General features: G+C 40.5%; 17 protein-coding genes and 5 long non-coding RNA genes across 30 annotated transcripts; 10 read left to right on the top strand and 12 right to left on the bottom strand.

Annotated features, from left to right (window-relative positions):
* The first annotated feature begins 8,759 nt into the window (after positions 1 to 8,759).
* On the top strand, positions 8,760 to 9,576 carry LOC135673200 (uncharacterized). Its single transcript, XR_010513259.1, has 2 exons — positions 8,760 to 8,907; positions 8,991 to 9,576. It is a non-coding gene; the product is annotated as an uncharacterized LOC135673200 (long non-coding RNA).
* Positions 9,577 to 11,456: 1,880 nt separating this feature from the next.
* Positions 11,457 to 16,282, bottom strand: LOC135673199 (deSI-like protein At4g17486). The gene is made up of 4 exons (XM_065181998.1): positions 15,889 to 16,282; positions 12,078 to 12,365; positions 11,892 to 11,972; positions 11,457 to 11,792 (listed from the first exon to the last, which is right to left on the bottom strand). The coding sequence occupies exons 1-4, from the start codon at positions 16,034 to 16,036 to the stop codon at positions 11,662 to 11,664; spliced, it is 648 nt and encodes a 215-aa protein (XP_065038070.1). The 5' UTR covers positions 16,037 to 16,282; the 3' UTR covers positions 11,457 to 11,661.
* Positions 16,283 to 16,600: 318 nt separating this feature from the next.
* On the bottom strand, positions 16,601 to 20,023 carry LOC135673197 (serine/threonine-protein kinase Aurora-1). 3 transcript variants are annotated; one of them, XM_065181997.1, is made up of 10 exons: positions 19,863 to 19,985; positions 19,729 to 19,777; positions 19,235 to 19,348; positions 18,829 to 18,975; positions 18,645 to 18,740; positions 18,280 to 18,375; positions 18,113 to 18,209; positions 17,903 to 18,020; positions 17,187 to 17,259; positions 16,601 to 17,077 (listed from the first exon to the last, which is right to left on the bottom strand). In XM_065181997.1, the coding sequence occupies exons 3-10, from the start codon at positions 19,286 to 19,288 to the stop codon at positions 16,976 to 16,978; spliced, it is 783 nt and encodes a 260-aa protein (XP_065038069.1). In that variant the 5' UTR covers positions 19,289 to 19,348; positions 19,729 to 19,777; positions 19,863 to 19,985; the 3' UTR covers positions 16,601 to 16,975. The 3 variants fall into 3 exon arrangements, with proteins under 3 accessions (XP_065038069.1, XP_065038067.1, XP_065038068.1); XM_065181995.1 differs by lacking the exon at positions 19,729 to 19,777 and having other exon boundaries at positions 19,863 to 20,023; XM_065181996.1 differs by having other exon boundaries at positions 19,729 to 19,956.
* Positions 20,024 to 20,290: 267 nt separating this feature from the next.
* On the bottom strand, positions 20,291 to 31,473 carry LOC135673196 (serine/threonine protein phosphatase 2A 55 kDa regulatory subunit B beta isoform-like). 2 transcript variants are annotated; one of them, XM_065181994.1, is made up of 16 exons: positions 31,077 to 31,473; positions 29,196 to 29,239; positions 28,865 to 28,968; positions 28,676 to 28,771; positions 28,463 to 28,582; positions 26,962 to 27,156; positions 26,577 to 26,668; positions 25,073 to 25,191; positions 23,837 to 23,960; positions 23,588 to 23,711; positions 22,294 to 22,362; positions 22,106 to 22,197; positions 21,927 to 22,004; positions 21,237 to 21,304; positions 20,883 to 21,121; positions 20,291 to 20,774 (listed from the first exon to the last, which is right to left on the bottom strand). In XM_065181994.1, exons 1-15 carry the CDS (start codon positions 31,130 to 31,132, stop codon positions 20,985 to 20,987), a joined length of 1,518 nt encoding a protein of 505 aa, XP_065038066.1. In that variant the 5' UTR covers positions 31,133 to 31,473; the 3' UTR covers positions 20,291 to 20,774; positions 20,883 to 20,984. The 2 variants fall into 2 exon arrangements, with proteins under 2 accessions (XP_065038066.1, XP_065038065.1); XM_065181993.1 differs by lacking the exon at positions 29,196 to 29,239.
* Positions 31,474 to 32,477: 1,004 nt separating this feature from the next.
* Positions 32,478 to 33,154, bottom strand: LOC135673198 (uncharacterized). The gene is made up of 2 exons (XR_010513258.1): positions 33,014 to 33,154; positions 32,478 to 32,716 (listed from the first exon to the last, which is right to left on the bottom strand). It is a non-coding gene; the product is annotated as an uncharacterized LOC135673198 (long non-coding RNA).
* Positions 33,155 to 33,778: 624 nt separating this feature from the next.
* LOC135673195 (uncharacterized) lies at positions 33,779 to 40,423 on the bottom strand. 2 transcript variants are annotated; one of them, XM_065181992.1, is made up of 5 exons: positions 39,811 to 40,423; positions 39,116 to 39,676; positions 36,465 to 36,653; positions 35,531 to 35,911; positions 34,461 to 35,446 (listed from the first exon to the last, which is right to left on the bottom strand). In XM_065181992.1, the coding sequence occupies exons 2-5, from the start codon at positions 39,251 to 39,253 to the stop codon at positions 34,613 to 34,615; spliced, it is 1,542 nt and encodes a 513-aa protein (XP_065038064.1). In that variant the 5' UTR covers positions 39,254 to 39,676; positions 39,811 to 40,423; the 3' UTR covers positions 34,461 to 34,612. The 2 variants fall into 2 exon arrangements, with proteins under 2 accessions (XP_065038063.1, XP_065038064.1); XM_065181991.1 differs by lacking the exons at positions 39,116 to 39,676; positions 39,811 to 40,423 and adding an exon at positions 37,694 to 38,153 and having other exon boundaries at positions 33,779 to 35,446.
* Positions 39,359 to 40,345, bottom strand: LOC135675090 (uncharacterized). The gene is made up of 3 exons (XM_065185362.1): positions 39,811 to 40,345; positions 39,464 to 39,676; positions 39,359 to 39,417 (listed from the first exon to the last, which is right to left on the bottom strand). The coding sequence occupies exons 1-3, from the start codon at positions 40,343 to 40,345 to the stop codon at positions 39,359 to 39,361; spliced, it is 807 nt and encodes a 268-aa protein (XP_065041434.1).
* A 2,237-nt stretch (positions 40,424 to 42,660) lies between the features above and the next one.
* Positions 42,661 to 43,350, top strand: LOC135673194 (monothiol glutaredoxin-S2-like). Its single transcript, XM_065181990.1, has one exon. It carries the CDS (start codon positions 42,676 to 42,678, stop codon positions 43,045 to 43,047), a length of 372 nt encoding a protein of 123 aa, XP_065038062.1. The 5' UTR covers positions 42,661 to 42,675; the 3' UTR covers positions 43,048 to 43,350.
* Positions 43,351 to 44,906: 1,556 nt separating this feature from the next.
* LOC135673193 (uncharacterized) lies at positions 44,907 to 47,025 on the top strand. 2 transcript variants are annotated; one of them, XR_010513257.1, is made up of 3 exons: positions 44,907 to 45,372; positions 45,580 to 46,031; positions 46,122 to 47,025. It is a non-coding gene; the product is annotated as an uncharacterized LOC135673193 (long non-coding RNA). The 2 variants fall into 2 exon arrangements; XR_010513256.1 differs by having other exon boundaries at positions 45,580 to 46,036.
* A 2,106-nt stretch (positions 47,026 to 49,131) lies between these two features.
* On the top strand, positions 49,132 to 52,161 carry LOC135673192 (protein indeterminate-domain 7-like). 2 transcript variants are annotated; one of them, XM_065181988.1, is made up of 4 exons: positions 49,132 to 49,344; positions 49,709 to 49,941; positions 50,064 to 50,460; positions 50,894 to 52,161. In XM_065181988.1, the coding sequence occupies exons 2-4, from the start codon at positions 49,788 to 49,790 to the stop codon at positions 51,837 to 51,839; spliced, it is 1,497 nt and encodes a 498-aa protein (XP_065038060.1). In that variant the 5' UTR covers positions 49,132 to 49,344; positions 49,709 to 49,787; the 3' UTR covers positions 51,840 to 52,161. The 2 variants fall into 2 exon arrangements, with proteins under 2 accessions (XP_065038060.1, XP_065038061.1); XM_065181989.1 differs by having other exon boundaries at positions 49,132 to 49,348.
* A 3,097-nt stretch (positions 52,162 to 55,258) lies between these two features.
* Positions 55,259 to 56,398, bottom strand: LOC135673191 (NDR1/HIN1-like protein 13). Its single transcript, XM_065181987.1, has one exon. It carries the CDS (start codon positions 56,272 to 56,274, stop codon positions 55,522 to 55,524), a length of 753 nt encoding a protein of 250 aa, XP_065038059.1. The 5' UTR covers positions 56,275 to 56,398; the 3' UTR covers positions 55,259 to 55,521.
* Positions 56,399 to 58,416: 2,018 nt separating this feature from the next.
* LOC135674916 (pathogen-associated molecular patterns-induced protein A70-like) lies at positions 58,417 to 59,689 on the top strand. Its single transcript, XM_065185181.1, has one exon. It carries the CDS (start codon positions 58,516 to 58,518, stop codon positions 59,176 to 59,178), a length of 663 nt encoding a protein of 220 aa, XP_065041253.1. The 5' UTR covers positions 58,417 to 58,515; the 3' UTR covers positions 59,179 to 59,689.
* Positions 59,690 to 62,367: 2,678 nt separating this feature from the next.
* On the top strand, positions 62,368 to 63,522 carry LOC135674915 (protein FLOWERING LOCUS T 1-like). The gene is made up of 4 exons (XM_065185180.1): positions 62,368 to 62,620; positions 62,692 to 62,753; positions 62,847 to 62,887; positions 63,062 to 63,522. The coding sequence occupies exons 1-4, from the start codon at positions 62,429 to 62,431 to the stop codon at positions 63,292 to 63,294; spliced, it is 528 nt and encodes a 175-aa protein (XP_065041252.1). The 5' UTR covers positions 62,368 to 62,428; the 3' UTR covers positions 63,295 to 63,522.
* Positions 63,523 to 70,259: 6,737 nt separating this feature from the next.
* On the bottom strand, positions 70,260 to 71,680 carry LOC135673190 (uncharacterized). The gene is made up of 2 exons (XR_010513255.1): positions 71,418 to 71,680; positions 70,260 to 71,324 (listed from the first exon to the last, which is right to left on the bottom strand). It is a non-coding gene; the product is annotated as an uncharacterized LOC135673190 (long non-coding RNA).
* A 635-nt stretch (positions 71,681 to 72,315) lies between these two features.
* LOC135673189 (eukaryotic initiation factor 4A-8) lies at positions 72,316 to 78,213 on the bottom strand. The gene is made up of 5 exons (XM_065181985.1): positions 77,975 to 78,213; positions 75,808 to 75,880; positions 75,579 to 75,685; positions 75,018 to 75,448; positions 72,316 to 73,172 (listed from the first exon to the last, which is right to left on the bottom strand). The coding sequence occupies exons 2-5, from the start codon at positions 75,873 to 75,875 to the stop codon at positions 72,537 to 72,539; spliced, it is 1,242 nt and encodes a 413-aa protein (XP_065038057.1). The 5' UTR covers positions 75,876 to 75,880; positions 77,975 to 78,213; the 3' UTR covers positions 72,316 to 72,536.
* Positions 78,214 to 80,849: 2,636 nt separating this feature from the next.
* LOC135673188 (translation machinery-associated protein 22-like) lies at positions 80,850 to 84,746 on the bottom strand. The gene is made up of 7 exons (XM_065181984.1): positions 84,488 to 84,746; positions 84,315 to 84,419; positions 83,901 to 83,965; positions 82,639 to 82,720; positions 82,460 to 82,527; positions 82,292 to 82,375; positions 80,850 to 81,073 (listed from the first exon to the last, which is right to left on the bottom strand). Exons 1-7 carry the CDS (start codon positions 84,636 to 84,638, stop codon positions 81,017 to 81,019), a joined length of 612 nt encoding a protein of 203 aa, XP_065038056.1. The 5' UTR covers positions 84,639 to 84,746; the 3' UTR covers positions 80,850 to 81,016.
* An 8,178-nt stretch (positions 84,747 to 92,924) lies between these two features.
* On the top strand, positions 92,925 to 94,919 carry LOC135673187 (uncharacterized). The gene is made up of 2 exons (XR_010513254.1): positions 92,925 to 94,057; positions 94,151 to 94,919. It is a non-coding gene; the product is annotated as an uncharacterized LOC135673187 (long non-coding RNA).
* Positions 94,920 to 95,885: 966 nt separating this feature from the next.
* LOC135673186 (uncharacterized) lies at positions 95,886 to 97,714 on the top strand. Its single transcript, XM_065181983.1, has 2 exons — positions 95,886 to 96,573; positions 96,890 to 97,714. Exon 2 carries the CDS (start codon positions 97,192 to 97,194, stop codon positions 97,633 to 97,635), a length of 444 nt encoding a protein of 147 aa, XP_065038055.1. The 5' UTR covers positions 95,886 to 96,573; positions 96,890 to 97,191; the 3' UTR covers positions 97,636 to 97,714.
* Positions 97,715 to 101,681: 3,967 nt separating this feature from the next.
* LOC135673184 (protein TWIN LOV 1-like) lies at positions 101,682 to 105,707 on the top strand. Of its 3 annotated transcripts, none has more exons than XM_065181981.1 (7): positions 101,682 to 102,642; positions 102,906 to 103,113; positions 103,222 to 103,286; positions 104,160 to 104,239; positions 104,339 to 104,394; positions 104,485 to 104,548; positions 105,488 to 105,707. In XM_065181981.1, the coding sequence occupies exons 1-7, from the start codon at positions 102,021 to 102,023 to the stop codon at positions 105,602 to 105,604; spliced, it is 1,212 nt and encodes a 403-aa protein (XP_065038053.1). In that variant the 5' UTR covers positions 101,682 to 102,020; the 3' UTR covers positions 105,605 to 105,707. The 3 variants fall into 3 exon arrangements, with proteins under 3 accessions (XP_065038053.1, XP_065038052.1, XP_065038054.1); XM_065181980.1 differs by lacking the exon at positions 105,488 to 105,707 and adding an exon at positions 104,964 to 105,300 and having other exon boundaries at positions 101,683 to 102,642; XM_065181982.1 differs by lacking the exon at positions 105,488 to 105,707 and adding an exon at positions 104,950 to 105,187 and having other exon boundaries at positions 101,683 to 102,642.
* Positions 105,708 to 106,710: 1,003 nt separating this feature from the next.
* LOC135673183 (iron-sulfur assembly protein IscA, chloroplastic-like) lies at positions 106,711 to 109,907 on the top strand. The gene is made up of 3 exons (XM_065181979.1): positions 106,711 to 106,946; positions 108,739 to 108,957; positions 109,610 to 109,907. The coding sequence occupies exons 1-3, from the start codon at positions 106,796 to 106,798 to the stop codon at positions 109,750 to 109,752; spliced, it is 513 nt and encodes a 170-aa protein (XP_065038051.1). The 5' UTR covers positions 106,711 to 106,795; the 3' UTR covers positions 109,753 to 109,907.
* On the bottom strand, positions 109,609 to 113,580 carry LOC135673180 (probable LRR receptor-like serine/threonine-protein kinase At3g47570). Its single transcript, XM_065181976.1, has 2 exons — positions 110,679 to 113,580; positions 109,609 to 110,610 (listed from the first exon to the last, which is right to left on the bottom strand). Exons 1-2 carry the CDS (start codon positions 113,506 to 113,508, stop codon positions 110,213 to 110,215), a joined length of 3,228 nt encoding a protein of 1,075 aa, XP_065038048.1. The 5' UTR covers positions 113,509 to 113,580; the 3' UTR covers positions 109,609 to 110,212.
* A 1,541-nt stretch (positions 113,581 to 115,121) lies between these two features.
* On the bottom strand, positions 115,122 to 117,263 carry LOC135673182 (receptor kinase-like protein Xa21). Its single transcript, XM_065181978.1, has 2 exons — positions 115,874 to 117,263; positions 115,122 to 115,750 (listed from the first exon to the last, which is right to left on the bottom strand). The coding sequence occupies exons 1-2, from the start codon at positions 116,904 to 116,906 to the stop codon at positions 115,362 to 115,364; spliced, it is 1,422 nt and encodes a 473-aa protein (XP_065038050.1). The 5' UTR covers positions 116,907 to 117,263; the 3' UTR covers positions 115,122 to 115,361.
* Positions 117,264 to 118,004: the final 741 nt, after the last annotated feature.

Here is a 118,004-nt window from a genome sequence, read left to right as displayed (position 1 = left end):
GGATCTATTTGATAATATTTTGTAAGCTTTTGCAGCAACACATAATTTTTTATAAATAAAAAATAAAAAAAAAATAGATGTTAAGTAGATATCATATTTGTGCATCAACAAGACATTATTTGTTTCATCAACCAAGCATTCCAAAATAATTAATACACATTACTAACAAGAATACAAAATAATTCAAGAGGAAAAATATGGTATACACAATCATAAAATTCAGAGATGCCACAAAACCAAAAAATAAAAATAAAAATAAACAAAAGAAATCTTTGTGAAGGCCATAAAAGTGATGGTTCATGGGGGACATGTTGGAGAGAAGGTTTATTATGGGGCCCTTCACAAACTACATAGAGCTCTCTAGATTGATTATGCATATAACTTATTCTTGTATCTTGACTTGTTTTGCTAACACCAAGAAAGTAATGGGTGAATTAGATGCCATTTCCACTGTGAGCTGATGCTGCATGTGAAGGTCCTTCTCTCGGCTTGGATGAAGATAATGAAACATCACAACTTTGCAAGGATGATGAGAGGGATGGACTTGACCAAATGATGAAGAAGAGAATCCACCAAGTTGCTTCAAGGACCAGCAACATGGCTCTGAGATCAACTGCAGGAGATCTCTTTACTCCACTTTTGTGAGGGGAGGGGGGTCTTGAGAGGCGATTGAGGAGGACCATTAGCTCCCCCCACCACCACCCGTCTCGTAAAAAAGATAATGGGGGGAGAGAATAAGGTGGTGCAGCCACACAACCTGGCTTGCAGAATATGAAAAGCCACGCTGTCCTTCAAAGTCTTCTTGCCATTAGAGGGACAAGGTGTCCATGGATGCAGCAATAATGGCAGCAGATAACAAGGTTGTGCAGCATTATTGCCCACCCAGTTTGATGGCCAAGCATAATCCTTTGTCATTTCAGTACATTGTGCGGATATTTTTTTATCCCTTATGTTTTAAACCTTAAAATTTAAGAGATATAGAAGTTTTCACGTAAATATTAGTGTCAAGGGAAAATTCGATGATGCATAGAAAGAAATGAGATGGTCATCAAGATATCTCTATAGCTAGGATTGAGATAAATTTATTGATGTGCTTTAGGGTTAACTTGCACGAAAATCAAGTTCGAATGTAAAAGATATCTCCATCGAATCCCTCTAATTCTCAAGTTAGTAATAAAAAGAACGGGTGAAAATAATCAAAAATATCTGATATTAATGATTATGTAAAAGATAATTTTCTATATCAGGTTAAAAAGAAAAAAAAATTTTAAGATGTACTATGAGAGATCTTCTAAAAAGGTTCGGTTCGAAAATAAAACTTTTGAATAGTTAAGGTATACCATGTGAAAGCAAAGGGGATTCCATATGCTTGGCCAGACTTGGTCGAGTTTGGCGCTCACCAAGGAGGTTGAGAGCTCACTAAGGTGGTTGTCTCAAGTATTTGTTAAGGATGTTAGGTTAGAAATTAGTCAACCTGGTCGCTTCAAGCACTTGCCAAGGTGGATGTCTCACATGTTTGCTGAAGAGGTCAGGAGCTGCTCATCGAGGAGGTTAGGTTAGGAATTAGTCAACTTGATTACCTTGGGCACTCGCTAAGGTGGACTTCTTGATCATTCACCAGGGAAATTGAGAGTTGCTCAACCTAGTTGGGGTTGAGAGCTCATTGAGGAGGTCGTCTTGCAAGTTGTGTCTTAGTTGATTATTAGATGCTTACACTGATGGGTATATCGAGCATTAGTGAGATGCTCATCTCGACAAGGGTGCATCAAACATTTCTTGGAAACTCATTGCTTACTCCAAGAGGGGCACATCAAGTATCATTGAGATGCTCATCTCGAGAGGGACACATCATCTATTGCTTAGCTACATACCCTAAAGAGGCATGTTAGGTGTCATTGAGATGCTCACCTTAAGTGGGGTGCATTGGGACACATCAAGTGTTGTTGAGATGCTCATCTTGAGAGAGATACATTAGGTATTTATTAGATGCTCACCCTAGGATAGGGCACTCTGTGTGCTGTTGAAATACTCATATTGGGAGAGGCCATTGGACATTTCTTGGACCCAACAGGTGCACACCGGGCATTTCTTGCATAATTCTATACTTTTCCCTAAGACTATTGCTTCGACGATGATGTATTGGTTAGCATACTGGAGTGTCTTAGGTACTATTGATGGTGGTTTTTTTTATTAATAACTAAAATACTTAAGAGGGTCTAAGCCCCATCATGAAGGTTTGTAAGAGGGACAGTAGATGAACGTTAGTGTCTCTTCCTCCGATAGTGTCTCTATTAATTACAAGTGGCCTACAAGCCAATCAAGTAGGTGATAGCACGTGTGATATACTGTACTATCTTTTATTATTATTATTATTATTATTATTATTATTATATTTTTACTTTATATTAGATGATAAATATATTGTGATATCCTTGAAGTTGTACAATAAGAATTGGATCATGATAAAATAATGATAATAAGACCAATTCGTCTATAAACATAGATATTAAATATTCCTGATCATAGGTTATACAAGAGGGACATTGAAATAGTCGGATAGATCGATATGCTATTTACTCATCTATATGATGAAGGTAGTTGGTCTCATAATTACATGTATGGGGACACTAAGGATATAGTGTAGGTGCTCATTAGATAATAAGTTCACTGAATGATTTGCTTACACAATGCTATATGATTAACAATACCTCATCATTAGATATTAATTCCATGGTCTCAATTATGTATGCGATCACTAAACTTAAAACACCAAGGATGTCTTGTTTGAGTACTTCATTCTTCGATATCATGAAAGGAATATCTTATGTGTTCTCACTCAAGGAAATCTTTGGCCAAGGTCGATCGGATTTTGATCTGATAAGTATGAGATTAGGATTAAAAGAGAATGAGTTCTTTAGGAGAATCCAATTAAAGTGAGATTATAATAGATTTTGTATGAGTCTATCTACACCATGTTCGGTTTATGATATTTGAGATATTAAATTGATGAGAGACTATAGATACATGGTAAATGAGGGCATATATGTCAAATGGATTAGATCCCCTTATACTATATAGAGACTATGGCATAGTGGCATAGTACGTCTATAGTTGATAAGTTGAGTGAATTCCTATGAGAATAATAATTTATAGAGTCAAAAGGAGTTCTGAGTGAAAGAGTTCTGACATAGGCAACTCATCGCCAACTCAATATTGGGCCTCAATGGTCACTCACATATAGTGGATGATGCGACGAGTAGAGAATTTAATATAAGATATCTAATAAGCTTCTATTTTATTTGATCCATTGGGTTAAACCCAATAAGGCTTATAGTGATTATTGGATGGGGATCTAATATCTATTAATCCAAGATAATTGGATAGAGATCTAGTACTCATTAAGGTAAGATACATTAAGACAAGTAACGAGGGTTCTCTATATATATAGGAGTTATAGCTTAAAGGAATCACACCATAATTATTATCACCTCATTCATCTCTTCCCTACTACTCCCTCTTTGGTGTGAGAGGACAATGAAATGGACCAATCTCTCCTTGGTTGTTGTGGTGCGGTGGTGTACAAACATGAGGAAAGGACGTGCTACGAGAAGAGGTGCATCATCACCATATCCATTGTGGATCATTGCTAGAGAGGAGTTTGCAATAGTTCCTTCATTCACGGACTAAGATCTGCAGAATGGGGGATATACAATTTCTTCTAGGTGATAATGTCTCAATCATTTACGTGGTTTTATTATTTTCGAGTTTTTGGCTCTTGATCTTCGCATAATGATTTGATTATTCTATTTTAGAAAATCAGTTTTTAATTTTATTTTTTTGCTGTATATGTAATACTCTCTATGGTTTCCTAACAATCTCTTTCTCCGATAGCCCTATCGTGAATTAGATGATGATCCAATAGTATCTATTCCTCTCATTGTCGAAGTCTTAGGAGGCCCGCTACTAAATGCTTATTACATTCATTCCTAACAAATTATTACTTAAACTCCTTGGCTAATCGATCGAACAAGCTCACCAAAAGTGGCTTTAAGTAGATGTACAACTCTTGAGCCAAGTCTATATAGAAGGTGTGACACATTAGGATGTTCGATATGTCATATAAGGATATTTGAGCACATAAGGTTACGATGTGTTTAGTCGGGTTTGCACCCCTATTAGATACCTCTAAGGTCGACAGTTGGAAGATGGTAGGGATGGGTTATTCTTGGATCTTTTGGATGAACAGGGATTGACTCAAAGTGAGGTCGATCAAATCTTCACCTTTGGACAGATAAAACTCTCAAAGTATATCCTCCATGATTCGTCCATCTGTTGTAACTATGCTCGAAGAATACCTTATTTGGAATCTATTGATTGTGCCTCGTACTCATGCAAGGTGAACTACAGGTGATAAGATTCGCTAAACTCCACAATCAGGCATTGGAGCACCCCATAAGGAACATCGACATGTGTTGATAGTACTGTGGGAAACAATGGGGCTGGAGGCATCATCAATTGGATTAGTTAGGGTAAGAGCATGTTGATAGTTTGTATAATTCCCGTCAACACCTATATTTGTTGAGTGAGGTTCAGAAAGACCTGGACGGGTACAAGCATGTGGGTTGGGGTTACCATTGGAGAAGGGACGTCTGGATCATTGAACAACAGATACTAGTACTGCATCAAGTTCTACATCGAGGTAGATGTGTCGAGGTTTAAAAAAGTTGACCATTGTCCCCTATGAGTGAAGGTGCTATAGGTTGGGGTGGAACATCCTTGCTCGAATATTTGTTGAGTAGGTCGATAGGATGATATTCCTATGATATGAGCCCTCCTTTTAGTGTCAAAAAATTAGGAAAAAATCAATAATATTCAAGTTAGCTTAACGTGATTCAGATCCATATGCGCAAGAAGGATAGATGACCATCGAGGTGTCTAAAGCTATTTTGAGGGCTAAGGTAGATTTGTTTATGTGTTTCGTGTGACTTGTATGAAGATCGAGGCCGATGGATTTCTTGACCTAGTTATTAGATGCTCAAGTTAGTCCCCAAGTGGATGAGTGAAAATAGTAAAGAATGTTTAACCTTGATTACTATGCAAAAGATAACTTTTCATATCATGCAAAAAGGAAAAAAATCTCCCATAAAATATTCCTAAAGTGTACACCCATAATCATTCATTTTGGATTGATGTTTACAACCAAAAGAATAGAGAATGTTTAAGTGAAAATAGTAAAAAATATTTAACCTTGATTAGTATGCTAAAGATAACTTTTTATATTACATAAAAAAAAATCTCCCATAAAATATTCCGTACACCCACAATCATTCATTTTGGATTGATGTTTACAACCAAAAGAATAGGTATTATCTCTTTTATGTCAACCTAAGATATCATGTGCATGGTGGTCACATGTCAAGCTATTAATGGTTAAGAAGATTTATTATATTAATTAGTATTAATTATTCAAGTGAAATAAATACTTAATAATAATTTCTTGTATATGTTGATCAAATTCTAACCATCAAAACTTATGTAGGTTGACAAATATTTTTAAAATTCTAATACCACTAAAATTACTTTCAAAATAAGGTTAAAAGTTAAGTGATGATGTAGGCAAAAGAATCTGTGCCCCTCTCTTGTGACTGTCGGTAGGAGCACGATCCATCGACCCGTACCCATCGAGGTTTTCGGGAAGGCCGCACAAACTAGCCACAGAATGCATTAATCCTCGACAGCAAGACCTATCCTTTATTTCCTCCTTTTTGGGTCATTTGTCGCGAGCGGCCTATCACCCCCATTAACCCTAATTTCAAGAAGACCTATATGCTCGACGATAGAGGGTAATAATCTCAGGTGACATGGCTTAATTCTCCTTTTCCCTCTTTTCGAATACTTAGTGTAGGGAACCATCCTTTGCTCATCCCAGATAGGCTCCAACCCTAACAACAAACAGCACTCCCACACCTATCCTTCCCTGACACCACCTATGGAGAAATGTGCCCACTAGCCATCGATATAAATAAGCACTTAAAGGATATAAGGGGCACCTTGATCAATCGTCGGCCTTACTTTATTGGTCGCTCAAGTATAAAAGCCGGCCCCCAAAGCCTAAAAGGTGAGGCATCTCTATCATTTTTCATCTCTCAACTAATTATACTATTGGAGGGATTGGGTTGGAAACATTCCCTCAACACCGATCGTTAGTGCAAGGACCTCAGGAGGCTAAGGCACATCTCGAGACACACCAAATCTATCTTTGACAAATAAGCAATGCCTTGGGATCACGGTCAACCAGGTTTGCTCTTTGCTCCAACCTCCTCTCATGACCCCTATAAATTTCAGGATATGCTTGTGTCTTTAAGATTGAACCAAGCCATGTCGACTTAATATGAATCAAGATATTTTACTGTAAGCTAAAGATTGAAAAAAATTTATCTCAAGTTTATAAAAAAAAAAATTTACGAGAGATTTTGAATAACTTATAAGAGTCTTATTCTATATATTTGATTACTTTCGGATTTGAATTTTTTCGTGCCCTCAAGCAACGAACTATATGAATATTGTAACGACTGTCCTGATTTGTATTATATTATTGATCTTTCAATTTATTATTCTTTTGTCGTGTAAACATTCTTTCTTTGCTTTATGCTTTCGAAGAGAGGTGAGCTCATCAAACACCTAAAGCGAGTGAGGGATCATGGTGTAACATGTCCTGAAATCTTGATGTGATTGTTGAATTGGGCACCCCAATCAATTCAAGGTCGAGTCTTGCTTTATGTTCATCTTTACATGGTGGGTGGTGAGGGGGTGATGGTGTGTTCGTCCTACCACATCACCTTTACTTAGCCATGTCGAAACAATGTTTCCTTCCTTGACTCGAGATGGTGGCTGAGAAGCTGATATGTTTTGCCGTGCCTGTTGGTCCCAAGCAGTCTCCTTTGAGATCCAACAAATATTACATCGTACTTTGTTCTCAAATCCTCTTACTCCATTGGGAAACCATAATTAATCGATCCACCATTCCCTACTGCATGCTCAGGACCCCAACAAGAGCATGAGGGACTTGGAACGATGTTTGGATATTCTTCTTTCAAATAGTCTAAGGAAAGCGAGCATGCATCCAAGTTAGCTTGTATGATTCTCCATGATCTATCAAAGCATCAACGACAGAGCATCCCGCTCCCACTCGGTGGAGTTCTGCAGCTGTTACAGAGACTGGAACTAAGAATGTCCTTCCAAGATATCCATCAGCATCAGTATGTCTGCAGTGGCTGAATGATAACAGAGCCCTCTGCAACCCTTCCAACAGCAAAGCAGCTTGAGATGGCAGGGTTCTCTGATGAATGTGAATTGATGCGTTCTTCAGTGATTTGCAACAACACAAGATTGTGTCGTGAAATCATTAATTGGCAATGCTTTTGTATTCGGTGACGGTGAAAAGGAGGCTAAAGGTTTGATGCAGCTCTGGTGAGTTTTGGGAGTTGGTAGATATGTAGTGCTCAAGAATCTAGCTTTTTGCCTCTTTGAGATTTAATGGGTCCAAAGCTTCCTGTTTCTTCCATCTTATTCCCTTTTACTTGACCACTAGAAAGTGTGATCTGTGAGGTTATCAGTGTCTTCTGGCTGGGCCAAAAAAGTGACCTTTGGAAAAAGCATGAGAGATAATGGAAGAACATGGAGAACGAATTCACTTGAGTGGTGCTAAAGCATCAGACTATGACATCAGTTTTCCCCTTCAATGACTTGGGGCCATTGATGTGGGGAATGAGAAGAAATCATTTGTTTAATTTTTATTGATAGTGAGTATGAAAAAAAAAATAAATATATATATATATAAATATATATATATATATAATATATATAATATAATAATATAATAATTATATAATTTTAATTAATAATAAATATAAATTATTCATTAAATTATTTTATAATTTAGGAGATCATGATTTTTATCATTGATAGAATCATAATAATATAATATCAAAATATTGAGATAATTATAATAATTTTATAATAATTTATTTTTCTTAATAATATCTTTCTTAATAAGGAATGCTTCAGCATTCATTAATATAGAGTATATCTCAATAATATAATATAAATAAATTAAGAAGCATAAAATTTATTCGTTTTTATTATCTTCACGCTGGAGAAGGGAATTTTGTACCAAAATAAACAGTATATTTTCTGCCTCAAGGTGTTTAATTGAAAAAAAAAAGAAAAACAGAAAAGGTAAATATGAAGCCTGATATTATATGAAAAGAAGAAAAAAAAGCTCTATCTTTTTGGATAAGAATGGTGGGAAATGTTAAAATCTACCCATTTATTATTCTGAAATGATGGATCTTGCATAGCTAAATATTAAAAGAAAAACTTAATACTGAAAAGGTATGATTTGACGTTAAACAAAGGGAGCTACTAAATGTCATAATCAAAATAAACAATATCGTATCGTATCGTTATTTCGGTTTGGTACGGTATAGTACCAACGTACCAAATAATTTTAAATATTTCTTCATCGTTATAACATTGGTACAGTGTATATTATAGAACTGTAGTATGATCCGTCCGATAACCATGGTCCACGTACCGATATATTGTCGGACCGGTACCGTCCGTATCAAACGATACCATTCAAAATTACATGGTCACAACTACGTTATTAACTTAAAAATTTTATTTTTGAGAATTTTTATGTACCCTAACTGCTGACTCTTCCAATCCAAATGATGCAAGTTGTTAGTAGTGTCCTTAGTTTGTTTCCCCTCAGCAAAGTAAGGGCAGAACACAGCACATGACCAACCCACCGTGCTTGTCTCCACCCCATAACAATGGCGCTGTAATGATCCATCGACAGTTCCTATGGGCTCACCTCGTCGTTCTTATCCTCTCCCCTCTCCGGTAAACGTCATCTTCTCTGACCCATCCTCACAGCCTTTCTGATTCCTCGTAGGAATTAACAAGCTAAGCTTCGCCAACAACAGGAACAGCTCGCTGGCCGTCCGAAAGCTTGTGATCTCCGAATCCGCTCCTGCTTATCGTGTTCCCACGGACAACGCACTCGAGCCGATGATGAATATAAATAGGCAATGGTGGGTGGAAGGAAGAGTCGAAGGGAGACTGATGGAAAGGAAGGGGGTAAGGGGCCACGGTAAGTCGGAGCAGGGAGCGCGCAAGGACCGGAGATCGGCCACTGGCATGAACGGCGAGCCCAAGAAAGGCGGGCACGGCGGTAAGTTCACATGGGCCGGCGATCAGAGGCACATCAAGGCGGAGTACGGTGAGATGGAGAAGGGAGCCGTGGACTCCGGAGATCCCAATTTCGAAGACCCGGAACAAGAGGAAGAAGAAGCGAGCTCTCGGGGTTGAGGCTTCCCCATCTTGCTTTCTCCGCCATCAATAACTCCCGAAAGAGAGAGAGAGAGAGAGAGAGTTGCTTGTATGTATATAATCGTCTCAGCAAGAACGCATGGTTTCCATTTCGGATGTACAGTTTCAGAACTCCTCATCCTGATTAGCGGTTAATGCAAGTAATATTTACTAAATAAGAAACAATTAAATGGCACCAAACTGAGATTTTGTTCATCGTCTGCTCAATCAGGATTCTTCGAACAATAGCTACTCCAACGAGAGGGAGAACACGCAGCCCTCTTCCATGGGATCGATGTCGCAGTGAACAGATCGAGCGTTCCAAGATCGTGTGCCGATCGAGTCGACTGAGTTGCTGATCGATTGGGAACCCCCGAGGGAGAAGATTGCGATTCGAAAAGCGGAATCCGCCGATTTAGGCGGCGATCTAAGCGAGAAAAAAGAGCGGAGCTTTAGGCCCGCCCGGCGAGGAGTAAGTTTACAGAAAAGCCCCTCGATGCATCACGAATTGTGGAGAGTAGTCCTGAGTTGAGATCGACGGTGACGGTGACGGTGACGGTGACGATGACGAAGACATAACAGCTTGTGGCGTGTAGATTTGATCATTGTCGTCCGTAGTGGATCCCATCGTTGATGGCCCGACAAAAAAGGCAGGATTACGTGGTTTGGACACGTCAAAACAAGATAAAAATAGTAACGAGATAAGAGAAACACTTGCGCAACCTACCCGTCTACATCTCTCGCCTAATCAAGTGCGGGTCCCAGTTTTTAACTAATCAATATATATATATATATATATATATATATATATATGGACATAATTTTAAAAATAAATAATAGTAATAATAATAAGTTTTGCTTTGATCAAGACTTTTTATGTCGCATATGTATTTCATATGAAATCGATCATTTAAAATTTTTGCTCTATATTAAAATTAATTAGAGTATTAAAATTAACTTGAGTATCGAAAGAATCTCTTCGAGCAGTCCGCCCAATAAAAAAAATCCTATGTACGTTTTACTATTATCTAAGACATTGTTGCTTGATACACGGAACACAGCATTGATCAGATCAGAATGCAGAATTTTGCATCATTTCTTCATCACAAAGGGAGACCAATATCAAATTGGAAACAGCACACGTTCTTGAATTGTAAGATAATAATAAAGACGGCTGTTGGACACAAGGAAAACTGAGGAATTTTTACAAATATGAAACTGGCAGGATTGGGGATGTCTCATACTAAGAATCTTGTTTAGATTTAATAACATTGCCTCTGCATGTAATTCTACATCGTACAATGATTAGTTTCTGGAGATGAGTTCTCTATGAAGGCCACCAAATGGGGTTGTGGAAACTGCAGTTCTATTATTTAGCTGTGATTTATTCTCAGGGGTGGGTGGGAAGAAAAAATGGAAACAATTACAAATCTGCATCTGCAAAAGAAAAAGTTCAATCAGCAAGGCAGAAGAAATAGTTGAAAGCAACATAAATTAAAAAGACTGGGCACTTTGAGAGAGTAATGGAAGAAATAACATGTCTAGAACCAGTGTCTACTCTCGGCATGCCACTGCTATTTGATCAGCTCATTTGTCCCTAAAAGAATGAGTCAAGTAAAAGAACATTTAAGGGAGAGGGCTTCATAGTTCATCGGCCAAGAAAGGTTGACAAAACATCTGTTGCAAGGGTACTAATATAGCATGCCAATGAACAGAGAGGAAAATGAACTGAAGTCCTTGTAAAGTACACATGGATTATGAACCATGTCATCTGGAATGAGTAAATAACTCAATTTGACATAATGTATGCATTTATGAATCCAAAGAAAAGAACAAAGAATGGGTCAGTTTACAAAATACCTCAAGTTCGTGGGAAGTCCCCTGCATATTGCCCAGAGAAGTGCCACTCTTGTCAAAACTGAGGATTTGCTATAAGCTGATGAATTATCATTTTCTCCAAGAACATTTGAAAACAATCAAGAAAAAAGTTTCTAATGATGTGAGTACAAAGTAAATTCTCAGTTTCTCACAGGACACTTCCACAAAACATCAGTTTCATATTCTGCCACCAAAACAAAAGCTGACGAAGAATGACTAGCAAATCACAGAGTAAAATCAAGAATAACATCACTAGGTGTACAAGGCTAGAGCCCCATAGAAGCAAATATACAAACAGGGTAAGAAAGAATCATGTTGCTGCAAGATTACAGAAACATATTAAGGTGCCACGGGGCCACAATCAAGGGATACTGCACCGTCTAGTGATTTAGTATAGCTAACAAAGTTTCACCTGGAAGGCTCTTTCACAATGCTTAGCTCCCCACCAGACAAAAGATGTCTGTCTTGATCTGCATCATCACTCTCTAGAGGATCGTGTGTGGCTGTGGTGACAACTGAAAAGGACTCCGACCCATCCTCTGAGTTAAAAACAAAAGGTTATTAGAATGGATATACACCTAATATACATCATCTTTCTCTATACATCATAGATATCTCGATCAGATTTCTTAACAAACCTGATAAACCCTGGTACTCAGTTATCTGCTTGACAGCTGGCAACCGGAGACTTTCTGGTAAAAGACAATTACAAACGGCACCTAAAAAGCCAAATTGGATCATTAAAATTAAAAGCCTCTTTCAAGAATATGAAAATTGGATTCTAGAGGCACAAAACACATAAAACTGAAATAATACCAAATTACCTAGTCCAGCGAGCCTGTTAACCCACTGTGGGATCGGTTTTCCTGTCAGTCTCTTACTGACATCATCTGTGAAGTGGTTGCAATTTTTTGAAATCAGGTGATAGGTGTCTCCATGGTACTCTGTGGCAATGCTTTCGATGAATGTGCGAAATTCAGCCGGTGGCATAGTTGTCTGACCCAACAAAATGGAACATCTATAGAGAAACCCTGGACAGGTCTTTGGTTCCACTTCAAATACTCCACTTGTAGGGAAATCATGGGCTCCAAATCCATACTCCAAACCATGGACTGTATTGAAGCAATTAAATGTGAATGATAATCACATGAACATATCATAATGAGGAGCTCAATCCTCAATCACAAACAACTTTTCATGAAGAATGAGCTTTTAAAAGGATAATTATTATTTTTCACAAGTTCTGTAGCATCAGTTTGCAATTAACTTAGGATGGTTCCCTCATAACAACAAAGCTAGATTAGCCATATCAGACCACACCAGGTTGACCCTGGCCTGCAATTGTTCCTGTTCAAGAGGTCACAGCATGCAAAATGCAAACAATGTCCAATGCAAAATTTAACTTAAATGACTACTTCTTACAAGGTGTATGTTGGACCAGAACTTAAAAGCCCCAGTTTAGAATCATTTCAAGTCTGGATCTAGTTTTTCAAATAAGTAATATAAAAAAAGATCTGCTTCTAATAACAAATGGATATTCAAGATGGTGTCTGACATATGCTCCATGATCTAGGTCCATCATAATATCCTAATAAGTACCACAAACTTTTCAAATTTTAGTCTCTATTGTGTCAGAATTCCGCACTCCCAGCCATCTTAGATGAATTCAAGTTACTCCTTGATTCTTCACTTTGACATATAATGACGTTGTCACAATCATATTGTCATGGCTCAAGCCTGAAACTATGCGAGTGATACCTCAAAAGATAATTCAAGGTAGATTGTAACTTGGTATTGATGTAAAGCTTACCTTGTGATCTGGTACTGGATTGGGGTATTACACATCTAATACAATACATGAGAAATGAAAATTGAGTTTTGCACAGTATCTCCTTTGAAGTGAAGTTAAAATCAGCCAAACTAGTTATTAAATATATACACACATATCCATGATACTGTTAGGATCAAGAGCACTAAGAGGGGGGGGGTGAATTAGTGCAGCGGAAAACTTTCGTTGGTTTAAAACGACGTTTGTACGATGAAAGTATTTTCGATGAAAACCGTTTCGGAAAGTTCTTCAACTTAAGATCAAACAAAAGTATAGTTGAAGTAAAGCAACGGAGGTAGTTTGCAGTTAAGATAGAGAGCAGAATATAAATGCAAACCGAGATTTAGAGTGGTTCGGTCAATCTTGACCTACATCCACTTTTGGCTTCCTCCTCCGATGAGGTCACCGACGTCTACTAAAGGCCTTCCTTCAGTAGGCAAAGGCCAGCCACCCTTTTACAGCTTTACTCCTTTTGACGGGCTTAAGAGACAACCCTTAGAGATTTTCACTCCTCTCTTGAATGATCAAAACTTAGAAGAAAAGAGGGAGAAGAACTTCTAGCCTTTTACAACACTTTTAAGCTCTCTAATTCTCAGAATAAATGCAAGCTTTCGGTACCCTTTCATGCAGGAAAGGGTGGGGTTTATATAGGCCCCCAACTGATTTGAATTTGGAACTCAAAAGTGTCATCTCCCGGATTTCCGGGGTCCTGACGGTACCACCGCCAGAACTAGGCGATACTACCGCCTGACACTGCTCGGAGACCGAGCTCAAGCGGTACCACCGCCTGACAGGGGCGGTACCACCGCCTGACTTTGCTCAGAGACCAAGCTTCTGGGCGGTGCCACCGTCGACCCTTGCGGTGCCACCGCCGGCCAGGAAATCTAGGTCCGAATGGGCTGATCCATTCGGCCCAATTTGGGTCTGTCAAGGGCCCAATTGGCCCCAGATTAAGTTAATGGGATCACCTCTCATTCCTAACTTAATCTTCATGCTAACTACGACATTTAAGACGTTAATACTGCAACTCGTGTTCCGGTGCGTCAATCGCTTCTTCCGGTGAGCTTCTGGCAAACATCCGACGAACCCTTGGTGATGCTCTGGCGGACTTCCAGCAAACTCCTGGACTTGCGACGATCCTCTTAGCGAGTTCCGACGAGCTTCTTTGGCAAGCTCTTGGACTTCTCGGATTTGTTCCCGCAGAACCTCCGATGACCGTCCGGAGTTCCGTCGAACTCTCGAACCCGCAACGTGATCTTGGTCTTGACTCCGGCGCAACACCTGCTGCATGTTTTACTGCCATCGTAGTTAATCCTGCACACTTATCTCAACATATGGATTAGATAACCAAATGACAATTGATTTCATCATCAAAATCCGAGATTCAACAATCTCTCCCTTTTTGATGATGACAATTAATTGATAACGGAGCTAACATTAACTCCCCCTATCTATATGTCATACTTGAGATAAGTCATTCTTGAATTCAAAGCCTTTGAAAATAGAGGTTACATCGTAAGATTAACTACGATTTTTGACACTTTTCCTAGCTTGAAAACAAAAAGTCTTATGATACCATTTCTATAATTTGTTTTCAAGCTAGGAAAAGTGTCAAAAATCGTAGTTAATCTTACGATGCAACCTCTATTTTCAAAGGCTTTGAATTCAAGAATGACTTATCTCAAGTATGACATATAGATAGGGGGAGTTAATCTTACGGTGCACCGCCCAGAAGCTTGGCCTCCGAGCGAAATCAAGCGGTGGTACCGCCCCTATCAAGCGATGGTACCGCCTGAGCTCGATCTCCGAGCAATGTCAAAAATCGTAGTTAATCGTAGTTAAAATGAGAGACTTTTTGGCTAAAGCTACCCTTCATTTCAAATATGAAAGTAGGAAATGTGTTTAGCTTGAAAACATTTTAAATTTGTATATTTGCATATTGAATCTTGATAAGAGGGAGAAGAACTTCTAGCCTTTTACAACACTTTGAAGCTCTCAAATTCTCAGAATAAATACAAGCTTTCGGTATCCTTTCATGCAGGAAAGGGTGGGGTTTATATAGGCCCCCAACTGATTTGAATTTGGAGCTCAAAAGTGTCATCTCCCAACAGACACATGTGGATTAGATAACCAAATGACAATTGACTTTATCATCAAAATCCGAGATTCAACAGATACATGTGCCACATCTCAACTATATTGGATTCTTCAGGAAAAGCTTGACACTGGTGTCACATATCTAAAAATCATCCTGATTCAATATTCATTAAACATAGTAAGATCATTAATGACTCAGAGGATCACACGAGGGGTTGGAATGATGACTTGGCCCAACCTTATTACATTTGTAAGGATGTACATTATCCTAGACTTGGTTTTTCATATGAGGCATGGTTGCTTAAGGAGCTTACTGTCATGAAACTGTCAATCTACAACTTCATGCGTTAACTGAGTACTTGTAACGTAGTACAAGAAAATTTATTACCAGTGACAATTTCCACATCAACATGTTAACATTAATATGAAACTTAAGATCTCCAAATAAAATTTAGTTGCTTTATATCATAAATAAAGGTAAAAAAAAAACTAAAATTAATAAAATGCAAAAAAAAAAAATCAAATTCATAAAACATAGCCCACGCAAATCAGAAGGGTTCCGCTGAACCATTCGATCTCGATATCAATTACAAGATTCCGATGCCTAATCCGAAACAATCCATCAAATTCCAGCAACACGCTACAATTAACTGGAAAGAAATAAAGTAAATTGAGAACTTTTTTGGAAGATAGGAGGAGCACCAACTCACCTTCGATGCCGGAGTGGAAGATGCCGATGCCGAGCCACTGCACGTAGTTGTTCAAGGGGGTGAGATCGTAGACGTTCAATACCACGGGAGTTAGGGTGACGCCCTCGCCATTGGACGGCGAACCCGCCGAACAGAAGGCGGTACCCATGGAATGGGAATGGGAATGGATCTGGGGAGGAAACCCCAGAGATCCCAGACAAGGTAGGGGAGGGTTTCTCGAGAGCTCCAAATGAGAGAAGAGGGAGACGGCGATCTCTCACCTCTCCTCTTCCCCTCTCTTTTCGTCTCGGGCTTGGATGGAGGTGGTTAGAGCTGGCGGTCGGGTCGATCCCCCAATAATGGAAGCGGAGGCCGCTGGTCCACGATAGCAGCCGCACAGGGTAACAAACGTGGGTGGCAATAACTAAAAGCGTGACATATATCTGTGTCTGTATAGATATATACACTCACGGGCCACACACACACACACACACACACATATATATATATATATATATATATATATATAAATAAACTGGAAATTAATTGGCCCTGATCGAGTTTTCTTATTGACGGCGGCTAACGGAGACCGACGTTGGAAAGCTGCTTTCATCAGACAAATCTTTCTTAGTCATAAGATGTTTAAAATGATTTCATGGCTCATCTAATACTTGCCACGAGAGAGTGGCTAGGATCCACATATAGCACAAACAATTGCTCCCAACGTTGCTGATAGACCTCATCACTATCAAGACAATGTAATTTCAAATGTTTGTCTGGCAAATGTTGACAACAGAAACAGTGAGATAACACACAACTCATGGTCTGCTGAAAACTAAATCTAATTACAAATTGCAAGATTGTCAAAAGCAACGAAGAGAAGTGAAGTAGGTTTCAGAGGAAAAAGAGAAGCAAAAGCTTTGTCACACTCGACTACGCGATATTAGACTGCCTACAGAAAACAAGCAGACAAATTCATCTGCCAATACACATCAGAAGGTATAAGTTGGTAATGATTCACATTCATGCTGTCCTTGGTGAGGTCATTAGTCGTTAATGCGTCACATCCTCTCTTGGCTCAGATTTCCTTTATGCAAATCGGTGGTAATCAGCCTCTGTAGGCACTTGAAGGATCTGCATTTTGCACTATCCATGGATGTTCAAGCAGTTTGTGAAGAGGAAGGCGTTGTGATGAATCTTTGACAAGCATCTGCATAGGATGTATGCCCACGTTGAGGATAGTAAATCAAATATGTATTATGTTGTTTCTGAAAACGAAACAAGGCGGCAGGGAAAAACATAAGAAGATCATCAAACACCTGGCTGATAAGGTCCTTTGCACCAGGAGAAACAATCGGTTTCGAGGGGAACTTGAGATCAACTTTTACTATCCTACATCAACAATGTGAACAGCCCAGGTAACGTTAGTATTACATAAGTAACTTCAATCTTCTAAATAATCGATAACCCATAAATAAGATTACTTGAATAAATTAGTTAACATAACTTCTAATATCTACGATTGGAAATTATGTGGTTTAGGACATCAGCTGTCACATGGAAGCAACAGCAACGTATCAAACTCTTAAAAATTGTCATTGAAAAATATGAGGTGTCTGTCATCCTTGAAGTGATAGGGACCTTTTATGCTAGTTGATGAAGGAAAAAACAAAGAGAGTTACTGCACATGCAAGAAAATAAAAATCATGATCAGCAACATCTCAAATGAGAGTTGACATGATAAAATTTAACAAAGTTGAGAAATTCAATAACTTGAGTTTTCCAACTCAATACTAAGGTACGGATAATCCAACTGCTTTAAGAGCATCCTTCATTTTCTTACGGAAAAGAAGTCTGTATGAAGAAAATCTAAAATTAGATCTCTTGGTAATTTGGAAGCAATTTACGGCTTTAGGATATATAGAATCTAGGCCACTAAGCAAAAGCGCTTCCTCTTGATCAACAAACAGGATACTATATCCAGTACTAGCTATTAAGCACGGTATCTGTAACCTGGCATATCTTGTTTGCTTACCTTCTGTATGTATCTGAATGCTCTTTTGCTTCAAATGGGGGGGCCCCATAGAGGAACTCATAGCACAAAATGCCCAGGCTCCAGATATCCACACTGGCATCATGTTCTACACTTTCCACTGAAAAAAAACAAAAAATGCAGGGAAAGCACCTAAGGAACTTTTGAGGCAAAATTTATAGCAGAAATTGCTGATGATAAAAGTTGGCATACCCATTTCAGGTGGAAGGTAATCCAGCGTTCCACACATGGTCCGCCTGCGGTTGAATGTGTGAACTGACCACCCAAAATCTGCAATTTTCAGCTCACCCTGAACAGAGGTTCAACTTCATAAGCATTTCAAACTTTGTCCTGAGGTAACAAGAACAAGTAGAATCTACCTGGAGTCCAATCAAAAGATTCTCTGGTTTGATATCTCTATGTATCACATGCTTCCCATGGAGGTATATCAGAGCTTGTGCTAAAGATGAAATGTACTGCAGAATGATGAACAAAATAACCATAAATGATCAGCATAAAGTTTGTCTGATGTAACATATTTGCACATGTAATTTTAAAGATTGGAGGTCCAGATTAATTAATTAATTAATGCACAACACACCATCTAATTAATTATTAATGCACAACACACCATCTAAATCAGGTGAACAAAATTGAAGGTAATGACTAGAAGGCATTTTTCATTGCATAACTTGTAAAGCTGATATAGAAATGAATATAATTAAGCATGTTTACAAGAACTCACAGTGGCAGTGCGTCTTTCACTAAAGTATTTGCACTTCTGCAGTTCCTTGTAAACTTCACCTTTTGCTGCATATTCTAATATCAAGTAAACACGAGTCTGTAATGAAAAGAAAAGGCTACGTCAATTTAGGTGGCAAAACAGGGTTCAACTCCTAAAGTGAAACACTTTCCAAAAGTGGCTGAACCTGATCATAGAAATAACCATATAGGCGTAGTATATTCGGATGCCGGAGGTGGCTCTGTATCTCGACTTCACGCCGTAGCTGATGCTCAACTTGAGATTGTTTGAGCTGGCTCTTGAAGAGCACTTTGAGTGCCACAATATGATTGCTCTGGTTTGCAATTCGATACTTGAAGTTAGTTGTAATAGAAAAAAATATCACACCATGACAACAAAGGGGGGGATTTCGTGTTGCGTTTGAGCAGGATTGATCATATAGAAACAAAATTCAAGCTTCATGCCATGAAAATCGCAAGCCTTGATTATTCTTTTCAGCAGGAGAAAAGACCAAACATATATGATATGCTTATTAGTATGACAAGGAAGCCAATAAACTAAATCAGCGGACAAATAAATCTTGTAGTTCATACCCTCTTTTCTCGGGCAAGATAAACATGGCCAAACTTTCCTCTTCCGAGAGGCATTCCGATATCGAAGTCATTAAGCGCCCATCGTTTTTCTACCGCTGAAGCCTTTGAAGGAGACTGTGACAGGCAACCATTTGTGAGATCAAACCATGCAAAAGCTCTGATGCTCCGTATCTCACATGTGATTGGAAAATTTCAATCCATATCATGCCAAAACAATTATCGCCTAAAAAGATCAGGAAAGAAAGCAACAATTTCTAATCCATCCTCGAGAAGATGATAGTCCCTGTAATTGGTATGTTTCAGACGATATCGAGTTAACAACAAGCAAAAGAATCCGTTGCCTTGTGGCTGTATCACTAGAATGCCTTATATCAAAAACCATAAAAAGAAAAAAAAAAAAAAGCCCTAGATTTGCTTGAGCCGACAGCAGGAATCAGAAGGGAGAAACCATAAAGGAAGCAAGAAAGAAAAAGTCCTTGTTCGAGTTCGAAGACCTAGATTTCCACGAACGAGGTCAAGCCGCAAGAGACGAGAATTGCGCATCTGATGGCAAGGAGAAGATACAGCCCTAATTCAGCAAACGATCATCGTTCGGAACACCAGGGTTCTCAAGATTCTCGGAGATCACCTTCTCTTCTTGCTGCGACTCCGCGGCGACGGCCATCAGGTGATGCAGGGAGGGGCAGATCGACGAGTTCGAGATCGACAAGGCGAGTAAATAAGGGGTGGAGTCCTCGCCTCGCGCAATCCAGAGAGAAGAGGTTGGGAATTGTCAGCGAGACTACGCTGCAACGGTCAGATTCTTAGAAAGAGCAAGCGCGGGGCCCAGCCCCATGTGGACCCGAGATTTCAAACCGAGTTGACGCCGTGATGACGTCAATAAACGTTGACTCCACAAGCCAATGCATGGAGACGATGAGCTTTTCTCAGTAGTGCGATTCCACGACTGCAGCACATCAGAGAGATTAACATAATTGTACGAGTGCAGTATATATATATATATATATATATAAACTAGTTGACAAAAAAATTTGATAATTCATGATAGGATCCTCCTGAACTCGAATCATCATTTCGTATCAAATAATAATATAATTAAAATATACATAACTGAAATGGACAAATCATATCATGGAAAGTGCAGAAGCAGCAATAGCTGAAATGGACAAACAATAACAAGCTACTGTTACTACGACTCACATACTTCCAAACCACTGATTAAAGAAGAACCCACAGTTCTTGGGTTATTCCATGTAAAAGAAAATTGTCAACACAAGGGATGTGAACCATAACATCTTAAGAACTTTCACGAGTCTTGAAATGCAGGTTCATTGAGACAAAGCAACATGCCTTTACACAGCAAGGCTAGATAAAGATCAGTAGGGCCTCTGGAGACTAAGATGACCTGTCGAAATACCCTTCGGAGTTAGTCGTAGTAGAGCTACAATCAGTTGAGATCTCAATACCGGTCATGATTAAAATGGATGTTTGATCTTTTCCCAGAATTAAAAGATCAGACAAGATCTCCCCTAGCCAGACCCTGACAGAAAAAAAACAAACAAACAAACAACAATTAGCTGTCTCATGGATCACAAATAGCTGCTTCTAGCCGTGGTATTAAGTACATGTGAGAGTCGATGATACATACTCCTGCGCCTTGTCAGTTGCATCTGAAAAGCCCACAGCCTTCACAAGAAGCAACCCTAAATGAAAGAATTGCCTATTGAGATATATCCGCCACGGATCATCTCTATGCGTAGTACATGTACAAGCTGTTTGCAGCAGCACATGCAATTGAGTTTTCGGTTGGGTGCCAGGCTAAATGTGGTAGTTTGATTGTGAAATCGAGTGAATTTCCATTGGCATCAACACCCTGGTTTTCAGCTCCTGTGGCAGATCCATGCAAAAATAGGGTGTTGTACATGAGAGCTGTATTTTTTTTTAAGACGTCTAGAAAACAGTTTTAAACCAGGAATCAGTAATAAACTTTTGCACGACTGACCTCGTCTGACAGCACGTGTTAGGCTGCTTAAACACCTGGAAGGCCTCGAAGGGTTTTGCGCTTGTTGCCTAAACAAATTAAAAAGAAACAAGGTCTAATAATAAAAAAGCAGAGGTACCAAATTAGAAGCTAATGTCAATTAGGTTTAACATATCATTTATATAGATCATAGTGGTTCTGGGTCCCCTAGACTTCCACCCAAAAAGGACCCCTTCCCTTACCTCATACCCAGTGTTCCAAGTATTATTAGTGGCATGATTGTTTTATAACAAGCTTTACAAAAGATAGAAAACTTTCTAATTAATTAAATTTGCCAGAAATGCCAGATTTCGGATATGTTTATGAAGTGATGCATGAGTCGAGAATGAACATTTGCAAATATTGCTCACATCCTAAGCCCTCAACCCTTGACTGTAAAAAGCTTATATACAGCACTTGGATACAAGTCAACCAGACTAGAATAGATTTTTTTTTAGTTTTTAGAAATTGGTGCAGAAAGTACACCCAGATCTCCTTGTTCTTTCAGCTTAAAATCAATGTCTGCTGTTCAGTAAGGCAGCTGTCAGACAATTCAAACTGAGTAGTGTTTCTACCGAAATGGTCATTTCAAGAATACAAACGACAGCAGAAGTCTTCAAAACCTAATTTTCTATCAAGTTCACTTCATAAGTACAATAACTGATACATTACCTCATTGGATTTTTACTGGCTTCTAAAGTTGTTGTCTCCTTGCTTCCAGGAAGGCAGCCAAAAACACGAAAAAGATTACTGGAGATTCACAAAGGGGTCAATAAATGCTGGAGGTCCAAGGGCTGCAAGTAATGTTTCAAAAGAAAATCAGGTCAACATTGGATGAGTTGAAATCTTACCTGTATGAACCAGTTGCCACACGCAACCCATCCCCACTAAGACAGCACTCAAATTTGTCAAAGATTGAATCGTTCTCATATAAATCACATAGCTGCAAATCAACAAAAATACTTGTAGCCAGCTTTCTTTCATCCACCATTGCAATTAATTATTCAGCAATTATATATCGAAATGAGAAATAAGTCACCTTAGGCCTTAAGTGTTCATGGACCTGAAATGTTGCAACAGGACCTGAATCCATGTTTATATCCCATAGCTGATGAACCACAAAAAGAATATATGAGGAATTGAAAAGGAAACTCAAATATGATTCTACTTGATAGACCATTTAGTCAGAATATTCCATTAGTTAAATTAGAAAGTGGACCTTAGGTAAATTCACAAGACATGAAACTACATACCACATAAAGAAGAGTACCTATTATTAGCAAAATTCTAGTTCAACAGGTCAACTAGCAAATTCGAGAGCAATTACATCAAAGTTTTAAAGCCTGCAAGTTGTTAAGTGTTATGAGCCAATTGGTTCCCTAATCATGAAAAGAGCCTGGGATAATGTTATAAAGTCTCTGTCCTTGGTTTCTTTGGATTTTAGTGTTTCAACAAAGATCCACTCATGTCCCATCTCGCCTCCTTATCAGCTCATTGCTAGACTTGGAAAGGAGGCCGATGGACGGGAGAGGTGGCTGGACCATGTGAGATGCGATGGATATGTTCAGAAATTTTCATGTAATCCTCAGTTTGTCATGATTTTCAGTGTGATGTCGAGTTCCCTAATCATGCTGTGCCATGCTGCATCGCATGCACAGTGCCGGCCACCAGCAGGAAAGAGAGGGCTGGCAGCACTTTTATATTAATGAAATCTCATGAAAAAAAATTATGGAGAAGATGAGAACAAACAACACAAACCGTGATGTTCCAACATGCAAAAGAATATTGCATAAATCCTAAAAATTTATTCCAGTTCTTAATTAAAATTTAAACACTGGTATCACATGAATGCTTAAACAACGTTGTGAGCTTTGGTAAGACAAATGAAAACTTTAGTAGTCACAAACAACTCTAAATTATTCCAGCTTCTCTTCTGGTTAATAATTGTTTTTAGAAATCCTAGAGAAGCCTTACATTAGAATATGTCAAATCATAGGGAAAAATCCAAGAAGGGTGCAGCTTAAATCCTGCATCAAAAGTTTTGAGCAGAAGAGCAGTATGGCAGCTACTTTTCCTTAATCATGTTCTGGAATAAAATTGTCAAAAGCCCTCTTATAATCTGAGTATCAGTCTTAGATATCAGTGCTTCATATTCTCAATAGTTCATATGTATTGTTTCACATACTGCTAAAACATGGGACACAGAAAATTTGACTATTAGCACATCTAGTGATGGTTTAGAATCTAGACAATGCATAACAAATATAGTCCATTTCCAAAAAGAAAAAGAATGTTGAAGAAACAATAATCAGCTAAACCATTAAACAGAAAACCTTAAGAGTCATGTAATCACGACTAAGGATGTGTCTTCCATCCTTTCCAAATTTAATATCTGCAATTGAGGCAATAATCTCCGTGAAAAAGGACCTTGAACCAGAAGCCTCATGCTCCTCAAACCTGCATGAAAAAATATTCCCATTAGCTACAGATAAATGCATCTGAAAAATATCCAACTTTCTGCTACTCATATATTTGCTTCTAGGAAACATGGAGGTCTGACATAGGACAAGAAATTTACGTACAACTTAGAATAGCTATCACATAATGCTGATTGGCGCAAGTCTATAAGCCGGATTGAGCCCTTTGAACTACTATAAGCTAGCATATTACAATGTGTTGGATGGAACTCAGCAGACGTTATAACCTCTGAAAACGCAACAGATTTAAGTCATTAACAACCGAAAACATTAATGACCACTAAAGGATCACAATAAAGGCAAAACAACACAATGATGCATAATAGTGCTACCATATAAACATTAATCAGTAAGTGACAGCAAGCTGTAAAATGTTAATATATTCATGATAAACATAAATTGCATACTGAAGGTTTTAGGACTATGGAGCACAAATCATGTTGATGATACTAGAAAATCAGTACAGAAGATAAGAAGAAAACCAATACCCTGACTTGATGAAGAAACTTGAGATCCATCAAAGTATCTGATTGCTCAAGAGTCATAAAACGTTATTCAAACCTAGCCATTTATTGGCATCTATATGTTCAGCTTCCTGTTTAATGATTATTTTGCACCAGCATATAAAAGACTAGAGAACTAATTAAACGTAACCAAAGAACCAAGTGGTTCTTTTGTCTGCTTGATCTGACTTTTTCTGTTGATTACAAGGTAAAAGGAAGAAGAATGTCCAGAAGTTAACAATTAGAGAAGGCACAATTCTTGACCATTCGCAAAGTTGGAAGGTCCCACGGTCTAAGAATTTAGACAGATGCATGGCTATCTTAGGTACATTACCCAGAAAACACAATTTATGTGTTAAAATTCCAAGTTGATATTACTGGGGTTAAGATCTCATATCAGGAACCAATAGAAAAGTGATTTATATTTCAGATTAATGATCATTCATTATTAGTTCTGATCAACAAGATCAACCAACATACATGCAACATACTTTCCATTTTCTATTACAAGAGAAAATTTCTTCATGCATCATCAAAGCCCTGACTGAAAAGTGTTTTGACTTTGAATTACTGAAGCATAACAACTTTCAGTGAACAGTTAGCTGCTTATTGGATAACATGAGGAGAAATAACTCCCGCAAGGGGCATTTAGAGTGCTTAAAGTATTAGACTGGATTTTTAAAGAAATAAATAAAAGTTCCTTTATCACATAGTATATCACAAGCAAGACTACTCTATGTCTTCAACAGGAAATTTACTTAAAAGATTAACCAATAAAAACATAGAAACTCCATGCTACACTGCTTAAACATCTAAAATCAAAACAGAGTAAAAATACCAGTCAGATCTTCCATATTTGCAGGCTTCACATCAACAATGTTAAAACTCTGGTTGCTAATTTCCAAATTCCATAAATTTATTCGCAGATCATCTGCCGATATAAACGTCTCACCATCACTGTGGAGTTAGAAAAGGTACATGAGTAGTTTACAAATAACAATATTAGAAAAAAAAATCAGGCTAGCACACAATTTGCATACTAGAAAAGGGCAAATACCATGCTACTGTGAACAATAAGCTCAAGCATATTTCATATAGAAAATCATCAGAAATAAGCACGCTTAAGAACCATATGCAGTGAACAATAAAGTAATGCAGTGATTAAACCATTAAAGTTGAACTTGGCAAATTTTTTAACAGCCAAATTTTTTAACAGCCATTAGTATCAAATTCCTGCAACAAATCAGGCATCATGAACTAAGAAACATAAACAAGAAAAATAATCTTTTACAACCACATTATTTTGAAGTGCAACAACAATTCAAGAATGCTATGTGTGCCCCACTTCATCAAAGAACCAAAATGATGTTCAGAGTGAACACAAAGCTTACAATGGTAAGTAAAAAGATGGTGAGCACAGAGCTTCAGATGGCAAGTAAAAAGATGGTCCAATGAAAAAAGAGGCAAATAATGTATGAAACTACAATTTTGTTTTAAAAAATTAGAAATAATAATACTGTAAAAATCACATCTCAGCAAAGTGGGGAACTGCTGAAAAGAACTAACTAGGACTGATCTGTTGGCTTCCAATGGATTAGAACACTATAGCAGCCTGAAAGGGGATGCTGAGTGTCCAGGTGCTGTAACAATCACACCTCAAGTCACATCTAGCGCATCCTTGTTTTTCCTCTATTTTTCATGTTTCCTGTTATCTTCAATCAGAGAGAATAACATGCTTTTCAAATTTTTATAAGTTGCTATAACCACTGGTGTAAAATACCCCGTGAATTTACCAGCTTCAGATCAAGAATTAAGTTAGCAATGTATAATTCTTCATCCCTGTTTAAACAGGGTTCCCAAGATTTGTTATTATGAGATGCAAGCTTAGAAGCAAATTACCCAAATCATCCAAATTAGGCATCTTGTCATGACTATGAATATACATGTTGATAGAAATTTGTGGCATGTTAGCCAGGATAGATATTCATGTCCATCTCAAGCCAGGCTGAGAGGACAGCAGGGTGCCTTTCAATTAATCTTTACATTGTTATTAATAAATACACCACTTAACTCTTCTTTGCAGATTGAGCATGAAATAAAAAATATATATCTCTATCCATCTTCTTTTCCATCTCCAAAGTTCCTTCAGTGACACTCATTTATATTTTCCAATTCAGCAAAGAGACATTCGCAGAACCCAGACGAACATCGTAAATGCATAAATAGGATTTCAGAAGACATAAAAAAGACTACATAAATGAGTTATAATTAATAGCAACTCAAAAATGTATAAACAGATAAGCTAGAGAAACCAGAATTAAAAGAACTGGATGTAAATGAACCTGTTATTTGAAATAGAGTTTATGTGGTAGTCGTGAGCATGAGCATATATCCTCTGACACCTTGAAACAAGACTTGTCTCTTGGCTTGTTACCTTCACACACAAAATAGATGTGAAAACAATATGTTACATCTATCAAATATAGCATTAGCTGGTCAAATCAGCCAAGCTTTAAAATTTGTAGTTAATGTAGTAGACAATTTGAAACAAGCCATTACAGAAAAATTGATAGGAAACACTGAAATATATATAATGAAGACAAAGCATATAATTATCTATAGTAATTTTTCATCCAGCAATGCATTCATCTTTAATGCAGGCAATTTTGCATGATTTTCAATGATAGTGATGTTTAAAAATTTCATAGGCATGGTTGAGTCAACTACCACAGGCAGACGGAGGGATGGAAACCCTCCTGGAGGAATGCACAAGTCATTGCTCAAATAGTTCAAAATCCTTCCAGAATATCCATTGGGAAGACACGGTCCAAGACTCCTTGAGCTAGCACCGCTACAATTTCCTGCAGCATGTGAAGCATCTATATTCATCTCAGAGATTCTTTTGACCTTCTTTTCTTGCACCTGTTGGTATTCAAACAGAAACAACAAACATAAGTAGTACTTAACACACTGCACCATGGCTAATTGTTAAAAAATTGCAAAGACAAGCAACATAATAAAAAAATTTAAACAAATGTGGATAGTAAGGAATCATCAACAACAAGATGGGTTGGGCAAGCATTTAAAGACAACTTGGTATTTCCACTCTGCTTTCATCCTCATAAGCCTAATAGAAGAACAAAAACCTCAGATTCAATTCTTAAAACTTAAGATTTATAAATTTAAAATTGTTGAAATATCCAACAAACTTGCATTATTAAATAAAAAATGTACAGCTCAGTATTACTATAAACATAAGATTCCAGATTGATAAATGTTGATATATCTGACAAATTTGCAATATATAACAAACAAATGTACAATGCTGTTATTTCCAAATGAAAATATTAAACCTTGCACTAACATAAGAATGTTATCAAAGAAAGAATTCTTATAACTATGGAAACGGAGTAAGGAAGCATCACAAACGAGGTGATGAGGCACTGCCTATGGTGCAAAAGAATAAAATCCATATAGAATTTAGATTCTGGGGAAAGAGTAAGTAAACATCACTAAGAAGGTGAAGAGGCATTGCCTATGTTAAGACAAACATATTGTAATAAGTCATAATCAAAAAACATAGAAGTGTGCATACTTCACTCATCAGTACTAAAAACGAACAATACTCAATAGAACTACATAATGTCTATAGAAGTAATGCTTTTAGATTTCAATAATGAAAATCTTGGTTGCTTCTCACTGGCATCGTCTCTGTAGATACTGGGTCAGCACAGTATGACAAAGCACAGGGCTCTGCTGATTAACAAAGTTCAACACCACATATAGTAATTTAATAATGAGGGCATACCCTCAACATGGCAGAGTTGCCCAGTTCTGACCACACATGCCACACAGCTTATACTGGTAAACTACTGGTATCCTCGTTATATAGTACCAGTAACAAGTTTTACTACGAGCTGAAGAATTTAGTGGAGTTTGAAAACCATCATGATAGTATATGGATGAACCTCCACAAGTCAGTCAAAAGAAAACAATGGTAGACAACAAAAATCCTCATAAATAGAGATATTTAATGAGTTCATTCATAAAGATCATTAATGGTAAAAGAAATGGTAATAAGGCAAGTACATTATGAGGAATAGTTGAAAAAAGGTACACTTCAGAAAAGCATGAATTTAAATAGAAGGTTATTATTAATACATAGAAAATATCAAATCCAGATAATGCTAGAAGTAAAGTTTGGAAAAGCAAGGAGCAGAAAATTGACCTTCCAGTATTTAATTGTTTTATCATTGGTAGAAAGAAGGAAAAGAGAACCATTGGCTGTTTGGCACCATCTGATCTTGTTGATCTTCTCCTCTATTTCCAAGCTTTTAAGATAGTCAAACTAAAACATAAACAAGAAGAAAGTGACATCACAGAACAATTAAATTTAGGACAATATTTCAAAATTCAAATAGCAGTAATCCAGAAAAATTACCTCTGGTTCATGGCTCTGAAATTCTGTCTTGTAACGAAACTCTGGATGCCTGCTAAGTGAACTATCTTGCCTCTCTTGATCCTTGCGAGAGCCATGCTGCAGGACAAACAATTACAGTATGTGAAGATTAAGGAATAAGTAATTTAAAACACAGATAGCACTAAATGAAACTGATGGCACATAACATACATTTCTAGCATCTATCCTCTCGAATAGAACCACACGCCCTCCTCGATCTCCAGTGGCAAGATGATCACCAGATTTATCAAATTCTATTGCTGAGATAATGTCGACTGCAAGAGAAGTGTCAGGTCAGGACACAATGCAAATCTTTGCAAGTCGGAAAATAAAAAAGAGTTCTTCAAACCAAAAAACACAAAACCATCTACACAATCAATAAATAAGCTTCACAAGTTAGGATATAGTAATAAGAAAGCCTTGAACCAACTACAACAAATCAAGTTGGCAAAGAAATAATTTAGCACATTGAGATACTAAACCAATAGCAATGGCCCTTAACCTGATGTGGATCCTCCAAGCTGATTAATGTCTCCTATAAAGCACCTACAAACAAAGAAAGAACTGGGGTAAACCTAATTGTCCAGTTGGGCTCTTCAATATCAGTTACACACCAAAAGCTAATGCAACAGCTCTCTGCCTCCTTGGAGTAGGAATCAGTCTAAAGTAAGGAAGGAAGAAAACAAACATCAATGAAGAGGCAGAATCTTTAGTCAGAGAGCACCCACCCTCAATCAACTACAGATTTTTGTGACACTTCTAAGTATATCAGATGTGACAATGACAGACTTTTGTATTGTGTGCTACTCCAGAAGCATCAACTAGTACTAAAATGTGACTTGAATTTTCACCCTTGCAAAGTTTGATCTGTACTGAGGGCCACTGATGGATCTAGACTTACTCACATCTCCTTTTCGAAACATGATTTAGCTTCTAGCCCTTAGTTCCAACATATATGATCCTATTTTGAGCACATGGAACAAAGTCATGAGTGTAAACAGAAGAATAGTTGGCAGTATAAATGTCAAATATTGACCACGTCGTATGTGAATGTGAATGTAGAAGAGATGTGATTATGAAAAATCCAAAGGACTACATCTGCAGTTTGCAAAATTTAAAGCCAAGATAGGGGGTGGAAATTCTTCCCCAAAAATATCAGATGATAGCAGCAGAAGTATTTAAATTTTGTATATTACTGTACAACATAAAACATATGTATTATGGTAGATAACAAATAATTGAGAAGAAAATGAATTAGAGAACATGCTTGAGGTCGTGTCCAGTTAACAAAGCTTACTTCTTTATCTTTTTTATTTTCCTAACAGATCTTCAATAGACAATATTATGAAAAACCAGTAATTAAAAAAAACTTAAAGAAAGCAAAATCCTAGCATACAAAGCTTAAGAAACTCGAGGAAGTTAGAAAAACCAGCCATCAGAAAAGTCAACCAAGAAGGAACAGAGAGAAAGTCACATTTGGTCCGAATTATGTTATATGACACTCCTGTGAGAAAATATATACACAAATTAGTGCATTTACATATACCGAGGTATTTTGAATATCTATACCTTAAAATTCAAAATAGACAACAGCATAAAAAGACAAATGTTTAGGTGACGTAATTCTGGTCTTGTTCCTAGCACAGATGATTGCCAAGGCTTTCGGGGAATGAGCTTAGCAAAAAAGAACTCAGAGAATACAAACTTGTATGTGTTACCTTTGAAACCGCATAAGCGTCATAGAAGTCTTAGTTGCTAATTTCAACAAGATTCTAACAAAGGAAAAGAATATATATTATAAAGAACAACATTCAATTATTAACCATGTTTTGGCACAAATTTGATGATCTTTTATTACCTGTACATTCAGTCGCATGAGATCAGGGGAGAAAGTGAAAAAGAAGTGACATAAAAAAAGACCATACATTTGAGAGAAAAATATTATAAACGAAACTTATACAACAGCCAAAGTTGAGAATACACAAGAAAGTAGTTAAAGGTCCTGAACATGTCAAAAAGGAAGCGCAATAATGATTGACTTAAACTAAATAATAGCATCTAATAGTATGTTCAATAAAACAGCCAAAAAACTAAATAAAGAAAGATCCCAACCAGAAAGTTCATGTTGTCATGTCCTGCTAACACCAAGATCTGATTTTCTTAATCTGGAGCCAGAATAATACATCATCTAAATCCCTTAAATTTACTTACATTTTCAAATGACTCGAAGTTGTTCAAAACCTAATTGTGAAATCCATAAGCAAGAGAACATAAATTTGCAACTTCCAAATGAACTCTATGCTTCAGCTCCAGCAATCATACATAAGAAATCCTCCAAACAAAAGGGATCTCATATTACAATAGGGGGGAGCAAAGATCGCACCTTCCTGGACCTCCTCCCCGGCCATGCGCTCCCCAAACACCTGCGAGAACTTCCATTCGAGCTGCGGCGGTGGATGCATGGGCGGCGCCTGCCGCACGCCGTCCTCGGCACTGGTCCCGTTCATCTTCCGACGACAATTACGGCGAGATCGGGATCGGATTCCTGCGGCATCAAAACGTCCCGCGCGGCGACCACGGGTCGGCGCAGCTCACTCGGAGCCGATTCACGATTGGTCCACGAGGGTTTCGGGACGAAGGGGGACGGGGACGGCGACGATGGCGACGACGGTAGGAACCGAAGAAATAGAAAAGCTTCGCTTTGCCTCCCTCGGCCCCAATGAGAAGCTTCTTTAGTTTGCGCTCCTCCTTGCGAAGCTTCTTGCGAAGGAGAGAAAGCCCGGCCCACCCAAAAGACTCGGGTTGGGCACGTGATGTCGAGCAGTGTCGTATCTGAAGTCGTCACGCTCCAGACTTACCTAAAATATCCGATATTAACTCAAAATTACGATCTCAATTTATGATTTTTTTTTAGTGAGAGAGAGAGAGGAGAATGATGATGTGACCGACACCTACTTGCCCACATAGTCAACACCGTGATGTTACTATATTACTAACGATTATAGTTGACATCCTAACACTATATAGCTTGCACTCTAAACATCTCACTATCATACGATTGATATAGAGTCGTGAGTCTTTCCTAAAATATTACAAATCACATCATGAAAATTGTATATTTCTCAAGTTCAATATGATATAGTTCCATCAAGATTGAGAAAAACACGTAATCATCTCTGATATCAATACGCATCTTCAGACATAATGATCCAAAAGTCATATTATAAAAAACCTCATTACTTATGTTCCTCGAGATATTGAATTTCTCAAGCTCTAAAAGATTTGATGCTTTAATCGATACTTTATAATCAAAACTAACTTAAATATTGTAGGGACTTTATCGAACAATTTTATATGGTTCAAAATCTTCGAAGATCAAAAGGATTCATCACTTCATGGTACCAATAAAAAACAAGTATGGAATAGGATCACGATCAGGATTGAATCAACATCCCAATCGGATAATTAGAATATGCATTAAGTAATTTAATCACACATCCTATCCGATACTAATTTGGGTATGAACGCATCTTTCATTGTTCATCCTATACTAAGTGCTGACGTCAAACAGCCCATTGCTGTTACCATCTTCACATCACCAACCCCTCCCTGTGCAACTCAACAAAGCAAACTGCCTTCTCTCTGTATTTTGGTGGGAGGGGACTGTGGTCCTGTGCTTAGTTTCTCAAGATGAGCTTTTTGGTGCAGGTGGCTCTGCCAAGAGAAAAAGAATGCGTCACCAGTCAAGTTGTGGATAGAAATTTGTGACAACAAAAGTATAATGTATGATAAAATGTCAGATTTAAGAACAACAACATCAAAGAAAGATGAGAAATGGTTTCTTGGATATCATGGATCAGCCTCCTTTCTTCCACATTCCTCCTCAAAGAGAGAACCCATCCACTCTCCCTTAATGAGCTGCTCCATCAAAGCCATTATTAGTACTCCATGATATTGTTTCATATCTCCAGCTTTTCATCTTCTTTTCCGGTATTTAGTCCACTTGGTTTCACTGAGAACATTCTGATGGAGAAAGAAAGAATGTTAGCAGAACTTTTATGAGCCCATGACAATTATTATGAGTAGGATGTTTCAATTTGACTAATCCCTTTTTTACTTTTGGGCAGTCATTGCATTTGGTAGGGGGTTTCAGTGTAAGTATCAACATATGAAAGGCTTAACATGAAACTGCTGGTATAGTAACTTTAAGATTGAACTGCAACTCAGGAATATCTCCAGCATTTCATCTTCTTTTCCGGTATTTAAGATTGAACTGCAACTAGTATGTATAATAACTACACGTAGTTGCACATATCTCACCTGTTTCAGACCATGGAATTGAGAATCAGAATCGATAAAGCTACAGCAAGCAGACACATTCAATGTGGGCAACACGAGGGAGCATCAACAGGATGAACACTTTTCAGATTGTAGCAGCCTCTTATGTCCTGCTCAGCCTGTCTATGGTGATAATAAACTGGCAAAAATTAGAATTAGTATTCAAATGAACAGATAAAACTAATTGTTCTGAGTGTTTAATGTACAGATGGATGCATACAACACCATGACAGAGGTCATCAAGATTACATGTCAATGTTGATGTACATGAGAGAATATATGTGGTGCCTGAAACTTAAGTAGATATTCGACTTGCTTCACATTGATGCCTAGGTAATTAGGATCTGTCAACCCAATAAATACTAATTTGGAAGAAGCAAAAAAGAGATTTAAGTAAAAATGTAAAAGAACTGCAAAAGGAAACTTGTATACGAATCCATCAAAACACACAAACACTATCTAGACCATCAAAATGATGTTAAAGAATTAAACAATAGCATGTTATTAGAAATAGAAATTTGCATATAGCATGGAAATTTATTATTTTACAAGATCATTATATGTTTGCTGTTATTAGATATAGATGTCTACATACAGTATAGAACTTTATTATCTTACAATATCATTATATCTTTGCTGCTATTAGAAATAGAAATTTGCATTCAGGACAGAAAATGATTTTGCAAGATCATTATATGTTTGCCCTTGTAGCCACTGAATGTATTATATAGAAGTGACTCCTTTGCATTCACGGCAAAAAGGATTATATATAGTTGCTCCATCACTGGAGAGCAATTTTTCGATACTACAAGATTGGGCTGCATGAAAAATGCAATCTAAAGAAAGCCTGTAAACTGGACATACATATGATCTTCACAAACAATCAAGTTAGCAAAAAAGAAAAATCAACAGTTAGTAGAATATATTCCAGTCTACCTTAGAGCTTGGACATTGACACTTCTGTTCACCTCAGCACACCCACAAGTACTTGTAAGGAACTTAAAGTTGCCACTTAGTTTCAGGTCAGGGAACAGAACTTGCCAATGCATTTTATCGTGTCTTCTTGAAATCAGTCCAGTACCTCATAACCATGTATTCTGGAGCCTGAAATTTGTTGCATGTGTGTTTTCTCATGGACTCTGCATAAAACATAATTTCCTGCTGAGATTTCATCATAACAAGCTTTTCTCATAGATGAACATCATATTGGTATTTTGATAAGATTCTGAGATTGTTGTTGAGATTGACCATTTCACACCCCTATGCACATCTTGTTGACATTTTTCAGAGAGATCAGTCTTTCATCATCCTTCTCAGTTGTACAGCATTCAGATTTACAAATGCTGCTATGGTATTCCTCACATACATTAAGTGTCATCTCAATAATCATCTTTATTACAATCTGTCACTAGCACTGTTGTTAGTCCAAATGCTGTCATTACTCCGATCGCTATTGTGATTCCAATTGCTATTTCTTCTCCAAGTGTCGCACATGGTGCCATTGCTTTTCTTAGTCCAATAGTTGTTGCTATAAAAATCACTGTTATTTTTCCAATTGCCATCCTTTGATGGATCATTGTCTTAGTCTGCTGAAGCCTCTGTCAACTGGAACTCAATCTGCAACCTCTGGTGGAGGGCTGTGTTGATCCCAATTCCCTTCTCCTCCAACTCCAACTCCTCCTGTAATGGTATAGCCGCTAAGAATCTATTTATGAATTCCCTGCAACATTCCTTCCCTCTACAAATCAGCTCTTCACTGTCTTCAATTGCCTTGTTTTCATGCCACCTGAACATCTCTGTAGAGTCATCAAACCTTAGCATATAGGCCTTCTTGCATCCTTCATACAATCTCTCTCCCAGAGTATCCATCACATAGTATGCATTTGCTTCCAGCTTTAGCATGAAGAAGTGATCATTCCAACCTACAATATAGACCTTACTATCTCCTCCAACATCACTAGTTATCTCATGCCAGATGTCATCAAACGACATTGCTCCATGCAAAGATTTGAAGTTCTCTGGTCGGAAGAATCCTATGAAAGATTTGTCTGGTAAAACGGATATAGGCCTTATTTTTGCTTCTAATATTGTCTCAAGGTCAAAGTGCTTGTCAGGAAAGTTTTCAATATATGTCGGGTTGTTGCACAACTGTTGCCACTCGGATGAGCCTTCTCTAATAAGTGCATCAAATTCTGATCTAGTTGGTGTGTTGAGTTCATTATCGTGGAGCGCACTTGCAATTACAGCGGCTATTGCTGTGCAAGCACTCTCTCCACCGGCACTAGGATCTCGCTGATCAATGGAAGCAAAGAATGTCTGGACTTTGAGCTTTGTTTGCTTGTCCCTGCTGATGAATTCTTTGTTTCTCCAGTGGCCTACTGGATCATCGTCTTCATCAGACTCTGCTGATTCCTTCTGCTAAGACAATAACGAATCAAGGCCCATGCATACCTATGATAACAAAATTTAAAAGAAATTCCAAGTCAAAAATTAACTTACCTTGCCATTTTCAGATAAATTGTCTTGATGAAAGGAGGAAGGCTTCATGGTTTCTCCCTCAAGATCTCTAACCATATTGGTAACTTTTCTCCTCTTGCTCCATTGGAACCAGCTCTTTGAAGATGATTCTGACTCTGGACTTGATCGCCAGCTGTTGCTGCTGCTGGCAGTGTGATTGTGATGATTACCAACTTCGGAAGTATCTTCCTCTTCTCGAAGCAGAATAAGCCGATCCAAAACCATATCTTCTGTGTCAAAGCTTCCTGAATCGTCAGATTTCATTTGTTGGCTGGCCTGGCATTCTACCATCATCTTGTCTTCACAAGGTGATGCCTTTTCCATTACTCCAAAAGGCCTCACCTCCGTGAAACTTGCAGTGACCTGCAACCATCCATATAATTAGAAGACAATTTGCTTCACATTGTAGAGAAAAACAACTTCTCATTGAAATTCTTCCAATATTAGAAAATACTGTCCCCTACTTATTTGCTTTTCTCCCTAATAACTATGCTTCACAACCTCCCATCTTGGGAATTTGTAAATGGAGATAATTTTGCAGCTTCAGGCACACAGCGGAAGACGAAAAATATTAACGGACACAGATCTATTCTTACAAATGAAATTTCAGTCATATCATGCAGCATTTTCAGAAACCAAGGCTACAAGGATCTTGTATCTCTTTTGCTTAACCTCAATTGAAGTCATCATATTACAAATTTTTGGTCAAAATATTAATCTTGTAGTCTTTTTGGATGACACACTAAACAGTTGACGAAATTGTATTAAGTGCAAACGAATCATCAGCATTCTTAATTTCTCTTTATATATTTAGTCAATAACTTCTTTTTTCCCCTAAAATACTTCCCTATTAAACCTAAGAAAGCACTAGCTATCAGCTCTCTTTGGACAAAAGAAGGGAAATAAGGGTATTTACATGAAGCATTCCATGGCTCGTCAAGCCTTCCTTCTTTAAGGTGATGCAAAGCTGCTTCTTGAATTCCTTCTCTCCTGCTCTTTCTCCTTTTCTCTTGGATTCATATTCCTTAGCCCACTCAGCTAGATTTACCATTGTCGTCCCAATTGTTTCCAGTTTGTTTAACTTGCCTCCTCCATCACCACATCCCTGGAGAATTAAATCTAGTCATCAAGCAGCACATAATAGAAGGTGACAACTTTAGATTGACAACAATACATGATAGGAAATACTTCACCAAGTCAAAAGTATTAGAATAATCGTTTTAGCTTTCTGAACAATCAGCTAAGATTTAATTTTCTTGCATTGGGTATTCATCATTTGATACATTCCTTACATTATTTACTCATATCCATGCTTATGAAACAGTGAGGCTATAATTCTAGCTAAAACAAGTAATCGTATCAAATAAAAGAAAGATGAGGAAATCTGCTAAAGATGCTTGCAGAAGAAGCACTAATCCATTAACTATGAGTATAATAGTTAAAAACAAGAAGAAGCCAAAAACATATATCAATAGAAGATTTCTCGGCTTTCATATTTGCAGCTACATTCAGCGAAAATTCGATCATGTTGAATAACATAAATTTATTAGGTATACTAAAATATCCTTTCGATGTAAAATCGTTCCTTGCAAAAAAAAACAAATACAGAAATCGATAAGCCTGGATAGACTAAAAGCATGAATAGAACCCTCCAAAGTTTCTTTCACATATTACATGATTGTCTAATTTTGTCAATGAATAAATCAAAAACTACACAAATTCCAAATCTTTCTTAATTGACATACCAATCACATAAGAATGGCACAGTAAAATTCCAATGTTCTACACATTTTCCCAGACTTCTTACCCGGTCACAAATTCTGCACAAGTAATATGCAGAACTGACCTGAAGTTTAGATTCATCTAAACCATTTTTGGAATTTTATTGATGCTCAAAATTTTCATCTCGAATGAAATATTCCCAATCAACCGACTACGGTGACTCTCTTGACATCGGACGGGGATCCACCATAGAGCTTGGTCATTGCCCGGTCCAACAATCAATACTGTCAGCAAGAGATGTGAACACCAGCAAGGCGTTTGACCACCACAGCATTTCAACGCTATTATTTATCTCTCTAACCAACCAATTAAACCAAAGAATGGATGATGATAATAGTAAAACTTGCACAATGAAGAACTCACGTATAGAATGGAGAAGGAAACGTCATGGACGGGATCGGCGACCGACTCCGGATCGCAGAGCCGACACACGTTCTCGAACCGGTTCGCCTCGTCGTCGTAGTCCCATCGGACGGCCCAGCTGTCTTCCACCACCGGCCTGCGCGAAGAAACGCTTCGGGCCTGCTTCTTCCTTCCCATGAGATACGCAAGCGCCCCGACCTTGTGCGGCTGCCTCCATCGGACCTCGACCGCCGCCACCCTTCCTTCCCCCGGGAGCGGCGGAAGCCCCTCGAGACCCACCACCTTCACCGTGACCTTGCACTTCCTCTTCCTCCTCGCCGGCCCCGGAGGTGCCCAACGGGAGAGACTCATCACCTTCTTCACCACCATGTCTCCGCCGACGACTCCACCTTCCTCTTCCAACCTGCCTTTGATGTGCTGGAGGCCAAGATAAGGTATCCTGCTGAGACGGAGATTATGATTCTCGTGATATTAATAGCACCCACAGGCTGGAGGAAGGTGGACTGGTTGGAGATGCCGCGTCAACGCGGGTGGGTTTTCCCGGCACGTGCGGCACCCGTTTGTGACGCGGTTACGTGAATCCTCCATCGTCGCTTTCTTGTTCGTCGGGGATGCGGCACTTGAGACCGCGAGTCGATTGGGTTTGAGTGGCGAAGACAACTACTATGTGGCCTACGAGTTGGTCAAACAGGCGAGATTGCTTCGCGACGACTTGGTCCGATTCAGGTGCGCCGCGGCCTCCGCATCCGTCCTTGGCAAAGTCGAGTCAATCAGAGGGGTCCAATCCCATCAGCCGTATCCCTTCACGGACGACAAGGACTTGAGCAACACGGCACGTTGATGTATAGCGGTGGCCGTGGGGGCCAAATCATGATCTAGAAGAGCATTTCCTTACTTCCGCTTTAATACCCGTACGTGGCTTGACCGATGGTAGACTTGTATAATGGTTTCAGTTCTCTCTCTTCAAACGTTACACGACGGAGTCGTAACCCATCGGAACTAAATTTCCGTTCATGAAGTTGCCGTAGGATCGAAGGCATTAAGCAAAGTTCCACAGCATTACAAGATTGTATTATTTCTTTAAGAACCATTTAGAAAGACAATGGCTAAACATGTTGTCACCAAATCGTTACATTAGACTAAGAAACAAAGGCAAGGCTACATAAGGCAGGGACTTGGTAGTAAACTAACAAGTTGTCTTCTTACAAACACGAAATGGTTCACTGGTGAAGAAATATATGATATTTTACCATGTTTTTGACAAAACAAGTCTTGAAACCACTAAGATTGGCCTACAACATTGTAAACAATTCTAGATCTTTCTGGTTAGTATACAGAAAAGAGAAAAGATTCAGAGATGGGCTATCACTCAGCTACAGTACATATATGCATGTCATGAGATACAAAGGGAATTCAACTTACTTTTTTGTAGTGCGGAATGAACTTCCACGAACCAACACAAACTGGTTCCTTCTTGTTACAGTCACTCATCAGCGTCTTCCTCTTCGTCGTCGAATTCTTCCTCTTCCTCCGATTCTTCTTCATATGCTTCATCGTCATTACCGTCGTTGACTATGAAACCTCCTAAAGTATCATCTTCTTCGTCGTCGTCTTCATCCTTGCGACAATTAACATCTCTGCCTTTCACAGGTTTCTTTGTACCAGCTAGATCATCGTTGCGTGGCCTTTTTGGGTCTTTAGATCTAGTAGAGAGCCTGGATCTCCTGGCATTTCCAATTCCAACAGTATCATTCTCTTCTTCGATCTCACCTATCCATTCCTCATCCTCATAATCTCCACCTCTTCTGTTCTTCTTTCCACCCTTGTTCCTCTTCGGACTAGATCCTTCATCAGTCAGCCTGTCGTCGTCGTCATCACTATTCCCTCCTTGCTCCTCGAGGAGCCAATTCCACTCCTTAGCCGGACGGATCTTGTGCCTCGGATAATGATCAAACTCATGGCCTTCTACCAAGAATCCAAACTCTGCAACCCATAAGAACAAACCAGCTAAGTAAAGGGCTTATTGAATCAAGACAACGATCTGACTCCAATGGCGAGTTCAATTGAAATAAAATTGCAGGAGAAAAATGAGTTTCTGACAAAAATTTGGATCCGACCTTTGATAGGATCGATTTGGGAGACATCCAATGCACCCAACTCTAACTCCAGCTCCCCGCCAACCGCTTCGTCATTTCCTTCACTTCCTCTGGCCTCAACTTTTGCCTTCCTCTCCGAGGTCCTCCTCTCCCTCCTCTCCACCGCATCCAAGACCCTCTGATCCACCGCTTCCTCCCCTTCTTGACGCCTCTTGAGCACCCAAAATGAGGGATTTGTGAGGGATAGAGAGAATCGATCACCGGATCGGAGCTCACCCTTCTCCGAATTCCGGAACACCCTCGTCTTCTCTCCGCCTCCGCCGCTGCAGACCAAGACGGGATTCCTCCCAATTACCTCAAAGAAGACCCTCCCTCCATCAACAGAACCACCGACCTCGCGGTCATATCCGGCGAGTCGCAAGGAGAGGTGGCGGCGGGAGACGGTGCGGTCGGCGGATGAGGACCGCCGTAACCCTAACCCTAGCCGTCTGCCGATCACGGTCGACGAATCCCAATCAATCCGGACGCTGTCGCCGTCCTCCGACACGACCTCCATGAACTCGACACGGATTAAAATCTCACTTCTTCTTCCCCTTCTTCTTCTGCTCTCGCCGCCTTGGATCGTCGACGGGCAGCAACACAATGCGAAGACGGGGGAGGGGGAGCGGAGCGGAACGTTACGAAGAATTTTGAAAAACGCAAATGACCGTTCGTTCGTGGCGGTGGGTTTATTCGAACCGTTTTACGGTGAGGATCGAACCGGCCCAGCTGCCGGCCTGCAACTAGCGCCTAAGCCTCTCCCGATCCTGAACCGTGGTTGTGATCTATCATGTATATAACCATATATATTTATTTTCATTGATATGTACCTAGAAATTATATGTCCGTCGTCTCGTCTCTAATTATGATGATAGCTTGATATTTTAATAATCTTAATAATTTATTTCAGCGATAAAAATATCGATGAGAGTTTTGACTAGTAAAATGCATGTCTGTAAACTTTAAGATTCTTCAGTAAAATGTGAGAAAAATAAATATGAAAACAGCTGGCGGTTACACATTTAGTTTTGTTAGTTTTACTCTACCAACAATATGAATAGTGTGACAAGTCAACGACTTTTTTCTTGCGCGGAGACAAGACCCTAAGGACACGCGGTAGGTCACTGACGCGCCTTTTAAAGCTTCTCTCTGGGACGGCTCACGTCACCCATCCCCAGTTGGGACACGGCACGGTACTATTTAACGCCAGCGAAACGTGCATCTTCTGGCACGGAGTACTTTGGCCTGCCACTATCAAAGCTCTCCCAGACTTTTGCGTTGGTTGAAATGATGAAAATATTCGATTAATTATTGACCAGCAATCAAATGAAAATGTACTCGATCAGTGTGATTGTTTATTTTCGATACTTTTTGAATAAATTGGTATTCAAATTGTTTCGGAATTAGTGACGTCGGTGATATATTTCATATTATATATATGTATATAATTTACAAGTTGTATATTATTAACAGGTAATGTATACTACTCATTGGGATCGCAATGGGCAATGGGCCCTCAGGTCTCTCAGGGGTCCAGACATACACTATCGGAGTGCAATCTGAACTCAGAAGAATGTATCTGCTCCGAGGTTTCCACGATTCCTGTGTGGTATGTCAATGAAACCGTAGGAGACTAGCATCATACATTGGGAAACAGTTCAACCCAATCATTTCTCCAAGGACTGCTCAGTCCTAAGATGTAGCATACAGTAAAAGACACCAGCTGTGAGAACATGGTTTACCTTGCAGAAGATTCTAAACCATGATGATCCGTGGAAGCCATTAGTCCTCTCGCAACCGAGAGCTCTTTCTTTTGCAGCACGGAAAAAGTACCCACTGGGGTCAGTTGCATCAGATACACCGTCCATCTCTCGGCAACAGCCATGCATGATCAATTATTGCTTCTCGCGATGCAATGTGTTCCTTCCACCTCTCAGTCTCAAGTGACTGTACAATAAGAGATTTCTTCTCTTTGACTGCTGCTGCCTCTTTGAGTGCTGAGCAACGTTACCGACTCGGTACTCCACGTCAACGCCCCACCGTTTTCTCTTCCGTTCCCCACAAGCAACGCCTCCTCTCATGCATGGCTAGCGTTATCCAATGTACACGTTTAACCCATCCATTGGACCGAACTTAGTGTGCACCGAAAGCTTCGGGCACATCTTATCCCACCATCGCAACAAAAAATAACTTTTGTTTTGGGTTATCCCCATCGAACACCTTCCTCGTGAATGCAGGTCCCAGGGGTCCCATATGAGCCTCGTGACCCAGAGCAGAGCAGGTGCGATGGCGCGTAAGTGTAATAGGCACTGGAGGCGTAATCGCTCGTATGTAACACGGACTTGGCAAAATTCACACGAGTTGCCGGTTAGATCCTATCCGTCGGTTGGGCGTGCCCCATCAGCCAATCAACTCCCAGCGACGAGGTAACGTCCCACCACAAAAGCCTTATCCCCGCCGCATGACGTCCTGAGGCACAATGGGCCGTCCACTAATTCGTCGTCGACGGTGGCCGACTCATCCACGTGTAAGAAAGCGGCCCCCGGTCCCACCCGGTATCGCTAAAGCGGATCGCAGCCGTAGGATCGCGGTAGACGTCTTTAAGCGTTCACCGAGGTCGTATTCTAAAGGAGCAACAAAAGTCGCGCGTGGTGGAGTGGTGACGACACCATTACGGTGACCGTGGCAGTGACGTCAGTCGCCATGTGACCTAGCTCTCTCGAGCTTTGTTTGCATTATAAGGACCCCTCTTCTCGGTGTGATTTATACTGATCGGGTTACCGATCTCTGAGGACTTGCGACGGAAAAGGGAAGGGGGGTTTGGGGAGGAGAAATAGAGGGCTACTGATGGCGGCGGTGGCAGCTATGGCGGGGGGGAGGAGAAGGGGGGCGGTGGGGCTGTCGATCGACGGGGCGGAGGAAGCGCCGGAGGAAAGGGTGGGGCGGCTGATACGGGAGAACCCTGCGGTGATCTTCAGCCGGCGGGGCTGCTGCATGAGCCACGTGATGAAACGGCTGCTGGCGGCGGTGGGCGCCCACCCGGCGGCCATTGAACTGGAGGAGGCCGACGAGGAGGCGGCCGCCGCTGCTGCTGGGGGCGCCGGCCTTCCCACCCTCTTCGTCGGCGGCGCAGCCGTGGGCGGCCTCGAGGGCCTCATGAGCCTCCACCTCAGGGGTCGCCTGGTCCCCATGCTCCTGGAAGCCGGCGCCGTGCGGTGATGACGCGTGTTCGCGTCCCTGAGGCGGACCCCACGCCCTGAATGCTGTGATTTGCCTCTTTCTTCTTCTTCTTCTTCTTCTCTCTTTCCGTAAGCTTTAGCAAATTTGGGGGTCTAGGAGTTCATGCTTGCTTCCCCGTGGGGAGGGGTAGCGTAAATGTAAATAGGGACAACATCAGGAAAGGGAGAAACCGAAATGGGTTAGTAGATAAGAAAGTAGTGGTTTGTCTCACTGTATGGTGCTGAGTTCGGCTTGGCAGTGTGTTCCTCTCTCTTTCTATGACGTTTTGACCCTTCCATGGCTTCTGTTTGTCTTCTACTGCGAGCAAGTGAATGATTGGACGGGAATCGTGTCGTAAAATATTGACAGAATGACTAGAGGGGACCGATGATGGAGGAAACGTCATGTCATGTCGTTGCGTTTGGGGGGTGGGGCGGAAAAGACTCGAGGAGAGAGATGAAGTTTACGTGAATGATTATGGAGTTCAATTGCTGGTATTACTGTGCTGTTTTTTGAACAGTGGTGTTGACCTACTGCTGTACCCCAAAACAGCGTGGTTTGCCGTGGTCCTACTGCGGATGTTCTTCCTGTGTGCTTTCGTCTTGGCAACAATACGTACACAGTTTTGACTCTTGACATTATACATAAGCTGGTTGCTGGGTCCATGCCTCCATGGACAAATTTGCTTTTGTTTTCTTTCCGGAAGAGATGTCAGGTCCTGCAACCATGCCTCCATGGACACATTTGTTTTTGTTTTCTTTCCATAAGAGATGTCAGGGCCTGCAACAATTTTGTTGTATCATAAATAATCGAAACGTTTCCAGCATGGTTCTCACTATAATTCATATACTTGATGGGCTTTTAATTCATACGTCTCAAAGCTTTCAATCCTTTTGCTTCGGGTTAAACCATTCGATCATCGACTCGTGAGGGCGTGCGTGATCAGAATATGGACGTGCCAGACATGAGCTTTTAGACTCGTAAGTTGGTGCAGTGTTGGACCAGATTTTATCTTCTTCCTATTTTTTCATGCAGAGATCTCTCCAAGCGAAGCAGTCATTATAATGGGCTCCGTGTGACCTTATCGCTTCAAATGGGTTGCAGATGCATGCATGTGCTCTCTCGATAATTATTATTAACCTTGCATGCGTCGAACGATGGGAACCGAAGTCATTGTTGATGACTTAAATGTTTAGCTGCCATGCAATTGGACTCGAGCAAATGTCTCCGTCGTCTGGAAATTCGAGTCACATCTTGGCATTCATTAGATCTTTCCTTCCCAAGAAACTTTGCCTCCTTTCACTTTGTTTCGGCAGTTTCGTGGATCCAAAGAAATGCTTCCAGATTTCCGAAACACATTATTCATGTGTTATGAAATGTGAAGCAGACACACATGACTGAAACGTTTCCGGCCATAACATGTGAACCGATTGTACTCGTGGAGGCACAAGGCACGGCGACAAAAGTGGGCTGTGGATCTCGATGCAGTCCGACGGGCGGGTCTCACGTGCATGACCGAGGATCATGGGATGTGGATCGCACACAGAATCCTGTTGTCTCTGGGGCGCACGGTTGCCAATCGGTACACGTCATGGTGATGGTGGACGGAGGGTTGCTGAGATTTCCGATACCCTCCCTCAGGAAAAGCCTGAACCCTGCGCGGGTTTGTACAGCTGATTAAAAACTCCAACTCGCCCGGTGCGACATTATCTCTTGGCCCCCGTTCATAAGAGCAACTTTAATATCCTGATTAAGCTCAGTTAGAGGGGTTGACTTCACTAACTATTTAAGCTCAATTCGTAATCGCTTCCGCTCATTTCCTGCGGAAGTCTCTGCCTTTGGTCGCCTTTAGGTTCTTTTTTCCTTTCGACTCGTTTTCGTTAAAGCCTTCTCGTGATTTCATCGTATGAAAAGCATTTTGCGCGTTTTATCGGGCACTAATCTCCTCTGAAACAGATAGGTTAAATGCTTATGCCCTGAGTTTATTTTAATCTCTCTTCTTTTTTTCTTTCCTGAAAACTTTCAGATGAATCTCTGCAATTCCTTCATCGTTGCACCGTACTGTACGTTCTTGATTTCCTACTTCACCTCGCAGAGCGCATTTCGTGGTGCAAGGTTTTCTGATGAGAAAGTTGCAATCTTGGATGATGTGGAATTGTTATGTTTGAACCCAGAGCTGAAGGAGCCTTAGCCAGAGAGAGATGGCCCGGGAGGAAGGAGACACGAGCGACTCGGATGGAGCGAGCTTTACACTTTTGCTTACCTCCGCCCCGCTGCGGCATTTCTGACGGTGAGCAGGGCAATAAAATTGAGATGGAGGTTGATGTAAGTACATGCATTTTCTTTTCCTTTCTCATATTGATTCCATCGATCAGCTCAATATGTGATCACAAATATTGTGATGTACTTGGAACTTAATACGACCTCATACATCTATCAATGCTTCAAAGCCTGTTTTATCTGGCTTCTACCATCTTGTTGCCGCTCTTATTCTTTACGGATGCCTCATAACTGTTTGGTTTTATGTTTCAGTCGAGGCTGTCAAATCCTTACAAGCACCATGCGCGTATGCTTGCACCTTAACTTGCCACCAGATGGATTTTTTGAAGTGTTCCATTGCTGGAGCTTCATATGGCGTGGAGCATATTGCATCGGATAGTGGGTATGATTTCGGCTCATCAGAAGTGAATCAGAAGAAGGGATTACTCGCATGGTTGAGAAGTCACAAAAGCCTGCAACAAAGGGTTCATGCAAGAAAATTGGGAGCAGGGGCCTTGTGCTGGTGTACTATCCTTGTCATCTTGAGGATACACAGCAATTCCGGAGCCAAATGAAAAACTGGTGGTTCTACACACGAAATGAAAACAGCGGACGAAGGAATTGCCGGTGTGTTTGAATTTTCTAAGCGGACTGGGTCAAATGTCTTCATGAAGAAGAGACTCTTTCAGAGGATCCTGCAGAGAGGTCACAACCGAATGCAAATGGTGCTGTAAGTTTATTGTTCGTCTCCTTTGGTGATTCATGCAATCCAAATCATTTGAGTTATTTGCCTCTTCTTTCTACTTGTCCAATAGGGTGTTCAAGATTGTGAATGAATTGGAGTCACCAACAGCAAAAAGGGCAGAAATTATCATTCCTTTTTGCAAAGGAGTGACAGGTACAACTGAACTACTCTTGTCATTAGAACACTACCGGTGGTTGCCGGGTATCTTTACTATTGTTTGAGTTCGGTGATCTTCTTCTTGTGTCATAAAATATGGTCGTGCATGTAAGTTCCATCTGGTCAACCTCATATCTTTGGAGCCTAAAGGAACAATCTGTTTTTGTTAGCTTGAGCAGCATTGTTTTGGATATGCTGTCAATAGGAGTAAGAACAATATGTTCTTTCAAGAGAAAAAACAAAATCTACGACCTTAACTATTAGAGGGGATGTAGTTTCGTAGGGGAAGCAACCTTGTACCAGAATCTTGTCCTCGGGCTTTTTGATCATAAGACCACTTGACACAGATGCAAAGGATAGAAGAGATGAGGAGGAGGTGAAAGGGTCAGTCCATAGTCCGTCCTAACACCATTGTGAATGCACTTCCTTGAGCCACCCCAACAATATGTTCCTTCTGAAGTATGGTTTCAGGTATGCTTTCTGTAACGTGTTATCTGTTTTGACTTTTTATAGAATTTTAGAGAAGGAAGAGAAGATGGTAGAAGAAACGATGAGTACTTCTAATCCGTAGTAATTTGGATTTATACAAGAACACATATTTATTATTCAAAAGATATAGTATATATATTTTTAAATAATGAAGAAAATATATCAGATCCCAATAAATCTTCTCATCCTCATTTATTTATTTCGATCTAATTTTTTATATTTTATTTTATATAATCCTAAGTATTTGAATTAATCTTATCACATCCTCTTAATTCAAAATAGTTGTAACTTGAAGTTGTCTTCCAAAAAAAAAAAAAAATTCTATCTTAATGGCCTAAAATTGATTATTATCACTTTTGAAGATAGGAAGAAATAGATTAAAAACACTTAATCCAATATCTATCATCTTCTTATCTTTTTTTTTTTTTCTGGATCTACTAGTTTTTTTTTAATTATTGTATATCCCAATAAGTCTTTTCGTCCTCATTTATTTATCTTAATCTATTTTTTTTAATTTCATCTAATCATAATTATTTGAATTAATCTTACCAACCTAAACAATAGTTTACTATTCTGAGATTGACATCGGAATAAAAAGATGCAAACACTCGAATAAAAAGAAAATCGTTTGCTGCTTCGTCACAAACTACGTGTCAATCTTTCATCAGTATCGTATTCAACGCATTCATTCTCGTAATCTTCTTGGCACAGCTGTGATCGAGAGACCTTCTCTTTGACCAGCACAGGGGACAGGCAATGATCCATGCTCATCTAATTCCTTACCCTAGAAATTTTCTACAATTAGGCGTTCCATGCTGCTGGAACAACCACGATGCCCACCTGCTCAGCACTGCACACCACACTCGTTGCTGTGAACATTCAAATCGTCGTAACAACGAGCTACTCACATGGATCCAACACCTCCCCGAGTGAGAAAACATGGCCGTATGGTACCTATTCTGGTCGCTTATGCCGACCCATATACCTCCCACTCTTTCTTGCAATATTCCCTATCCGGCTTGCCTCCCCTTCCGGAGAGCTTTAAACACACTCGATCACCATGTCATCCACCACAATTTTTTGTCCATTGATTCGTTTCTTATCCTTATCTATATCGAGGCAAAGCTCTTTGGAAATATATAGATCAGATCATATAAGTTCTTTCTTTTGTTCAAGCATCCAAACGATTTGACTGCTGGTGATCATACAGATGCGAAGCCACGGATGGAGGCGAGGCGGTCCTTGATGCTAACTGGAAGCCGAAGGAGAAGAACAAGTCTGGGCAGAAAATAATCGACGAAACGGGCGAAGAAAGGAGGGCGCTCCGATGGCACCCGTGGGAGGAGAAGGACAGGCGGTGGTGCATGATGATGAGGATAAGGATGCTGTCGACACGGCAAGTTGCTTCAAAAGAAAGCGAGACAATGGAGCAGAAAAGAAAAGGTGAGATAAATTTTGTTTTCTTCTGGTGTTTTCTTCGAGCCCGATATGCGCGTTGACTTTGGCAGTGACTCGTCGTAAAGACGCGTTGGATCTAGAAAAAAGTCGAGAAAATAAAGCTGACTTCCGGGATTCCCGATGACTTATTTCTTCAACCGAACAGTTGGTGCAGAATTAGTTGACTACCATTCACTTCTTCTTCTTCTTCTCCTCCTCCCGGAATCATTATCATCACCTTTCTTATACCAAGTTCAATTAAATGCCATACCTACGTAGTTTTCTTTTCCTTTTCTGTTGAAGTAGCGTTGACCAGTAGCAAGTAGGCTGGCACTTTATTTACGCTTTTTTCCTAAATAAAACACCAAATACATTCTGGCTGTAGTTATGAGTGGATCTTCTGATGATCGATGATAAATCAGAGTTCTTTTATGTTCAGGTGCTGACGGCTGACGAGAAAAGAAAGAATCCTCGCAAGAAAAATTGACACGACATGAGCAGGTCAACCGTGAGTTGAATCAATGAATGGTCCAATCATTATTATGTGGTGCCTTGCTTTTACCGCACTTCCCCATGGCCAAGAAATCAACAGCCCACCGTGGGTTCTTGTGAAATCGTGCCCTCCTTTTACCCTACTTTAGCCCTCTCGCAACAAAGTTATTAGCGTTGGTCGGATGGCTATCGAGGGTTTCAGTACTTTTATTTATAGGACGTCAAAGCCGGCGCAAAACACGAAGGAATCTGGTCCACTGCGCCGGAGGAGCTTCGTGTTATGCCCCGGCAAGGAGAAAGACGAGCAGTACGTGTGGTATTATCCCCTCGGCACCAACCCAGCAATAATAGACCAATGTTTTTACAGCATACAAGAGATTAACGGGAGGGAGGAATTTATAGGTATGCGTAGGAAACAAAGGAAAAAGACAGCGAGTGCGACGTCGGTGTTGGCCGAATGTGCCTGGGTAGGGAATAGGTGGGCGATGGCACATTTGCTTGCTTGCTTGCCCTCATCCACATCTCTCTCTTCTCTCTCTCTCTCTCTGGGTCGCCTAGACTGCTTTCCTATCTTTCTTCTTCTTCTTCTTTTGGGTTTTTATTAATCTCGTTCAATTTTGGTGTGGCAGCTCCTCATCTCTCTCGTATCAGTTAGCTTTAGGGTTGAATCTCGAATTATTCGTCTCTTGGGACTTTGAAGAGGCTCTATTTAGTCCTTTGTAGGTTAATTTTCTTCTTGTATTCTCCACTTGAATTCAACCGTGTCAGTATATTTGTTTTGTTTCCTGGTTTGGATGCTAAGCTGCGAAAATTTTCTCGATATGTATGCTCACAAGCAAAAATACTTGTGATAGTACTTATAACCCTTACACCAATTCTTACTCTGTTTCATAAAGACCACTTTAATTTTAGCATGTATATGGAATATCCCTTGGAGATGCATGTCAGGATCTTTGATGATGATGATGATAATGAAGCCACTTTTTCTTTTCTTAGCTTTGGAATCCGCAGTACCTTTTGTTTATTTTTGATGCAGATGAGCAACGATTGCTTTCTCCAAACTGATTGGTGTTTTGTCATCAGCCTTATCTAGGCTTTGCTCCCTTCTCTCTCATTCGAGAACTAGCCAAGAGGAGGAACAAACTCGAAGAGCTGCTGGGAGATGATGATTCAGCAGCACCAACTGGTGGATGAGACCATGTCCAATCTCACCTCTGCCTCCGGGGAAGCAAGCGTCTCTTCCAATCAGCAGTCTTCCTTTGCCTCCCCAAACCCAAATCCAACAAAGAAAAAGAGGAATCTCCCAGGAAATCCAGGTTTCGCGATTAGGCCACCATTTTCTTGTTTGCGTTGTTGTTTCTCGTTGAGATCTCTCTTGATTTGCCCGTCGTTACTTTTTGATTCTTCTGGGTGATTTTGGGATTCTGGATCCTACTAGACCCAGATGCCGAGGTGATAGCATTGTCCCCCAAGACACTGATGGCAACCAACAGGTTTGTGTGTGAGATCTGCAACAAAGGGTTCCAGAGGGATCAGAACCTGCAGCTCCACAGGAGAGGCCACAACCTGCCATGGAAGCTGAAGCAAAGAAGCAGCAAGGAGGTGAGGAAGAAGGTTTACATATGCCCAGAGGTGACCTGTGTGCACCACGACCCCTCTAGGGCCCTTGGGGATTTAACTGGGATCAAGAAGCACTTCAGCAGGAAGCACGGGGAGAAGAAGTGGAAGTGTGACAAGTGCTCCAAGAAGTATGCTGTCCAATCCGACTGGAAGGCTCACTCCAAAATCTGTGGCACAAGGGAATACAGATGTGACTGCGGCACCCTCTTCTCAAGGTAGATACAAGCAACACTGAATTAATGATCCAAGCAGCATGATGGATGAAAGCTTTTTGTTTGAACCAGCATCGATTAGAATAACACTGCATGAAACCCATCCATTATTTGTTCGAGTCCCCATGACTAGCTAGGCAGTAGCACTTCTGTTCATGAATGAGATCTCGAGAATAGGAACTAGGAAAACTGGAAGAAGAGATAGATAGAGAACCTTACAGCACAATAATACTCCATGGATTCAGGAATCACTCAGATGAGATGGAATGCATATACCACTTTCATTGCTTCCCCCCTTTTTCTTTTTCCCCCTTTGTCTGGATTTAGGGAGTTTAGAATGCTTTGGAGGCCTGCGTGTAAGTTTGTTCTTATGTATCTTTTGGTTGGCTTTTTCTTGGTTGTGACTTGTGCTGCTGCTGCTGCTGTTGAATTGCAGGAGAGATAGCTTTATCACACATAGAGCCTTTTGTGATGCACTGGCAGAAGAAAGTGCAAGGGCTATTGCAGCAAATCCTTTAGCCAATCACCACCCTATCCTCTTCCCTCAGCCTGCAGCATCCCATGAGCCCTCCCTTCTCCAGCAAACCATCCTCCAGAGCCAGTTTCCTCAGCTGGTGAGAGCCACTGAGGCCAACGCCAGCAACATCAACGGCCATGGCATTCAACAAGAGCTCTCCCTGAAAAGAGAACACCAGCATCAACATTTGAACCTGAGATCAGATATGCCACCATGGCTGGCTTGCCAGGCACCCATCTCTCTCGCCCACTTAGACCTCCCTTCTTCCGTCTGCTCCACAAGGCTGGACCGGGAATGCTCTCGCGAGAACCCTGCCCGACACCCTCCTCTTCCTCAAGCCTTCCAAGCCCCAGCCTCGTCCCCTCACATGTCAGCTACTGCATTGCTCCAGAAGGCAGCCGAGATGGGTGCAACCATGAGCAGACCTCCACACCTAGGCCAGATGGCAACTCACACTGCAAACGCTGTTGCCGTGCCCAACAGTGCTTCCGGCTTTGGTCTTGGCTTGTCTTCACACCAATACATGAATGGTGGTGGTAGCTTTGGGAATGTTTCACCGCCACCTCCTCTTCTGCAAGACATGGTTATGAACTCTCTCACCTCGACTCCTGGTTTTGATGGGTCTTTCGATGATGCATTCGGAGGGATGCTGGGATCCGAGAGGGAACCAGGTAATAGCAATATGCAGAGCTCTACAAGAAGGCATGGAATGGCTGAGGAAGCTGTTGGTGTCGGTGGTGGGAATGATGGGAAGACCAGAGACTTCTTAGGACTGAAGGCCTTTCCCCACAGGAACATCCTTAACTTGACTGCGCTGGATCCTTGCATGAGCTCCACGCCCTTTGAGCACCACCAACAAAGGTAAGAAGCCATGGCGTGCATGGTTAGCCCACTCCAAGAAATCCGGTATGGTTGGCATCTCTTTCTCTCTAAATTTTGACATAGGAGAAAAGAAGGTAATCGATGGTTCATACTGTTCATCCCAGTTATCCAATTTCTGCTTCTGAACGAAGGTTGTGTGTCGGCTACCATAAGATTAAGATTGCAATGGCACTCTTAATTTGTCGTCGTATGAATGTTCTGACATTTGCTCCAGTAATAATTCCTCTTTGCAATCAGCTTAAAATAACGAAACTTTCTTTTCCTCGACAATGCAAATAGAAATGGAGATAGTCATTGCTCTTTTATTAATGCCTTTTTCTTTTGTAAAGATGATATGGTATCAGTTTCTGTGTCATGTTTTGTATCAGTAGGAACACAGGAGAAATGTTTTCTCGGGGCCGTACGTTCTATTCTTTTCTTTCTTTCTTTCTTTCTTTCTTTAGGACTGTGAAGTTCTATAATTCTTTTCCTCAAAGTTCTTGTTTTATTTTTTGTTCCTCTCGGGAAGCATCCACCGAGAACCTTATGATGCATTCTTTATGTATTTGGATCATCAAGGTGTTCTTTTTGATGATTTGATCATAGGAAAGTGTGTGCAGCACTTGCAGAAGGCTGCCCATATTTGTTGAGGTGAGTGCTTCAACTGAATTCCTCTTTGTTCCTATAGCAGATATAGAGAGTATTAGCATTAGATATTAATGTGCTATGTGATCGCCAGAAGATGAAGAATCGCAAGGGGAAAGGTCACAAGTGACCACCAAAATGCCTTCAAACCAGAGAGAAGTATCACAGACATCCTCCTGTTAAACCATGAGACTCATTGCATGGGAGTCTGGTCAACAAAATGATGGAATATTTAGGGTTCCCTTCACAGTTCACTTGGTAGATAGATGAAACGCATGTGTTCTTAATGGAGAAATGATGGAGCATCTGTGAGGAAAGATGGACCTGCATCACAAAGATGGATCCATCGTCGCCCTTTTGCATTTGTCACCATAACTGCAATCATGATCCATCAAATCTTTGTGCAGTGTTTTTAGCTTCGCAAGAGTCTAGATAGAACTTAATCATCATATCAAGAACAGCTATGATAGACTCAATCTGCAACCAAATAATTCCTCGTGCATATCCAAGAGAATGTTTTGGAGCAAAAGCAGTGCATATACATCACGGGTAGGGATGGAGAGGGACAGAGATAGGTTGTGATGAGCGTGACAGGCAAATGGCCATTCCTAGTGGCTTTTTCAAGGACTGTGTCGTCCAGCTTTTGGTTTTTGTTTTCTTCCTCTTTCTCTTCTTCCTCGTGCATCCCCTCCCGTATCTGTTTGCTGCCCAACCAAACAAGGAGCAGGACAGTACGTATCCCTCCCACCATTGCTAACTCCGTCATCAAGGATTCAGAAAACAGTTTAATCGAAAAACCTAAAGGATCAATTCGCCGCTGTGTCAACATCCAGATGTCGAGATCGCTAATTAATGCTGAATTCCATGACCATTTAATTCTTTACGTGTTGTCGGATTAAACCGCAAAGATGAATCAGGCAGTGGAGAGCTTTTTCCGGTTGATGGATGCCTGCCAGCTTTTCATGGTAAATGGATGTCGCCGAGGACATGGTTTTGTAGTTGTCAACGGCTCCGTAGACAGAGACGAGAGCACTTTTGGGTCAAAGCATGCAGCGTCACATGCAGACGCGCACAGAGAGAGAGAGAGAGAGAGAGAGAGAGAGAGAGGCATGCATGCAAGGCAGCATCCATTCATGGAGGTGCAGGAGGAGGACCGCAAGGTTTCACCGAGGGTTATCAGGGAGGAGGAGGCGAAGGAATCTCTCACCCCATCAACAACAGGAGGCTTTTGCTTCCATCTTTTCCTAGCTTTTGTCACCTCGAGCTTGGTGCGCGGAGGGGTGGTCGCGGTGGTGGTAGAGTTGAGGACGCCGAGGCAGGAAGAGAGCACAGCAGCAGTCGTGCGGCCATCACGAGGTGGGAGAAACACTGGAGCACCAGCCCCATTCCCACCATCCTCTCTCTCTCTCTCTCTCTCACTGCTCCTCGCTTTCTCGTGATCTTTGCATCTTTCTTTTCCCCCCCCCTTCGTTTCTTAACCGTGAGGCTTAGAATATTTCGGCAGAATCTGATGCCATTAGCCGAGCCCTACACATCGGTTTCGTAGGAGTATCATTTCGTCCATCCGTGTCATCTCACTATTATTAATTAGTGGATTTGAAGCAGCTAAAGAAGGGGTCATCTCTAGTATTCAATTCAACTGGCGAGACAGCAGTTTTTTTGTCACTTCTTGTCGGACTCTTGTGGGTGCTCAAACATTCACTCGTCCTCTGTAGCCATGTGACCACCGGAGATTGAATCCACGCATGCATGGAGCTAAAGGTTTGCGTCGCCATAATAATTGAGTCGAATGATGTCAGAGCATCTCAAGCTCAAACTCAGATGACTCCACTTTAAAGCAAACATAAGCTGAACTGTGCTGATTTTTAATCCAGATCATGCAGAAAATAGAACACCATCACCCAAAAGGTCGAGACTGCACGAAGCAAAAGGCTGCAATGAGATGAGAACAACTAAAGGATAACATCGTACAGGAAGCCACAGTGATTCGGAAAGCAGATCAACGCACTTTCTTAATTTCTCTGTTGAAGCTTTCACTGATCCCTGAGGATGCCGCAGCCTGTGAAGGTAGCAGCAGGGAGTGCCATTGTTCGTTCTTGGGGTATACATTTGCCGCCGGTGGAAAGGAACTGTTCGCGACTCTCGCCCGTCGCCCGCCGCCCGCCATAGATATATGGGAAAAAAATGTTTAATAGGGCTCCTGTTGATGTTGCTGATGATATGATCACAAGCTGCTTTCATCTAATTAATTTCCAAGAGAAGACAAAGCTGTGTGTGATTGAGTTGAGAAGAAGATTAAAGCTGTGTGTGATTGAATCGGATACATCGATATGACGTGACGTGACTTGTGCTGCTTCCTCCTCCGCAGAGCTCATCATCATGAGAGCAGTGAAATGCTAGTAGAAATGATCGGCAGTGCATGTGAGGTGGGCGGTGAAGTCACGAGCCCATGGAAGTGTTTCCGACATCGAACCGCCATTTCTTCTGCTGGACACGAATCTCCACGCACCAATGAGAAAAGAACTTCCAAGTTTGTTTGGGCCGAGGAGTCCGAGTGCAACCATGGCTTCTTGGGCCGACACGGAGACCGATCAGGATGCGGTCAAGCCCAAAATAACGTTTTACGTGCATACGTAGTAGAGAGATAGAGAGAGAGAGGGGGAAGAAAGTCAAACGGGACATTGACTTCATATTCGTCTAAGAATTGCCAAAGCAACTTCTCCGCATTTCTTAGCAGCCGCACTCAATCCTTTCAACAAATTTATTTTCACCAAAAGCAAAAAAAAAAACACTTTTACGCTCTTCATTATTATATAAAAATTACAACAATTTCCATAACAAAATTCACAATCCAAAAAAATTATGCAAAGAAAAAAAATATTTCAGTGAAAATACAAGCAAACATCAACACAACAATCATAAGCATAGCAACTATAAACACCCCTGTAATTTATGAAAAATCTACAGACTGTTCTCATTCTCCTCCATTAACTTTTTCTTTTTCCGCCACTTTTTGTGGTATTAATTGATTTTTTTCTCCTCTAGAGAGTCCACTTCCAGATCTTGATCCGGAGTTTGACCTTGCAGCCGTCGCCCGGCGAGACTGCCGCCGATGCCTTCGCCTTGGGCACGGGCGCTCGGATACCGGCGCACCGTACCTTGATCCCTATCTTCTTCGTCTTTAGTCCCCCGATCTTCACCCCGGCCTTCGTGTCCATGTCGACCTCCAGCGGCAGGCTGCTGCTTTTCCGCAGATCGTTTCCCGCCGCGGAGTCCAGCGTCTGGCCGGAGCTCGAAGTGGTGGCGGATAGCACGGTGGCGCTCCCGGCGTCCAGGACGAACGCCGGGATTGAGCCGTCCCCGATGTCGACGCCGCCGGAGAGGACGGAGACGGAGATAGGGTCGTAGAAGTAGATCAGCTTCTTGTTGGGGTTGCGGGCGGTGACATTGAGGTCGACGCGGGAGCTGAGATGCCCGGCGGCGGAGACGTTGAGAGCGGCGATGCGAAGTACGGAGACGGAGAATGCCGGGCGGTGGGGGCGGTAGATGGCATAGAAAACGCCACCGGCGATGGCGGCAAGGATGACGAGGACGACCAGCAGCATGATGAACCAGAGGCAGCAGGAGCAGCAGAGGCCGCGGCGGCTGCGGCGGGGCTTGGGCTGGGGACGGTAAGGGAGGCGGGTGGCGCTGTTGACCTGGGACTTGGTGGGCGGGAATGCAGGGCCGCCGCCATTGAGTGGCTGTGGAGGGTGAGGATTGGGCTTGGAGGAAGGGTAGACTCGATCCGCCATTGCTCTTCGATTTCTTCCCTTCTCGTCCAAGGACGCGTGTTCGATTTCTTGGGACGAGCAAAGCAGGAGATCTATCCATCTATCTATAAGGGAGAGCGGAAAGAGGCGCCGGAGGGAGGAGAAAAGAACACTTCACCAGACGGAGAAGGCTACATGACAGTTAACTGTTCCATGTTTTATTTATTGAAACACGATAACCGTCCGATAGAGATCAAACGGTCGTCATTTGAGAGCGGGTAGACCTTTTCTTGGTCCGCACCGGTAGGTTGGGGAAATCTTGCTTCGGTTCAAATTATGCAGATAGCACGTTCGCACCGAATGATCCGCCCAAAAAGTCACCCGATGTGGCTCTCTCACATTTGGGAACGTGGGGCCCTTGGACAAGCTGAAATACTTATACGACCCACTTGTGAGCCCCACCTAAATCAGGTCCGTGAGAGAGCCGTCTAAGATGAGAAATCCTGTGGGGGTGGGACCTTGGGAACACAAAATACATTGTCTTCGAATCTAAAAACCGGGATTCTGCTTTTGCCCGTATCGCAACCTTCAACGCTTCATTTACATAATAAACATGTCTACAAGAACTAACTGGTATTCACCATTAATTTGACTACAAAGGGCAATCCGAATTGGATCCGAAGCTTTGAGCCGTAGTCCTCGATTTTGAATTTCGAATTCAGATGCCTTTTACAATTTTTTTCCTAATTTGGGTACAGATCGTATTTATAATGTAAAAAAAAAATGAAGAAAAGCTCACTTCGTATACGGAATTATTGTTATAGTTACGTACATTTGGTGGCAGAAATGGACGGTGATGGACCGGAAGAAAACACCAAGGTGGTAAGTAGGAAATGACACGTACGATAGTGGCACTTCATCTGACACGCACGTCTTATAGAAATACGATCATACGTGTCGAAAGTGATCGGCCACTTGCCACAACGACCGCAACGATCTACTATGCCAACTAACCATCGTGAATCCTAAGGTGTTCGAACACGACACCCTCAACCAAACCCACGAGGGGATAGAATTTAATTGGACGAAAGAGGTGGGGTCGGTTGACGACTCACTTTGGGTAACTTCCTAAGGATCGAAAGATGCTTCTGAAGACTCGGGCTCCACCATCCCTTCACTTAATCGATGTGTCTCCTCCTCGACCTACAACACGGCGAGATGGTGCAATTCCATCAGAAAATTACACGGCAACCACTCTGCCTTGTGTTCGAACGCTCACAAATGTGAATTATTGGCTGCCATGTTTTGCTTGTTCTTCAATCAAGTCAAATGATCTGTCATGTACTCGGTCGTTTCTCTAGATTAATATCTTAAAAGAATATTTTTTAATGTTCACCACCGTTTAAGTTGCAATAAAATATTTACTAGGATTTACAACAACTATCGAAACGAGTGCTGTCGGAATAAACACACAGCATATAATCTTGAAAACTGCCACTGAAGAAACAGTTTAATATCCTGGTCGATCATGTTACTGCTTGAGACTAAATTTATATGATGATTAAGTCGGAACACAGTAGCCTTGGATGCTAATACACTAAGATGTTTTGATATAAGGTAGAAGAGTATGCTTAATAGTCAATGCGACTGTACTGTTTACTCCGTTCATATGGGCATGTGAAACAGACAGTCGTTGGCAAAGAAAAGACCACACGGATTGAAAAATGACTTGGGTAAGATTACATCTTTGGGAACATTATTGATGGAGCAGGAACATGTGAGAACGGAGACATGGTATGAACTTAGAGAGCTGGTGTAGTTGACCTTCCTGAATCCAACGATTAATGTCCTAATAAAAAAGGCTAGTAGTATGTATATTCATGTGAGTTTAAGATGTCGCGGGCATAGATCCACGAGTCACTTGCCTATTCTCTTCCTTGGAAGTCATCTGCCTCATGTTGTATGTGAAGTGTGAACGGAAGAAATTTGGAGGGAAGAGTAGTCACCTGGGGGCCACCGCTAGAGTGAACTCAGGGGCATGAAGCGGGACCCACAAAAGGGCCTCCGACTTCATTCATGCGTGAATGATACGATCGTAAAAATCCCGAGTGTGCTACTTCACCCATGTGACCCACGTGCAGTTGGCCCCCATCTCCACTATAAATTTCCCTCCCACGGCCCGACTGCTCTCCCCTTCTCTCTGCCCTCTCCTCTTTTCCGCTCCGAACCATACCCGAAAGAAGAAGAAGAAGAAGAAGAGAGAGGAGGAAAAGGAGCAACAGAATGCTGGAAGAATCCATCCTATCAATCTTGGCCTCCGTGTACGGATGGTTCACGCCGGCCGTCCTCTTCGTTCTCCTCAACCTAGTCATCGGAACGATCGCCGTCGCCTCCAAGTCATCCGGCACCGGCCACCACCATCAGTCCGGACCCGATGTAGACGACGGTGGCCAAGCCTACCCCGGCCGCTTTCTCCCCTACTCCCTCTCCCGATCTCCCTCCGTCGTCCTTGATTGCCTCCGCTCCTTCAACCTCCACCGCTACCGCTCTGGCGACATCCCTCCTCCCTTGGAGCCCGCGCCCACCACCCGAGCTGAGGTCCTGTACGAGACTCCGAACCCGGTGGCTGAGGCGGAGGACGAGCACCAGCAGCAGCAGTATTTCGGTCGGAGTCAGTCGGACGCGCAACCGACGGCGGGGGAGATGCCGCCGAAGCTGCCGGTGCGGATAAAGAAGTCGGCCAGCGAGAAGTCGGCTTTCGCGCACTTCGAGGAGGCGGAGGTCGAGGCGGCGGGGAGGGACGCAGTGGAGGCGGAAGGCAGTGGCGGCGGGGATGAGGTGGACGCACGGGCGGACGACTTCATCAACCGGTTCCGGCAGCAGCTGAGACTGCAGCGCTTGGAGTCCATCGCGAGATACAAGGAGATGCTTACCCGCGGATCTTAGCAAAACAATTAGTCATGCGCCGACGACCGCTGACTTCAAAATCTCAATCAGAAATAGCAGATATTTGGAACAGCTGTACCACCTGTGGTTGGGCGCGATATTATTTGTAGACTTTGGACGGTTGTGATAGAGAGTTGCGCTATTCTTTTTCTTTTTCAAATCACAAAGCACTCTCTCTGTGTGCTTTGTCCTTTTTGTTTTGTTAGTATTATTTTACCTTTGCGTCTTTGGAAGTTGTGGTTTCTGTTGTCGGTTGCCGTGAGTGCTCTCCAGTCGAGATGCGATTTAAAAATAGCCAGGGAGCAGTGTTTGCAGTCGAGAGAGAAGCTACATGGTCAAAACAACGGATCCATCCATCCATCCATATTGGCATGACAATCTTGTCCCGAGCTTGATTGTAAATTAATTTGCTACTGAACTTAAAAGTGTCATGACTCGTAGATTTAGAATATATATATATATATATATATATATAGTTGAACGGAGGCTAATGGATGGTCGATTATTTGTAGATGTTGTCTTTTGTTCGTAGATGCCCTCATGTTCAAATTATTTATAAGAAACGAATCATAAAAGAACTTAATAAATGTTAGATGATTCGATATATATTAGTATATTATATACTCATTCATATGATCGAGACGGTTGGTCTCATAGTTGCTGGCACTAAGGATACAGTGCACGTGCTTATTAGTGAATGAGTTTATTGATTGATCTGCTCATGGAATGCTGGATGGTTGATGATACATCATTGTTAGTCATCGATTTCGTTATCCTAGTGGTGTATCTAGTCCTTAGATTTGAGACACGAAGGATGTCTTGTATGAGTACTCAACTCTTTGATACCAGACTTATAGTCTTGGAAGTAGTAGACAATCTTATGAGGGTCATTGAATGTCGATAGAGGATTATTCACTCTTGGTGTCATGAGAAAAATATCTTATATGTTCTTGCTTAAGCAAATCCCTAGCTATAGTCATTTGGATTGAAAAAAAAAAATTTCTATAGGAGAATCCGATTAGAACGATATTCGAATAGATTCAGTATGAGCTTGACAATACCATATCCAATATACTATAGATACACGGGTAACGAAAGATATACAGATCCAATGAATTGGACTCCCTTGTATCGTTTGGGGAATGCAATGTAGTGGCCTAATACATTCGTAGTCGATGAGTCAAGTGAATTATTATTGAGATAATAATTCACTAAGTCAGAAGAAGTTCTGACAGGTATAACTCACGGCTAGCTCAATATTGAGCCTAGAGAATCATACATATATGGTAGGTGTTGCGACAAGTAAATATTTAGATATGAGATATTCGTTAGAGCCCATATCTTATTGGATATCCAATAAGCCCTTCAATTATTGGATCTTGTGGATAAGATTGAATAAGAGCCAATAAGATATTATTGGGTAGAGATCCACTAATCCAAGAGGCTTGGGTAATTGGATAAAGATTCAGTATTCAATAGGGCAGGATCTTAAATAATTTTATAAGTAATTAATAGATCAAATTTTCATCAAAGATCTAGGAACCTTAAGCTAATTTCTAGGAGTAAAAATAATATTTATATTTTTTTTTGACTTTTTTAATATGTAAAGAAGTTCATTTAAGACCTATTATCAAATATGAATATTCAGAATACGAAAGAAGTTGTCACCCCACTCTCCACTACTAAATCACTCAAAATTTTATTATGACAGCTCTACTACGGATCTCATATAGTACCGACAAATATTTAGTTCCTTAAAATATTTATCTCTAATATATCCAGACATCTCATTTGTGATCAAAAAATTATCATAATTTATATATAGACCCTCCATTAAGTATTGGTCTGCATTAAAATGTATCATGTGATATCTCAAAAGGACTATTAATTATAGATTTTTTTTTTATAAACACTCATTACTTCATCTCCACACCTTTATCAATATTGATTGGGCAGACAATATGATTATAGAACGTCTATCAATCTATATTATTTTCTTTAGAATAAATATAATAAGTTAGAGTTTTAAGAAACAAAATATAGTTACAAAATCTATTACTAAAGCTAAATACCAAGTCATCGCTGCCATAACTTTAATACTCAATTAAGTCACTAATCTGCTACACGAACTTGATATCACATTCCAATCCACTCCTATAATATATTATGATAATGTTAATACCACGTACCTATGTACCAATATGATATTTCACTTATAAATGAAACAAATTATCATCAACTTTCATCCTCAATCAATCTATGATTTAAGTATCAATAAGTGATTGATTTGATTGAGTAATTTGAGTGCATGATTAAGGAAAATTCATTCATCAAAACATATATAAATACATAATCCCCCAATGAACAAAATCACTTGTAGGTTCTTTGAATCCTATTTGGATGATGTTGTTCCTAAATTATCATAAATACCTACCCTAGAATGATGTATCAAATAATATCTAGCGATTCTTCCTAGCTTATTTACAGTATTTTTAAATAGGTTAAAATACCATAACATATAAGAAAAATATGCACTCAACTTTTTTTAGGACGACTCAAATATTTTTTTTGAATTAGAAATACTATTTGAAAAAAAAATAAAAAATATGTTATTTAAAAAAAAAACACTCAAAATGAGAATATTTTCTAACGGAATCGCCCATTTGCGAGTGCTGGAAAAGCAACTCAATCATCCCAAAGTTTAGTTTCCTGAGCAACTCAGCCAGCAGGAATAAGGCTCCAACATCTTGAACCCCAAGTTGACGACGTAGTACATGATGCATATTCTTTATCATCGTCTCAAAGGGATCCCTTCTTTTTCGTACCAAAAAGATATGGACCTCCTCTTCTCCTTTGCATTTCTTTCTTTCTTGTCGGATCTGCCACTTGCATTTCTTTCTATCTATCAGGATCCACAGCTAATCTAGTTTTCCTTTGTTATTACCTAAATATGTGATGATTATTAGTTTATCAAGAAATGGGAAAAAGACTGATCTGCAAGCAAGGAAGGATGAAACTCACATTGTTTTTTGCGTTTGAATGCTCTGATTACAAAGCGGATTCCTCAACTACAGCGATAGATATCTGGGAATATCTGGGCGGAATGGGCTTCCTGCGTGCCGTACGCTCTTTATCTGCAGTGAACCCTCTATAGAAAGGCTTCTCATCAGTTGAGCCATTCATCGATCTCAGCCTTGTTGAATGCGAAGAAGCTTGTGCTCCTTCCTGGTTGCTTCGAGTGTCTTGCAAAATGTCGAGGGGCCCTCTGACTCTGGGTCAGGTCATAGGCGATGTATTGGACCCCTTCTCCAGATCGGTATCGCTCGGCGTCCTGTACAAGAATAAGCTGGTCATCAATGGCAGCGACTTCAAACCATCCGCCGTGGTCGATAAGCCGAAAGTCGAAGTTGGAGGAGATGACCTGCGGACGTTCTACACTCTTGTCAGTGCTTTTTCCTTTCTGCATTTAGCATCCTCTCGCTTGCTTCTTACCGTTGGTAATTTGTTTGGCAGGTGATGGTGGATCCAGATGCGCCAAACCCCAGCAATCCGACGCTGAAGGAGTACCTGCACTGGTAAGAGGTGTTCTGCTGCTGCATTCAGAATGAGAAAGAGAGACTTTTGTGGATTGCATGGTGTTGATAGATCTGGAACTGATGGTTTTGCAGGCTGGTGACGGACATCCCTGCCACCACCAACGCAAGTTTCGGTGAGTACGTAGGTTTTCTGCAACTTGGGGAAAAGTCGAAGATACTTTCTTTCAACTTGGGTTTGACTTCCACATAGGCATCTCTAGAATTTCTCGTCCATGGGCGAGGCTTATATGTTATGTGGTGTGCATGAAAAAGCTGCTGCTGATGATGATGGGGTTCCGCGCGCACAGGTCGAGAGTTGGTCTGCTACGAGAGCCCGCGGCCGACGGCAGGGATTCACCGCATGGTCTTCGTGCTGCTCCGCCAGATGGGGAGGGGGACGGTGTTCGCGCCGCAGATGCGCCACAACTTCAGCACGAGAAGGTTCGCGGAGCAGTACTACCTGGCGCCTGTCGCCGCCACCTACTTTAATTGCCAGAGGGAGGCCGGCACCGGCGGCAGAAGGTTTCGGGGAGACGACTGATGCTGAGAGGAGATATACTATGACCACTTCAGCTATAGTTAGTACTTGAATCCGTAAATAAATGCATGCCACAAGCATGCCTGAATCCACAAAGAAAAAACTATGCTGTCAGGTTCGTTCATACTGATGATGTCAACGCATACGATACAGCCATGTAATCATTAATAACTTAATATCCAACTACATAATAGATTTTGAAACTCCACGCTGTGTGCTTGATTGATATTTACAACTGGATGGAGAAGCAAATGAAGGAACAAACATCATTTCTCAAACAAGTATTATAGTCAATCTCTTGTTGATCTGGAATCTCTAAAGAGAAGAGATTTGCAAAATATACCCTAGTAATCCTACATCGGACAAGATGTAAAGCTGCCGTCGGCTATCCCCTTCGTGTTATCCAAAGTTAATCCACGATAACTTTTCATCCCTCACGATAACTTGGTGTCCGTTTTGCTCTTTCTCAAGTTTGACCATCTGTTGAGCTTTTTTAGTTTGAATTTGGATTATATTTCAAGTTAAAATGTTGTCGACAAGGTTTTTTTTCATCCTGATACGATGATAGTTGAGTGAGTATCATCATCTTACTTCATTCCATATGAAGATAGTTAATCAAAAGAGTTGCGTTTTGTATTTTGAATCAAAAGAGAGAGAGAGAGAGAGAGAGAGAGAGAGAATTTTTCAGTATAGAAAGAATTCAAACTTGTATAGTTCTGCAATTGTGAAGATATTGAATACAGAATCTCCTTTCGGAAGGAACTTACTGTCGATCCTTCTTATGCTTTATGGGCTGGGCGATTCCTTATCCGGGATGCTCTGTTCCGACGGAGCATTGTGAACTCATTTAATGCCATTACTTAATGTATCTGATCAGATTATTCGGTTCAAACATCTTTGACTTCTGTAAGTACAGTTGGCCTTTGACTTCAGTAAGTTTCCCCACTTGCACCCAAATCTAAATCATGTTTTGTAGCATTTGAATATCCAAGATGACAAAACAAGTACTCGAACAAAGGACAGATCTCAGCTTGAGATTGGTTGGGATCAGCCACCGGTGAACTTGAAACTCTGGTGATCGGTGGAAGCGAACCCGAATGGAAGGTCAACATAGCTTTGGAAGCCTACGACGAGGAGGAGGGACGAGGATTGGTAGCTAGTCATGTTGTTTATATGCAAGACCAGAAATAAGGATCAAGAAACTAATAGACGCAGGAAATCAACAACGTCAAACACGAGGCTAAAGCAGATCACACTCTGCGGAGACGGGAAACCAAATACTCCCGTGGATGAAAGGAGAAATGAAAATGTCTCGATTCTCGCGATGGCTTCGTCCTCCGTCGGCTCCACATTGCAGAATGCATCATCCATATGAAAGCCTGCGACGGATGGAGAGGGACTAGGTTTGGTATCTATCTATAAATCGTGTCTTCTAAATGAAAAGTTAGAAACAAAGAATCAAGAAACCAATCGAAAAAAATATCAAGTGGGACAAGAACATATCACACTCTAAGTTGATGGGAAATCGAAAGAAACTTGATTATGATCGATCGAATTGAACCTCACTTATGGCCCCAACAAAGAAGATGATGTGAATTGGTTCTTACATAATTATCTTTGCTAGTTATCATGTTTTAGATAGTTCTTACAAAATAGTTCTATCTAAACGGTTCATAATCTAACAAGTTATTGTTATAGGTATGGGTGACATGAGAGGGTGAAATAGGTATCTTAGATTTTATAAATAGGATCATGGTTCTTGGAGCAAAGGTGAGTATACTTATGAATATTTTATAAGTTTTTTTTTTTATTTTATATCTTGTTTAATATTATTTTAGTTTTTTTATTGAAAGTATTTTCTTTCAATTACATCATAGTATTTTACTTTTATTATTTTTTTGCTCTCCATCCACGGCATTTGTGGTATTAGAGCTAATTTTAATATGAACCGATCATTATGACTTTCAATGATAATTTAATGTTTCAATATCTTATTCTCATCTTTTCGGATAAATGCTATAAATTTTAGAGTATCAAGATAAAAACTTTATTTAAGAAACTAGGTCGAGGGAGAATATAAAAGTTTCAAAGGTATTGTTCTTTTTTCAATAAATTGTTCATAAGATAATCGAATTGCAATTGCTACAACGTCAAAACAAACTTGGTTAATACTTTAAAATAAATTTTAAGACTCATTGAAGATGGTTATGATATAACTTTAAATCCTTCGTTATAAGTGATTTGAAATTATTAGTCAAATAAAATCTTATGATGAATATCTTCATGATCAAATAATTATTACAAAAGTTTTAAAAATTTTAATTCTAAAATTTAATCATGTTGCAACTAAATAGTCAAAAGATTTGTTTATTTTTTTAGAACGATTTGTTTACTTTTTTTAGAACTAACGGATTCTTTACTAGCACATAAAGCAAGATTGAGCAAATCATATGAGAAAAGTGAAAAAAAAGGTATTACGGGTTAAAGAAAAGTCTTCTATTTGAAAGAAAGAGATAAAAAAAATTAATAGAAAGATGAGGAGGATTTTGATTATGTGAGGTATAAGATCAATATTTAAAGATTTTAATAGGACTTACAAGTTAAAAATTAGATTTAGAGATAATAAACAAATCTAAGAAAAAAAGAAACAATTAAATTGAAGATAAGTATGAAAGATAAAGCATCTTGATAACATTAAAGATAAAACATCTTGGATAATTGAATAATGACAAATATTCAATTATATTTGATGGTTCATGTACTATTAAAGATAAAAAATTTAATTTGATTATAATAAATATTTGCATAACTTAAAACTAGATATTTCTCTTTGATATTATAAATATGGAAAAAGATGCTCTTATTGCAACTTTATGTTATTAAAATTATGAGTTTAAGGTTGTTAAGTTTAAAAAAAATAATATTTATATTATATTAATATACTTCATGTACGTGAATGATATATTTATGACAAACAAATAAGAAAACTATAAAATTATTTAGTGAAAGTTAATATGATTTTTTTATTTACTGATGATAGTCGTATGAGTTAGATATAATCTTTAAAAATAATATTTAAATATTTAAAAAATTTAAGATATTTGTGAAAAAAGAAAATAGTAGATGCACGAGAATTGACAGTGAGATGATATATTTATTTTTTTTGTGAAAAAATAATATATTCACGGGAATTGATTACACGAGTAAAATTTGCTATATGGAGCCTCATTTATAGCTCCAATCAAGGAGAAATGAAACTTCGATTCTCATGATGGCTGTGTCCTTCTCCGGCTCAACATTGCATAATGCATCGCCTTACGCTGGCAAGGGAGAATCTATAAATCATATGTTTTAAATAAAAAGAATAAAAATAAAAATTAAGAAACCAATAGAGCAAAAGATGAAGAATATTAAGTATGAGACAAGAATAGATTCCAATATATATCTATTGGAAATCGGAAAACTTGGATGATGATCAACCGAATTAAACCCCATTTGTGACCCCAACCCCAACTACGAAGAAACGAATTATCTCGATTCTCGTGATAGCTCTGTCCTCTGCCTGTTTTATATTGTCATGGATTTAGTTGGTTTTACCTAAGTCATGTGGCACTCTCGTATGTCCGTCTGTAAAAGTCAACCTTCATGAAACCTCCTATGGTCCCTTAGAACTTATAAAAGAAAAAATGAGTTAGAGAAAGCGTCTTACTAGAGATCCATAAGCAATCATTTCAGTAAATACTTCGTAACCAATGCAAATTATAAACAGACTTTACCTCTGAACGGTCGCAAAACAAAGAGTCCAAATAGTCCACTACAGACCGAAATCCCCCACAAGTGTGCTAGTCATAGGTGCCCAACAAGCCAATCACGTTAGTGATGGCACGTGTGACTTGATAAAGAATCTTTTTGCTTATTATATTTTGGCGTATATCACTTTATAACTATTGCATATGTGCATATATATATATATATATATATATATATATATATATTGTGATGTCCTTGGATTTGTGCAATGGGAATCGGATCGTGATGAGATCACGATAATGAGATCGATTCACCTTTAAACACATATCCTAAATAATCCCGATCATAGGTTACTCGAGAGGGACATCGTGATAACCGGATAGACTAGTGTGCTGTATACCCGTCCATATGATGGATGCAGCTGGTCTCATAGCTGCTCGTGTAGGGACACTAGGGATACAGTACAGGAGCTCATTGGAAAATGAGTTCACTGATTGATCCGCTTACAAAATGTTGAATGGTTGATGATGCCTTATTGTCAGACAGCGATTTCTTAGTCCTAGTGGTGTATCTGGTCCTTAGACTTGAGACACTAAGGATGTCATGTATGAGTGCTCCACTCTTTGATACCAGACTTATAGGTTTGGCTGTCCCAGATCTAGTACAGCTGGTCATTGGGAGTGGTAGTCGACCTTACGAGGGCTATTGAGTGTCGATAGAGGATCATCCACTCTCGGCGTCATGAGAGGAATATCTCATGTGTTCTTGCTCAGACAAATCCCTGGCCAGGGTCATTCGGGTTGAGAGAGAAAGAGTTCTCCGGGAGAATCCGATTAGAGCAAGACTCGAGTAGAAACCGTATGGATCTGACAGCACCATGCTCGATATACGGTCTCTGGGATATTAGATGGATGAGGGACTATAGGTACATGGTAACTGAGGACAGACAGGTCCAATGGATTGGATTCCCCTGTATCGTCTGGGGACTACGGCGTAGTGGCCTAGTATGTCCGTAGTCGATGAGTCGAGTGAATTATTACAGAGATAATAATTCACTGAGTTAGAAGGAGTTCTGACAGGTATGACTCACGGCTAGCTCGATATTGGGCCTAGAGGGTCACACACATATGGTTGGCATTGCGATGAGTAGAGGTTCGGATATGAGATATTCGACGGAGCCCTTGTCTTATTGGATGCAGATCCAATACCCACTAGGGAAGGACCCATTAGGGTTTGACACGGGATCTCTATAAATAGGAGGGATTCACAGCCCCATAGGCTAGAGTCTTTGCTTGCCCTTCCTATTCTCCTCTCCCTCTCCACCTCAAAGTAGGCCTGGAGTTTTGAGGAACGTCGTCGCAACCCTGCTGTGTGGATCACCGCTAGAGAGGAGGACGCTTGACCTCCTTCACCCTCTCCTAAGGATCTGCAAGGAAACAGGGATATACGATCTCCCTAGGTAACACAATCTCTATACGTAGTTTTTGTGTTTTGCGGATTTTGCGCATCAATCTTCGCACGACGACGAACATCTTTTTGGGAATCGGGGATTTTTGTTTTCTTGTTCTTCCGCTGTGCATATGATGTCGCCCCCCATGATTTACCAACAAAGTGCTCATATTACACAACCTTTATTTGTAAGCCTAGGACAACCATCAAATTCAACTAAAATGGAGCTGTTAAGCCTTCGACTATCCCTCTATATGTTGTGCCAAGCATGAACAAACTAAGAGACACGAACATACATGAGCATTACATTAAACATATCCTTTATAGTTTTGTTTATGACATTCACCCCCACTTATTCCTTCGACATCCTCATCGAAGCCTTTGTCGACGTTGTAACTCCTCACCTTTGATGAGTCTTCAATCTTGTGCTCCAGCTATAATGTAAGCCTAGGACAACCATCAAATTCAACTAAAATGGAGCTGTTAAGCCTTCGACTATCCCTCTATATGTTGTGCCAAGCATGAACAAACTAAGAGACACGAACATACATGAGCATTACATTAAACATATCCTTTATAGTTTTGTTTATGACATTCACCCCCACTTATTCCTTCGACATCCTCATCGAAGCCTTTGTCGACGTTGTAACTCCTCACCTTTGATGAGTCTTCAATCTTGTGCTCCAGCTATAATGCATCTCCTAACTTCCAATTACTCTCCGTCGCTATTCAATACATGGACGGATGACCCGCCTCTGTGTTACTATGGTTTTCACTCCTTGAATCCATAGCCCTTCTTGTTGTCATGTTATTCACCGAAGTGGAGTTCCTAGTAGTTTTCAATCATACCCCCGTATGATATAGTCTCTTACGGGACTAGATTCGTATATATTACATTGCCACGAATGGTTCAACCATGATTCGCTAAATCATATTGCCTTATGGTGACATCTTTATTGCATTCTGATCCTTGTGGGATGAACTCGGATTGTGATCCCTCCATGTGTGGTCTCTACCAACACATCGTATGACCTGTTTCACCTTTGATCGTATTCACTCCTTTGGCAATCGACCTTCGTCCACTCGCTCTCAGGTCACACCTAGACGAAGCATCGCTCTAGGATACTCCATCGCCTAGTAGCTCTTAAAGTTCACCGACTTCACTAAAATTGGTGCATCATTGTCTTGATCATGAGTATTTGCCCTTACCAGCATAATCTTCACTACGCACTGCTTCCTTCATGGCAACTTGATTGGCAACACTATGACATATTCTTCAAGAGTACCTGCCTCCGTATCCTCTTACCCTGTGCTAAGGCCTTTTGAATCTAACTTTACCTCCGTAAGTTGAATCGCCTTGGTTCCTCCATCAAATGCTTCTCCAAAATAAGATGCATGTGCCCAAAAGCTCCATTTGTCTTTGACACCATGCAAGATAAGTCTACAACATCAGAATGAAGGCCTTATGGAACGACATGATCCCACTCTTGCCTTTGTAAGAGTTCGTGTCCTAGACTTCTATCCAATGAAAGCTTTGTACCTCCGCTCCATGTTACATCTTCTATGTCAGCTTCCTTCATGCGACTTAGGTATTTCGTTAATTTACACCCAAGTTGCTCCGCTCCTTGTTTTGCATTAAGTTGATGATGACCCTCACGCCTACCATTCCACGGGTCAGCCCTTTGTTGAGTCTGATCTTCATATCGACTTTAAGTGTACCTTCATCTCGTGTTGCTTTGGGTCGCTCCCCCACTTAATCTCGTAATGCATTTTCCAATGTATTATCTTAAACGAGATCATACGACGACTCCTCGTCGCTTACTCGTTCCGTTTAGCTTTGTGAAATTGTTTTGAGGTATTCCTCAATATGTATGGTCTGTTGCACATGGTTCTCCCTCTAGAGAGCCGGGACTTATCTCTCTTGGATATCCATCTCGTTGGAGCAACTTCTCTCTTCGCTTCCTTCTATCTGAAAATTTTAGAGACCACCATCCCCTTGGACTACTCCGCCTTATTGAACAAACTATGCATTATTCTGCCTCCTACAAATGCACTTGCTAGATTGTAATACCACGCCAATATAGCCCTCGCTGTACCCTTCAAGGCCTAACAACATATTGAACTCGTTATATACTTCAGCCTCCTATGGACGTATCCTTCTCATGTTGAAGAGAAAGTTTCAATGCTTCATAGCGTTGAGTTTCGGTCGCCTTGAGATGGCCACGAACACTCCATCGTTTGTATACAAGCCTTTGCATGAGTACCGAATTCTTCGAGTTAGCAATTCCTCTGTGAGCTTTGCACAACTCTTTCGGTCGCTAAATAACTCATTCCACCTTACATTATCTCATCCTTTACCAAGCACCTCGCTTGCCTTGAGCACCATCAAGTATAGTTGCTAACATTGAATCGTAGTTCAAACTCAACCATCCCGACCTTTGTGTGCTACGTATTCTTCTCAGCTTGTTTGTCTTTGTCTTCGTGTGTCTTTTGTGCGAAAGATCATCATTCCTCTGAATATCGATCTTTACCTGTGTCTCTACGCTCGTTTTCCCTCAAACTTCTCGATCCTCGCGAAGGCTTCACGGCTTCCTCATCCTCCGGCTCCACGTCGCAGAATGCATCGTCCACATGAAAGCCTTCGATGGCTGAGTGAAGTACAGATCACACTCCACGTAGACTGAAAGATTAGGAGGACGGCTCCGTTCTCCACCTCGTCATGGGAGCCGCAGAAGAAGAAAGCGACGATCCTCGTGCGAGCGGTGGCGGACTCCGATGTACACATGGAAGCGTGCGACGGCGAGGGACTAGGAACGGGATCTCAATCGTATCTTCTAAATGCAAGATTAGAAGCAAGAATCAAGAAACTACCAGAACAAAATATCAAGAACAACAGGCAGGAGACAAGAGCATATCGCACTCCCCACCGAGGGGAAACCAGCGACTCCGATGATGATCGGCCGAAGCGAACCCCATTTATAGCCCCAACGAAGGAGAAACGTGTCGGGATTCGCGACGACTCCGTCTTTCTCCTGCTCCTCGTCATAGGAGCCTCAGGTAGTCCTCGGCCCGGCCACGGCAGAAGAAAGCGACGATCCGTGGGCAAGCGGCGGAGGAGTCCGACGGCTGCGCAGGCGATTTCAGAGGATGAGGAGGAGATGGGGCACGGAAGGTGGAGCAAAGGAGGGAGGGTTCGAGGACTTGTTGATGTCGTTGGAGGAATCTTTTATTTTTATAGGGCTGGCACTCGCACGTGTGAGCCAACTGATGGTTGACATCTTTTCGGTCTATCGTTGATGACTTCAAAAAAAGAACGGACGTGATTTATTCCGAAGATAACATCCACACGCGCCGGGTTATAGTATAGAAAAGTGAGCGCCCTCTCACTTAGGAACCCCATATCATCGGATTAAAACAGTGACAGATTTGTCAAATACATACACATTTTGTTAGCCCCTAGGATTAAGTGACATATGTCACGTTGACTCGATGAGGTTACATTAACACGTGCAGAGACTTCTTGAATCAGCCCACATATGGACCATGTGATGCAGAAGCTGGTTACCAAAACAGGATTCAGCACAAATACCGTAACAAGCGGACAAAGTTGCTGGCACAAATACCGTAACACACGTGGACAAAGTTGCAGAGTAACTGATGTTTATGCATATGCTAGATTTAGCACAAACCTCAATAGCCAGAAGTTAGTTAACATAATATATCAACGTCATAATACATAAACCCTTCAACCACTAAATCAAGAAAACCAACGAGTTCAAAGAAGACATGAAGATCCAAGAAGGTACAGAAATGCAGACAAAAGGATGGGAGAAAGAGCCTTAGCTTCTACAACTCTGCAAATATGGGATGCCCGATAAATAGGGTCCTGAGTAACCACCATTACACAAAAATAAAAACCAGCACTTGACAAGTCTTTCTTTTTTTATCACAGTTCAAGATGGTCAAAAGACATGCCATCAACTGAGTTTATTACTAAACCTAATAGGACATATATAGATTAAACATCCAGCTTAACAAAAATAACATCAGATTAGGTCTGCGACATTGGATGGCAGCTCCTCAATCACCACATTGTAGAACCTCTGGATATCAAACAACATTCTTTCGTCATCAACAGTGACAAAGTTGATTGCAACACCCTTTCTTCCAAAACGACCACTTCGCCCAATACGATGAAGATAGTTCTCTGGCTGTGTTGGCAGATCATAGTTTATAACCAGGGAGACCTGCTGGACATCAATGCCACGAGCAAGAAGATCAGTGGTGATGAGTACACGGGACGAGCCAGAGCGGAACTCACGCATTATAATGTCCCTAGTATTTTGATCCATATCTCCGTGGGTTGCTGAGACAGTATGGTCCCTGCTCCTCATTTTGTCAGTAAGCCAGTCCACCTTACGTCGAGTATTGACAAAAATCACACTCTGCGTGATGGCCAATGTCTCGTAGAGGTCACAGAGGGTCTCAAGCTTCCATTCTTCCTTCTCAACATTGACATAGAATTGTTTGATACCCTCCAAAGTAAGCTCATCTCGTTTCACAAGAATCCTGACAGGTTTGTTCATGAACTTGCGAGTAATCTCAAGAGCCTCTGGAGGCATTGTGGCAGAAAATAGACCAACTTGTATCTTGGAAGGAAGCAGCTGAAATATGTCATAGATCTGAAGAAAGAAAGCCCATTAATGAACAGATATACCTTCCCTCTCATAACCAATTAAGGCACAGAAGATGTAAGAAAAGCTGGAAGATTAAATGGAACTTCACATGAAAGTAGTAAAACCAGTTGCATCAAGTAAACATAAATAAATATTTGAATGTTCACTCAAAGGTAAGCTGAATGTTAACTCAAAATTATGCATATGACTAGAGACAATGGATTTCTAGGCATGAGATACAAAGATGCAACAATATTTAATGACAACAAAAATGAAAAAAGGTATAACAAAAGTATTATCAATGCAACCAAGAGAATTTTGTTAAACCTGGCACTCAAGTTTCCACATAACAAGCTCTTACAATATCAGGCAGCATGTGTTTGGGCATTCTGAAAAAATAGCCTGTATCTCAAACAAAATTAACAATGATGTTCCTGCATAAAGCAGCCACCCCTTTAGATGTCAAACATCATAAGTGAGTCAATTAAGACCAGCAAAAACATCGTGACTTGATTTATCTCACTCATGCTATGAGTCGTCTTTAGAGATAATTACATTTGGCACCTTCTTCTTTTGGTTATGGTGTAATAAACAATTCATACTGAAATCACATATCGAGCAAAGTATCAGCTATGAACTCCAAGAAACATCTTATTAGAGGTTTTCTTAAACCACAGGGTGCTTTTTGTAATTTGTATTTTATAGTCAACATTTTGGCTTAAATTAAAATTTTCACATCGTTGTAATAGCAAAAAGAATTATAGTCAACATTTTATAAACAATTACAACCTACTCATAGCAGTAATGTTTTGCTTGTTCAAAAAAAAATCTGGATTATTCAATAAAACACCATATAACGACATAACATGGTAAGAAGTTATATAACTAGTGAAGACAAGTGAGCAAAAAAATATGCATATATTTTAGAAGTTGTACATATAGTTGTAAACAAATTATGATACAGAAATCTTCTCCAAAGATATCCAGGAAGTAGTTGTAAACAATGATGGTTTGATAAAATGGCAACCTATACCATTTAAAAGTCCATTTTGGACAAGGCACCAATTAAACCATGGTTTTAGAAAACTGGCCCAATTTGAAAACCATTTTAATAAGGTTGTCACCTTATCAAGGTGATGATAAGCTCTTAAATATGATGGTTTGGTAAAGTATATATGCATGGTCTTCCAAGAATTTATGGGATAGCTTATTTCCATGACATATTATGCCTTTTACTCTCATTTTATGATAACCAAATTACAGTTTCCTTTTCAATAAACAATGCAAGTAATTTGCACGACTTCAGAGCAAGCAAGGAGATACCATTTACAGCAAAGCAACAGTAAAGCATAAACAAAGGATATATTTTACTCTTTCACCTCTTCTCCTTTTCCCTCCATTCCTTCCCCCCACACCCAACCCTCCCTCTCTTTCTGTCATGTAAAAGGAGTTCAGTGCCTAGAGCCTAGACACTCTACAGTGCTGGCAATAATCTCTTGCTTGAAAGATGAGCACTCTGGCAGCTCAAATGTGTGTGTGTTTGTGGACACACAGAAACACACGAAAAAAAAAATTTAGTGAAAAAATAATATAAGAACTGCAGCTAATATGCATTTAAAGTTGGCCCACGACTAAGTAAATGTTGCACTCTGAGGACCAACTTAATAAAGCCATTGTGTGCTTCCAACTTTAGAAAGTATTTTTTGTTAACCACAGATAATAGTGAACTCAAGTTTAAAAATTGCAATTAGCAGCATAGAAAAAGTTAGGTGCTTCATTTACTATACATAATACTTTACTGAACACAAAAAATAGAAACTTTTGCATCTATAGAATGGGCATTGGGAGCACCTGATCCTTGAAACCACGAGAAAGCATTTCATCTGCCTCATCTAGCACAAACATCTTGATGTAGTCAGGGCGAAGAGATTGCCTTCTTAACATGTCAAACACACGACCTGGTGTCCCCACAACAACATGAACCCCACTTGAAAGAATACGTTGATCTTCACGAACACTAGTTCCCCCAACACAAGCATGAACTTTCACACCAAGATAATCACCAAGTGCACGCATCACCTTTTCAATCTGCTGGGCTAATTCACGAGTTGGAGCAAGAACCAAAGCCTGACATTGTACCAAGCCATAATCAAGCTGTTGCAGAATACCAGCACAAAATGTTGCAGTCTTTCCAGTCCCTGATTGTGCCTGCTGAATAACATCAAGTCCCTTGCAGAAAGGAACAATACCTCTTTGCTGGATTGCGGATGGCTTTTCAAAACCTATAGTTCACAAAGTGTAAGAACAAATATATTAGCAAAGTTCACACCATGTAGAAACAGATATATTAGCTTACACCACTTCTATTAGATACCAACATCTCAAATAGGTAAAAGGAAGGAGGTAACTTACCATAAGCATAAATGCCTCTCAAAAGGTTCTCCTGGAGACCCATAGCATCAAAACTATCAAAAACCTCATCATATGATGCAAAAAAATCCTGCCCATCGTGCGAAAGCCTGCCCTCTCATGGAAACAAGACCACATCAGTAAAAATTTTAATCTAAGTCAATGAATAAGAAGCGCATCATGTGAAAATCAATTACTAGCAAATATAGCAAAAAAAGGTAAGAAACAGTACAACTCATTCATTTTGGCATCATATTGGCGAGCATCAAATTGAGATCCTTCAGGTGCCACTCCAGCCATGATAGCTGAAATCAAACAGAAGAAAGCGAATAAATAATATGATAATATGATGATGGTAATGAGAAAACCAAAAGTTCATAAAAAAAGGAAAAATTAGTTGTGGTCAAATGTGCAAAATTCAAAAGCCACAAAAGTGACACAACATCATTCCAGATTATATTGAGTAACATTTGGAATCCTGGCATGAGTATGCTCTACATAAAGCTATGTGTAGCATTCAACTAGGACACTGGAAGAAAATAGTAATTGATTATATCAGCCATTACACAAATCAAGGCATTGACTTTATACCATCACAATGTAAGAGACATCAATAAACCTACCTAGATTTGTGAGATAAAAAGAGTTTCACTGCATGGTACCAAAGATTATATACTCAAAACAAAATAAAAAATTTAGAAAAACTAGCAACCTTAATAAATGAGTTAAATTGTGCTGAATGCATGAAACTGTAATCTTTTACAACACTCTTTCGAAATTCAGAAAGCAAATAAATTCAATTATTCAACACTCAAGGTAAATCAAATAACTGCCCTGACCCTGTTTATCAGAATTTCAAATAACTATGCTATTTACCCTCAATCCTAAGGCCATGGATCAAAAGGAATAAGATTGAGTATCCCACAAAAAGAAAAATTGATAACTTGATACCATATATTTTTTGCATCTATATATGTCAATCAGAACAAATAATATGTCCAACGTGTATAGATGCAAGAAGCCCATAGGTCATCTTTTACAGTTCAATTAATGTGAAGGTGGCTTAAGTAAACGAGCATGCACATCTACATAAATCATTGTCTAGTGTATATCACAAAACAGGGCCACATTCAGAGTGCACCATGTGGGTTTCAGACTATATTTTACATTTCTCATATATGCATAAATTCCTTAAGTTATAATTAAATGCTAGCACAATCAAGTCGCTCAGCCAGATCAAACTACACAGTATAACCAGATCAAACTGCACAATATAACCAAAACATCCGGAGCTATCCAAATGAAAGACAAGCAAATCAGTAATTAAGGATAATTTGAATTTATAAACCTCTATATAATTATAAAGCAAGCACCATAAGGAATGCAAAGATTTTATCTTGTGGAGACATCAACTACTTATGCATGGCAAATCAACAATTTTCATGTTTCCTTACCATGGTTGAATTGGTCATTCATACATAAAAAAGACCCAAACGGGATTTTGCATGTATAAAACAAGATTAGTTGGAACTATGTGAAGTAGCAGGAATTGTAAGGAAACAGAACTACCCTTCAGAGTCAGATGGCCAACTGCAGAAGTGGAAGGATTCTTAGATTCTCATCAAAGCTAATCCCAATAGCATTCTTTATTTTAAATTAATAAAAAAATTTAGTCAAGCATTAAAAATTTACAAACATAAAGAACGAACAATTATTTCCGTATAAGTTTGGACTAGATTGAGGATTAAGTACTTATTGAACAGATTCATAACAAAACTTCTATTACTGGTACAACTTAATAATGTAGCAACTTGTACTCAACAGAGCGTACTTAAAGATTTGCTACGATAAACATATCTACTCATCACATGTGATGTAACGCGCCAAGACACAGAAAGCCCGATGAACTACTGAGCTCAGCCGCCCAATCCTAGGCCCCCGAAAACAAATAGATTCCCCAAAGAAGGCACAGAACCCTTCGTCAAGAACCCTGCTTCATCAAGTTTTTCTTCCTCAGGTCATGAAACCCAGATTTAATCCAACCGCTCAAACTACTTAGATCTAACCAAAATCCACAAACCCAAATACTTCCTCACTCGATAAAGAAAACAACAACAACGCGTACACTCAAAATCCACCAAATCCTAGATTAATCGAAAACTATTAATACTATGAGCCTTACCCCAAAGAGTCGGATCACAACGAGCCCTAACAATAGAACAAATTCCAACGACATAAAATTATAGAAAAGCACAGCTGAATCGGTTTGAATGCCAAACGATAAGATCGGAACTTCCGTTACCCTTTAAACCCTAATAGCTCCACCAAAGATAGAACAATCAAGAGAGAAGAAAGATTATAAGACAAATCGGAGAACGATGGAGCAGAGATCCCAGTACCTAAGATTTCTCGGGAGCGCAGAGGAGATCTGTGAGCAGATAGCGATCGTGTGTTCGAGAGAGAGGCGGATAGGAAACAGAGGCAAAGCTTTTCTTGAGTGAGAGAAAGGGCTAAGGGTTCGCCTTTTAAATCTATTTTCTAATGGCCCCCCTCGGCTTCTCTGTGCATTTATGTTGCGTAGTTTGATCGAGTTCTGAATAGGAATTGGAACCGAGACGGATGGCTTGTGGGATTCCCAGTCCGTCATGCTGCTTTGCTAACTCGTGTATGCATACATATTTTATACGTTTGTATGGAGGTGTACGGTAGATATACACACGTGCTAGCATCCGTGCGTATTCTATCGACACCCTGTTATAATATTTGAAAACGACAAGAAAAATATTTATTTAAATTTCAAGGAGGGGTCAAACTTTATTGTTGGATTTGATTAGTCGACTATTTATGCTTGTTCAACTATGCAAAAATATTCATTTTTGTTGCGGTGGTTTTGGCTAATATTTTTAAAGTAATGTTTGGTTTTATTTAAGTCATATGTTATCCTTAATATTTTTAAAATAATATTTTGATTGTAGATTAATTTTTTTTTTAAATCTTTTATGATCCCTTAAAAACGTAAAGATGTGCTAAAATGACTATTTAGCAAATATAATATGATCTGTTATAACCAAAAAGTTCTAATAAATATTCACATAATATTATTGCGGAACATTATCCGAAAGACTCATTTAGTCATATGTCACCCGGATAACTCTTGGATGCTCTAAAACCACCAAAATGACTACTTAGTTAGTTTATTTTTTAATAATTTTACTTTTACGTGATGATTATACATAACTTACTTTTATAACTCTTAACTCTAAGATGATTACAAAAGTTAATAAAAAATAAGACTATGATATCGAGCTCTTTATACGTTATATAAAACAGGAATAAAATCGAAAGACACGAACATACATAAACATTATATCGAACATCCTGTTTATAATTTAATCAGTATGTCACACAAGTATTTTATTTTTTTCTTATATAAGTAAAATATTTTAAAAAAACATAAAAAATGTGTTTGATAATTTGTTGTTTTGAAAGTATTTGTAAACTTTGGAAATAGTAAATATACTTTTTTTTAAAAAAAGAAAACAGAATCTTCTCAACCCAACATGGTTTGTATATACTTGTAGATACATATTTCGCAAATCTCTTAAAATTCCAATTGGTTAATTATTAATCATAAATATTTTTATTAAAAAATGCTGCTTGTATTTCTTTTGCATTCAAAAGACAAAAAAAAGAAGAGAAAATGGATAGATCGCTCAACCCTTTTTTTTTTTTGTCAAGTTATAACTGATAAAAAAAATGCTGAAGACAGTTAAAAAAAATCTAATCCAAAACAAGTCTGACTTGCATAGACACTTCCATTAATTGCATTGGAACTTGGGAACATAATAACACTTTTATTGCATTAAGACTGTGTTTGAAAACACATTTGAAGTAATTAGAGAAAAGGATTTGAGTGAATATATAATCATAGAATATGCTTTAAGAGTTTGATAAACACTAGAAAAAATATATATTTTAAATGTGTATTGATGCAACTATTGTTTGGTAAAAATATATTTTAAAATTTTATTAAATATTATATAATAAATTTATCTTTCTAACATTTTCATATAATTTCAATTAATTAATAATTAAAAAAACTAAATAAGTGAATGTATGTAATTTTATAAAAAATTTTGTATGACCCATATATATAATAATATAAATGAATATAAAAGAATCTTTAAAAATAAATAAATAGAATTTTACCTTATATAAACGACATAAATTATGTTGATAATCTTTATATAGTGCTTTAAAATTTAAAAAAAATATATTATTATTTCGTAAACATTGAAATGCTAACATTATCTTCGGATAACATCAATATTTGAACATTTGCAAAGCCACGTCCAAGCTAAATATGATTTATAAAAAAAATATTAAACATCAATTGATATCTAAAATATGTATTAGGCCTTTAATGCATATCTCTTTGGAACAAACCCTATTTGCCGTATGCTATCTCATCATAGAAATTTTTGAAGTCAGAAGCCCAAAGATGTAACGACCACTAAGCACCAAATGAGCGAGATTGATTAGCTTTGTCTTTTACAGTTCTAAATATACAGTATACATAACCTGTGAAAATTGTACGTAACAGTACTCCTACAGCCAACCAGCATTGCTTCACAGTGAGGCATGCAATTCAGAGTCGATGTCAAACCATGCAAAAGGGAACATTCCTCAATGTGTTGGTCCTTCTGTGCTCACCATATAGTTTTGAAGGACATCCAGTGCCAGCCTCATCGAGACAGCAAATGCACATGAAAAGTTAATTGTACCTAAACTAAGGCGAAAAGAAAAGATATGTTGACCGCATTGCCAATACAAAAGGGGTTAGCTACCAAGCCATTAGATTCAGTAATTTGTTTGATAAACAGTAAAGCAAAGAACAAGCAAGAAGTATGTCTGCATAAAACTAAAGATATGCCCTCATTCAACTCCAGGTCATATACCAGACTTTGTAGATCCATCTAAACAGGTTATGTAGAAATTCTAGCAATTGCCACCAATATCATTACCTGAACGCACCCCTGAATCTTGAAATTTCCCGCAGCTTATTTAGACCTAAAATTCAGTTGGGAAACTGAGTTCGTCACAGCATCTCTTTCCATAGATCAACTTAGTTGTAAGTCGCAGCAGGCAAGCCATCCCGTAATTATACAACAATATGACTACAATTTTGAAAAGCCAGTCATTTAAACTGAATTGTGCATTTTTCAGTGTCAAAATTGAGCTCCTTAAAGCAAGAGCACCATGGCAAAGAAAGAATTGAAATCCACATTGTGACACTGATAATATGCCCCAAGGACAAAGGTTCAAACATATATAAAATGAAATGCTCAGGGGGACAAGTCTTTTAGCAGGTAAGGTACAACTCAACCATAATATCGTTACAAGCAATTCCCGAGAATCCTTATTTTCTGAAAATATAAGCATTAAGCGGCAGCAACCTTTCTTCCATCTTCTATGAAGAAAATTGCAGTTTCTGGCACCTAGCATATTGTAAGGACAAAAGTTAGTAATGGCACCAAATTCAAATATATGAACTAAATTTGGAGGACCACAAGCAAAGAATGGTAAACTGCACATATCTGGATGTAGAGAACACATTACAGTGTTTTTTCTTGTGAGGTTAGGATTAACATCGACCAACATAAGCAAACTGCTCATACTCAAAGACGATCAACAAAAGCAAACTGCTTGTACTCAGTGAGAGAGAGATATATATATACAGAACTAACAGGATTCTAGACTGCAATATGGGACAGCCAAAAGTTTTAACATTAAAAATATACAATGACATGCAGTATAATAACCTTTTGCGACATTCTTTTTAGATTTTTAACTTTGCAACTAATGTCTGAACAAATAAGAATCCCTCGTAGACTGATCGCTAGAAAAATTTCACCTAAGAGACAATATTTAGGCAATAACAATACCTAAGTCTTGATCACCAAATTTAGAGCATAGTTGAACAAGTTGCTAATTGTAAACTACTCAAGCCTCTTTAGAACATGACCGTCAATCTTACTATCAAATCATGAAATAGTGAGGCAAAATTTGTTCCTTATGTTGTTCTTAAGAAACCTATACATAATATATGGATGGACATTTTTCTGATGGTGTTGGTTAGCTTATTTGGTAGAGATTTTGAAGGTGTCAGCATGATACACACACACACACACACACTAACCAACTATTAGAAGCCATCATGACTTGCATTAGCATGCAACAGATATGTGAGACCAATATCCCAAACTATAAGGAGTTCATTAGGTGTAGTAGGTCTGAGTTAACTAAAAGTGCCCCTACTTTGGAAGATTTTAGTAAAGGCTGCATGGTGAGAAGATTATAGCTAAGAATACCAGTGACGAGACAAAATACCATTTAGGGTGATTTTACTATTTTGAAGACTGAGGTACATGAGTATGTTTTCTATCAAGCCCAATGCCCTCTCTCTAAGACACAAGCATACACACAAATATATACAAAAGATGTATAAAATGCAGAAAATTTTGGCCAAACATCACATGGTCAAATATAAAATGTAGAAACTTTTGGTCGAATATCACATGGTCAAATATAAAATGCAGAAACTTTTGGTCAAGTATAAACTGTTAAGCATTTATACAACTATAGATGAATGCCTATGATAGAGATAAAAAATACGATATTATTTGACACAAAAAAGATGGTTATAGATGGATTACAGCTGGCCAAGTCTCTGTAATGAACTCCACAATATCGTATGCTATGTCTCCTTGGACATCAATCTGTTCTTTCTCAGTTGGTCCCTGAAATCAATTTTCCAGAACGACTTACTGAGAAAATATTTGAGCAAAAGCATTTCCTGTGCCAACAAAACAATGCCAATTCACCTTAACAACAGAAGCTCCTGTAGCAAATTTTTTCCCAAGCTTCTTTGATGCATCACTCAGTTTTATGCCTGCAACATTACGATAAAACTATCAATATTGAACCACTTAATTAGTACATGTGCATGTATCTGAAGTATCTCAAGACCAAAACAAAGCTGAAAGTCCTGGAAATCACTCACCGAAAAGCTCTAGGCCCTTAACAACAGTAACACATTTACGCTTATTGCGTACAATCTTTTCAATGACAACTTCTTGTTTTTCCTGAAAGAAAAGAAGTTAATCATAAGTACCTTAGTACTTCCACATAGCATCAAAAGATTAATCCAAATATTGACACTATTAATTCTCTGAAGCAGCTAGTCGCTTATATCAAGAATTATCTGTTGTATTGGCCAAGACATCAAAAAATATTTAATTCTGAAAAACACATGATAGACATCTATGTGCATTATTTTCATCAATTTAATTTCCAATCTGAAGTTTCATCTCACTCAAGCTTCAAATTCAATTTTTCACAAATTTGATCTTCCAGCTCGTCGTGATTATATTACATTTGATTGTCTGCACATTGTCGTGTTACGGCTGAACATGTTACATTTATCCAGGCCCTACCCTATTGATTAATTTGATTGACCAAACAATCCTACATCGAGCCATGGAGGATCGTGAGCAAGTTGAAAGCACGACATGAATCCGCTCTCTGAATGGCTCATAGGATCTGCATCAGGTATATAAAAGATAGGTTTCCAAGACAGAGAAGCACCACTAGTTAAATAATCTAGGATAAGACACAAATTTTCGAGTTAGATCTGCTTGAGTTGATCAGACCTGGTAAGAAACTAATCAGGTGTTGGAAACTCTAAAATTGGCCATGTTTAACAAAAATCTTCTGTTTTACATTTAACTCAGAATGAGTTTAAACAAAATACAATCCAACGACAAATGAGATCATCAAGAAGATTGCATCTCCTTGGTTACTGAATGACACGGTAATCATTTCCAGCTGGATAATATGGAAAACCCAAACTTTTCTTCTTCAGCACAGTTAAACTATAGTAGAATTGCCTAAAAACTAACCTGAAAATATATAATCTTATGGTATAACATGTCAACCAGTCATTACAGAAGAAAAGTTCCTCACAGAACCAACAGAGTTTCCCAGTCATAATTCAGAAAACAATGTATATACCACATCAATTTAATTTTGAGCAACAAACCAATTAATTTGGGCATAATCAACCAATCAGTCAAAATAACTCTCTTGCTATGGCTAATGGAAGATTATGAAAGAGAATATCAGTATATCTCTGTTAACTACAAAATGAAGTCATTATCCTAATAGAGATCATAGATGTCTCACGGTAGGATATTACTATCTTCAAGTAAGAAGAAGTCATATCTCCTGCAAGAATTTTGACAAGCATAAGTTTTATGACCTCACCTTCTTCTTTATCTTACCACCAGGAAGGCGCTTTACTTCATCCTGCTTAGATGCTGAAGCACTCCCTGCACAAGAAAAGGGATCTTACAAAGGAATGAGAGAACTAACGTCATGAGAGACGTCTAAAACTATCTCAAGACCGAAGGAAAAATTTATATGTTATTAACAAGAAAAAGAAAAAGACATTCACGAAAGGAATCCCTCTGAAACAACAAACAAAGTCACCCCATATCCCACTTTCTAATTCCGAATGCTTATTCATACCTTATCAATTTCGACAAAATTCTATCTTTTAATCAAAAGTCTACGGAATCACATACAAATCAAGCAATGCATTCCTGTGAAACGGAACAAAAAGAAGAAAACAGAAAAATCTCTATTGTGATCGCAATAATACTTCTCCAATTCAAGTACCTGAGGGAGCAGATGAGGCATCGCCGCCAGCGCCGTCACCAGAACCCGAGATCGCCACCGACTGGAGCTGTCGGGCGGCCTTGTCCGCATCCGTTTCGTTCTCCTCTAAAACCCAAAGAAATCGATCGATGAAGAATCGACAGGGGAGAAGGCGATAGGGGCCAGCCAACTACCTTTGAGGAGGAGATCAGGGTAGAGGTCGGGGGCGTGGCGGCGGAGCCAGGGCTTGCACTTTTCGAAGTCGGGACCAAACTCACAGTACTCCGCGGGGAGGCCGCATACGCCGCAGTAGAGCACGCGCACCGCCTGCGGCTTCTCGGCCATCGTCTTCGACGAAAGAGAGGGTTTCGCTGCTTTCTTGTTCCTACTCTTTCTCGATCTCTCTCTCAGAGCGTTCCAAAGAAAGGAACCCCATACGATGCCCTCTATCAGCTTCCCCTACCCGAGCGACAGCGGGGAGGCAAACTATTATGGGCCGTATATGGGCCGTCCAGGTCGGTTAGTTGACCAATACACCCGGCCTGTTAAATGAAAAGGAAGTCTGGCCCACATTCTATTTCCCGCAGTCTCAACAATTCATGGTTACGTGTGACAGAGCAGCGAGCACACATGGCTTCGTGCATTCACACCCTCTCATGCAAGAAAGCGCCGTGGGTGCTCACTCTGTTCTGTCAACCTCCGTCATGCTCACCCTCCTTCCTGCACTCACCCCACAAGAAACCAAGCAGACCGACTCTTTGTTTGGATGATGAGCAAGCGATCGAGGGATTGCAATGTTCATATTAGAAAGAGAGCATTGACATGGCTCAACTCTTGTAGGCTATATAATGGCGTTACCTTGAAAGGGATTCATGTCTCTCTCATCTCTCTCTCTCTCTCTCTCTCTCTCTCTGTGCGAATAGGTTGGCATTGAAATGGTTGCGAATACGAAGGGGCGTATGCGTGTGTAGCACCATGAAGAGGCCCGTGGATAACTGCACCCATTGCGAAGCCAATAAAAAAGGCAACTTTACTTCCCAGGTCATCTTCCTCGGTGATGGATTAAAGGTCACCTTCCGAACCTTCTTTCAGTCTTCTGTCAGAAAGAGCAGCTCAGATCAGTCAGTCAGTCAGTCAACAAGCTTCTTGCATCACTGATCTCTTCGGCTTTTCCTAGTCAGATATTGTGTCATCCTGGAGCTGTCAGATCACTCGGCACAGCACCGCAAAATTCTAGAACACTTCCGGTGGAAGTTCCAACCATTTGATCTGTCGAAGTCTTGGGCTAAGTATGACTTGGACACTTCCAGTGGACCCGCCTACACCAATGTTCTAGATAGAAGTAGCCGGCAAATAAGATAATAGGAACACTCGGATGCCACACATTGCAGCAGATAAAATCCCGCAATCTTTATGGAATTATTTTCACAGGAGGATAGCCATATGCTTTGACTCGTTCGTGTGGAATATTATAGGCTATGAATGCATCACACCATCTAAGGCATGTTATAAAAAGATACGATCAAGTATATCCAGTCGTGAGTAGGGTTTTGACTACAGTCTCCACATCCTATCGAGTTTGCTACCTTCGAGACGAAGGAGAAGAATTGACTGCCTTCGTAGAAGATTCCAACTCGTGAAATTAGTCAAGAAGTCGAAAACTGCTTAATTTTTCGGAGAAGAAATCGAGTACCACAGTGCCGTCAGTCGGTAGAATAAAGTATTGTGTGGATCATTGAGATAACAAAAGAACAATCTTTCCTTTTGTTTTAGCAATGAACCTTCAAAAACACACTTTTAATTGTAAAAAAGTTAATTGTAAAAGGCATGGATAGAAATGATTGTCCAACAAAAGGTTACAGTCAAGTTGATCGTATGATCAATTCAGGTATCTGAAGAGGGTGTATATCAATCGAGAACAAGGAGTTAAAGAGAGATGTTGACAGATTTGGAGGAACTATATGGTGTATTATTCGTTGGCTATCTCAAATCTTGTGTATTTCTTAGTTCCATAATATCTACACCTTCTCTCTATCATACGTACAAACATACGCTTAATCAAAAAGGTTTATAAGCTACGGCTAACGAACACGTGAAAAGTCAGCGTTGTTAAGACTCGATGAGACGTCGATGAATGTCGACCGAGAAGTGTGATGCTTTCTTTTATTTTGATCATCAAATTCAAATGCACATGAACAATTATAGGGGTTTAATATGTTTAGCATTACATAGTTGGCGAAGCCTTCACTGTCATCCAACGCAAGCTGGGAAAACACATCTTACATAAGATTCAAAGATATGACTGTAGATTCCATCCTCCGTTAATCGTTGTTTTCGCCCGACGCAACTAAGTGTGAGGTCTGACATCGTCGGAGCTCAAACGCAGAAAAACAATTTTATGATATTGTTGGTTTTGGTTTCATTTCATGTTAAAGCTTTGAAAGGTCTATAAATGGGTGTCCTTTGCGTGCTAATAAAGGCTGCCAAAAGCCTCTCTTCTTAGCATCTTCTCTCTTCATTAACATCTGGCCGAGCCATGGGGTTCTTCTCCTGGGTTAGCAAGATCAAGACTGCCGTTCGCAGCCTTAGTAACCTCGCCAGCCCCTTGCCATCCGACCACCCATTTCGGCGACTGTTGAGCTTTGGTTCATCGAATGGCCGGAACGAAGGCTTAGCTGCGGAAACCGAGCTCCGAATTAATCCAGCAACAGCAACAGAGTCGCCTGACCTTGAGGCGCCGGTGATCGACGAAGTCCAGAACTCGAGGACGACTGCAGGGATCGAGGTACAGCCAAATAATCCGGCAGCTGCTGCCAATAACGGACAGGACTCGAGGACGATAGCGGAGTTAGCAGTTCCTGCGATCTTGTCTATAGGAATCTACTCGAGCGTCCCGTCCAACGTCCAGCTCCGCCACGATGCCTTCCCCCTCTACTACCCGTTCCTCGCCATCACTGGCTTGGGAGTGGGTTTGAGCCTTTACATCATCGTTTATGCTCTAGCCAAGTCCAACGGCGGGCAGGAGGTTGAGTCTACTAAACGCAAGGGCATGAGGGTTGCCATCGTCTTCTTTCTGATAGCATTTGTATTAAGGATCCTTCTCCTGCAAATTCAATGGGATTAGATGGACTGGTGTTGTTGGAGCTGTAGTTCTCTGCGCCTTCTCTTGTAACATTATAATTCATCTGAATTGGATTACAGTGGAATCTTATCGGCTCCGAATTGATTGGTTGTACGTTAGATCATGGCTGTGTTATTGAATACATGACGCTGTCAGCAGTTTGTGAAGCATGTTGTACTATTTTTTTCCACGCCGACCTTGATGTGCCATTTTTTTCTTGGTGGCTATAAGATAGTTCAAGGTCAAGTCAGTTGTCGAGTACCCAAAATAAAGAGAAGATAAGAGGCAATAGGACAGCTTGTCTATTGTCGATCGCTTTAGAAGCTTGTTAGGATGAGTGCTTTTTTGTCTCCGCTCTAAGGGTGTGTTTGAAAGTTGTATGTTTTGAATATGAATTAATATTTCATAATTTTTTTAAAGTTATATTTGACGTGAATGATATATTATAAATACTCAAACATGAATATTAATATAATTTTTTAAAGTTTTAAAATATCTTATGATATTATCTAAAATCACACAATTACCACTATATAATATAAACCCGAACCTCGTCTCCTCTAGATTTCTATCATCGCACTTCTCTCGTTAGTCTTACGCATCACTTGCTATTATAAATTGTTAAAATAAAAAAAAAATCTTTTAAAAAATTTATTTGAAAAAGTGATTTTTTAAGTTATTTTTCAAAGATTATATATTTTTATGAAAATATCTATAAATAGGTACTTGAGTAAATTATAATCATCATCTCTTTTAGATTTTTCTTCTTTCTTAATAACTCTAAGTAATTGAATTATATATTTTCTAATTCTTTTTTGGAGGCTCTTTATTGTTTGCTCAATATGGATATTCTAAAGGCTTATTATATCTACTAAAATTATTTGTATAAAACCCATAGCAATCTTGTTGAGAGAGGGTGTAAATATCATTTTTAGGAAAATGTTTATATACGTTTCAAGCTCAAATATATTTTCTATAGTGTTCTTGATCTTGTGTTTATTATTGGTTTCCATAATATTTTTCATCATCTTCTTTGTTATATTTTCTAATAATTTAAGAATAATATTTTATAAGTTTATATAAATCTTTAACCAATTTTTAATATAATAAGACCGATGAAGTCAAGGCTGAACAAAAGAAAGAGAAATGAAGATGAAGTTATACGTAGATCACATATTCTCAATGCTCCTTCGGAATTCAAGTACGAGGAGGATGGTATAAAGAAGCCAAACGGCAGACAATGTTTTGTTTGCGGCAATGATAGGAAAGCTGTAATGGCAATGATAGGAGAGCTGCTGCAGACATAGAAGGCTACAGCGTAGGGTTATCCCTTGACGATGACGAAACGAGTTGGCTACGATTTGGTTGACGGCGGAAAGATTAGGATGCCGAGCAAACCCAAGAGCCAGAGAGGGCAAGTTCATTAGAAGAGAGGAAAAAATGGTATTGTACGACCAAACATCATCGGGGAGATCGACCCCTTGGATGTGGCAGTTGGTGAGGAGGAAGAACTAGTCTTGGTGAAGCGCAATGGTGTCATCGGTGCTCCGAAGGAAGACGGGATAGTCCAATGGCCTGAGTGAGAACCAGCAGGAAGGGGTCCGATCTTTGAGCAGTAATGATAGATCGAATGAAATAGGGCAACCGGATCCACCACGGAAAACGCCTCCGTCCGCCTCGAAGTAGAGGTGAGGAGGATGCCCTGGACGACGGACTTGAGGGCGCGAACGGAGGTGGAGTCGAGCCAAAGGAGGAAGCCCAAGGGGTGGAAGAGCGGCTCGTTGTTGCTAGCAAGGACGATGCTGAGGACGACGGGGAGCAGTGCGATGTAAACGACATTGGGCTCGCTGCGGCAGGTGATCGCAAGAGCGAAGATGGCCGTAAAGAAAGGGGCGATTGTGTAGACGACATGATTGAACGAGATAGGCAGGATCCAAAGGGTGGCACTGCCACAGACGATGGAGAAGCATAAGATGATGCCAAGTAAAGAAGAAGAGGGATCCGTCGACATATTAGATTGCTGGTGTTCGCCGAGAGGAGCGGGCACTCAACAACACTTGGGGAAGAGAGCGCCCGAGCCCCCATGAGCGTACCGGCCCTGAGTCTAATATCATGATAGATTAAGATGTGATGAGAAAGATTGATTAAGCTTCATTGACGTGAACTATATTTATGTATTTATTATTATTATTATCTTTTTTTCATCTTTTATTTAACTATAAAATGATGAGTTTATCGAAAGAAAAGGCCTTTTGGACGCAGACATGCAGAAATCTTTTGTAAGTTAATGTGTTGAATAGATCGATGAGGGCAATCGTTCCGCTAATAGCAAAAGGGATGGATGGATGAAAGATCATCATCGAGAGATTTAGGGGGGAAAAAACTATTCATGCAAGTGATGAGTGTTGAGAGAGAAAGATTCAGGTTCTTATGCTTCTTTTTTTTTTTTTTGTGCTTTCTTAATGTGATATTTAGGATATAGCTAACATGAATGTTCTTTTATTGTAACTAAGCCAATGCATGTATAGATCTTTTATAATAAAAGACATACATCCTGACCTTCAAAGTTTTGTTGGATAGGATGTTCATGAATACAGTTGCAATGGGAGATGTTACTTGGAATCGTTCCCAAGGTTTGACTACTAATGAGCATATTAAGGTCACACCCCTTGATAGTGTGACGATGGTTCGAAGTTTTGTTGGTTATTCGACATACATTTATAAGGAACCTTGCATGACCTCAAATCATACCAAAAGTGTATGGTTAATGGAGTTGCTATATGAACATGCAAATGGGAATATGTTTAGAAACTTATTGAATATGGTCTTAAAAGGATCTAGGAGTTTTGAGGATGCCCAAATGCTTGCTATGTTTCTTCGTATCTTAGGACATTAAATAATAATAAGTTAGTGTAAGAGAAGCCATAAGCACGTGCTTTGGTATGATTTTACAAAAATATATGACATGGAAAAAGATTTGATCCAATCATCTAATACGTTCCACCGATGATAACAAATGATCTAAGACATTGTGGTCAAGCCAAGACCTACCATGGTGGATTAACACTTAGTTATGGTAGATCAATACTCCCTCTACGATAGTCAAGCTAAGGCCTAGAGCCCCAATCCGATGCCCTCTCTTAGGAGCAGTAGAAGGAGAGCCCACCCCTTTCCTCCTGAAGTAAAAAGGGAGGTAGCAATAAAGGGAACCTCCTAGAGTGGAAGGGGAAGGCAAAAATAAATGGAAGGTAAAAATTTATAAAGGAAATGAACACCGGAGTGGAAGGGGGGAGACTGAAGAAAAAATAAAGAAGAAAGATAGGACCTACTAAAGCAAATCCTCGCGATTGAGACCATATTCACCATGACAAACCTCTTATCCCGCTATGACGATCAAGGCAAAATCCACTACAGTAGACCTCTACTCTTACTATGACGGTCAAGGTAAGATCTATCGTGGCAGATCCCTACTCTCGCTATGGTGGTCGAGGCAAAATTCGTCATGACGGATCCCTACTCCTGCTACGATGGTCGAGACACGATTTACCATGACAGACCCTAGACCCATCACAACGATCATCGACAAAAACCCGCTACAACGGATGAACCCGATATTAACACTCGGGAGAAACCATCATGAGAATCACGAAGCTACTACCAGGCAACCCTCGTAGCTCAACACACTCAAATGGGGCAGGACCATGTAAACGACATGCCTCGAAACCCCTATTGAAGCCCCGAAGCACACCTTTTGAAGGGGACAAATGATAGGAAAAATAATACAATTGCTAACTCGCCTCACCACATGACCTAAGGAAGGCACCTACGTAGAGCTACGGGAGGCCTACATACACATATTGAATCCCAACGATATGGTACAGCTTCCCTAACCTTACCCTCCAGACAAATGGTGTAGGATGTCATCCCTTGCCTATCCTGGACAGGCTAAGAACCATAGCAAAGCATATCATCACAAGCATCCTTCCCTGACACCATCCTTCCTTCAGAAGACACATTCATCAATTACCGCTATCAATAATCCTTTGATAAGGTAAAGGACACCATAACCATCGTTTCCCTCACGCTATTGACTGCTCAGATATAAGACACAAGACCTCAAGCCAAACAAATGCAAACGGGCTCTATCTTAGCTCTTTTGAGCTCTACTAAATCTCATTCACTTACTTTAATGACTTAAGCATCAAAGGAGTCGAATCGGGACATCTCCCGTTGTTGACCACTTGTGTAAGGCCCAAGTGCATTTAAGGAGCATCTCAGAGTGATGTTAAGCGCTTCTAGACAAGACCAGGGCGCCCCTCGGGACAATCCCGAACTCCCTCCAACAGACAAGCCGTACCTCGAGAGGATTATGAGTCAATCGTCGTAAGCCAACGGTGCTTCAGGAGTCCACTTACCACCTCATCTACCCACTTGGACCACCTCACCTACCCCTATGCGAGTCAGACCATGTTAACTCTTTGATCAACGGTATTAAAGCAACAATAATACTTAATAAATACTTCTATTGCATTGGTTCATGTGTATAGAAAATTCCAACTCAAAATATATTAGCAATGTATAATTTATATATGTTTGGGCTGGTTGGGACGACATTGTTCACGATACTCGCATTTTACATGAAGCCTTCGGATGACACGATTTACATTTTCCTCGTCCTCATCCAAGTTCGTTACTAATAGTTTAGGATGATAATGTTGAATGTATTTTATGTATTTATTATATTATATTATTCCTACAGGTAAATATTATTTGGTAGATGCTGGATATCCTAATCCAATGGGTTATTTAGGGCCATACAAAGAAGTCAGTTTTCAAGAAGCGTTCAATCATGCTCATCTTTAGCTATATTCAAAAATTGAGCAAGCCTTCCGTGCATTAAAAAAGAAATAAAAAAATATTGAAGAATATGCCAAGCTATCCATTAAAAAAAAAAAGCAAGTGCAAATTATGATTGTGACGATGACTTTAGACAACTACGTAAGAAATACCATTAATGATACTCGTTTCGTTATTGTAATTGATGATTCTAATGATGTAAATGAAGGCAGTACAAAATCTAATAGAAATATATCACATGATATGAATAATTTGCATGATCAAATAGTTGCCAACTTAATTAGTAATTTATTTTAATATAATGATATGATTTATTGCATTTATATGATTACGATTTTTATTTGTTATTTATTTAGGTCATACAAATTTTTTTGTGAGATTATGTGTATATGTATGTATGTATGTATGTATGTATGTATGTATATATAATTTTATTTATTACTTATTAATTTAAATAAAATATTTATATTTATTTTAAAATAATATTAAAAAATTAGATTGATAAATTTGTCATATAATAAATATTTAATGAACTTTTGAAATATAATTTTATCAAACATCACTTAAGCAATACATATTTAAAATATATTTTTTATCTATTATTTATTAAACACTCAAAATATTTTACAACTACGCATTCATTTTAATCCTATTCTCGAAATACATATTTAAAATATAAATATATTCGCAAGCGACGGACTTAGTTACTAAGAGTAGCATCCTACAAATCTCCTCTAGGCTGAAGCGAACTCCACAATAGCCCGTACACCACCACTCCCACAAGCCATATTCCAGCACGAGCAGGATGGATATCGAATCAGGCGTCGCCGCTGCAGAGTGCCACCGGGACCTCGGGCTCCTCGGTGAGCTGGTACACGTATTGATGCTGGCTATCGTCGCCGGCGACCTCATGCTACTGGTCAACGTTCCGTCATCCAACAATCCCCACCGCATCGTTTGGGTGAGCTTCTTGACGAGTGTGGGGCTGTCGATCGTCGTGAAGTCTGGCAACGCCGCGAAGAAGGCGTTGCTGATCCCCCGTGCAGTCCTCGTCACTGCAGCTACCTTCCATGTCATCGCCGCACTCCCGGTTGCCTCCTTCTAAATCATCTCTACCTCCCATCTGGAAGAACCACGGAGATGTCTGGCCATTCTGAGCCGCAAAAAGTCGTACAACGCAGTCGTCGTGCCCTCCTGTAATTACAGTGTCTTATGTCTATTTCTCGTGCTGGTCCTCTCTCTGGAATTGGAAGGATGTGATTTGAACGTTCTACATGTGAGTATGACGTACAACATTTGGTTGCGGTTTTGTCAGGCTGCAAATATAATGGTCATTTGGTTAAGCACCCGTTAATGGACATCTGCTCCACATTTTCCGACTTGTAAACGCGATGAGCCTTTCCTCCGAATCGAACGTAGTCATGTATTATCCTTATGACAGTAACGTTACCGCTGCCTGGATGCATTGTTTTACTGGTTTTATCTGATCCCAATCCTTTGATTTCTCTGGTGGATGTGCAGCCACGTTTTAGTGGATGAACGGGACCTCTGTGACCCTAATCCTAATCTTTTGCGGATTCCTCAAAAACCTCTCTTGCATACGACCGGCGCTCCTCGTTTTGCTTTCACCACGCCCATATCGTTCCATTTCATTGCTGTTGCCATCCATCCTTCGATGCTCGCCCCTCCAAACAAAACGTGACCTTCTCAACGACGAACTGTTATATTTGCGTACAAACGAAAACAGAAGATGCCTTAATTTGCCGTCAGAAGTTGATCTTTGTTTGTATGTGTTTATTTTAGTAAAAACTGAAAGGAGAAATAATTCTTATATACACTACTATTCTTTATCTACATTTAGTTTCCTTTTCGTTATTAGAACATCATAGAGATCGAAGCAAAGATGAAGAAGAAGATGGTGGATGGCGGCCCCTGTGGAGGCTGTTGGGAGACAGCAGCCAACGCGGTGGCCGTGGCGACGGCGCTACTGATGATCGCCGTGGCGTTGGATTGCTTCGTGACCAGGCTGTGCCTGGGCGTGGGTGGCTCCCTTCACGTCATCCCCCTCACGCACGACGCCGCCACGAAGAAGCCTGTTGTGGTGCTTGCCTTCCCTTGTGTGGTTCTCGCCGTCGCGTGCTTCGTCAAGGCGCAAGGTTTCACGCCGAGAGCTCGAGATACCAGTAACGGCGGCCACGGGAACGGAAAGGTTGACGTCTGCTTTGGCTGAGAGTTGGCGGAAGGCAGCGAACGTCGTGTGGGCTGCCGCGTAGTCGAGTGCTGGCGCAGGATTCAGCCGAGGCTTTGTTAGAGAGGCTTTGAAGACAAAAATCTTGCACTAGTTTCGTTCCTGATTTATTAGGAGATGAGAACTGCGGAATTACATTTATTTCAAAGGGATATTTATGATTCCAAAATGACGAAGGCTTCATTATGGTGTGATGCATGTAATCATCCGAAGCACATCACATATATTGAATCGTTCTCCCACCACCCCAAGTATAGAAAGAGAGAGGGATTTTGATCGACCAGGCCGGTGGACAATCTTGCCGGCCCATTATTTGTACGACGTGGCTACATCTGTTGTGACAGCATCAAATTATTTGGTGTTCGATACATTCCATTTAATTTTAACATAATTAAGGTCATTTATTTTTTCTAAAATCGTGTTTTAATCAAATATTGTATATGAAAAGTTTACAAAAAAATTAAAAAAAATCACAAATACCATTTTAAAGCGACAAAAAGGGACATAGTACATTATTTGTGCATATATGTATATTATGAACACTGTATCGAACAGGCTTATATCGGATTCCTCATCCTCCGAATGCCATCGATCAATGGATCCTTCCAAAGCGGTCTGTTGGGGTCAACGGAGTGGCTTGCGGGCCACAGAGAACTTAGCACAGGCTTATTGGTGGGCTTCATCACTGCACTTGTCCTGCGGTTGCTTCTGTTTTCTTTGCTCACCGCTACTTCCGTGTGATATACGCAGCCGAAAGCGACGACGCCAACTTGTCCGTCGTCGGTTTCCACAATAAAGTTTTGCCACCCGCCCTCTTCGTTTTAGGCTATAAATTGCAAGAATCACAGAGCTCCGGTGCCATTGTCACCATCGACAAACCAAACCGAGGGCCTTGCCTTTTCGTTTCCTCGTCTATCGTCTCTTTCTCTCTCTCTCTCCAACTACAACACGGAACTGAATTGAGGGTGGAGAAGCGCCTGTGCTTCCCCTCTCTCTCTCTCTCTCCAATTCCAACACGCAAATGAATAGTTTATAGGGTTATTTACAAGAAGGACAAAGAAATATTGAACACGATTCCTACGATTGATATGCGCTGCTTCTTATGCCATGGGATTACTTGGGCGCCAAGATAATTAGATCGAGTTCCGTTGGTCCTCATCACTAGATCAACGTTCACACACAGCGGCACCGTTACTAAAGCCACCGAGGCAGGTGCGCATCCTCTGCACAGCGTTCTGCCATCACCGTCCTCTTCATCTGCTCCCTCCACTTCCGGCCTCGACTCGTATCTCGTCCGAGTGTTCCAGATGGCCGGCACGCGAAGGGGGGGGGGGGGGGGGGGGCGGCAAGGCCACGGGGTAAACGAACACGGTAGCCCACACCTCCGCCTACGACTATTCCTCTCTCACATCCCCCTTGTACGTCCTCCCGCTTCCTGATCTTTTGTCTCCCAGAAGCCATCACGCATCGGCCTCTCCCCAAAGCCCTCTCGCCCAAATCCCCTTCCCGTTTGTGTCCGTGCGATGAGATTCATCGACGGATCCGTCCGCCGGGAGCAACCGATGGCCGGCACGCCAAGGGGGGCAAGGCCACGGGGTAAACGAATACGGTAGCCCACACCTCCGCCGACGACCATTCCTCTCTCACAGCCCCCGTGTCCGTTCTCCCTCTTCGTGATCTTTTGTCTCCCAGAAGCCATCTCGCATCGGCCTCCTCAAAGCCCTCTCGCCCGTATCCCCTTCCCGTTTGTGTCCGTGCGATGAGATTCATGATCGGATCAAGCGATGGCCGGCACCGTCCGCCAGGCCGTGATGTTGACGCACGTCCATCACGCCTCTCGATCGCTGATCCGCCGCCGGGAGCAACATCGCCGAGGCGGTGAAGTTGACGCACGCCCATCACGCGGATCACCGGGAATCGGGTTTGTCAGGTCAGATCTAACGACAAAGCAGAATATTCAAACCGATTGCTTCGTCAATAAGGCATCCAATTCCGACGCCGAAAGTCACGCTAACGTGATGGCGCACCATCGATTGCGATATTTTTTTGGTTAGGTGTGTTTCCCCTTCAGTCTGTCTATCTCATTAAAGTATGCATAGTTTTATGTCCTTTCGCTCTGTTCTCCTGCCATCGACGAAGTATTTGAAATAAACCCTTTTTTACTCAAAATTATTTTTTTTCTTCCTAATCCCTGAAATCATGCGTTCCAAGTAATTAATTACATCCATATGTTTCTCGTTTGAGCGTCCAAAATTATGATAGTGTTTACTTTTTCAATTTATGGTAGTTGAGATTATTTTTTTGTTAGGTAACGATAATGAAGTTTATTATTTTTCTTAATTTTGATGATGCCTTGTATTTTTAATGTAGGAAACGGGTCAGTCTGCCCGACAAATGGCATCGGATGCCCCGTCAATTCGTGAAGGGGTAGTTTTGAATTTTAGTGCCTCAATAATGCAGCCCTGACACGACACGTGAGGCTGACAACTTTTGCGTAGCTGCAACGCAACTTCGGCAATAAAATTGATACCATTATCGTTGAGCGACTTTGTCAAGGCTGCCAGAGTGTTATATAGCGGAATACCGAAACATTGCGAGGATCGGGTGATGCGGTGTTAGCTGACGTCACGCGTTTCGCTAGTGTTATGGCAGCCTGATGCGCTTTGTCGACGATGGATAGAGCAAACGACTCGCAGTGGCTTCCGGCGCTCGGCTTGGCGTTCCTGACATACAACTCGGCCGCGGCGGTGTACCGCTCCGTCGACGACCCATGGGCGGTCGGGTTTGTGGTCGTCGCCTACGTTGACCTGCTCCTCCTGTTCTGGTGCCTTCGCAAGTTCGAAAGGTCTACCGAGAGCAACCGGGGTGGGTTGAAGGCCGCCGTGTGGTTCCTTGCCACGCTGCTCACGGGCATGTTCGCCCACAAGGTCGCCGCCATCATGCCCTGGCCCGTCGCTGCGATCGTGTACTGCATGGCGGCCGCAACCGCCGGTGGTGGGTTTTGGGCCTTCTTTATCTACCGTGAGCCAGTTGATCTGTCCGCCGACGGCAAACCGTCCTCGAATTACCGTGTGCCAGTTGATCTGTCCGCCGACGCCAAACCATCCTCGAATTAGTGTGTTATACGCACTATGTATCTCTTCTATGTATACTTAATAGCTTGCTATTATCGAAGTTTCCCAGCTACTTATATGAGCTTCACCATTACCCAAACAAAAATCTCTCTCCACCAAGTTTCGCACCCAAATATCTGCTACGTGGAAGCACATCCTCCGAACTAAAGCACTGCTTTTTAAAGGTTATTAATAAATAATAATTAAGCTTTATGCGTCGGCTTTCGGTTGGTGATTAGCCACATCGTTTCCTCCCTCTCCCTCTCCCTCTCCCTCTCCCTCTCATTATAATTCAAAAATAATTTAGAAGGTGCAAAGACTAAGAATCGGAAGAAAAAAAATGGAAAATAAAGAATGAAAGAAAAAACATCATCTTCTCCGCGACTTCGAACTACTCCTACAAGTCTTCAGCAAGAAATGGTGATTCGCAAGCTAACTGAACCAAATATCTTAAATTTAATTAATGGGTATATTAACCTAATTTAAATGGATAATATGGGAATAACAAACTCTCATACGATTTTCTGAATAAGCTTCTATTTTTGTGCTTTTTTTGGAAAAATATTTATTATTTTTTTAGTTTTTCGATGATATCTTTTATAATCTCATAAATATTTCTTGTCATCATAACGGAGGATCAGGTCGAACACTCTTCTCTTGCCTTATCCCTTTGCCTCTCTGTCTTTTTCGCACTCGCACCTTCGAGAAAGGTATTTATAAAATAATAAAAGAAAAGGGAGCATCAACTAAAATAAAGAAAATAAAAGTCACCATCAATTAAAACAAAGAAAACGAAAGTCGTCATTCAATCCGAACAAATTCGCTCCCGAAAAAGTCTATCATCAATTAAAATAAAAAAAAGTTATCCTTCAAGCCCGAAAAAGCCATCATCAATTAAAATAAAGAAAACGAAAGTCATCATTTAAGCCGAACAAATTCGTTTTCGAACCGTACATTTTGATTATGAATTATTTAATTTCATATTAGTTAAGGAGTATAGGAATCAAGAGTTCAGTCAAATCTCTCTACCCATAAAAATACTTTTTGAAACTTAATTTTGTCGGCCATAACTTAACTTTGATTACGTTATATCGAATAACTTTAGTTATTAAGTATAATAAAAATGACAAAAAATGAATATTAGTATTATCGGGTATGATTTTAATATGTTCTGAGAGAGGACGAGACTAAAGGCAGACGTGTCCGACCAAGTCATGGGTTCTTGCGCGTCAAACAAGCTAACGGACGGCCAAACTCCCACAGGCGCACGTCAGAACGGACCCTTAAAGAATTGTGACACGAAAGACTTGAAGGAATGAGGAGGCTCTCTTTATTAGTTCATGTAGCCTACGATTGTAGCTTGTCGTTTGGCTTTGCAGAGGAGAGACCGAGATTCCCAGCAGCTTAGCGCAACCCCCCTCGACACACCATCGTCCACCGCCAACACGGACCACGATGCCGACGCCCGGTTATCCACCCTGGGACTTGCCGTCCTGACATACAGCTCCGTCACGGCCGTGTACCGCTCGAGGGACGACCCCTCGGCCGTGGCCTTCGTGGTCATCGCCTACGCCGACCTCCTGCTCCTGCTGCGCTGCGTTCGGTGCTTGGAGGGAGGCACCGCGGCGGACCGGCCACGGCTGAAGGCCGCAGTATGGTGTCTCGCCACGCTCCTCACCCTGTTGTTCTCCTACAAGGTGGCGGCCATCATGCCGCGGCCCGTGGCGGTCATGGTGTGGAGCATGGCGGCCGCGGTCTGCCTCGGCGGCTTCTGGGCCTTGTTCCTCTGCCAGGAGCCGGCCTCACAAATCAACGCAAAATAATAGCATACGTTCCGTGTGATTGCTTCCTCCCATGGATGCTGTGTACCACATATGTTGCATCAAATAAACACTCTCTTTTTCTCAGGCATAATCGGCCTTTTCTTTTCTTTGTTTCGGTTGCCTGAACAACTGACGCCGATGATATGAATCACGGCGAAGTATTCGTCAGGAGAAGTAAGGGGTCCAAATAGGCTTAAGAGATTGAAGACAAACAAAGATGCTTGGCATCTAATTAACCTTCTCTTGAGCCTCTCAAATTTCATAGTAAAAAAGATTTATTTATATAAAATATTCATATGAGATGAAAGAATGAGAGATTCAGAGGATAGTTTCATTAAATTTAATATTAAAATATGATGATAAATCAGTAAAGTCTTAATCAATTAAGCGGACAGCTGTGTTACTAATACCCTAAAATTGCTACATTATAATATATTCATCGTCGTCGTGGAGACTAATGTGATAGAGACCAGCGATCGCGCCTCGTTAATGTCACCCACAATTTAATACCCCGTCACGGCGGTCGACATGACTCCGTCGGCACAAACCACGAAAATAAAGATAATTAATTACTCCTTGGAAATACCGAGTCATATTGTAAACACGTCAACTGTTATTGGGACGAACCCCATCCGTATTTATACGCTTCGAGGTGCGATATGATGTCATGATAGTGACGCCCCACTTGTAGATGAAAAGGAGCTGATGACTTTGACTTCCACGTGAAACGCTGCCTACTATTCACTGGTTTTTGATATGACTCGATGGTGAATTGGCTATTAGTTGGTGCGTCCGAATCCAGTAGAAGTTGTGACATTGACCGCCGGATTGACTACAACAACAAGTTGGGCGATATTTGTGTTCCTTTTTAGCTCGAAATAATATTCTTATTTATTATAATCTCTAAAATATTTTTCGAACAATATAGCTAACGCAACACTTGTCAGAAGAATGAGTCAATCTTCTAATTCATTAATTATAGTATTTTTACATACTCATACCTTTTGACTTTTCTTTAGAAATATAATATCTTTTGTACTTCGTGAGCTGAGAATAATATTTGTACTTCGTGAAGGAGAATTCGATACGGCAGGGTGACCTATTGACAACGTCGTGGAAGAATCGACACCAACACTCCACCTGATTTGGTCTAATGGGCTGTTCCGACCCACAAATGATGCCGAACATGCACCGATGCGGCCCAACCCATCAAACCCATTACACGCTCGACCACTTGGAAGATTTCCGTGTACTTAAGATACGTTGTTTAATCCGAGTGACATTTATATGACCATATGATTATAAATATACCTATGCACTTTTCCCAGAGAATTAAAAGAAATATAAAAGGGAAAAGTAAATAATAATAATAATATCAAGACAATTGGGATGGAAAGGAGGTCAGCGTGCAGCTCAACTCCGACCACAAACGTGGGGGAGCGGAGGACACCGAGTGTTCCGCACGTGAACTGTGTGGCGCTTGTGTCTTGACCCAGATACGAAACACAAGAAATGGGCCCTCTGCACCATTGATTCCAACCGTGGGGCTCACCAGCCACCGACCAATAGGCGGCATCGGTCGACGAAACACTCCGGTCTCCTCGGTTTCTTGGCCGTTCATCTCGAGTGGACGATGTGGATTCCAAGTTGGTCCGCTCCGAACTGCACACGTGTACAGTTGTTGCCCAGTCACCATCCGATAATTACCATAACGGTTGCGGCGAACCGGTCCAACCTGAACCCGCCGCGGTTCGTTTTCGGTTCGGCCTAGCTCACCTGTCTCGGCCGTGTCGCCAGCCAGGAAATCTCATCTTCCTATTTGGCAACACGGCCGGGACCCACGGGTTCCGCAACAACAACCAATCGGACAACACTTGCGATTCGTGTTTTTGCGGAACTTCCAGAGTCAGCTCCAACCCGATATCCACCTCATGGGGCCCATTAATCGTTCCAATAAGCACGAGGGTAGGTTTGGGGTTGTTAATCCTCCACCACTTCTCGTATTCTCTCTTGTATCCGCGTCATCAACTCCCGGCGGAACGCGGCCGGCGCAATTATTACGGATAACGTCGCTGTCACCACATGGAAACAGCCACTCGCCACGTCTGTACTCATCCACTCATCCTTCCTTCCTTGCTTTTTTATACGTTAATCACACACACACATATATATATATATATATATATATATATATATATATATATATATATATACCAAATCACAAACTCGACTCGATATTACAGAAAACCCACACACACACAAATCTGCGTGTTCTCCTCCTCTCGTCTCTCCTCTTCGCCGATCGCTTCTATTTGCTTTCTTTTCTTTTTAGTTTTTTGGCCTTTCCGTCCACTAATTTTTTCAAGCAACGTATTAACATAAAAATTTATCCCACCATTTCCCAAAGATTTTTTTTCCCCTCCCCGTCTCACCTTTGTCTATAGCGAATAATGATCACAAACCCTTCTCTCATCTGATCTCTTATTTGAAGCGGCAATTCGGTACTCCTCCGTTTTGGTAGTATGTTATGAGGTGAAAGAAGCGATCTCCGCCGCGGCGGCGCGTATGGTGGCGCTGACGATTCCGTCGATCGGGCGTCGGGCCGAGAACACATCGCCACCATCGGCGGTGGCGGAGGTCATGGCGGGATGCTCACGCCGCCTCATCGACCAGTCGCTCACCGCCCGTTACTCCGATTGGATCGCGGAGGCCCTCGACGAGATCCAGGGCTGCTTCCTGATCACGGACCCGGGTGTCGCAGGCCACCCCATCGTCTTCGCCAGCCACGGGTTCCTCGCCATGTCCGGATACTCCCGTGAGGAGGTCCTCGGCCGGAACGGCCGGATGTTCCAGGGCCCTGCCACTAACCGGCGGTCGGTGTTGGAGATCCGCGAGGCGATACGGGAGGAGCGGACGCTCCAGATCAGCTTGCTTAATTACCGGAAGGACGGAACGCCGCATTGGATACTATTCCATCTTTTCCCGGTGTTTGGGGTGGACGACGGGAGGGTGGCGCACTTTGTGGCGGTCCAGGTGCCGATCCCGAGGCGATCTAGGTCGTTGTCGGAGGCTAGATGTGGAGGAGCTAGAGGGAGGTTGTTTGGGGCGTGCCGGAACGAGGTGCGCTCCGACTGCGATTTAGGGTGTAATCTTGCTGCGGATTTGTTTGTGGATGTCGACAATAGAGGTGAATTCTGATTCCTTTTTCATGATAATAATTAAGAATTAGTTTAATTCCTCTCAAATTAATCTATTTTAGTTGAATTTTTGTTCCGTCACCGACCAATTGAAGATTCATCGCTTGACATTGTTGTGCTTCACTTACTGCATTTTTTGCTTGTTCTTATGTTATCGAATCTCAAATGACAGTGTTGGAGGCCTGAGTGGTCTGACGGGCAAATCTTATCAGAAACCAGATTGGTATAATGTTGTGCCAATTGCTCCCTGCAGGATTGGAGGCTGAAGAATCACGTGAAGCGAGCGAGCAAGAGAAAGAGAGGGCCTCAGATGCTGCCAACAGCATCCTGTCAGCTCTGACTCAGTATAGCAAGCTTACAGGCAGAGTGGTCAGCAGCCAGAGAAGCAGATTGGCTGGCATCTCCCCACTCAGTTCATCCCTTATTTTATCTCTTGGTAGAATCAAACAGAGCTTTGTACTGTGAGTTGTTACACATTCCTGCTGATATTGTTTTAGCTTAGCAATCTGGCGGAGCTTGGGGATTTACTTGTTGCTATGCTAATAGGGAAATCAATTAATTTCTTGCAGGACTGATCCCCAGTTACCTGACATGCCCATTGTTTACGCCAGCGATGAATTCCTAAGTTTGACAGGTGCTGTAAACCTACATTCTTTTATGATAGTTACATTTTATTGACGAATGCTGGATGATAATTATTACAATTTAAATGCAGTGTTTTAATCCAACATCCTTTTGAGAATTCAGAGTTCTCCTATAGTCCCATGTGTTTGCCAATATCGTATCACTGGTTTCAATGACTTTTCCTCTTACTTTATCTTGTGCAATTTTCCACCTTTGATTGAAGTAGATTTCCTACCTAGTAAGTGTCAAGTGCAATGACCGGGCTACTAAGTATCTGCCTCTTTCCCTGAGGATCAACTTACCTGTAATTGAGGTAGATAAACAAAATTTGATTTGAAGTAAAGTTAAATGTTGAAGTGGATCCTGTGGTATGACTTGGAGCTTTTGGAGAACCTTGTGCATTAAAAATCAAAGCATGATAAGCATGCCTGAGAATGAAATGCAATTAACTAGCTTGTCTTGTTAGGTTACTCCTTAAAGATGGTTGGCATGTCTTTGACATGCTGTTTGACCAACAAATTTTCAGACCACAACCTCATGGCCTTTGGAAGGTTTGTCAAAAGATCATATTGCATCCATTCAGTAGCTACTTCCATATCTGCCAGCAATCATATGTCAACTTATGCACTTAAACTGTGTTTTTGCTGCTTGGTTAGATTCTTGTGCAGCAGAATAGGAATATAAGACGCATAGCTGTCACTAGTAATTATCCCATGTTGCATTAACAGCTAGTCAACTTAATTGCTTAGTGCCATCTTTTGTCTGGTTCCGTGGTCAGTCTATGTGCTTCTGTATGCGATTTTTTCTCAGTATGATAAAACCCAACATTTTACCCGAATGGTAGATTGGGCACATCTTTTAAACAATTGCCTTTATCTTATAGGTTACTCAAGACATGAGATATTGGGACACAACTATGAGTTCTTGAATGGACCTGATACAGAAGTTGAGGTGTTACATCAGGTAGATACTAGTGACCATCATCTTATGGATCTTATTAAACTTGAGCCTCCCGCGTGTATCCACAATGCACATCCTAACACTTCTTATTTGTTGTTATAGATAAGGCAAAGCATTCAGGTCGAGTGTGCTTGTACAGTACGTCTCCTGAACTACAGGTGCCTTTTGACAACTTGATGGATGAATGCTACAGGATTTATAATTTCATTTTACGCATAGATAGCAACACTGTGATGCCACTTTTTCAGGAAAGACGGAAGCTTGTTTTGGAATCTACTTCACGTGTCACCTGTGCGGAATGCATCTGGCAAGGTATGCAATTAATAATCAAGCATCCTCTTTGTTTGATTTTTATTTTTCTAGTATTCTACTGTGAACTTTACCCTTTGGAATTCTTGCATGCTTGCATCTGGGAGGAGATGTAGAACTTATTAACTAGTGCATCACCCCTTCCTCATTCTCGTCACTGAAACTAAACTGTAGAGTAATATTCTTTTAACTTGGGTTTATTCTGAGTCTGTTGTTCCTGTCTTATGCGACGTTGCCACCTCACTCATGAAGAGTCACTTCCCTCCACCTGTACACACCGTGCCAATAACCATAAGGCTAATAACCATGTTGGTGAATTACTTGGCTTTACTTGATTATAGTTTGGTCTCTCTTACCATATAAGAGGCAAGAAAAGAATTAAGATCTACATTAAAACGTTATAGTTCCGCATTTGCAGGTAGCATTTTATGTTAATGTTCAGATCGATGAGAACACAAAGAGTGATGGCCTTGGTTTGAGCCCACATATGAGACAGCTTGGTGTTGTGGGTGCAGTGAAGGTTGCAGTGAGGAGTTTGTCATTGTGCGCAGGCCCTTCAAGGCCATCTTCGTAGGATTATTAGTTTCCATTTCACAGGCATAATATGTTTTGCTAGATCTAATTCTCTTTAGTTTACACTCAGTGGTTCTGTTCCTGTCCATATGAAATTACTGTTTCAATGAAAAAAAGTTCATTAGCAGTGCTGCGCTGCACATTAGAAAGTAAAAAGCTCGGCAAGTTACGAGTTGTGCTCATATGTTGTGGTCTATCATTGATTTTTCTGATCATCTGTGAAGCATCTCTTTGGAGGTATCAGCTCCAGGAAACTCTCTTCATGCATGCTATTACTCTTTGTACTTCATAACTCTAACGTCTTCAATATGGATGATTGATGTTGCATAATCCCATGCCAATCAGTCTAAAGATGCAGCCACTTTCCAGGGTTTAGGAGGTCAACCGTACCCGTATCTCCTCGACAAACACAGATTGTTGATAGAGGGTTGTCAACACATTGTTTTGGTGCAGAGTAACACAGTCGTGTTGGGCCAAATGTTCTAATCACTGTGGATCAATCTATTTATGAGACTCGTATGATGTAATCGATAGACTGATTTGAAACATGTTAAACACATTGAATCTGATCATTTGTCAATTTAGATTAGTCGTACCAATCCCAAATTTAAAGCCGACAAGTTGGTAGCTAATGGGATGAATCGCATCGACCCAAACTCCTAGAGAGCCAATCCAAAGCTGAAACACCCCTTCTTTTCTAATTTTCCTTTCCTTCTTAGAAAATATCTAAAGGAGGCACTAAATTATTTCCACCAAGCCATCAATCAAGAGACGTCAAGTGTGGATTGGGAGAATGACACACAAATATCATCCAAGTCTGCGGCCAGAAGAGATGGAAGATCGTATTAGCAATCAGCGGGCCCACCGAACCAGAATTGAGGCTGTCCTGCTTTGGGTGACGGAATAAATTAAATACAATAAATACACAATTTATATATCCTTACGTATAAATTTAATGTATATTTGTTATTTTGACTCATTTTTATTATTAATATTCTTTTAAAATTCTTTATGATGGTAAGATTATTAAGATTACTTTATATTATATATATATATATATATTTATTTATTTATTTATTTATTTCAAGCTAGATAGTTTTATTCATAAGATAGTTATGATATTAATCATGTTTTATGAATCCGAGTGTTAAATAATTATATATATATATATATAATTTATACTATCGAAATAAGAATATTGAGATAAATACGTTGAGTTATAAAAAATATATAAAAATATTTTTATTTATAAATAATTAGAAATCATTTTAATACAAAATAAGATGAGAAAAAATATTTAAAAAGATAAAATAATTAATATTAATGGTATGAAAAAAATATTTAAGTATCTTAAATTTAATTAAATATATAATTTTTACATATGTTAATGATATTAAAATATTTATTTAGTTAAATATAAATAGTTAAGATTTATGATTTTATTGTTGTTGTTATTGTATAGTGTTATTCATAGTTGATTTAGGTGTTTTAATATCATGTATTACGATTTATAAACCTAAATACGCTATTTCTAATTTGTATAAGGATCGATATAAATAAATAACAATAAAGCCACGCCAAACACGACCGCGTATTTCTAAAGCCTTTTTTTTTCTCCGAAATCTCCGGAAAAATAATACTTTCCTCGCCCGACTCCGCCGCCTCTCGCTCTCTCCGATGGCGCTCTCCGCCGGAATCCCTGGCCAGCTCCTATGCCACCTGCGCTGCACAGAGTCCCGCAACACCGCCGCCCTTCGTTCCTCCGTCAGGTTACCCCGCGATCTCAATCGCAGGAATCTAACTCGCATTCGTTTGTCGGCTACTTCAGGTATTGGTTGTCTTTGATTCTACAAATTGAATAGTTCTTTTGTCAGTTGATCTGTTATTCTCTGTTCCTTTCCCCTTATGAATCATCTGATCGCATGGAAAAACTTTCCCTTTTTGATGTTTGTCCAGTAATTTACGGTTGTAACCACAAATCTTAGCTTGATTATCTCTCTGTTGATCTGGAAGAAAAAGTTTGTATTGTCTTTTTGATCTGAAGCCGGAAAATTTTAGGGTTTTCTAGACCTTTGGTTCTGAGGTCGATGGAATTTTTAAAGGTTTGAGATAACTCTCCAATTGTTATCTCGACTTTCGGAAAACACTTATTTGACAGTCTGTTACCCTCCAATTGGGGTTTCCACTAATTCGAAGAACAGAAGGGAAGAGATTACTACTAAACCATCTCTGAATTAATTGCATAAAAAAAATGGTCTGATGGCCTGACGAACATTTTTATACATAGGAATTATAGGAGGTAAACTAATCTCATAAGCCAATGAAATGCTACTAAAATAGGAATAAGATCTCTCAAAATATGAACCCTGATAGTAAAATTGGTCACTGAACATGTATCATCCTGGATTTGATCTTATGCTAATCTGCATAAGATCTACTAACCATAATGTTGCTTTTCTTGGAGTAGTCATTTGGATCATTTATAAATGAGAAACTTGGCTCTCTTTAACTCCATTTCATAATGTAATAGGGTGTTGCTTGTTTTCGAGGAGCCATTTGGATCATGTATATATGAAAACTCCGTTCTCTTTAACTCTGTTTCTTTATGTAATGTTTTCTGCACAATATCCTTCTTTGAGCTACTCTGTATGCATTTACTGAGTTAGGCAAAGGCAAACTTGGGAATAACAATATTGGGTTCAAGGGGACTCATTTTTCAGATTGAACATGAAGAGTCAGGCTGCATGAATTCCAAAGAATAAGATTCTGCACTGCCGTATGTTTATGATGCATGTTGTCCTTCTCCCTTTTTCTCTTTTTGGTGTTTTATGATGCAAATTTCCTAATATTCATCCTCCGCTTGAAAGATTGTTTACTGATGCACCCAGGGGTTTCTTCCAATAACATGAATGCCATAAAGAAATTTCCTGACTACAACTCTTACTAGTTTCAACATTTGCTTTAAAGAGACACAACAAGCAGATAACCTTGCTGTCTCCATGAAATCTTTCGTTCCAGTTCTCTTATTAATTAGTTTTAGAGCCACAATCAGATGTAACAATCTTGTTCTATGTTCTAACAAACAAAAGAAAACATATCTCCAATCTAAACATCATATGATTTTTGCTACAACACTTGCATCCACATTCATATGGACCTTTATGTTTGATTTAATTGGAACAATATGAATGACTTGGTTTATATTTCCTCATTAATGAATTTGTCAACTTAGAAGAAAAGACATGCAAACTCCATGTTTGGTTGTCCATATTTTATGAATGAAATATTGTCAACTCAGCTTTACTGGACCACTATTGCAACATCGGACATGTCATTATGATGCAACCATCTGACAGTTATATACTAAACCTTAATCTATCTTCTATCTTAATTATAATTCACTGCATAAATGGCTATTTTGTAAGATATTTTCTACATATCAAAATTTCTTTGTTGATGACATTCTCAGTTCAAATGTCCAGAATATGTTTTGGATTTTATTTCTGCCATTTTCTTTTATTGGGTTTTGGATTCCTAATTTTTTAGTCATATTGAACAATGTTTTCTTTTATTTGTTGTGCTAAGAATCACCTTCTTATCGTTGCACTTAAATGATACAGCAGCTCCATCATCTGGTAGCTTTGCCCCTGCAATTTCATTAACTGAAAAAGCAATAAACCATCTGAGTAAAATGAGATCTGAACGTAATGAAGATCTGTGCTTGAGAATTGGAGTGAAGCAAGGTGGATGCTCTGGCATGTCATACACTATGGAGTTTGAAAACCGTGCCAACACACGACCTGATGACTCAGTGATAGAATACAATGGTTTTGTGATTGGTATGTTTCTTCCTTTCTCCTTCCCTTAGGATCTTAATCAGCACTGATTAAACTGTTGAGAGAAACCCAATAAACAACCAGATAGATCCATCGTCGCATAAATCTATTTCATGCATAAATATGATTTTAACTTTCTTCTTTTCTTAGGAATTTATTTGGAGTATTATTAGAATAACCTGAATTCTGAGTAGGTCATTCATTAGGTTTTTTTTTTTTAATTTCGTTTTATCTGGACATATATGGAACTGAAAACTGAAAATTTTTACATTCAGCAAGTAAGATTCTTTTAGTTTATGCAAACTAGTGGACCTCAAATCCTTATGACACTCTCTCAGCAAAGTCTATAAATTCATACCAAAGCTGCATTTAGTTCTTAATATGATCAAGCAATATTCTAGCAATATTAACGGAGGAGAAAAGGCTTTTTAGTGGGGTTGTAACTGATGATTTCTTTGCGCTGTTGGAGATGGATCTTATGGGAAAGTTAAAAAATCGAAAAATCTTTTAATGATAATGAGTAATCTTAGCATATTTGTATCTTTCAATAGTAGTACAAATTATAAGAATCAGAATTAATGTGTTGTTGTGTCAAATAAAATGGCCAATCACATATTAAATAATCTAATTTCTACTTTCGGTTTTGAGTTTGCAGTTTGTGATCCCAAGAGCCTACTCTTTGTGTACGGCATGCAGCTCGACTTCAGTGATGCACTCATAGGTGGAGGCTTCTCATTTAAGAACCCGAATGCAACACAAACTTGTGGCTGTGGCAAATCCTTTGCCGCTGAAATGTAAGATCACATGACCGACTCCCCACAGCATGCAGTTGCTCTGATAAAAGCATCTATAAACTTGACATAGGAGCACGACTTTTACTAATCCTCTCTATATCTCTCGTCTTTCTGCTTTGACTTTTCTCCTCAAGATAATTCGCTGTGAGTTGACATTTATCGGTTCAGATTCAAGACATGCTGTGGCTTAAAAAGAATCGATTTACAAGTCAAAAAAAAAAAAACTCTAATTATGAGGCAAAAGGATTACATGAAATATGTTGTATACTCAAAAGGCTTAGCCTGGAAGATGTTTCAACTTTCTATCTTGCATTTTCTTTTTGTTGGAAGAACAAATAATATATTGAGATGCTAACACTATGAAAGAAGTCAAAATAGTTATGAGGGGAAGATTATAAAAGTTCATAATTTATATGCGGTACAGAAATTATAATCTTAATATTTATCAAACGTTGATATCATCTCTACGCCCGCAATAGAGTCGATCCAAGAAATGCATCCTTGATGTCATGAAGTTCCCTTATGACATCCTCCATTTGCATTCGCTCTTTTGGTGATCCTTTGGAACACGACACGCCAACTCTGAGCACCGAAGCAATGCACTCTACTACTGCTCTCATGCTTGATTCATTTGCCGATGGATTTGAACGGCATGCTTCTTCTTCTCCCCCTCCCAGTAACAAGTTTGGGTCTATGATCTCGACAACATGTTTTGGAAGTGCCCTCTCAACGTAGCGATGAAGATTCAGACCTTCCTTGAACCCATCATCAGTAGGTCGCTTTGCAGTAAACATCTCCAGCAGGAGCATTCCGTAACTGTACACATCACCTTGCACTGAAACCTTGTGTCCCATCCCATACTCTGTGACATGCACATCGTTCATCAATCTCCAGTGGTAAATTATCCAAAGGAAAAGCTAAGAAACACACCTGGAGCAGCGTAGCCGATGGACCCTTTCAACGTGATCGAGTTCGTCGATCTCTGGGATGACTTGCCCACGAACCTCGCCAATCCGAAGTCACCCACATGTGCCACCATGTCATCGTCCAAAAGCACGTTGCTCGGTTTGAGATCACAATGCACAATCGGGGGGGTCGGAACATGGTGATGAAGATAATCCAACGCAGAAGCCACATCAATGGATATGTTCAATCTCTGCCCGAGGCTTAGCATTCTCGACGAACCCCGTTCGTCTCTTTCTGGAGGATGAAGCCACTCGTCCAGACTTCCACTGGGTAAGAACTCAAACACTAGAGCTTTGAAGTCATTCCCTCCGAAATCAACACCTGAGCACGATGTCAGTATCTTGACGAGATTCCGATGCCTGACGTTTCTCAGAGCTTCGCATTCGGCCATGAAGCTTCTCACAGCCCCTGTTTGCTGCAGGTTGAGTACCTTCACCGCCACTTCCTTGTGGTCTTCCCAATCCATGATTCCTCTGTAGACAGATCCGAAGCTTCCCTTGCCAATCAGATTAGCAGGCGAAAATTCATTTGTCGCTCTGAGCAGCTCAGCAAAAGAGACCCTCCTGTGCTGCTCTTCGATGCGTGAGGTAACAGAAGAAAGCCTGCTTGGCTTGCGTAATCGATAACAAGCAACCGACACGGAGATCAGAAAGGTGACGCACAAGATTCCTCCGACAACAGAGACGATGGCAATTAGCTTAGCAGAAGAAGATTTTTCCTCGGAAGGGCATGATGGCAATCTAAGTTCTGGAATACCCCCGCAAAGTTTACTGTTCCCCACCACCGAGAATGCACTTGCATTTGCAAAAATCCCATCTTTTGGCACTTCACCGTCCAAATTGTTGTAGGAGAGATTGAGATACGTCATGTTAAAGCTCCCAAGGAAATCTGGTATATGCCCCGATAAATCATTGCTTGAAATGTCCAGCACTCGAAGCCCCTTCAACTGGCTAAACGACGAAGGAATGGGTCCCTGGAAATAGTTCCCTCCAATGCAAAGGATTTCCAGGACCTGGCATCCAGCAATTCCGCTGGGCAATCTACCGGATAATCTATTATCGGACGCATCGATACTTTGGGTGTTTCTCAAACTCCCAATCTCCGAAGGCAGGACTCCTGTTAATAAATTGCGCGAAATATTGAGTTTGGTGAGATTGGGGATGTCAAAGATCTGTACGGGCACCGTACCATTTAACCTGTTGGAATCAAGATTCAAGATATTTAATGGGCACTTTCCAAGGCTCGGAGGTATGGATCCATGCAGGTCATTGGTGGCAAGAACAAGAATGTTTAATCTAGTAAGGTTCCCGAGGGTTGCAGGGATTTCTCCCACCAAATGGTTTCCTCCCAAGTTTACTCTTCCTAAACCCGAAGGCCTTCCCAGCGTTGCAGGAATAGCACCGCCGAGAAGGTTGTACCACATCGTGATTTTGGTCAAGCTAATAAGATTCCCAATCTCTTCAGCGATGCTTCCTGCTATCTGGTTGCCTCCGATGTCTAGCTCTTCCAGAGATCTAGACAAATTGGCTATGGATTTTGGCAGCATGCCACTTAGATCATTTTTCGATATATCTAGGATTCTAAGGTGGGTGCAGTTGGCCAAGGAGTCCAAGAAACTCCACTCGGCAGCATTCCTTGCTTGTAGCCCATTGCTACCCAGAATCAATGCATCTAAACTATGCAAGGAGCCCAAACTCTTGGGAATGGTGCCAACCAGGCGGTTGCCACCCAAAACACATACGGTCAGATTCACTAGGTTCCCAATCTCGGATGGGATAGTGCCAGTGAGTTGGTTGTAATGAAGAAAGAGTGTGGTCAAGCTAACAAGATTGCCTATGTCGGATGGGATGGCTCCTGTGAGCTTATTACTCCACAGCACAAGCTGACGAAGAGAGGTGAGGTTCCATATTGCGGCAGGGATGGCTCCTACAAGAGTACTGTTTGACAGATCAAGATGGGCAAGAGAGGAGAGGTTCCCTACCGCAGCAGGAATAGCGCCGGTGAGTTGGTTGCCGCCTAGATAAAGTCCTGTTAAGCTTGCAAGATTCCCGATCTCAGGAGGAATGCCTCCTTCGAGGAGATTGTTCCACATGACGAGTTCCCGGAGCTTTGGAAGGGAGCCTAGATCGGTGGGGATGTCTCCTCGCAGCATGTTCTGATCCAAACCGATGACTTGGAGTTCCGAACAGTTGCTGAGATTGCGTGGGATTGTGCCATTCATGTTGTTATGACTCAGGCTGAAGATTTGAAGTCTCGAACAGTTCTGGAACAGAGAATTGGGAATCATCCCACCCAGTTGATTGTTGCTAAGATTGAGAGTCCGAAGGTGGGATAGAAAGCCGAGCCCCTGCGGGATGGAACCCTCAAGGCTGTTGCTACCGAGGCGGAGTCTCCTGAGGAAGGTGAGGTTAGCCAGGGACGGAGATAGTTTACCCTCCAACCGGAGGGACTCCAAATCGAGGCTCGTGACCCTCGGTTCACCTCCGTGGGTGCGGCACGTGACCCCTCGCCACCGGCAGAAATGGAGGGAGGCGTTGTCCCAGGAGGTCAACGCTCCGGATGGGTCGGAGAGGAGGGTCTTGAAGGAGCGGAGCGAGAGACGATCAGTGGTCGATTCAGCGGTGGGAGTTCCAAACTGGGAAGCTGATGAGCCAGCAGAAGAAGAGAGCATGAGAAGCAAAAGCATGAAGGAGGATGGCCAAAGAACCCATGCAGATCTGAAGCACTCATGTCGTGTTTGCTCCATGCAAAGGATTCTTCCAACTCCCGCACTCGGATACAATTTAGAAATCATCCACAGCAAATCTATATGTATACTAATTCAAAGTTAGCACACAAAAAACTCGAAGTTTACTTGTCAGGACAATTTTTTTTCTTGATGTAGTTTGTCGGGAAGAAAAAATTAGATTACAAGTCTTATTCAAAAGTCTTATTCAAAAGACTATTATGGGTTTTATTAAAGTTAGATCATCTTAATATTGAATTCTATAAAGGCGTCAGAGTGGACTTTAAAAGATTATCTTTTTTTTTGTTCTTTTTCAAGGACATCGCTGTGGGACAGTTAAGGCCATACATATGTAGTTTAGATTAAAGATTTTAGAACTATTACATTATGTAATGTCATATACAAATTACTCACCAAAGTTATTGCAAATCAAATCAAGTAACATATCAATAATCTCATTATTCAGGAATAATTTAACATTATTAAAGATAAAAATATTCATGATAATATTTTCATTGCTTTCGAAATAGTGCACTCTATACATTCTCCTAAAAGCTTGATCTCGAAAAAAATTTTGACTTCATTTCTTGAGAAGTTATCAGTCACATTCTTGGATCTATGAACTATTTTCATAAATTCATTCATTCGATTTATGCTATAGAATAAAAGAAACAAATGACCAAAGTGATCGACGACAGTATTCTTGTAAGCAAATGACCAAGATGTGTAGGGGTGAATGAGATGAGGACCTTCAATGTTGTCTCCGATTTAATGTATAATTCTTAATAAAATGTTATTCTTAACAAAGTCAAATAATACAATTTGCCAGAGTCCCAATGAAACATTTGATTCTACCCGGGGCATTCTTAAAGTGTTAGATAAGATTTTAAGAACTCTCAGGTAAAATTTGACTTTTATTTAAAGTTAGAGTGGTTCATTTATGGCTCTTGATCAACTTACAGGAACGAGATTCGTTCTTAAGATCATGGTATACAGTACTGAATGGTACCATCCGATATAGGTGGTACGTATCGGTTCGAAGGTATATCGGTACGCGGACCGTCCGGTATCGGACGGAACGTGCTACAGTGCTATAGTATTACATTATAGCAACGCTAAAATGCTACAATAAAAAAGAAAATATATAAAATCGTTCGATACGTCCTAGTGTACCGCTCGGTACACCGGTTTCGTATCGAGCCATGAAGCATCGATACGATACGATATTGCATACCTTACTTAAGACCGTAATAAATGCTCCTATGTGGTTGAGGAGAGAACCATGTCAAGCTTCGAAATCTATTATGATTGGAGCGTTAGGTTTATGGGAAGGCATCAAAATTATAGCTAGGTTTTTGGATCAAATCATATTTTCTTAGACTTTTAAATTTTACCAAGAGATTATCTCCCATTCCATTCCAGATATTTGAGATTTATATTTTATAATTTTTTTGATAATGGTAAAATAGTAAATTTAACTCACTTTTCGATCTCTTAAAAGTATAGGCCACTCGTTAGCCAGATGACTTGATTGGATAAGGTCAATTATGGAGCTATTGACCAGTTTATTTGACTTTCCACAATGATAGGTGAAGCTTCATTTTCATGAAATGTAGTCTGCAATGCAATGGGAGTTGAACAAAACATTATTATTATATTATGTTAGGCTCATACTGGTGTTGTCAATAAACTATAATTTAGTTGTCAAACTAGGCTGCCGGTGAATCGACAACACATACAACAATGGTGGCCTTCTTCTACAGAGTTGTGACGTTGACCATAGGTCACTAAAATTGACTTCGATCATCAAGACAAAATCTATTAAAGATTTGAAAATAAAAAAAAAGACTTAATTTTCTAATCTGAATTGTCTGATAAATGCAAAATAGTAGATGATCTCATCGGCACTCCGTCCAAATCTGTCACAGTAGAGGCAGTCCCAGAAACGCATCCCTGATGTCGTGCAATTCCCTTACGACCGCTTCCATATGCATTCGCTGTTTAGGTGCTTCCTTGGAACATAAAACGCCGACTGTAAGCACCGAAGCAACGCATTCTACCGCTCTCGTGCTTAATCCATTTGCCATTGGATTTGCGTGACGTGCTTCCCCATCTCCCCCTTGCAATGACAAGTAGGGATCGATGATGTCAACTACGCGTTTGGAAAGTGCCACCTCAACGTATCGACCAAGGTTCAGACCTTCCTTGAAGCCATCGTCCGTAGGTCGCTTCCCGGTGAACATCTCTAGCAGGAGTGTTCCGTAACTGTACACGTCCCCTTCCGTAGAGACCTTATTGCCCATCCCATACTCTGCAATGCATGCAGAACGAATCACAACTTACTTCATTCATGCCAACTTCTTCTCTGATAGTGAGCAAATCTAAGAGCATATAGATCAACAAAATGAGAAGCATCATTGAAATCTAAACACACCTGGAGCAGCATAACCGACCGACCCTCTCAACGTCACCGAGTTGGTCGATGACTTGCCGGCAACTTTGTTCAGGAGCCTCGCTAATCCAAAGTCACCCAAACGGGCAACCATGTCATGATCCAGAAGAACATTGCTCGGTTTAACATCACAGTGAACAATCGGGGTGCGGCCATGGTGATGAAGGTAGCCCAACGCGGAAGCCACATCGATCGATATGTTCAGTCGTTGCATAAGGCTTAGCCTTCTCGATGAACCCTGTTCGTCTCTTTCGGGAGGATGAAGCCACTCGTCCAGGCTTCCATTCGGTAAGAACTCAAACACTAGAGCTTTGAAGTCGTTCCCTCCGAAATCAACACCCGAGCATGATGTTAGTGCCTTGACGAGATTCCGATGCCTGGTGTTTCTCAAAGCTTCACATTCAGCTACGAAGCTTCTTGAAGCTCCTCTTTGCTGCAGGTTGAGTACCTTCACCGCCACATCCTTGTGGTCTTCCCAATCCACGACGCCTCTGTACACAGATCCGAAGCTTCCCGTGCCAATAAGGTTAGCAGGCGAAAACCCATCGGTTGCTTTGGTTAGCTCAGCAAAAGTGACCTTCCGGTGTTGATCTTTGCTGCGAGCGGCGACGGAGTCGTGTGTCCTCGACTTGCATGGCCAGTAACGAGCAGCAAAACAGGAAATCAGAAAGATGACACAACAGATTCCTCCGGCAACAGAGATGATCGCAATCAACTTCACAGACGAAGTCTTCTTCCTTGAGGAGCATGAGGGCAATCCAAGTTGGGGAACACCCCCACAAAGATTGATGTTTCCCGACACTGAGAAAGCACTCACGTTTCCGAAAATCCCATCCGTTGGCACTTCACCGTCCAGATTGTTGTAGGAGAGATTAAGGTAAGTCATGCTCCGAGAGCTCCCGACAAAATCTGGTATACGTCCCCATAAATCGTTGCTTGAAATGTCCAGCACTCGAAGCCCTTTTAACTGCCCAAATGACGATGGAATGTGCCCATGGAAAAAGTTCCCTTGCATGTGAAGGTACTGCAGGACTTCACATCGAGCAATGGTGCCTGGAATTTCACCCGACAATCTATTGCTGGAGACATCCACAATTTGGATGTTCCTCAGGTTCCCAATTTCCGGCGGCAGTGATCCTGTCAATGAATTGTGTGAAATATCGAAGAGTTTGGTGAGACTGAGGATGTAAAAGATCTCTTTTGGCACCCCACCGCTTAACTTGTTGAATGCCAAGTTCAAGGTATCCAATGGGCACTTTCCAAGACTCGGAGGTATGGATCCACGCAGTTCATTGGAGGACAGAAGAAGAGAGGTCAATTGACTGAGGTTTCCGAGGGTGGCAGGGATTCCTCCCGCCAAGTAATTCTCGCTCAAATCTATCTATATTAACCTCCGAAGGCTTCCGAGTGCTGCGGGAATGGTGGCGTCAACAAGGTTGGAGGACATGGTAATCACGGTCAAATTACTGAGATTTCCGATCTCTGTTGGAATGGATCCAGCTATTTGGTTGTCGTGGATTTTTAACCATTGCAGGGTTTTGGACAGATTGGCTACGGATTTTGGCAACACGCCGGACAGATGATTGATTGATAGATCCAATATCCTGAGGCGGGTGCAGTTGGTCAAGGCATCTAAGAAATGTTGGGCTGATGGCCCATATTCAGCCCACAGCTCACACCCCCTCTTAACCTAACCCTAATTAAGATTAGAGGGGTGTGGTGGCTGCGTTTTAGAGACAGATTAAAGCTATTAAAAGACAGCAACGAGGCAGATCTTCGTAGCGACGAGATTCCAAAGAGAAGAAGGAGAACAAGGCAGAAGAGGAAGAGAAAGAAAGGGAAGAAGACAAGGACAACGCAGAGAGACTGTTCACAATCATCTAGCAGTGTTCTCATCTCAGGTTAGATCAAATCTACAGTAGGCTCTTGCTGTGATTACTTGGGAGGTTTTAGATATTGTGGGCAGTAACGTGATCCTTGTATCCCAGTTATTCTCTTGTGGTTGTTGCTTGGGTTTTGGGCAAGAGATTGAGATTTGTATATTCATTATTCTCATAGTGGATTATCTCTAGTTTGCCCCGTGGTTTTTACCCTTCACATTGAAGGGGTTTTC

This window comes from Musa acuminata, chromosome BXJ1-5 (genome assembly GCF_036884655.1).
Source record: "Musa acuminata AAA Group cultivar baxijiao chromosome BXJ1-5, Cavendish_Baxijiao_AAA, whole genome shotgun sequence".
Taxonomy (NCBI): Eukaryota; Viridiplantae; Streptophyta; class Magnoliopsida; order Zingiberales; family Musaceae; genus Musa; species Musa acuminata.
The sequence above is the reverse complement of the archived record's forward strand: the minus strand, read 5'-3'. Positions and strand labels throughout refer to the sequence as shown.

Coding starts and splice junctions, on each gene's coding strand:
- LOC135673199 (XM_065181998.1), bottom strand. CDS start 16,036: ATGGGTACCGCCTTCTGTTCGGCGGGTTCGCCGTCCAATGGCGAGGGC. Junction 12,366..15,888: donor CTTCCACTCCGGCATCGAAG/GTGAGTTGGTGC, acceptor GCTTCAATACAG/TCCATGGTTTGGAGTATGGA. Junction 11,793..11,891: donor TGAGTACCAGGGTTTATCAG/GTTTGTTAAGAA, acceptor TTTTTAACTCAG/AGGATGGGTCGGAGTCCTTT.
- LOC135673197 (XM_065181995.1), bottom strand. CDS start 19,898: ATGGCCGTCGCCGCGGAGTCGCAGCAAGAAGAGAAG. Junction 18,210..18,279: donor ATCTTTTGATTGGACTCCAG/GTAGATTCTACT, acceptor ACCTCTGTTCAG/GGTGAGCTGAAAATTGCAGA. Junction 18,021..18,112: donor TTACCTTCCACCTGAAATGG/GTATGCCAACTT, acceptor GTTTTTTTTCAG/TGGAAAGTGTAGAACATGAT.
- LOC135673196 (XM_065181993.1), bottom strand. CDS start 31,200: ATGAACGGGACCAGTGCCGAGGACGGCGTGCGGCAGGCGCCGCCCATG. Junction 28,969..31,076: donor CGGGGAGGAGGTCCAGGAAG/GTGCGATCTTTG, acceptor CTTCTCTTGCAG/TCGACATTATCTCAGCAATA. Junction 22,005..22,105: donor GTGGCAACTGGTTCATACAG/GTAAGATTTCAA, acceptor GTGAATCTCCAG/TAATCTTTTTCGTGTTTTTG.
- LOC135673195 (XM_065181991.1), bottom strand. CDS start 38,062: ATGGTGGTGAAGAAGGTGATGAGTCTCTCCCGTTGGGCACCTCCGGGG. Junction 36,654..37,693: donor TTTCCTTCTCCATTCTATAC/GTGAGTTCTTCA, acceptor TTAATTCTCCAG/GGATGTGGTGATGGAGGAGG. Junction 35,447..35,530: donor ATTTATCTGAAAATGGCAAG/GTAAGTTAATTT, acceptor TTGTCTTAGCAG/AAGGAATCAGCAGAGTCTGA.
- LOC135675090 (XM_065185362.1), bottom strand. CDS start 40,345: ATGGAGGTCGTGTCGGAGGACGGCGACAGCGTCCGGATTGATTGGGAT. Junction 39,677..39,810: donor CCAAATCGATCCTATCAAAG/GTCGGATCCAAA, acceptor TATGGGTTGCAG/AGTTTGGATTCTTGGTAGAA. Junction 39,418..39,463: donor TGAGGATGAGGAATGGATAG/GTGAGATCGAAG, acceptor TGGAAATGCCAG/GAGATCCAGGCTCTCTACTA.
- LOC135673194 (XM_065181990.1), top strand. CDS start 42,676: ATGGCGGCGGTGGCAGCTATGGCGGGGGGGAGGAGAAGGGGGGCGGTG.
- LOC135673192 (XM_065181988.1), top strand. CDS start 49,788: ATGATGATTCAGCAGCACCAACTGGTGGATGAGACCATGTCCAATCTC. Junction 49,942..50,063: donor GAATCTCCCAGGAAATCCAG/GTTTCGCGATTA, acceptor GGATCCTACTAG/ACCCAGATGCCGAGGTGATA. Junction 50,461..50,893: donor TGCGGCACCCTCTTCTCAAG/GTAGATACAAGC, acceptor GTTGAATTGCAG/GAGAGATAGCTTTATCACAC.
- LOC135673191 (XM_065181987.1), bottom strand. CDS start 56,274: ATGGCGGATCGAGTCTACCCTTCCTCCAAGCCCAATCCTCACCCTCCA.
- LOC135674916 (XM_065185181.1), top strand. CDS start 58,516: ATGCTGGAAGAATCCATCCTATCAATCTTGGCCTCCGTGTACGGATGG.
- LOC135674915 (XM_065185180.1), top strand. CDS start 62,429: ATGTCGAGGGGCCCTCTGACTCTGGGTCAGGTCATAGGCGATGTATTG. Junction 62,621..62,691: donor TGCGGACGTTCTACACTCTT/GTCAGTGCTTTT, acceptor TTTGTTTGGCAG/GTGATGGTGGATCCAGATGC. Junction 62,754..62,846: donor CTGAAGGAGTACCTGCACTG/GTAAGAGGTGTT, acceptor ATGGTTTTGCAG/GCTGGTGACGGACATCCCTG.
- LOC135673189 (XM_065181985.1), bottom strand. CDS start 75,875: ATGGCTGGAGTGGCACCTGAAGGATCTCAATTTGATGCTCGCCAATAT. Junction 75,686..75,807: donor GATGCCAAAATGAATGAGTT/GTACTGTTTCTT, acceptor ATGAGAGGGCAG/GCTTTCGCACGATGGGCAGG. Junction 75,449..75,578: donor GAGAGGCATTTATGCTTATG/GTAAGTTACCTC, acceptor TGTGAACTATAG/GTTTTGAAAAGCCATCCGCA.
- LOC135673188 (XM_065181984.1), bottom strand. CDS start 84,638: ATGGCCGAGAAGCCGCAGGCGGTGCGCGTGCTCTACTGCGGCGTATGC. Junction 84,420..84,487: donor CCCTGATCTCCTCCTCAAAG/GTAGTTGGCTGG, acceptor TTTGGGTTTTAG/AGGAGAACGAAACGGATGCG. Junction 82,721..83,900: donor GTGGTAAGATAAAGAAGAAG/GTGAGGTCATAA, acceptor CTTTTCTTTCAG/GAAAAACAAGAAGTTGTCAT.
- LOC135673186 (XM_065181983.1), top strand. CDS start 97,192: ATGGATAGAGCAAACGACTCGCAGTGGCTTCCGGCGCTCGGCTTGGCG.
- LOC135673184 (XM_065181980.1), top strand. CDS start 102,021: ATGGTGGCGCTGACGATTCCGTCGATCGGGCGTCGGGCCGAGAACACA. Junction 103,114..103,221: donor ATCAAACAGAGCTTTGTACT/GTGAGTTGTTAC, acceptor AATTTCTTGCAG/GACTGATCCCCAGTTACCTG. Junction 104,240..104,338: donor AAGTTGAGGTGTTACATCAG/GTAGATACTAGT, acceptor TTGTTGTTATAG/ATAAGGCAAAGCATTCAGGT.
- LOC135673183 (XM_065181979.1), top strand. CDS start 106,796: ATGGCGCTCTCCGCCGGAATCCCTGGCCAGCTCCTATGCCACCTGCGC. Junction 106,947..108,738: donor TCGTTTGTCGGCTACTTCAG/GTATTGGTTGTC, acceptor TAAATGATACAG/CAGCTCCATCATCTGGTAGC. Junction 108,958..109,609: donor ATACAATGGTTTTGTGATTG/GTATGTTTCTTC, acceptor TTGAGTTTGCAG/TTTGTGATCCCAAGAGCCTA.
- LOC135673180 (XM_065181976.1), bottom strand. CDS start 113,508: ATGATTTCTAAATTGTATCCGAGTGCGGGAGTTGGAAGAATCCTTTGC. Junction 110,611..110,678: donor CATCGGCTACGCTGCTCCAG/GTGTGTTTCTTA, acceptor TGCATGTCACAG/AGTATGGGATGGGACACAAG.
- LOC135673182 (XM_065181978.1), bottom strand. CDS start 116,906: ATGCAAGGGAACTTTTTCCATGGGCACATTCCATCGTCATTTGGGCAG. Junction 115,751..115,873: donor GGTCGGTTATGCTGCTCCAG/GTGTGTTTAGAT, acceptor CATGCATTGCAG/AGTATGGGATGGGCAATAAG.